General features: G+C 46.3%; 11 protein-coding genes, 1 long non-coding RNA gene, 4 other non-coding genes and 2 pseudogenes across 32 annotated transcripts in view; 14 read left to right on the top strand and 4 right to left on the bottom strand.

The window, feature by feature from the left end:
• The first annotated feature begins 33,082 nt into the window (after nt 1-33,082).
• Nucleotides 33,083-41,012, top strand: TNFSF12 (TNF superfamily member 12). 3 transcript variants are annotated; one of them, XM_036896041.2, is made up of 7 exons: nt 33,083-33,369; nt 33,507-33,557; nt 34,094-34,172; nt 34,863-34,916; nt 35,001-35,036; nt 39,808-39,932; nt 40,169-41,012. In XM_036896041.2, the coding sequence occupies exons 1-7, from the start codon at nt 33,211-33,213 to the stop codon at nt 40,418-40,420; spliced, it is 756 nt and encodes a 251-aa protein (XP_036751936.2). In that variant the 5' UTR covers nt 33,083-33,210; the 3' UTR covers nt 40,421-41,012. The 3 variants fall into 3 exon arrangements, with proteins under 3 accessions (XP_036751936.2, XP_036751937.2, XP_057356933.1); XM_036896042.2 differs by having other exon boundaries at nt 33,086-33,369; nt 33,510-33,557; XM_057500950.1 differs by lacking the exons at nt 33,083-33,369; nt 33,507-33,557 and adding an exon at nt 33,787-33,858.
• A 129-nt stretch (nt 41,013-41,141) lies between these two features.
• On the top strand, nt 41,142-44,871 carry TNFSF13 (TNF superfamily member 13). 8 transcript variants are annotated; one of them, XM_036896033.2, is made up of 8 exons: nt 41,142-41,339; nt 42,216-42,445; nt 42,802-42,880; nt 43,034-43,081; nt 43,226-43,344; nt 43,551-43,689; nt 43,938-44,031; nt 44,581-44,871. In XM_036896033.2, the coding sequence occupies exons 2-8, from the start codon at nt 42,239-42,241 to the stop codon at nt 44,693-44,695; spliced, it is 801 nt and encodes a 266-aa protein (XP_036751928.1). In that variant the 5' UTR covers nt 41,142-41,339; nt 42,216-42,238; the 3' UTR covers nt 44,696-44,871. The 8 variants fall into 8 exon arrangements, with proteins under 8 accessions (XP_036751928.1, XP_036751935.1, XP_036751927.1 ...); XM_036896032.2 differs by lacking the exon at nt 41,142-41,339 and having other exon boundaries at nt 41,385-42,445; nt 44,629-44,871; XM_036896031.2 differs by lacking the exon at nt 41,142-41,339 and having other exon boundaries at nt 41,385-42,445.
• LOC118917813 (uncharacterized) lies at nt 44,591-45,140 on the bottom strand. Its single transcript, XR_005026899.2, has 2 exons — nt 44,953-45,140; nt 44,591-44,831 (listed from the first exon to the last, which is right to left on the bottom strand). It is a non-coding gene; the product is annotated as an uncharacterized LOC118917813 (long non-coding RNA).
• A 110-nt stretch (nt 45,141-45,250) lies between these two features.
• SENP3 (SUMO specific peptidase 3) lies at nt 45,251-52,612 on the top strand. Of its 2 annotated transcripts, none has more exons than XM_036895909.2 (11): nt 45,251-45,488; nt 46,313-47,038; nt 47,823-48,062; nt 48,155-48,266; nt 48,648-48,795; nt 48,925-48,972; nt 49,382-49,459; nt 51,179-51,316; nt 51,491-51,574; nt 51,688-51,738; nt 52,158-52,611. In XM_036895909.2, the coding sequence occupies exons 2-11, from the start codon at nt 46,324-46,326 to the stop codon at nt 52,266-52,268; spliced, it is 1,725 nt and encodes a 574-aa protein (XP_036751804.2). In that variant the 5' UTR covers nt 45,251-45,488; nt 46,313-46,323; the 3' UTR covers nt 52,269-52,611. The 2 variants fall into 2 exon arrangements, with proteins under 2 accessions (XP_036751804.2, XP_057356923.1); XM_057500940.1 differs by lacking the exon at nt 45,251-45,488 and adding an exon at nt 45,495-45,752 and having other exon boundaries at nt 52,158-52,612.
• An 893-nt stretch (nt 52,613-53,505) lies between these two features.
• EIF4A1 (eukaryotic translation initiation factor 4A1) lies at nt 53,506-59,554 on the top strand. Its single transcript, XM_036895910.2, has 11 exons — nt 53,506-53,607; nt 55,007-55,055; nt 55,431-55,563; nt 56,024-56,163; nt 57,046-57,214; nt 57,558-57,667; nt 57,895-58,038; nt 58,124-58,261; nt 58,374-58,463; nt 58,714-58,793; nt 58,895-59,554. The coding sequence occupies exons 1-11, from the start codon at nt 53,585-53,587 to the stop codon at nt 59,037-59,039; spliced, it is 1,221 nt and encodes a 406-aa protein (XP_036751805.1). The 5' UTR covers nt 53,506-53,584; the 3' UTR covers nt 59,040-59,554.
• On the top strand, nt 55,595-55,729 carry LOC118917916 (small nucleolar RNA SNORA48). The gene has a single exon (XR_005026930.1). It is a non-coding gene; the product is annotated as a small nucleolar RNA SNORA48 (small nucleolar RNA).
• On the top strand, nt 57,334-57,469 carry LOC118917919 (small nucleolar RNA SNORD10). The gene has a single exon (XR_005026933.2). It is a non-coding gene; the product is annotated as a small nucleolar RNA SNORD10 (small nucleolar RNA).
• Nucleotides 58,505-58,645, top strand: LOC118917914 (small nucleolar RNA SNORA67). The gene has a single exon (XR_005026928.1). It is a non-coding gene; the product is annotated as a small nucleolar RNA SNORA67 (small nucleolar RNA).
• Nucleotides 59,555-59,696: 142 nt separating the features above from the next.
• CD68 (CD68 molecule) lies at nt 59,697-62,057 on the top strand. The gene is made up of 6 exons (XM_036895912.2): nt 59,697-60,149; nt 60,221-60,642; nt 60,814-60,933; nt 61,068-61,140; nt 61,249-61,419; nt 61,706-62,057. The coding sequence occupies exons 1-6, from the start codon at nt 60,101-60,103 to the stop codon at nt 61,837-61,839; spliced, it is 969 nt and encodes a 322-aa protein (XP_036751807.2). The 5' UTR covers nt 59,697-60,100; the 3' UTR covers nt 61,840-62,057.
• A 993-nt stretch (nt 62,058-63,050) lies between these two features.
• MPDU1 (mannose-P-dolichol utilization defect 1) lies at nt 63,051-66,938 on the top strand. Of its 3 annotated transcripts, none has more exons than XM_057500951.1 (7): nt 63,051-63,946; nt 64,801-64,866; nt 65,051-65,183; nt 65,500-65,585; nt 65,706-65,824; nt 65,995-66,105; nt 66,193-66,215. In XM_057500951.1, the coding sequence occupies exons 1-7, from the start codon at nt 63,844-63,846 to the stop codon at nt 66,196-66,198; spliced, it is 624 nt and encodes a 207-aa protein (XP_057356934.1). In that variant the 5' UTR covers nt 63,051-63,843; the 3' UTR covers nt 66,199-66,215. The 3 variants fall into 3 exon arrangements, with proteins under 3 accessions (XP_057356934.1, XP_036751809.1, XP_036751808.1); XM_036895914.2 differs by lacking the exon at nt 66,193-66,215 and adding an exon at nt 66,231-66,938 and having other exon boundaries at nt 63,053-63,946; nt 65,721-65,824; XM_036895913.2 differs by lacking the exon at nt 66,193-66,215 and adding an exon at nt 66,231-66,938 and having other exon boundaries at nt 63,064-63,946.
• Nucleotides 66,939-66,953: 15 nt separating this feature from the next.
• SOX15 (SRY-box transcription factor 15) lies at nt 66,954-68,911 on the bottom strand. Its single transcript, XM_036895915.2, has 2 exons — nt 67,898-68,911; nt 66,954-67,268 (listed from the first exon to the last, which is right to left on the bottom strand). Exons 1-2 carry the CDS (start codon nt 68,431-68,433, stop codon nt 67,100-67,102), a joined length of 705 nt encoding a protein of 234 aa, XP_036751810.2. The 5' UTR covers nt 68,434-68,911; the 3' UTR covers nt 66,954-67,099.
• Nucleotides 68,912-69,958: 1,047 nt separating this feature from the next.
• Nucleotides 69,959-84,598, bottom strand: FXR2 (FMR1 autosomal homolog 2). Its single transcript, XM_036895908.2, has 17 exons — nt 84,150-84,598; nt 78,397-78,449; nt 77,926-78,019; nt 77,445-77,516; nt 77,189-77,337; nt 76,831-76,924; nt 75,832-75,948; nt 73,643-73,813; nt 73,364-73,442; nt 72,955-73,064; nt 72,646-72,732; nt 72,128-72,350; nt 71,724-71,921; nt 71,434-71,634; nt 71,244-71,339; nt 70,993-71,093; nt 69,959-70,655 (listed from the first exon to the last, which is right to left on the bottom strand). The coding sequence occupies exons 1-17, from the start codon at nt 84,228-84,230 to the stop codon at nt 70,560-70,562; spliced, it is 2,022 nt and encodes a 673-aa protein (XP_036751803.2). The 5' UTR covers nt 84,231-84,598; the 3' UTR covers nt 69,959-70,559.
• A 5,387-nt stretch (nt 84,599-89,985) lies between these two features.
• On the bottom strand, nt 89,986-92,347 carry SAT2 (spermidine/spermine N1-acetyltransferase family member 2). 4 transcript variants are annotated; one of them, XM_036895919.2, is made up of 6 exons: nt 92,042-92,344; nt 91,844-91,895; nt 91,622-91,705; nt 91,423-91,524; nt 91,235-91,275; nt 89,986-91,127 (listed from the first exon to the last, which is right to left on the bottom strand). In XM_036895919.2, the coding sequence occupies exons 1-6, from the start codon at nt 92,105-92,107 to the stop codon at nt 91,119-91,121; spliced, it is 354 nt and encodes a 117-aa protein (XP_036751814.2). In that variant the 5' UTR covers nt 92,108-92,344; the 3' UTR covers nt 89,986-91,118. The 4 variants fall into 4 exon arrangements, with proteins under 4 accessions (XP_036751814.2, XP_036751812.2, XP_036751813.2 ...); XM_036895917.2 differs by having other exon boundaries at nt 89,986-91,099; nt 92,042-92,342; XM_036895918.2 differs by having other exon boundaries at nt 91,235-91,524; nt 92,042-92,347.
• Nucleotides 92,348-93,077: 730 nt separating this feature from the next.
• On the top strand, nt 93,078-96,265 carry SHBG (sex hormone binding globulin). The gene is made up of 9 exons (XM_057499487.1): nt 93,078-93,099; nt 93,393-93,556; nt 93,705-93,796; nt 93,971-94,160; nt 94,479-94,640; nt 94,877-95,036; nt 95,153-95,289; nt 95,640-95,847; nt 96,097-96,265. The coding sequence occupies exons 1-9, from the start codon at nt 93,078-93,080 to the stop codon at nt 96,243-96,245; spliced, it is 1,284 nt and encodes a 427-aa protein (XP_057355470.1). The 3' UTR covers nt 96,246-96,265.
• An 11,032-nt stretch (nt 96,266-107,297) lies between these two features.
• LOC118917920 (small nucleolar RNA U3) lies at nt 107,298-107,495 on the top strand (annotated as a pseudogene).
• Nucleotides 107,496-111,327: 3,832 nt separating this feature from the next.
• LOC118917921 (small nucleolar RNA U3) lies at nt 111,328-111,526 on the top strand (annotated as a pseudogene).
• Nucleotides 111,527-116,162: 4,636 nt separating this feature from the next.
• Nucleotides 116,163-116,376, top strand: LOC118917913 (small nucleolar RNA U3). Its single transcript, XR_005026927.2, has one exon. It is a non-coding gene; the product is annotated as a small nucleolar RNA U3 (small nucleolar RNA).
• Nucleotides 116,377-121,778: 5,402 nt separating this feature from the next.
• The window catches only part of LOC118917704 (inactive serine/threonine-protein kinase TEX14-like), a 14,935-nt gene continuing 1,059 nt past the window's right edge, over nt 121,779-135,654 (top strand). The window contains exons 1-3 of one of the 2 annotated variants that reach the window (XM_057500928.1): nt 121,779-122,941; nt 129,583-129,706; nt 130,801-130,944. In XM_057500928.1, coding sequence (XP_057356911.1) covers nt 122,808-122,941; nt 129,583-129,706; nt 130,801-130,869 — 327 coding nt within the window. In that variant the 5' untranslated portion in view covers nt 121,779-122,807 and the 3' untranslated portion in view covers nt 130,870-130,944. Of the gene's footprint in view, nt 122,942-126,937; nt 127,404-129,582; nt 129,707-130,800; nt 130,945-135,654 lie in introns of those variants that run through there. The other variant, XR_008997177.1, reaches the window with a different exon arrangement.

Genomic DNA, 135,654 nt, shown 5'->3' with positions numbered 1-135,654 from the left:
ATATACCCAGAATTGGAAATACTGGGTCATATGATAATTCTATGTTTAATTTTTTGAGGCATCACCATGCTGTTTTCCATAGTAGCACCATTTTACATTCCCACCAGCAACCAACAAGGGCTCCAATTTCTCTACATACTTGCCAACCATGTTATTTTGTGTGTTTTCTTTTCATAAATATTAACCATCCAAATGGGTGTGAAGTGATAGCTCATTGTGATTTTGATTTGCATTTCCCTGATGATTGATGATGTGAGGCACTTTTTCATGTGCTTGCTGTCCATCTGTATGTCTTCTTTGGAGAAATGTCTACTCAAGTCCTTTGCCCACTCTCTAATTAGGTTGTCATACTGTTTTTGTTTTTTTTGAGTTGCAGGAGTTCTTTATATGACCCTTTATCAAAAATATGATTTGCAAATGTTTCCTCCCATTCTGTGGGGTTGCCTTTTAACTCTGATGACTGTGTCTTCTGATACACAGCAGTTCTTACTTTTGAGAGAGCCCGATTTACTTATTAATTTTGTTGCCTGTGCTTTTGGTGTCAGATCCAAGAAATTATAGCTGGATCCCGTGCCATGAAGCTTTCCTCCTATGTTTTCTCCTAGAGTTTTATAAGTATAGCTGGGAATTCTCATAAACTGCTTCCTCCTGGCTAACTGTAATTCAAGAGTTTTGTTGCATAGCAAATTTCCTTCCCCAGGAGGCCTTATCTAATCCTGGCCACATTCCCATTGCCCTGTGACATCCTGTGATGGCCCACACAGTAGAATGTCTCCTTTGTGGCTCTTTCCACAAGTGTAGTGAGGTTTTTACTGGTGAACATTAATCATCTTGAAGATAAAACTCTCTTGTCCTCTTCATTGTAGGACCATCACTCTGTATAGCCATTGGCACCAGTGGGCCCCCTTTCATTTTTGTTGAGTGAATGAAGGGTCAAGTGACAAGTGAATGGGACAGACAGTGAGCACAGGGGGAGGTTAAAGTCTGGATGGTCAGAAGAGGTGAGATCTGAGTGGAGCCTTAAAGGCCAGGAAAGGTTTGGAGAGAAGAGAAGTCTGGGCTTCTAGCTGGGGGAAACAGCATTTACTCAGAGGTGAGAATGAGACAGGCCATCTGACGTCAGTAGGTGGCCAGCCTGCCAGGCACAGGGGCCAAGACGGCTAGATGGGCCTGGCCTCCAATGGGCACGTGGGTCTGACCCGGTGGTGAGGGGAATCAGTGAGGAGTTGGAACATAACTCCCTGTGACATAATACAATGCTGTTTCTTTGGTATCAGGGTGCAAGATGGATGTATGTACTGGAGATGCTGGAGATACACAGGCCAGCATAGAAACCTCTGCTGGTTTGAAAATTCCTCCACAATGTCTGACAATAGAGCTCACTATTTAGGGCTATGGTCCTTCAGTATTTTGCTAAGCTCTTTGCTAAGAGCCTCCAGTGCAGAACTAACTGGCTACTGTTCAGCTTCTTGGCATGAACTTGTTTACTGTACTGTTCATACAGGTGGATTTGGTCATGTACACACACTGGCTTTGTCCTTGTCACCTGCCATCCCTGCACCACACGATGGGACACACAGTAGGCCCTGAGCTGACAGGTCAGGTGAATGAATGCTTTAATATAGGCATTCTTTCTGCTCCCTGAAAAATGGGGCCTGCCCTCCCATTGAAGTTTAAGGGAGCAGCTTGAAATGCTTTCTCAAAAATAATGCCTGGTCAGAGAGATTACAGAGCACATTCCTTGTATCCAACTACAATTTTCTCTTTGTATAATGAAAATTGCCTTACACAGCTCCTTGCATGCAAATAAGGGCTCAATAAATAATCAGTAGCAGTGAACAAAGAGCAGTGACTCAAAAATTGTTGACTGACAAGCCCAAATATGACTGAAGAACACACAGAATGTAAACCAGCCTTGGTGTGGACCAAAAGCCCAAAGATAAAGCTGCCACCAGCATGGACATTTGTTGTCATTTGGCTGCCCAGGATCTAATCATTATGCCTGGGGAATTTCCTACCATACACATGGTGGTGGGAGGCAGAGACCCCAAAGCCAGAGGTTCAATTTCCCAGCAGTCTTTGCAGCTGACAGGGGTACATGACTCAGACTGAGCCAGGTGGACCACTGCCCCCTCGTGCTTGGTTTGAGGGCTAGTGAGACAAAGCAACAGGAAGAGCATCCATTCCGGAGCTAACAGTGGCCTCCAGTGTCCAGGGCCAGGGGTGCTGGCAATCATGGCTGCGTGTCTGCATCCTGTAGGGCCTGGGGTAGGTGTGTCCTTCCCAGACGGGATCTGTAGTGAGCTTTGGCCCCTGTCCATGCCGCAGCTACCCTGATCCAGCTTGTATCTTGAGCCTGGTTATCCAGCCTTTCTGGTGCTGGGAGCTACCTGTGGTCTTCCAATAAACTCCTTTCTGCCTATAAATGCCAGGGGTGGTTTTTTATTGCTTTCAACTAGAACCTCTAATGGTTCAGTCACATGTGAGAGCTTGAGGTGGAGATGAAGGCCCTCAGTCCTGCTTGCCTGAGGCCATGCATCAGCTTCAGGCCAGGCTCTGCCCAGGGGACTCTGCCAGCAGGGCCCGAGCAGGACTCTGAAGCGGTGGGGCAGAGGCTGAGAACACCTTTCCTAGAGCAGAGTCCCCAGACCAGCAGCAGTGGCATCATCTAAAATGCACAGTCTCCTTCTCAGACCTACAGAGTCTGAAACTCGGGATAGGGCCCAGCAACTGGGGTTTCAACAAGCTCTCAAGGTGATGCAGATGCACGCTAGAGTTTGCCCTAGCACTTCAAGGAGGAAACGCGTGCTGCCAAAAAAGCAACAGAGAGAAATCAGAGACCTAGGTCTAGCCCTTGACTGACTGGCTGTGTGCACATTTGCCTTACCCCTGAGTCTCTGTTTTCATCTATAAAATAGGGGTCATAATATCACCAAAGGTTGTGAGGGTTAAATTAATGACACTGTATACATACAGTACCAAGCATGGTGTCTGGCACCAGCAGAAGCCCAGCAAATGGCAGCCATCACTTTTAGGAGTGGTCACAATTAGTCCTCTTAGCAGACAGCTCTGCAAAGATGGGCAAGGCCTCTACTTTCTGAGCTTCATTTTTTCTCTCTGTAACATGCCAGTAACAACCATTTAGAAAATCAAGGAAGATAAGATATGAAAGCAGCATTTTATCTAAGCTAAAACATGAATCTGTGAAGACCAAAGTTAAAAAATACTCAACCTAGATCCCAACACAAGATGAGGGCTCTCACCTGTGGGCAGGAGCTGCATTTGGCAGTAGGGATCTGGCAGTGACCTAACAGACATAGTCCCCGCCCTTGAATTTGTTCATAATTGGACTTTCAACTCAATGAGACCCTCCCTGGTACACTGTTCATATTTCTACAGCAGAACATTTATATGCAGTTTTTATATATATTATATATGCATAACATTTATATGTGATTAATATATGTATATAAGTGTAAAATTATATATATATGTGAACTATATATACATATGTAATTGTCTCTCTTTGTGTATAGTTATATAGCTTTGAATTAGATTTACACTGAGGTTAATTTTGAAAGTGCGCACTTAAAAAATTTGCTGTTAACTCCTTTCCTCTTTGCAAAACAGTTATTTATTTAGACTCAAGGAGACATGCATATGGGAATAAGAGTGTATATTGACATATCAACCAGACAGAAAATAAGTAAGGACACAGAGGCACTGAACAACACACTGGAACAGATGGACCTAACAGACATCTACAGAACTCTACACCCAAAAGCAGAAGAATGCACATTCTTCTCAAGTGCACATGGAACATTTTCCAGAATAGACCACATACTAGGCCACAAAAAGAACCTCAGTAAATTCAAAAAGATTGAAATTCTACCAGCCAACTTCTCAGATCACAAAGGTATAAAACTAGAAATAAATTCTACAAAGAAAACAAAAAGGCTCACAAACACATGGAGGCTTAACAACATGCTCCTAATCAATGGATCAATGAGCAAATTAAAACAGAGATCAAGCAATATACAGAGACAAATGACAACAACAGCACAAAGCCCCAACTTTTGTGGAATGCAGTGAAGGCAGTTCTAAGAGGAAAGTATATTGCAATCCAGGCCTATTCAAAGAAGGAAGAACAATCCCAAATGAATACTCTAAAGTCACAATTATTGAAATTGGAAAAAGAAGAACAAATGAGGCCCAAAGTTAGCAGAAGGAGGGACATAATAAAGATCAGAATAGAAATAAATAAAATTGAGAAGAATAAAACAATAGTAAAAAATCAATGAAACCAAGAGCTGGTTCTTTGAGAAAATAAACAAAATAGATAAACCCCTAGCCAGACTTATTAAGAGAAAAAGAGAATCTACACACATAAACAGAATCAGAAATGAGAAAGGAAAAATCACAATGGACCCCACAGAAATACAAAGAATTATTAGAGAATAGTATGAGAATCTATATACTAACAACCTGCAAAACCTAGAAAAAATGGACAACTTCCTAGAAAAATACAACCCTCCAAGACTGACCAAGGAAGAAACAGAAAATTTAAACAGACCAATTACCAGCAACAAAATTGAATTGGTAATCAAAAAACTACCCAAGAGCAAAACCCCCTCACCAGATGGATTCACCGCTAAATTTTATCAGACATTTGGAGACATAATACCCATTCTCCTTAAAGTTTTCCAAAAAATAGAAGAGGAGGGAATACTTCCAAACTCATTCTATGAAGCCAGCATCACTCTAATACCAAAACCAGGCAAAGACACCACCAAAGAAGAAAATTACAGACCAATATCCCTGATGAACATAGATGCAAAAATACTCAACAAAATATTAGGAAACCCAATTCAAAAATACATCAAGAGGATCATACACCACGATCAAGTGGGATTCATCTCAGGGATGCAAGGATGGTACAATATTTGAAAATCCATTAACATCATCCACCACATCAACAAAAAGAAGGACAAAAAACTACATGATCATCTCCATAGATGCTGAAAAAGCATTTGACAAAATTCAACATCCATTCATGATAAAAACTCTCAACAAAATGAGTATAGAGGGCAAGTACCTCAACATAATAAAGGCCATCTATGAAAAACCCACAGCCAACATATTGAATAGCGAGAAGCTGAAAGCTTTTCATCTAAGATCGGGAACTAGACAGGGATGCCCACTCTCTCCACTGTTATTCAACATAGTACTGGAGGTCCTAGCCACAGCAATCAGACAAAACAAAGAAATACAAGGCATCCAGATTGGTAAAGAAGAAGTCAAACTGCCACTATTTGCAGATGACATGATATTGTACATAAAAAACCCTAAAGAATCCACTCCAAAACTACTAGAACTAATATCTGAATTCAGCAACGTTGCAGGATACAAAATTAATACACAGAAATCTGTTGCTTTCCTATACACTAATTATGAGCTAACAGAAAGAGAAATCAGGAAAACAATTCCATTCACAATTACATCAAAAAGAATAAAATACCTAGGAATAAACTCAACCAAGGAAGTGAAAGACCTATATCCTGAAAACTACAAGACACTCCTAAGAGAAATTAAAGAGAACACTAACAAATGGAAATTCATCCCATGCTCTTGGCTAGGAAGAATTAATATTGTCAAAAAGGCCATCCTGCCTAAAGCAATCTACAGATTCAATGCAATCTCTATCCAGATACCAACAGCATTCTTCAACAAACTGGAACAAATAGTTCTAAAATTCATATGGAACCACAAAAGACCCCGAATAGCCAAAGCAATCCTGACAAGGAAGAATAAAGCAGGGGGGATCTCGCTTCCCAACTTCAAGCTCTACTACAAAGCCACAGTAATCAAGACAATTTGGTACTGGCACAAGAACAGACCCACAGACCAGTGGAACAGACTAGAGAGTCCAGATATTAACCTAAATACATAGTGTCAATTAATATACAATAAAGGAGCCATAGATATACAATGGGGGAAATGACAGCCTCTTCAACAGTTGGCGTTGACAAAACTGGACAGCTACATGTAAGAGAATGAAACTGGATCATTGTCTAACCCCATACACAAAAGTAAATTCAAAATGGATCAAAGACCTGAATGTAAGTCTGAAACCATAAAACTCTTAGAAAAAAACATAGGCAAAAATCTGTTGGACATAAGCATGAGCAACTTCTTCATGAACATATCTCCCCAGGCAAGGGAAACAAAAGCAAGAATGAACAAGTGGGACTATATCAAGTTGAAAAGCTTCTGTACAGCAAAGGACACCATCAGTAGAACAAAAAGGTATCCTACAGTATGGGAGAATATATTCATAAATGACAGATCCGATAAAGGATTGACATCCAAAATATATAAAGAGCTCACACACCTCAACAAACAAAAAGCAAATAATCCAATTAAAAAATGGGCAGAGGATCTGAATAGACACTTCTCCAAAGAAGAAATTCAGATGGCCAACAGACACATGAGAAGATGCTCCACATAGCTAGTCATCAGAGAAATGCAAATTTAAACCACAATGAGTTATCACCTCACACCAGTAAGGATGGCCACCATCCAAAAGACAAACAAGAAATGTTGGCGAGGATGTGGAGAAAGGGGAACCCTCCTACACCGTTGGTGGGAAGGTAAATTAGTTCAACCATTGTGGAAAGCAGTATGGAAGTTCCTCAAAAAACTAAAAGTAGAAATACCATTTGACCCAGGAATTCCACTCTTAGGAATTTACCCTAAGAATGCAGGAGCCCAATTTGAAAAAGACATATACACCCCTGTGTTTATTGCAACACTATTTACAATAGCCAAGAAATGGAAGCAACCTAAGTGTCCATCAGTAGATGAATGGATAAAGAAGATGTGGTCCATATACACATGGAATATTATTCAGCCATAAGAAGAAAACAAATCCTACCATTTGCAGCAACATGGATGGAGCTAGAGGGTATTATGCTCAGTGAAATAAGCCAGGCGGGAAAGACAAGTATCAAATGATTTCACTCATCTGTGGAGTATAAGAGCAAAGAAACAACTGAAGGAACAAAACAGCAGCAGAATCACAGAACCCACGAATGGACCAACAGTTACCGAAGGGAAAGGGACTGGGGAAGATGGGTGGGGAGGGAGGGAGAAGGGAAAAAAAAGGGGCATTACGATTAGCAGACATAATGTAGGGGGGGCAGGGAGGGCTGTTCAGCACAGAGAGACAAGTAGTGATTCTACAGCATCTTACTATGCTGATGGACAGTGACTGTAATGGGGTATGTGGGGAGGACTTGATGATGGGGGGGAGTCTAGTAACCATAATGTTGCTCATGTAATTGTAGATTAATGATACCAAATATATACATACATAGTGCAATAAACTTTGTTTCCATTTGCAAAAAAAAGAGTGTATGTTGAAAATTCTCTCTCACCACAGAGCCCCAGATACCCAGTTCCCCTTCTGCAGAGGAAACTGCTGGTACCCATTTCTTGTGTCTCCTCCAGAAAAATAGGCCATGCATATACATACAAGATGCACACCCACACGTGTGTGTGTACAGTTGTGTTTTGAACTTAACACTATATTTTAGAGCTTGTTCCTTATATGGTTGCATGTATGCATTAAGTTTTGCTCACTGTTTTTCTAGCAAATAATCCTTGAATGAAAAAATACACTGTTTTAATGAGGGCTGTGATTTTTCCCCATCTCTCCACTCCAGCAGAAGCCCCTCACCCAGGCCCGATTTCTTTTCAGCCCATTTTCTTATTTGAGACCCAGAGAGCTGGAGGGCCCATCCAAGGCCTGACCAAAGGCCAGAAGTCAGTGGAGACCAATCCAGGTTTCCCATTTCCCAACCCACCTCTGGCCAAGGGGTTAATGGCTGTTGACTGACATGATGTATTTTTTTGATTGATTTGTGCATTTAGGTGTGATTTCCCAAAAGAGTCTAAGGTGACTGCCATTGAGATGTCAGGACTTGTATTTGCTTTCGCCACCTTCTCTCCTGCTTGGAGGGAGGCCAGATGGGTTTGCCCAATGACAGTCAAGCTAGAACTGGGTCAAACTGTAGCTCAAGGCCAAGGTTGAGGCAGGTGCCGAAGGCCAGGGGCCAAACCAGATCGACCACATTAGGCATCAGGCCAAGCACCATGTCACCAACACAGCCAAATCTGACCTTCAGACCAGACATTCAAGCTATGTTGCGGGGTCTGGTGCACACACCACCAGAGAGCCTGGCCTTCTTCTGACACTCAGCTCCTGCCTGGGCTGAGTATTACTTTGAGGCAGATACAAAATGGATGGAGAGCTGGGGACAAAAGTAAAAATCTTGTGACCCAGGAAACTCTGAAATAGAGAAGGTACAAAGGCAAAGAGGCAAGTGAAAGTCAGGCTAATGATTGTCCACGGAGGTACAGTGAGTCATAAGAAATGGATATCTGCTCATTCAGGTGACCAAATACATATTTCTCAGGTATATATGCTCTTCACACACAGTTCTTGAAGACACTGCAAAGTCTTAAAGGTGAAACAGGTGTTTTGTCATGTTAATGAGAAACTTTTGGACCCCAGCCAAGGGCAGAGCCTGGAGGCTGAAGCAGCCAGTGGCCAATAACTTAGTCAATCAGGACTATGCAATGAAGCCCTCACACACACCCTGAGAAGAGTTTACTGCGCTCTTGGCTCCTGCTTCTCTTTTGAAGAGAGAGCTTCCATGCTTGGAGAGCCAGAACACTCCCACGTGCCAGCAAACCAGGCCCCAAGCTCCACGAGGATATTAGCTCCTTTATTTGGGACCCTGCTGTATGTATTCCTTTATCTGGCTTGTTAGCTTGTACCCTTTAGGGTATCCTTTATTAAACTGGCAAACCTAAGTGTCTTCCTGAGTTTCGTAGGCCCTCTAGCAAATTAATCGAACCCAAGGGGGAGGTCATGGGAACCTCTAATCTATACCCTGCAGGTCAGAAGCACAGGTAACAGCCTGGGGCTTGCAACCAGCGCCTGGAGTGAGGGGTGGAGGGAGGGAGCCCTTAACTTGGAGAATCTGGTGCTGTCTCCAGGCAGATAGCATCAGAATTAAGCTGAGTTCTCCAACACCCTGCTGGTATTCGAGAATTGCTTGGTGGTGTGTGTGTGGGAAGAACCCTCTCCCTGCCACACAGTGGAATCAGGTCTGGGAACCCTTAAAGAGTTATACTGCTGTATACTATTACTGTGTATAATATATTGTTGTTGTATATGAGAAAAACACACATCTCACCCATCTAGTCTTGGAATGCTGCCTCTCCTCCTTGCTCACCAAATCCTCTCCAGTTTTTAAGGTTAGGTCCTCTTACCCCTCCTTTGGGGTACCACGGAACATGTGGGGAGAGAGGAGGTCACTTTGGAGACCCAGGTTTGAATTCTGGTGCCTCCACTTCCTGGTTGTGGCATTCAAGCAAAATCACTCGTTCTTTCATGCCAGAAATATTTATGGAGTGCTTACTATGTGTAAAGCATTAGTCAGTTCTGGGAAACAAAGATAACTGAATCACAGTCCTGCACCTGTGAAGCTGACAGTAGGAGAGCCAGGTGGGTAAACAGATGGTAACAGGATGGCTAGTGATGTGGTCAGGCTGGCACAGGCAGCTGGACCCCAGAGGGGGCCCTGACCAGGCAAAAATGTGCAGAGAACCTGAAAGGCAGAATCCCTCGGGGAATTCCTTGGGACCGACCAAAGAAAAGTAGCCAAGCATTCAACGAATGTATAAAGTGCCTACTACGGTGTGCCTAGCACCCAGCACCATTGTCCACAAGACAGACTTAGTCCCCACCCTCACAGAGCTTCGCACTCCAGTGAGGAACATAGACAATAAATATACATTGGGGTAAGAGCCATGATGGAAACAGACCGCATAGTGATCAAGAATAACAGGAAGGGAGGGGATAAAAATGTGTGTGTTGTGTGGGGGATGACGAGGAAGAACCTTGTAGTGGTGGAACAGAATTAGTGGTGTCATTATGAATTTATTATGTCATGTTTACACATCCTATCTCTGTCTGATAAGGGGCCTAGTAGCACTGATGTTTCCAGTAGCATTGAGCTCACCTTGTGCTCAGATCTTGGTTTCTAGGCTTTACTGCAGTAGGAAACAGTGCCTTGCAGGAACAGCTGCTGATCCCAGGGCTGGGGCTGAGGAAGTACGAAGTGTGCCTGTGCTGTCAGGGACAGGTCCTTGGTCTCCTTGCAAGAAAGAATTCAAGATCAGATGCAGAAAAGCAGTTGAGCATGAAGCGTTTATTTGGTCATTTAGAGTTAAAGAGAAAAAAGAGAGTATGTGTCTGGGATGTTGGGATGTTGGGGTCGCGGGCAGACCCAGAGCGGGTTGCTCAGAGTAGGGAACCTCTTTTGTATGAAGGGACATGGGTATTCACTAAGTGAGGTTAGGTTTCAAAGGGGACGGGTGGAGGCCTCCTGGAGTTCTGGCTTGGTCCACCCGCACTCTGGGGGGAGGGATTTTTTACTTTACGTGTTCCCCTTCAGAACTGTCATGGGGGAGGTGTGATTTTTACTATGGCAATGGACTTCGGTGTGAAATTTGGGTCAATTTCTCTTCCATGTTGAAACTAGTTGGTCTTGGCCAGTCTGTTGTCTATAGTCTCACTCCAGTCTCACTCACTATAGTTTCCTGTGCTGTCAGGAATTCTTTCTTGCAAGGAGACCAAGGACCTGTCCCTGACAGCACAGGTGGAAACAGCTTGTACAGAACTGGTAGAACATAAGCAAGCATCTAACTGAATGCAAACACCAGCCGAAGTCCCCCACCCCCTCCCTGCTCATGTCTGCCTATCACCTGCTTTGCCCACCTGGAACATCTTGCTGTGCCAGAAGAGAGGGAGAGAAAGAGAGGAGAGGAGGAGGAGCAGGGGGAAGAGGAAGGAGAAAGACAGGAAGGGAAGGAGGACAGGAGGAAGAAAGAGCTCAAAAACTGAAGAGGACACAGCAAGCAGATGGAAAACCTCCCACTGGATGGATCAGGAACAATTTAAGTGTAAAAATCCATAACGACTTAATGGATAATACCTTAAAAAACACATGAGTAATGAGTGCATGATTATATGAGAAATAAGAACAAATTTTAAATGGGGGGCAAGAGAAATTACAGTAGAATGTAATTAATAAATGTCAAGGGAGAATTACGAAATCTGTGTTTCAAAACCAACATAGTAATAATTGATTCAGGCAAGAACCATTAATGGATGTTAAAATCTTCAGGTGAAAGTTTGTTGGAGAACAGGGTATTTAGAGCCTCAAATGTCTTCATTACAAAGATAAAAACAGTAACTGGAGAGTAGAGAAGACTGGCACATGCGCCTCAACCTAATGTCACCAGTAATGGAGTGAATTGATGTCCTGTGCCTCTTGATGTGAAGTACCTAGAAGGACACAACAGTGTTTCTATGGCTTTCCTGCCAAAAATACCCAGCCTGAATTTAATCATCAGAAAAAAACTAGGAGCTGCTCCCCTCCGGAGTGTGTGCACTTTGCTTTATTGGACTACTCTTTGCTTCTACCTGCTCGACCTGCTCCTGAATTCTTTCTCGATCAAAATCAAGAACTCTCCTGCAGGTTAGAGTCTCACCTCTACACAGGGAGATCTCCCCAGATTGGATTTCCTGACATTTTGACAGCCACAAAGCGACTCCTAACACAGCACTCGCTAACGGTCTAGGAAAGGAGGGATTCTGAGCTACTTTAAGGCACTTGTCTTTTTCTCATGGATCCTTGGTTGTTTTTTCCACTTCCTTGGTGGTTACAGGTTGACCCTTTAAAAACCATTAGGGCAGTCACCACCTACAATAAGTTCCCTGTAGGAGGGAAAGTTGGTTACAGAACAGGTTAGATTGGCTCTCAGCCACCCACCAACCTCAGGATAATATCTGAGCAAGGTTCACTGAATCAAAACAACCCACCCCACCCCGGCTCCTTCTCCCTAGAGGTGGTAGTCTCAGCTTCCAAGGATCCATTTCCTCCCCTTGTGGTGCTCCCTGGCACCTCCTCTGTGACTCCATTTATCACTGCTTCCTCTCACTTCCATCTATAACCCTGCCTGCATGCCTATTTCTCTTGCCTCTTCGTTCACAACTGGATTCCCAACTTCTAGGCCCTTGTTCTCTGCTTTCCAGGCCTGTCCCCTTCCCCTTAGGCAGTCTCTTGGGTCTGTCTCTTGCTAGCCAGCGTTGCCTAGGATTTAAGCCATTTTGGGGGCCCCTGTGAGGCAGCCAAGAATGAGAGCTTGGCCTCTGGATCAATCTTATAACCCATTTAATTCGATGTCACCACAGTGAGACGCTTCGTCTCCCCTCAGGGCCACCGGAAGTGAGGGTTATCAGGATGCTCAGTCAAGAGGAGTCTGCCCCAGACTTCAGGGCCTCACTCCTTGTGGGGTAAAATTGCAATATTTCCAGAATCTCTTGCCTGGCCCTTGGTCATTTACATATCAATAGGTGTTTTTTCCCCCCAGCCTCCTCCCCTCTGTTGCATCATTGCTCTGGTGCCTGTCAGTCACCTGGGATCCACCCCCAGAGTTTCTCCCTGAAGGGGTGGACAGGGAAGTGGGTGCACGCTGTGGCTGGAGGGACAGGGAGCAAGAGCCGTGGCCAGAGAGGAAGAACAGAGCTGGGCCTCATTGTGAGCAATAAACGGGTTTCTCCCAATCTAGCCTTTCCTTAGATTGATTTTGGCCACACAGGTTTATTCGTCCTGGAACAACGCTTCCCCTGGAGCTACACCCCTCCCCCCACTTCTCCCACACTCTTGTTTCGGGAGCCACTGCTGGGACACCTATGCACACTCAGGTGGGCTGCAGGGCCTGTGCACACCGGGTATAGGGCCAGGTATGGAGGGAGCCTCACATTGTGTGTCCTTAGAGGTACTTTTGGGTTTCTAGGGATGCCTGGACAACCCCTAGAGCCTTGGGGATCAGGGATACCTAGTTCCCTCTGGTGATAGTAGGAAACTCCCTTCTCCTTTCAGGTCCTGACTTAGTCATGGGTGACACCTCCTCCATTCTACCTGACTCCCCATTAGGGTGAATCCTCAAAAATTGGAAGACCTTTAAACTAGAATCCCTGAAATGGAAGATTAACACAGCCTGGCCCTAAATGGCGCACTATACAACCCGCCCTTGGGGTGTATTCTTAAAAACTGAGAGACGTTTAAATTAGATGGGTTAAAAAGAAAGAAGCTCATTTCCTTCTGTAACACTGCTTGGCCTTGATACAAACTGCCAAGCAGAGAAAGATGGCCCAAAAATGAGACCCTTAATTACAAAACCATTTTACAATTGGATATTAGTAACTAGAAAATCTTTGTATCAGTTTCTCTGTGTGTATGTCTTTACATGTTACCTCCAGATGGTACTGCTAAAAATTAATTGATTTAAAGACAAGCACTTGTAAAAACTGGGCATTCCAGACTTTCAGAAATTCTGATAGGAAATATTCAGCATTACTGCTAATTTAAGTTTAAAATAGACATGTCTTTACACTTATCAGCATTAAAATGAAAAGTTTAATTCTGCTTAGGTTTACTGAAAGTCATTTAAATTGATATTATCTGTTAAATCTTTAAAAAAAATAATTTTGGGAGAATAGCTGACTTTGATGTTTAATGAAGCCTTTGCAGGAATCTAGCATGGCTGTTAACAAGTGAACTAAATAGGTGTATGTAATTCTGGGGAAAGGAAATCCTGGGAAAAAATACCTCTAAAACCAAAATCAGTCAAAGGGAGAAATAAAGTTTAAAACCTGCTTATTGTTTACAAACTGCAGTTCAGGCCACCTCTCTGCCCTGCTCCAGCAGAAGCAAAACCTGCCCTCCCCCTCACCTCTCAGGTTCAGAAAAGCCCTGGGTTGCCCAGGTAATTACCTATTGATATGGAGATGAACTTGTCTCCACCCCTGAGGAATGCCTGTTGATATCCAGGTGCACTAAAGCCAGGCTAGATATTCTGGAAATATTACAATTTTACCCACAGTGTAGTAGGTAAACTTTTTAATAATAATTATGTGTTATAGTATGTGTACCTAAAAACAACTTGAAGATCTTTTTGGTAACCTGAAACCTTAAAGTTTTGCTAAGTAATAAGTCATGTTGATTAATTAGTTCATTTTCAAATAAGATAAAATAGTGAAAGATTACTGAACATAGGTTTATCGACTTTGACTTCCTTATACAAAGAAAAACAAGTTCGTGTCTCTTAGGAAATATATTTAGTGCTTATTGAAAGATCGTATTATGATGAATCACATGTTTCTAGAAATTATGCAATATGTTCATAAATTTGCAAATCTAAAGAATGCAAATATAGTGGTTTATAATTGTTTACTTCTTAGTGTCACTGAAAATTAAGGTTTCTAAGAGTTTTAAGTTCTAATTAAAACTACTAGAAGTAATAAGGGAAACATCTCTGCAGGCAAGAGAAGGTCTAAGAAATGGAAATGCATTTTTGAGGGAAAAGAAAACAATTTTGTCCTAACATACAGCTAGTTATTTAAAGAGGGAAAATTCAGAATGTAAAAATAAAGTTGTAGGAGGCTTGTGGAAAAGGAATTTAATGTGGTCATGCTCTGTGATAGTGAAGTAAATGAATTTTGATATCAAGTACATGGCAAGATTAAAATTTTGTTCTCTGTTAAAGGACAAAGTTTTCTTGAACCATTGGTCTGCTCTTAAAGAGACAGGGACTGGGGGTGTAGTCAGAGTAGGGTGAGGGCCTCTGGAAAAAGACCCCTACCAAAACTCTGTATTAAACAATTAAGCAAAGTCAGAGTCACATTAATTCTCTAAAGTAAAATATCAAACTAGGAATTCTTCAGTGAAGATTAGTTAAAACTAAAAAGCCAAGAGTAACTTGGCCTGGAATGTTTGAACATCCCCCAGATAAGAAAATGTCTCAGCATAGCCCATGTCTTGTTGGTGTTAATTAAATCAGGCTATTGTAAAATTTAATTTAGCCTGTTAAAAGGCCCAGTTTATCTTTAACTTTACCCAGATGCTGCTTTTCCTCCTCCAGCCCCTAATCAAGTAATATATAACCTGGGCAATTAATATAGCAAGCAGGCCCAGCTGTAAACACATAGTGAAGGGCAGGAAGGATTCCATTTAAAGATAAGATTGCATTTTAACACCCAAGAAGTTAAGAAGTAAGATTCTTAACTTACTATTTAACAGACAATACTCAGCCCACCTTGAGAGCAAGACAAACAGCCTTGATTGATATGCTCCCAAACCAAGAAACTGCTATTCTGGGAAAGAATCAAAGCAGTAAATTTCTTATGTTAACTTTGCAAAATAGTTGGGAAAACTGATAAGAAACTTAGTGTCTCTTCAAAGATAAACATTTAGAGACCATTTGATTGGTCTGCATCCCTATGTCTTTGTCTTTCAACCACCTATAAATCCCCTAGACAGTACCACTATGGACTCTCTTGATCCCTCCTGGCGTGAGCCAGGAGCTCTATCCTCTCACTGTATCTCTAAAGAAAAGCCTCTCCCTGGCTCTCCTACCTTGACTGTTTGCTAAGTTCATTCTTTGACTCTGCAACCAAGAACCTGGGCATCATTAATATTAAGAGATTTTGTAGGGTTTTTCTAATAGTTTTGTCAGAATCATTTCTTGTGCTTCATGTCTGAATCAGGTGTTTGAATACTCAAGAAAACAAAATCTTAGTATTAAAAGAGGTAAGTTTTGCTAACAACTATGTAATCAGTATTTTCCTTTAAAATCTTTTATTGTCACTTTGGTTAAATGGATGAGTATTGTTTCATGGTGACCTACAGTCCTATTTAGGCAAGTACCTTAAAACCTTTTGATAATTTTGACAACTTCCCAAAATCAAATTCTAAATAAAGTCCTTTACTTCTAGTAAACTCAGATTTTCCAGAGTGTTCCTGGAGCATGTCAGATAATTTTCTCCTGGTAAAGGAGAACTACTTAGCTAATTCGGCTTTTTAATTTGATATGTAAAATTACCTGGGAAGAACTGTCAAATGAGTGATGTTGAGACAGGGACCCTGAAGTGTAGTTAGAGTAGGGTGAGGGCCTCTGGGAAAAGCAAGGTAGATATTTACAGTCAGAGCAATGTAACTACAAGCAAGAAAACCCCCATACCAAAGCTCTGACATTAAGCTCTAGAGTCATTCTTCAGTGAGATCAATTAATATTCCCCAGATAAAGAAAAGTAGCACATGTTTTTATTATGTTAATCATTTGTAATCGTGTGTAAGATTCACTTTAGCATGCTAAAAGACCCAGGCCTATGTGCTGTCTTTCCTTCTTCAGACCTGATGAGGTGATTTGCAAACTGGGCAACTAATTTAGCATGCAGGCCCAGCCATAAACAACATAGTAAAAGGCAGGAAGGATTCCACCTTAAAGATAAGATTGCATTTTAACACCCGGAAAGTTAAGAAGTAAGATTCTTAACTTACTCTTTAGCAAACAGACAAAACCTCAGCCCACCTTGGGGGCTGGGCAGGTGGCCTTGTTTGATATGCTCCCAGACCAAGACTCTGGTATCTCGGTATCTCAGGGAGAAATCAGAGCAGGAAGTTTAAGCTAATTCTAAATATTCAGGAACCATTTAACAAGGCTACACCCCTAAGCCTTTTTCCATGTTCCCTCAAATCCTCAACTGTCTATAAAACCCCTAGACATCGCACCATCACTGGCTCTCTTGTTGCGCCAGGATCTCTATCCTCTCACTGTATCTCTAAAGAAAAGCCTCTCCCTGGCTCTCCTACCTTGGGTGTTTGCGAAATTCATTCTTCGACTCCGCAAACAAGAACCCCGGCATTAATGTTAAACTTTACATTATTGAACTGTTATGTTATAGAAATAACTGAATTCTCTTGTCAGCTGCCTTATGAGGAACTCTCATCAGATCTTTAACCACTACAGTGTTTAAGTCTTTTGTCATTTATAGACAGTTACTGTTTTAGTCTGGAAGTAGTAGAAAAACTGGATTCAAGCAGAGAATTAATTACATAAGACTGAATAAACTGAGGAGGATGATTTTAATTTTTATGAATTTTTGTTCCAAATGTTTCTGATCTTTTTAAACTTTTTCTCTTAAGCTAATTTATAGTAGTTTAGTAAATTATACCTTTCTAAGCAGAACTGAAACATTTATTTTTCTCTCTCTACCTGATCCCTCCAGAATTTGGAAAGTCAGTGAATATTTTCATATTTTATGGCACTATATTTACTTTCATAAATTCAATAAGAATCTGTTCTCCTTGGGACTCTTCAGGACACAACTGAAAACATTGTTTATATTACCAATGCTTTGACTGGAATGTTGTATTTTAGAGAGATATGGATATGTTGGGAGAGAGGCGTTGTGTATTTTCCTTGGTTCTTGTCTGCACAACAAACAATTGAAGGGCAGAGACATAGTAGTGAAGCAGAGTAAAAGTTTTATTTTAAGTTACTTAGAGAGAAAAAGTGCAGCAGGTGACCTCAGGGAGGACAGGCGCCCTGAAAGGTTTAATTTTTATTGAAAGAGAGAAAGTCTACTCACTCAGAAAGTGCTGGCGACCTCAGAGAGAGGAGCACTGAAAGATTGGGAAAAAGTCAAAGTTACACACTAAGTGTGGGAGACTCCAGAGGGGTGCGCCCTGAAAGGTTAGGGGTTCCCCCTTTTAAGGGTTTTTCAGGTATGTGACAAAGAGGGTGTGGACTTGTTAAGTGATCTCAAGATGTTTATCTTTGATGAGACATTAAATCTCTTCTTATCAGTCTTCCAGGTAGTTCTGCAAAATTAGCTTAACACAAGAAATTTACTGCTCTGGTCCCCTCCCAGGATAGCAACTTCCTGGTCAGGGAGCAAATCTGTCAAGACTGCCTGCCCTTCCTCCAAGGTGGGCTGAGTTATTGTCTGTTTGCTTAAGAGTATGTTAAGAATCTTACTTCTTAACTTCTTGAGTGAAAGAAAAAAGGAGGGGATGAGAACTCAACAGTCCAAGGTTTATTGCTGAACCTGAGAGGGACCCCTCTGTCCTGGCCAGCAGAACAAAGGAAAGAGGGTCTCTAACAGGACAAGAGGCTTTTTATGACCAGGGTTTTCAGCGGGCTTTTTGAGGGGAGGGGTCGGGGAAAGATGGGCTGGTGGCTTGCTGACGTGTCCTCTGGAGAATGCTTGTAGCCTAGGCAAGATGACACCTAGGTCTCTGAGATGGTGGGTGGGCTTATTCGAAAGGCAGTGCTCAGGTCCGGATTCTATCATTCCTGGCTCTAAAAGGGTATAGGAAGATGGGTTGCCATTCTTTTCTTGGCTACTTACTGCTGAGAGGGGGTGACGAAAGGGGTTTTCTCATATTTTGAAGGAGGAGGGCCATTTGAAGGCGCTCTTGAGAGTTGCTGGGGAGATGGCCACCATTTGATCCTGTAAAAATCTTTGGAATAGGTTACTTAAGCAGGGGAGGAAAAGGAGGAGGTTGATAAAGGCAAATGGGGCCAGGAGGGGTAGAAGGTAAGCGAGGGCTGTACTTGGGCCAGGGAGAGAAGGGTTAGAGTCCAGTGGCTGAGAAGGTTGGAGAGGTTGTGTGAGGAGTGTACTTATATAGGGGCTGCTGGAGGGCAATTTTTGGGGGGCTTCAGGGATAAGGAGTGTAGCTGACACCAGGACCTGTAAGCAAAGAGGCCAGCCTTTTGTCACAGGGTCAAGTTGTTTGGACAAATATGCAACAAACTGGAGGGAGTTCCCACCTGATTGTGCAAATACCTAATGCTTGTCCCTTCTTTTTGCTGGTTAAGAAAGGTTTGTAAGGGCTAGGTAGGGTCAAAGCAGGTGCCTTGAGGAGTGCTCACTTAAGGCCCCAGAAAGAAGCAGGAATTAAGTCTGTCTCTGGCACCCTTTCTTGGGGATCCCCATGGCTCATAAAGGGGTTTTTCAATGAGTGAGAAATTTTGGATCCAGACTCTAAAATAGTTAAGAAACCCAAGGAAGAAAAGAAGACCTTGCTTTGTGATGGGGAAAGGGAGATTATTAATAGCTTGTTTTTGGAAGGTGGGTATGCAGCGAGTGGTAGGGGTGAGGTCAAGACCAAGGTAAGTGACTTTTTGCTGTACTAATTGAGCTTTGTGTTCTGAGACATGGTATCGCTTCTTCCCAGGAATCTAAGGAGGGAGATAGTATGGGATAGAGAATCATTTTTTTGAGGGGCTGCAAAGCAAGAGGTCATCCACGTACTGGAGCAGGCAGCTTGGGGCAAGGTTGAGAGATTGCAGGTCCTTTTGTAGTGGGGACATATCTGTTAAGACTGCGTGCGCTGCTTTAAGATAGGCTAGGCTGTTGGGCTACTGTCTGATTACCAGAGAATATGCTAGGAATCCTACCTCTTTACTCTCTGCTTTTTAAAATGGAATATTAGCTTTAAGATGGAGTTCCTCTTGTTCTTCCTATACTGTTTATATCTCAGCATTTTTCATCATAGGCAGGAAAAGTTCATTACAATGCTTGTCCTATGTCTCTGCTCCACCTTATTCACCCCTCAAGGAATGTGGACCCTTGAAATCTTTCAAGGAAAAGTGGGTATCAGTCACTCTTCTGTAACTGCTTCCTGCTGAGTAGGGGTGTTGTCCCTGCCTGTGTGTCCAGCAGTTCCTTGCTGTCTGTCAGGGAGAGGAGGGGTCATGGAGCTGTAGTAGCAGAGGCAGACATGGACAGGGCACATAAAAGGAGGAGGGGGCAACTAAGCTGCGGGGTTGCTGATGTGCATCTTCATCAGCGTTGGGGTGGATTGAAATCCTTGTCTGAGCAACATTTGGAGTTGGATTTTTTGTTCTGGAGGAAACAAACTTGACAAGGAGATTAACAATGCATGGCTAAATATGAGGATTAAGAATAGGAAGATTTTTAATTGAGATGGGAGAAAACTGGAAACATTGGACAGTCATAGACAGGTATTTGAGGAAACTAGAATTTAAGATTTAGTTTATTTCATAATGACTAGTATCAGAATCTAGTATAGATAAGGCTGCAGTATTGAAACAATACTTTTCTCTCTAAAGCCACCTCATTTTTATTAGAGGTAACCTTATTAAGAAAATAAGTTTAGCTTTAGAACACTTGGCTTGATTATTTGCATAAGTGCAGCAAGAAGAGCAATTGATCATATAGGATCTTTTACATGTGCTTTGCTGGAACTTTTCATAAGGAATTTCAGATTGAGCTTTTAAAGGCCTCTTGAGTCCAGGAAAGCCAAGCCACACTTGCCAAAAGGTTTTGCCTGGAGTACCTGTAGTTTTGGGTGAATTCCTCTTCTTGAGGTCCCCAAGATATTCTGAGGTTCCTGCTACTGCCAGAATGTAACCTTCCTTACTCACCTGGTAAGGCTGCTGGGAACCCTGTAAGCAAGGTACCAGGTCAATTCTTCCAAGGGGCTTTGTTGTCTCCATAAAGTCAATCTTAGTTCCTTTAAGCTGCCTGGTCATATCTGAATCTATACATGTGTCTCAAATATGACATTCCAGTCAAAGCCTTGGTAATAACCATTGGTTTCAATTGTATCCTGTTACAAGGAGAGAACATTCTTATTGAACTTATGCAAATAAAAATACTGCTATCAAATATGAAAATAGTCACTGAGTGTTTCTAAATTCTGGAGGGATCAGATATAGAGAGAAAGATAAATGTTTCAATTCTGCTTATAAAGTTATAGTTTACTGAGCTGTTATAAACTAGCTTAAGAGAAAAGGTTAAAACAGACACCTTTTTGTTTAAGAGATTAGCAACATTTGAAACAAAATGTTATGAAAATTAAAATTATCCTCTTTACTCAGTTTTAGGTAATTTTTGCTTTGCTTGAATCTAGGTTTTTCACTAGTTCTGGAATAAAACAGCAATTGTAAATGATAAAAGACTTAGAAATAGCTATGGTTAACACAACTGACAAGAAAACTTGGTTATTTCTGTAACGTGTAAGAGTTTAATTATCTGAAGTTTAGCATCATTCGACAGTGGTTCCCAAGTAATTACATATTAAATGTATAAGCCGAATTAGTCAAATATTTTTCCTCAATGAGGAGAAAAAATTCCTCTGACATGTTCCAGGGACCCTCTGGAAAATATCAGAGTTAACTAGAGGTAAAAGCACCTTTTTGAATTTGATGTTGGGAAGTTGTCAAAAAAACGTTTTTAAGGCAATTGCTTAAATAAGATTATAAGTTGTTAAAGAAACAATATTTAGTTATTCATTTAATCAAAGTGACAGTAAAAGATTTTAAAGGCAGATACAGAGGGTCACATAGTTAGCAAAACTTAGCTCTTTTAATACTAAAATTTTTGTCTTTTCGAGTATGCGAACATATTACTGAGACATTAAGTACAAGAATAAGCTGTTGAAAACTGTTATACTAGCATGTCTTTATGCACAGGAGGAAGAGATTTTTTTCCCACAGAGCATCTTTGTTACTGTAATTTCCGTTTGGGCCTATTGAGTGAACAGCAGTTCAATAGGAAACTGTATCAGACAAGTGAAAGCTGCTAGTAAACTTACAAGCCTCATTAATAACCTTTTTGCTCAGCTAAGGTCAGTTTTAACCTGATTGGGGCAGAAGTAAAGTAGAGACAGGAGCAAAGAGAGGACTGTAATGGCTTCCAAGATAGAACAAAGCTTGAACGTAAGGGACCCCTGCTTAATTGTCCATTCAGGGTTGAATTGGGATCAGTAGGAGAGAATGCAGCCCAACAGTGTGGCTCATCTAGGAAGAAAGCAATTCTTCCCGTCCCGGACATCTCCGAGAGCAGGGCAGAGACTGCAGTCCTGAGGAATGGGCTAAAGAGCCCAGCGTTCCAGTGTCTATCCCAGTGAGCTCCGCGTCCCAAGACCTGAAAAGGGAGGCCTGTTTTCGGACGTCTCCGATAACAGGGAGGAGGATGGAAGTCCTAGTTTAGGGCTTAGGGGAGTGGAGGACTCGAGTCTCATGGCTTTCTAGAGAACAGTTAAAGGGGGCTTACCACAGGTGGTCCCGTGAGATGTGGCAGGTGTTGACAAAGTATGACAGCGAGGTCTTATGGGGGATGAGCTGTCGCTGCCCACTGCTTCCTAGCCTGCAAAAGAGCCCTTGCTCTCGGCTCCCGCTCCCGGGTTTTTGAAATAAAAAAAGGGGATGCGAACTGAACAGTTCAAGCAGGTTTACTGCTGAGTCTGAGAGGGACCCCTTTGTCCTGGCCAGCAAAACAAAGGAAGGAGGGTCTCTATCAAGGCAAGAGGCTTTTTATGAGCAGGGTTTTCGGGGGCTCTTTGAGGGGAGGCATCAGGGGAAAGGTGGGCTGGTGGCTTGCTGACGTGTCCTCTGGAGAATGCTTGTAGCCTAGGTAAGACGACACCCTGGTCTCTCAGATGGTGGGTGGGCTTATTCGAAAGGCGGTCCTCAGGTCCGGATTCTATCATTGGGTTTTTTAAAACGCAATTTTAGCTTTAAGATGGAATCTTCTCATCTTTATTATGTTGTTTATAGTTTATTTCATCAACTGTACCTGTGTAGTAAAGCTTCCATAAAAACCCAAAAGGACCAGGTCAGAGAGCTTCCAGGTCGGTGAACGCCTGGAAGTGCCGGGAGGGTGGTGCGCCCGCAGAGGGCAGGGAGGCTCCAAGCCCTTTCCCGTACCCGGTCCTGGGCATCTCTCCCATCTGGCTGTTCCAGAGTTGTATCATGTTGTAATAAACTGGTGATCTAATAAGTAAAATGTTTTCTTGAGCTCTGTGAGCCTTTCTAGCAAATTAATTGAACCTGAGGCGGAGGTCTGTCAGAAGCCCGGGTGACAACCTGGACTTTTGGCGGGTGTCTGAAGTGATGGGGGAGGACAGCCTTGTGGGGCTGAGCCCTTAACCTGTGGGATCTGACACTGTCTCCAGGTAAGTAGTGCCGTAAGTTAGTAAATTGTAGGACATTGAGTTGGTGTCCCTGAAGTGCTTGATGTGTGGAAAACCCACACATCTGTTGTCAGGAGGTAGTACTGAGAGTGGAGCAGACACAACAGAGAGTCCTTTATACGTTCTGTGAAACAGAACAGCTGGCCTATACTCAAAAGATATCAATGTCACAAAAGACAAAAAAAGGCCAAAGAACTGTTCTTTACTAAAGGAACCTAAAAAGACATAACAACACAAGTGATCCTCAGTTGGAAGAAACAATTGCTATGAAGAACATTATTGGGACAGTTGGGGAAATTTGAGCATATATATTCCATGATGATATATAGTCCATAATGATATATGGACATTTATTCCATATATGGTATATAGTTCATGATGATATATAACATATAACATATGATGATATAACATATAATATATATACACATACTAGATAATGGTATTGTAGAAATACTAAATATCCAGAATTTGACAGTTACACTATAGATAAGAGAAAATCCTTGTTCTTAGAAGATGCTAAAATATATAGGGTAAATGTCATGATATTTCACTTACTCTCACATGTTTCAATAATAATAAGTATATCCATGTATGAATATATGTGAAGAGAAAGTTAAAGCAAATGTGGGAAAAAATGTGAACCACTGGTGAATATGGGGAAAGGTCCAAGGGTGTTCATTGTACTAGCAACTTTTCTGTAGGTTTTAAATTGTTCAAAATAAAAAGGTAAAGCCATTCCCAATTTAAAGTACTTTGGAGTGAATTCAATGATCAATTATGGGACTTCTATATAAACTCCATTTATAATACTAAGTTTGGTAGAAATAATGAGTGAACCAATTTAAAGGTAGCACATGTATCTTCCAAAAATAACTAGTGAAGGAAACTGGAAGCCAGAGGAGTCGAGGCCAAGGAAAAGGGTTTCACAGTGAGAGTGGGAAACCATCGGGGCACTGCAGACAAGTGGGGTGAGGGCCAAGGTGGACCTGCTGGCCTCCGTCAAAGGGAGGCCTTTGATGGAGCAGCTATTCAGTGGGGCCAGTGGAGAACAGGATGGGAGAATCACTGGTGACTGGGTGGTTGTGAAAGCCTGGGGGAGGAGGGGACAGACAGGCTGTGGAGGAATTCAGTTGTTTTATTAATTGAGCACAGGTTTGAGCTTACACATTTTGACCAAAAGTATGTGCAGTGGAGGCTTGGGAGGTTGGCAAATAGCCAGTTGCCTCCTTGGCTGGGTACCAGCTCATCCTGGTTTGCCTGGACTGTCCTGGCTTTAGCATTGAAAATTCCTCATTCTGGGAACATCCTCAGTCCTGGGCTAACCGGGGCGGTTACTGTCCACTCGCAGGCTGCTACCGCTAGTAAATATTCACTGGTCACTGTCAGCCTGGGAGGTTAGGTTATATTCATTCAACAAACTCTTACTGGCTCTGGGAATATGATGGCCAGCAAAGCACACACAGTCCCTGCCCTTTCAGAGCACAGGAAATTCCTTCTTCACATTTAAGTGATGTTAATGAAACTGGGCTTCTTGGAAAAAAAAAAAGCCTTATTTTCCTGCATTATAATGGTAGGAAATTTGGGAAGAAAAGCGTAAAAAGAGAAAAAAATCATACTGGCATATTTCCTTTCAGTATTTTTCCTACCATTTCCCAAGTCACTTCCAATCAGTGTCCAAAAACATGCAAGTTAATTTTAATTTTGGCTGCAAACCAAGAACAAAAAGGTTAAGTGTACTGAATTAGTTTTTCAAGCCGAAGCTAAAGGCTCTGAGGATGATCTGCTGTCTCCAAGGGTCCAGTCCTGTTTTTTTCCATTAGCAGGTGTGATGGTAGGCATGGCCGAGCTGGTAATGACTTGCTCTCTCCTCAGCAAGCCTTCCTGCTTTACTTATTTTTTTTCCTTTTTACAAATTAAAAGGCTGCATTCAAGCAGACTCACAGAACCCAAGAATGGACTAGCGGTTACCAAAGGGAAAGGGACTGGGGAGGATGGGTGGGAAAGGAGGGATAAGGGGAAAAAATGGGTCATTACTATTAGCAGACATAATGTAGGTGGGGGGCATGGGGAGGGCTGTACAACACAGAGAAGACAAGCAGTGATTCTATAGCATCTTGCTATGCTGATGGACAGTGACTGTAATGGGGGGTGTGTGGGGGACTTGATGATGGGGGATCTAGTAAACATAATGTTGCTCATGTAATTGTAGATTAACGATACCAAAAAAAAAAAGGCTGCATTCACTTGATAACAAATCAGGTAGAACAGAGATGAGAACAACCGTGCCTCACCCCTTCCCATCCTGTTCCACCCCACCCTTCTCCCACAACCTAGAGGCAAGCCCTTCTAACGGTTTCTGCTTTTTCTGGAAGTTATTACCAAAATCGTAGATAAAATTCTCATACTTCTATTTCTTTGTATGTCAACTTCAGTGAATATTGACTTTGCAGTATTAAACAAGAAGCATTTAACTCACACTCTCTTCTCCTCTTCCCAGTGATGACTATATAATTATTTTTGTTTTAATATTAATTATTTTGGTTATAAGTAAACCACTATTCAAAAACTGAAGGAACAAAACAGGAGCAGACTCACAGAACCCAAGAATGGGCCAATGGTTACCAAAGGGAAAGGGACTGGGGGGGGGGTCAGGAGGAAGGGAGGGATAAAGGGATTGGGGGTATTACGATTAGCACATATAATGTAGGGGGGCAGGGGGAAGGCAGTGTAGCACAGAGAAGACAAGTAGTGACTGTGTAGCATCTCATTACATTGATGGACAGTGACTGCAATGGGGTATGTGGTGGGGACTTGATAATGGGGGGAATCTAGTAACCACAATGTTGCTCATGTGATGGTATATTAATGATACCATAATAAAAAATAAACAAATAAGATTTGAAAATCCATCAACATCATCCACCACATCAACAAAAAGAAGGACAAAAACCACATGATCATCTCCATAGATGCTGAAAAAGCATTTGACAAAATTCAACATCCATTCATGATAAAAACTCTCAACAGAATGGGTATAGAGGGCCAGTACCTCAACATAATAAAGGCCATATATGATAAACCCACAGCCACATCATACTGAACAGTGAGAAGCTGAAAGCTTTTCCTCTGAGATCGGGAACAAGACAGGGATGCCCACTCTCCCCACTGTTATTCAACATAGTACTGGAAGTCCTAGCCACGGCAATTAGACAAAACAAAGAAATACAAGGAATCCAGATTGGTAAAGAAGAAGTTAAACTGTCACTATTTGCAGATGACATGATATTGTACATAAAAAACCCTAAAGACTCCACTCCAAAACTACTAGAACTAATAGTGGAATTCAGCAAAGTTGCAAGATACAAAATTAACACACAGAAATCTGTGGCTTTCCTATACTCTAACAATGAACTAATAGAAAGACAAATCAGGAAAACAATTCCATTCACAATAGCATCAAAAAGAATAAAATACCTAGGAATAAACCTAACCAAGGAAGTGAAAGACCTATACCCTGAAAACTATAAGACACTCTTAAGAGAAATTAAAGAGGTCACTAACAAATGGAAACTCATCCCATACTCCTGGCTAGGAAGAATTAATATTGTCAAAATGGCCATCCTGTCCCTATCAAGGGACAGATTTGATGCAATCCCTATCAAATTACCAACAGCATTCTTCAATGAACTGGAACAAATGGTTCAAAAATTCATATGGAAACACCAAAGACCCTGAATAGCTAAAGCAATCCTGAGAAGAATAAAGTGGGGGGGGATATCACTCCCCAACTTCAAGCTCTACTACAAAGCCACAGTAATCAAGACAATTTGGTACTGGCACAAGAACAGACCCACAGACCAGTGGAACAGAATAGAGACTCCAAACATTAACCCAAACATATGTGGTCAATTAATATTTGATAAAGGAGCCATGGACACACAATGGGGAAATGACAGTCTCTTCAACAGATGGTGCTGGCAAAACTGGACAGCTACATGTAAGAGAATGAAACTGGATCACTGTCTAACCCTATACACAAAAGTAAACTCAAAATGGATCAAAGACCTGAATGTAAGTCATGAAACCATAAAACTCTTAGGAAAAAACATAGGCAAAAATCTCTTAGACATAAACATGAGTGACCTCTTCTTGAACATATCTCCGCGAGCAAGGGAAACAAAAGCAAAAATGAACAAGTGGGACTATATCAAGCTGAAAAGCTTCTGTACAGCAAAGGACACCATGAATAGAACAAAAAGGTATCCTACAGTATGGGAGAATATATTCATAAATGACAGATCCAATAAAGGGTTGACATCCAAAATAGATAAAGAGCTCACACACCTCAACAAACAAAAAGCAAATAATCCAATTAAGAAATGGGCAGAGGAGCTGAATAGACAGTTCTCTAAAGAAGAAATTCAGATGGTCAACAGACACATGAAAAGATGCTCCACATCGCTTGTCATCAGAGAAATGCAAATTAAACCACAGTGAGATATCACCTCACACCAGTAAGGATGGCCACCATCCAAAAGACAAACAACAAATGTTGGCAAGGTTGTGGAGAAAGGGGAACCCTCCTACACTGCTGGTGGGAATGTAAACTAGTTCAACCATTGTGGAAAGCAGTATGGAGGTTCCTCAAAATGCTCAAAATAGAGATACCATTTGACCCAGGAATTCCACTTCTAGGAATTTACCCTAAGAATGCAGCACTCCAGTTTTAAAAAGACAGATGCACCCCTATGTTTATCGCTGCACTATTTATAATAGCCAAGATATGGAAGCAACCTAAATGTCCATCAGTAGATGAATGGATAAAGAAAATGTGGTATATATACACAATGGAATATTACTCAGCCATAAGAAAAAACAGATCCTACCATTCGCAACAACATGGATGGAGCTAGAGGGTATTACGCTCAGCGAAATAAGCCAGGCGGAGAAAGACAAGTACCAAATGATTTCACTCATATGTGGAGTATAAGAACAAAGAAAAACGGAAGGAACAAAACAGCAGCAGAATCACCGAACCCAAGAATGGACTAATAGTTACCAAAGGGAAAGGGACTGGGGAGGATGGGTGGGAAGGGAGGAATAAGGGCGGGGAAAAAGAAAGTGGGCTTTATGATTAGTATGTATAGTGTGGGGGGGCATGGGGAGGGCTGTGCAACACAGAGAAGACAAGTAGTGATTTTACAGCATCTTACTGCACTGATGGACAGTGACTGTGAAGGGGTATGTTGGGGGGGACTTGGTGAAGGGGGGAGCCTAGTAAACATAATGTCCTTCATGTAATTGTAGATTAATGATACCAAAATAAAAAATAAAAACAAACAAACAAATAAACAAATAAGTAAACCGTTATTGTTCTACTTTCGTCGGGATCTCTGGCAAGAGAGCCCAGCTTGTAACTCCTCTTTTTCTCCTCACTTCCACATGCAATCTTTTACTCAGCCTCACATTTACAAAGTCAAAATTTTGAGTATTTACCATCTTTTCTGCAGCCACACCAAGTCTTCTGGATTTGACTTTAAAGTTGAAATCCAGTGAACAGTACTTACATTACTATGGCCACATGATTATTGGTCAAGCTCAGGCCAAATACTGAACAAGATGGCACTTTCTTCTTGTGTTCAATCCCACAATCCAGGAGAATGTTTCAAACATTAAGGTCAATGAGGTTGTATCAATAAATACAATCATGTCATATTATACCTTGCTTTTCATTTACATCAAGAATTTCTTCTTTGATGTTGGAATTTTCCTAGAGATTCTGTTTTTCTGTCTTCTTGTGCTCTTACCTGTATCATATCTTTATTTTTTTTCAAGTTATCATTCATAACATTTCTTCCCTTCAAGCCCCATTGTGCCTCCTCCACCAATTAGAGCTCATTAGTTCCAGGCTTGCTCCATAGTTGTCATCCTTGGTACCTCCAATCATTGATCTGAGTTAGATCCATGATTTCGTGATTATTTTGTCTTTTCCTGATTTGCTCCCACATTTTCTGGAATACAGCCTCTATTTTCTAGGTAAGGGTGTGTGCAGGCCACACTTGCATGTCAGAATATGTCTTTTTCCTACCTTCACTCATTGGAATAGTTTGGCTAGTATAGAATTCTAGGTAGAAATTCTTTTTCCCAAAACAGCACAGGCATTTCTCCATTCAGTCTTCTAGGATTCAGTGTTATTGATGAAAAGTCTGTAGTCACTTTGATTCTTATTCCTTTGAAGATGAATTTGCTTTTCTCTCTAGAAACTTTAAGCATCTTCCCTTTATTCTTGATGTTTTATAAATAAATAAATAAATAAATTTTATTCTGAAATTTCATGAAGAACGATCTAGATATGGATAATTTTTCATTCATTATCTTGAGCATACAATAAATAAATACTCTCAGAATGGAATGCCTTCAGTTTTTTTCTAAGATATTTTCCCTCCTTCCATTTTATTCAGATTCATATTCTAGATTCCTAATAACCATGTGGTCCTTCTGGATTGATCCTCTGTATTTTTTATATTTTCTCCTTGATGTTTTTTTTCATCTTTTTGCTCTATATTTTTGGACAATTTTTTCTCAACTCTATAGTTTAATCCTTCTACTTAACATTTTATTTTTGCAACCACATTTTTACTCACCGAGAAATATTTAATGTTCTTTGATTTTTTTCCTTTTTCATATGACATCCCATTCTTCTTTTATGGATATCTTGTCTTCTTGAATCTCTTTAAGTATATCAGGTAGTTCTCTTTGTACTCTGAATTATCTCTGTTTCCCCAGTGTCAGTTTTTTTGCTTGTTTATCATGCTGCTGGTTCTCCTCATATACATAGTGACCATATAACACTGTATAAATTATACTACTTTTCCTCTAGGTTTTTCTCAGGATGGAAATTCTGCCTAGAAATTCTTTGCCAATCAGGCTAGGATACACCAACTGAAAGGCTTCAGTTAGGGTGGGGAGGTTGATGGTCAACTGTTTGACTGTGGGTCACCCCAAATAGTAGAATAAGAAACATTTATTCTGGGCCAACAACATGCCTACGAGAAACCTTAACTTCCCTCAGACAATTAGTTCAATTTCTTCGGAGACAAGATGTCTAATGGAAATGCGTTCTGAGTGAGGAAAGGCAGACAGATCATCAGCCGATGCTGTTGACCTGTCTTGCAGGCTTTCACTCATTTCCAGTTTTTCAGTCCCACCTCTCCCACTCCCCTTTGCCTGCTGATCGAGGACATTGTCTCTCCTCAGCAGCCTAAACATCTAGGCTTGGCTAACACACTCTCCTCCATCTTTGCTCTCTTACTTCTTTTTGGATTCTCCACTTTTATTTCATTGTGATCGGAAACAAAGGAGTATGCCTGGCCCGGAATCAGTTATCCTGTTTTATGTCTAACTGTTCCACACCTCCAGAGCCCTGATAGACAGAGGCTTATGGTAATGGCTCATTCATCAAGCTCAGTGGAAACTGAAGAATATTTACTGACTATAAGGGTTATGTCTCAAACATAGGACTTGCGTGTTTGTCTCAGAGCTCTTGCTTCAAGGGCCTTGGCCTCAGAGCTGGTAAATTGAAGAAGGAAACTGTGCTACTCCAAAAAAGCCCAAGCATTGTCTCTGTGTGGATCAGGCTTTTGCAGTTGGGGAATCTCTCTGGTCGCCTGAAGGAAGGGGGTTTATGGCAGTGACAGATCCCATAGCTGACAAAATCAAGACCTTCCTCACTGAAGGTTGGATGAGAAGAGCCAGGTTCTTTGAGAACTACACACAAACCCTCTTTAGGTTTTCTTTAGTTCTTCACCTGGCTCAGACAAGAGTCTCTGGTACCAGTTTGCATCTCACTCTTCCTTCCTTGACTTTTTCTTCTGTTTTTGACTCTTGCTCAGGAGTGTCACAAAATCCTTTTCCACTGCATCATTCTTTTCTTCATGTCACTTCTATGCCCTCAAATAACCGTAACCATGGCTATTAGGCACAGGATAATGCCAGAGAAAGCCTTGTATCAAGGGAAAAGGGAAAATCACATGCTTGAAGTAAAATTAAATTGAAATCAATGTCATTAAGTTATGTAGATCCTGAAAATGATCAGAATTCCTTCCATACTTTCCACCAAAGTCTCTTGGGCTTTTTCCTCCTCCTTGTATTAAATGTCAACCACTAGAATCCCAAATCAAGCTTTTGTCCATTCAGTCATTCAAGAAATATTCATGTCAACATGAATATAATCAAGTCATTAAGAAATAAATATGGCTGTTTGCCAGACACTGCACTAGGCTCCAAGCATAAACAGAGGACAAGACAAATATGAGCTTTCAGTTTAATCAACCAACAAATGTTTATTAAGCATCTATTATTTCCAAGCCATTGCTGTAGGTCGAGAAAACACATACCCTCACATAGCTTACGTCTACATTAACGTCACATAGCTTACTGTCTTCATTGGCACAACTGTTATTCCAAGAGACTTTCACCCAAGGAGATGAACGTTACAAGTTAACTTTATTGCTTATTCCAGGATCTTCCTGAAAGCATCAACAGAAAGCATCAACTAACAATTTGTACCCTAAGACCGTGTGAACCCTTTACCTCAAAATCTTCACTTTGCTGTGTTCACTCTAAGTGATTACCATGACCCTTACCCAAACCTAATCAGCTTTGCTTTTCTACCAGCACTGGAAAACCCTGCCTTAAACCATACTTCAAAGTCTCAAAAACATGATGGCCTTGCCCATCTTCCTTGTGAGGCATTGTCGGACTGTCAAGCGGTAAGCAATAAACTTGGCTTTGTCTTATCAGCAGATTGTTCTAAGTGATATTGGGGAGTCAGCACTTGGCTGTGTGCTGGAAACATAGTAGTGAATAAGGTTCTCATAGAGTTTACACTCTAGAAATAGACAATATGCAGATAAAGCAGGAAACATGTTTTGTATTTTATAATGTAGACGGGGAGATAGTAGCCAAGTATTTCATTACAAATTGTGATAATTAAAAAAGAAACAAAGGTACCTGAATAGAGAATGAGGGCAGTGGGGTCCTGATTAGAAAAGATATCTGAAAAACTCTCTGCAATGACTTCAGCTGGAGGTGAGGGTGGTCTGAGTGCTCCAAGTAAGGGAAGTAACAGATGCTGAGACCCTGAAGCAGGAAATCAGTTCAGCAGGTTCCAGAACAGAAAGGAAACCGGCCAACTGGAGGCGTGTAGTGGGGGAGAAGGCAGAAATAAGAGCTGTAAAGTAGAAGGCTCTCCGCATAACTTACCTTATTAAGAACCACTGCTTTACCTTAATTATTACTCTTGCAACAGAATTGTTTTCTAATACTTTTTATTGCAACTGTGCAGAAATGAACATTACAGGTAAATGAACTTTTTCTTACTGTTTACAAAAGCGTTTTCATGGCAAAAGGGGTCCAGCTTTTACCAAATTTATTTATAGGGCCCTTACAGCTCTCTTAAACTCTCTTAAGCCCTATTATTAACTGAAGTGGTCTGTGTTGTCCAGAGAAGTGCATTTGGGGAACACACTGACTTGGGGGCGGAGGTTCTCTGGGACACTGGCTGGCGAAGATTCCTCTCTCTAGCTGCCCGACGCTGGAGTGTAAAATCAACTATCAATTGATGTGCTGAAAGAAGTGAAAACATGACCCGCGTTAACGATGTCCTCAGGCTCTTTTCCAGTTACTGGCAGGAAAGTGTCGTCTTTAGGGGCAGCTAATAAAACCCCAAAGCGCCAAATGTGTCTTGGCTCCAATCATGTTGACCAGCCATGCACTGTCCCGTCACCTTGGTCTGGCGCCCTAAATTAGGAGCCCGGCTTGGGCAGGACGAGACCTGTAGGGTCTGTATTCCATGGGTAGCGCAGCTTCACCACCCGCGCACTGGACGGGGTGGAGTTTCTGCTCATTTCTGCTTTCGCTCCCCTCTCCGGCCCTCCGCATGGAGAGTATCGGCTGCACACCCCATCTAGGCCGGCTGCACATTCACACAAACATCGCCCCGACTTTTACACGCTCAGTTGCAGTGTGCCTGTCCGTCCAGGGTCGCTCGGTGCTCCGAAATGGGCGAGGCGCGCACCCCGCTCCGTGCACAGCGCGGTGCCGGCCCCGAGTTTAATCACACAAACAGTGTCCGGCTTCCTGTCCTCATCCCCCCCTCCCGCCGCGTTTCCCTTGCCCCTCCCTCTCCCCAGGCCGATCCGCCCGCCCGCTCCCCCTCCCCCGATCCCTTGGGTCCCGGGATGGGGGGGCGGTGAGGCAGGCACAGCCCCCCGCCCCCATGGCCGCCCGTCGGAGCCAGAGGCGGAGGGGGCGCCGGGGGGAGCCGGGCACCGCCCTGCTGGCCCCGCTAGTGCTGGGCCTGGGCCTGGCGCTGGCCTGCCTCGGCCTCCTGCTGGCCGTGGTCAGCCTGGGGAGCGGGGCATCGCTGTCCGCCCAGGTGAGGCCCTGCTGCACACCCCTCCCTGGGCAGATGGGGAGCGGATCCTGCGGAGCAGCTGATGGGGCCGGGTGGGCTGAGGGTGGAGGGTGACATGTCAGGTGGAGGAGGACAGGGTGACGCTGCCTCCTTCCCAGCAGGAGCCTTCCCAGGGGGAGCTGGTGGCAGAGGAGGACCAAGACCTGTTGGTGAGTGGGTGTGGGTGCTGTCTGCAGGCTGCTGGGCATGGGAGGAGTGTGCGAGCGGAGGGTGCAGGGTGTGCCTTGGCTGGGCCAGCTGTGTGTGCACTAGCTGTGCGTGGGTAAGAAAGAAATAGGTTAACAACTGTGTGTGTAAGGGCTTTGCGCCGGGTTTGTGTCACCTGAGCACAAAGTGTTCATTGGCTGCTGGCGAAGTGGGAGTGTGGGCATGGGAGACTGAGGTGGAAGAGGGATGCTGGCTGTGCGTGCAGGTTGTGGGCGTGCGTGCCGTGTGCCAGCTGTGTGCGGGGTCTGTGCTGGTTCTGGGGGGTGGCTGGGCTCAGCAGGGTGTGGGGGCTGGGGCCTGACCCTGGAACCTTGCCTCCCGGGGCCCCAGCCACTCTTGCCTGGGGGGCTTGGTCCCTCCCTAAGGCTTCTGTGTCAGTTGCTGGTGGTGCCTCTCCTGATGGGCCCCCTGTCGGTCTGTGATGCCTCTGGGAGTCCCTGACAAGACCCTGGTTTAGCCCTGCCCTTAATTCCCCTAGGAACTGAATCCACAGACCGAGGAAAGCCAAGATCCCGTGGTGCCTTTCCTGAAACGACTAGTTCGGGCTCGCAGAAATGGTGAGCACCCCTTAATCCCAATTCAGGAATAATAATAGTGGCTGGTCTCTGGTGACTTCTGAACTCATTATTGCTTTTGTTCATCATAACAGCCCCATAGGAGTGAGCAGAACAAAAAAACCTTATCCTCACTTATGGATGGAGAAACTGAGGCACAGAGAGTAAAGGGGGGGCTCAGAGTCATGTAGATAACCTGTCGAAACTCAAACCTTGAATTTTGACCCTATCTCTGAAATTCCTTCCATCACATGGACCTGCTTCTAATTCAGACCTTACCCCAAATATGAAAGAGGGATGGCTAGGAGTTGGGAGAACTCCTGGGGTCCTAATGGAGACAAGGTGGGGGAGTCAGAGGCCTGAGACTCAGTAAGCAAAAAGACTTAAGCATGGGATGACCATGTGACCAGACACCAGGGTTGCATGAGACTGTCCTGGCTTACCACTGCTATCTTAGTGTGGTTATTAATAGCACCGCTGTTGCTCTCAGAAGCCTCCCAGTTTGGATGATAAATTATATAGTCACTCTGCTTATGGAGGAAGATAAGGTCTGAGGTGCTGAGGCCAGGAGTCTGGGCAAGAATAAGGATGCTTAGGTTCTGAAAGGGGAATGGTTCTGAGGGAGTGGCTTCTGGCCACCCTGATGGTTGGGGGCTGGGCTGCTTTGCCCATCTGTTTTTCCTTGATTCTCAGCACCTAAAGGACGGAAAACACGGGCTCGCAGAGTGATTGCAGCCCACTATGAAGGTGGGTGATGGGTGAGCCATGCCCAGGGAGGAGGGGTGGCAGGGGGCAAGGCAGGCCTTACCAACCCTTTCCTGTGTCTTGCAGTTCACCCACGGCTGGGACAGGATGGAGCACAGGCGGGTGAGACCCCCATCCCCACATCTGAGCCCTCCCTGGACCCCCACAGCACTGTCTCCTGGAAGGGGGCTCTCCAAACTTTCACTTCCCGCCCTGCTCTCTGCCTTCAGCCTTGGAAGCCTCTAAGCCAGTTCAGGAAATTTCTCAGGGCTTGGTTCTCTCTGCTCCAAGACATGGACTTTCTCTGTGATTCAGGCATAGGACTCCAGGCAGTTCCTCCTCTGCTCCCAGAACCCTGGGGCACCAAATCACCAGCTCCGCTTCCCCTTCAGCCCTCACTCTGCTCCAAGAAGCATCCTTCATTCTTTCTTTCCCCTCCATATTCCACGAGTCTTCATGCTCTGATCAGTTCTCTCAAAATGTTTCTGGTTTCTACAGTTCTTTTCCATCCCTCTCCTACCTCCCACTGAGCACCAGGACCTCAGAACCTCAAACCCAGTCTCTAGCGCTGTCTCCATTCCACAGTCTCCCCTCCCCTCTGCTTTGTCCCACCTGTGTTAACAAGCAAAGTCCCACAAACCTCTTTCATGATCCCATTGCTTCTCTGCGTTGCTTCCTGCCTCTTTCCCCTGCATACTCTTATGTAGTCTCCATATTTTTGGGGCTGACATCCTTTCCAACCAATGTGACTCTTCTGGACTTTGAACCTACTGTTTCCTCTCCTGGAATGTCCTTGCATGTGATAAGCCAAGAGACAAGACATGAGGGTGGCTTGGTCTAGGTGGCTGGCAGCCGACATGGACATAATTAGATGGATTCAGCCTTTGAAGAGAGCACTTGATTGTGCATTGGATGGTCGAAATGACTTCTAGATTTTTAACTTGGGCAGGTTTGGGAATAGTGACACCACTTACTAAGATGGGGTTAAGCAGGGAAGAAATAGGTTGGGAGGTGTGTAAAAATTTAACTTTGAGATCTAACGGTAAATAAGTGGCAAATAATAATAAACAAGTGAGTTCCACAAATAGATGGCTGGACACTGCAGACTATCTCAGGCTAGGTCAGGACACATAAAGTCAGGGTCATGGCCATAGGGATGGTATTTAAATCTATAGGATTGAATGAGACACCAGGAGAAAGAAGGGCCCCAAGAGCAAAGCCTGGAGGTTCGTGGATGTCTAGAGGTGGAGCAGAGGAAGAAGATCCATCAGAGAGTGAGAAGCAACCAGAGAGAAGGGAAGAAACCCAGGGAGGGTCCTGGAACCTAAGAGAAGAAGGCTTCACGAAGGAGGGAGTGGCTGTCTGTGGTGAATGCAGCTGAGAGGTCATGTGAGATGAGATCAGAGAAATGACCACTGGGTTTGGTAATGTTAAAAGTCAACTGATGACCTTGACAAGGGCAGTTTCAGTGGTGTGGTCAGATGGAAGCTAGCTTGGATTGGGCTAGAAAAAATGGGATAAAGGAACTGGAGACAGTGACAACCTTTTCCAGAAGTTTCTCTGGGACAGAAGCAGAGAAATGGGCTAGTAGGTGAAGGGGGATGTGGATCAAAGAAAAGTTCAGTCCTTTTAGCAATAAGCAATACCACATGAATCTTAGCTAAACAGTTGTTGGGTGTTTAATCTCATCTAATCCTTGCAACAGTTCTAAAAGGAAGATACTCTGATCATCTCTGTTTCACAGATGGAGGTTACTTAACTTGTCAGAAGTTATGACAATACTGAGTGGGGGAGCCAGGATTTGAACCCAGCTAGAGTGTACTGTGTACTAGACATGGTCTGTGTGAGAGGTGATTGCTGGTGAGGGTCAGAAGAACCTGCAGGGCACCGTCCAAGAAGGTGGGAGGGGATGGGCTCCAGATAAGAGAGAGGCAGAGCATTCCATTATAAGAGGGTCAATGGAGAACATTACGTAAGGGAGCCCTTGCTGATGACTATTAGGTCCTCTGCAGAATGAAGGAGATAGGGGCAGAGGTCTGAGGAGAGATAGTACAAAATCCTTGTCTTGGTGAGTGCAAAAGTAAGCTTATAGTGGGGAAAGTAAGAGAATTGCCAGGCAGTAAGGAATGTCCATTTGAGGTCTGTGATTGTGCAACTGATTGACACCATGGTCCTGGGCGCACCATGACCTTAGGCACAGCCTTCCTGCCTTCACCTTGGAAGCCCATAAGCCAGCTCAGGAAAGTTCTCTGTGCTTGGTTCTCTCTGCTTCCAGACATGGACTTTCTCTGTGACCCAGGCATGGGACTCCAGGCAGTTTGCTCAAGCTGGTTCTGGAGCCAGGAATGCCCTCCCTCTTTCTCTGCCCCTACTTTTCAGGCCCCAGGCCATCCTTCCTTCCTCTGTATGGACCACTTATTCTACAAGTTACCCAGACATTCATTCATTCATTGGCTCAACACACATGTACTACACATCAGGCTAGGTGCCCACAGTGAATAATACCCAGACCTATTTTCAAGGCATTCTTTCTAGAAGAGGAGACAAGCATATAAATTATAAATTACAGTATGCTAAGAAAAGAACAATAATGCAAGTAGCCAGACATACATGTGGCATAGAGGAAGACAATTTTACAACAGAGTCAGGGACTCCTTCCCCAAGAAGGTGTGGGAGTTGAAGCAGGAGTGTGAGATGGACAAGGGGTCAAGGATGTTCCAGGTAGAAGGAATCACTCATGCAAAAGCCCTTAGTTTACTAAGATGTAATGAGGCTGGGGAATGGTAAGAAGCTCGGTGTGGCTGAAGGACAAAGTGCTAGAGGACAGGGTGGGGCATGAGGCTGGAGAAAATATGGGAGCCAGGCCACAAAGGGAATCTATCTGGCTCTTAGTGTGAGGTCAAAGCAGGGAGAGGCAGGCTCACTTGTGCATGTTAGAAACATCACTCTGTGGCTATCAGTAGGGAATAAACCGGAGCAGGCAAGATTGGAAATAGGGAGTCCAACAAGGAAGGAGGCAAAGAAGGGTCCCAGGAGAAGTGGCAAAGGCCAGACTGGAGGTCTCAGGACCAAGCTATTTAGGTGGCAGAATCAATGGGAACTGGTGATTGGGAAATAAAGTTGGTGAAGGAGAGGGAGTCTCGGGTGCCTGGCTGTAGGAAAATATGTGCTAAGTGTGGAATGAAGACAGGAAAGCAAGTTTAGGATGGAGGCCCATGCTTCATTTTGGTCAGGATGAGTTGAGGTGCCCTGGGGCTATTCCGATGGAAGCTGTGAGCAGGGTGCGGAGGAGCAGGAACTCGCAGGCCTGGAGATTCAGATGGAGTCTGTGGGGTAAAGGCTGAGGTAACCTATATGTGGGAATAAAAATGCCCAGAAAACAGTTTGTTTTCCTTGAGAAAGTAGCAAGGACAGAGCCCTTGGGTTGGCAGAGGATGAGAGACTGGGGAAGGCAGCTGCGAGGCTGCTGAGATGCAGCCAGTGAGGCCCAGGAGAGTGGTCTGTGAGTCCGAAGAGAGAATGCAGGCCACGTTTGCCTCTTTCCCGCTGTCTTCCCACTGGTGTTTGCCAGGTGCCCACTCAGAGCAGGCCCAGACCCAGGTGCCAGGATACAGTGGTGGATAAGACCATTGTCCCTGCCCTCTTTGGGGAGTCAGACCCCAAATTATCACATACATCAATAAAGCAGACAATTTCCCACGTTGGTGACTGCTCTGAAAGACACAGGTTGCATACTGAAGAGATTAACGGAGGCAGGGAGGGGACTGGCTGTTTGAAACTGGGTAGGCCAGGAGGGTCTCTGTGTTGAGACATCACTGACAGAAGGTGCCAGGCTGGGGAGAGAGTTCTGGGAGTAGGAAAGAGCAGTGAAAAGTTGTGGGACAACCAGCATGCTGTGTGGCAGGGACAGAAAGACCAGGGCGGCTGGAGTCTGGTGAGTTGGACGGATGTCAGATTAGATGGGAGAGGACAGTGCTGATCTGTGCAGGACCTGGGAAACCACTCGAGGTTCTGCTCTGTCATTTTATTGTTTTATTATATTTATGTTTATTGTCATTTTATCATCTTCTTTGCAATTTGCAATTACCCTAGCCCTAGACGTATTTATGTTTTGGTAACAGCTTCATTGAGATACACTGCACATAACATACAATTCACCCATTTAAAGTGTACAATTCAGTGGTTTTTAGTATATCCCCCAGTTGTGCAGCCATCACTACAGTAATTTTAGAACATTTTCATCACCTCAGAAATTCTGTACCCTTTAGCCATTGCCCCTATTTCCCCCACTTCTCCCAGCTCTAAGCAACCACTCATCTACTTCCATCTCACTATACGTTTACTGGACATTTCATAGAAATCACACAGTGTGTGGTCCTCTGTGACTGGCTTCTTTCACTAAGCATGTTTTCAATGTTCATCCACATTGTAGCATTTCTTTTCATGGCTGAATAATATCCCATTGTATGGATATACCACCATGTTCCTTATCTTTCCATTCATCAGTTGATGAACATTGAGTACCACTTTATTATTTTCAATTTTAATAATCTATTGTATGATTTAAGTACTGTATGCATATATTCTCAAAGTAAAGATGCAAATAATACACAAAATATAAAAAGCTCCCATGCTTCTCCAGTCCTGCTCTTTTTGGCAGATGTGACTGGTGACAAGTTGCCCTGTATTGTTCTGGTCATATGCATTGGGTTTCTTCACGTAACTTCCTATTGCACCCTGAGCTCTGTAGGCCATGGCTCCTCCTTGCCCTGGCCTGTCTGTATATCTTCTGGGTAAGGCCGGTCCCAAAGGTTTATGAACTCAGTAGACCCATGGGGAGTGTGAGAAAGTCCTGTAAAGGGACTTTCCCCTATCTCTGAACATCCACATTCAGGTGTGGACGGGACGGTGAGTGGCTGGGAGGAGGCCAAAATCAACAGCTCCAGCCCACTGCGCTATGACCGCCACAGCGGGGAATTTATAGTCACCCGGGCTGGGCTCTACTACCTGTATTGTCAGGTAAGCCCCACCTGGCTCCACAGGTAAAGCAGGAACTTAGAGAGACGGGTTTCGTTTAGTGGGTGGGGGGCAAGGTAAATGTGGGAGGGGGAGTTTGGGATTTGGGCTGGATAGGATACCTGAGTCTCTTAAGAAAATTTAAAATTGAGTCCGGGTAAGCAGAAGCCTGGACTTTGCCCACCCTCTCCCCAACTTCCCCACCTCTCACCCTGTCCTCACCCCCACCCTCCCCTCAGGTGCACTTCGATGAGGGGAAGGCTGTCTACCTGAAGTTGGACTTGCTGGTGGATGACACCCTGGCCCTTCGCTGCCTGGAAGAGTTCTCAGCCACGGCAGCGAGTTCCCTCGGGCCCCAGCTCCGTCTCTGCCAGGTGTCTGGGCTGCTGCCCCTGCGGCCAGGGTCCTCCCTGCGGATCCGCACCCTCCCCTGGGCCCACCTCAAAGCTGCCCCTTTCCTCACCTACTTCGGACTCTTCCAGGTTCACTGAGGGGCCCTGGTCTTGGTGGATTTCCCAGGCCGGGGCTGCCCAGACAGCTCTCCAGCACCCGGGTCTCCTCAGCCTCACCCTAGGCTGCTCCTCCCCCCCAGACCCACCCCTCCCTCTGTAGGCTGCCAGGGCTTGTGCACGTGTTTTCTATGCCACATAAATATCCCCATTCTCCTGACAACTCCCCCTACCTCTGACTCTCCACCTCACTAGCACCCAAACCCGATTTTTCGACGCCCCATTTATCTCCTGACTCCCCTGGCCACAGCCCCCAGGACACTGTTTACTGTACTCTGGGTGAGGATGGGTCCCCAGTACCCCTCTTCAGGTACTAAGAGAGGCTGGGTCTAGGCTGGGAGTTCCCGAATGTGACGGCTAAGAGGACAGGCAAGCTCCGCTCCTGATTCCCTGTGGATTTTTTTTTTTTAAAGGCCCTGCCTGCAGGCTAAGTGCCGGAAGTGGGAGCAATGACGGGAGGGGATGGAAAGTTGAGGGCGGGCTGCATTTTCCCTGTGGATTTTAAAAACAGATATTATTTTTATTATTATTGTGACAAAATGTTGATAAGTGGATATTAAAGAGAATAAGTCATGGTCTCTCTCTTTATTGGGGCTTAGGGAACATGCTCAGGGTAGCTGAGGGCCATGGCAAGCGGGTTTGGGCATTGGGGAGTGGGGTGCAGGGCACCTGGAATTCCAGGGTGACACACAGGCTTAGAAGTGGGGACCCATATGGCTCTAACCCCTGAGGCATGAATAGAGAATGGAAAGGCAAACTGCCAGGAAAAAAAATCAATCCTCTGCCCAAGGTCCAGCAGAAGCAGCCTCATTTACCTAGGAGGCGGGCTTCCTCCTGCGGGGAATCCCTGGCTGGGAAGAGCAGGGGCCCTTCCTCTTGGCAGCCTCAGGACATTCAGCAGGTGCTGGCACAAGCCTTGGCTGGGATGTGGGGTGGGAGCAGGCCTGGAGGGGGCTCAGGCTCAGAAAGCAGGATGCTGGAGCCCAGGAACATGGTAGCCTGGGCCCCTGGGTCCAGGGGCAGAATCATACAGTGGTAGGGTGCTTGGGGCTTCTCTTTCTGTCTTTGTCCAGAGCCTTATGTAAGAGTGTTTCTCGGGAAACAGGAAGTCCAGCTTGCCAAGTTCAGCATAAGGAGCAGTGCCGGCCTTATTCCAACACACCCGGCCTGGCCTTAACCCCAGAGCTCAGCCAGTTTCTTGCTTCCCCCACCATGGTTCTCCTTCCCACTGAGCCCCTCCCCTCCTTTCCCACCTTCAGTCACTCCTAGCAAACCTGCCCAGAGATCTCTCCTGTGCCTCATTGAGAGGGTCTTACACCCTCACCTCTTGACCCTCAACACTGCCTGGTTGTCCCTTCATCCCTGCTCCTGGCACCATGCCCACAGCCAGCTAACCTTCCCTCCCCCACTTCTGGGGCCGCCCAAGGGTTCCTGTGCTCTGGCCGCTCCTCCTGGGTGTCACTGGCAGCCCTGTCCTTCCTAGAGAGACTGACAACAAATTCTCCTGAGGCTGGAGTTGGGGGGGAGGGTCTCAAGACAACACTGGCCCCACAGCAGGGTGCCAGGAGCACCAACAGTGCCCCTAGCTTGCTTTCCTCCTCCCTCCTTTTTATTCTGAAGTTCCTTTTTATTTCTCCCTTGCGTAACGCCCGTCTTCCCTTCTGCAGCACTGCCTGCACCCCCACCCTCCCTGCCACCTCCTTGCCACCCCATTCCTGAGGCCACAGCTGTTGGCAGGGTTCCTGGCTCATGCCAGCCTCGTCTTCTTCCTTGCTAGCTCCCAAAGGGCCCCCGGGAGACATGGGGGGCCCAGTTCGAGAACCGGCACTCTCAGTTGCCCTCTGGTTGAGTTGGGGGGCAGCTCTGGGGGCTGTGGCTTGTGCCATGGCTCTGCTGACCCAACAAACAGAGCTGCAAACTCTAAGGAGAGAGGTGACCTGGCTGCAGAGAACTGGAGGGCCCTCTGAGAAGGGGGAAGAGTATCCATGGCTGCACCTCCGGGAGCAGGTGAGTGAGGGGAAAAGGGTACCTGCAAGAGAAGAATGGTGGCAGGGCCTCGTCTGGGCCTCTTGGTCCCAGGCTCCTGGTCTGCAAAATTTCGAGTCAGGGCAAGAGAGGGTCCCAGGTTTGGAGGTCAAGGGAGCAGCCATTCCAGGAAAGGGAATTGTTAAAGATTAGTGCTTCTTGTACCTAACAGATCCTGGAGGACAGCCAGCGCCAAGACTCAGGTCGCTGGGGAGTGGTGCATGAAAGATGCAAGGCATTCCAGGGTGGAGGAGTGGACAGGGGAAGCAGGACTGGGGACAAAGGCTGTCTGGGACCCTTGCATCTTAGCCTAACCCTGCCCCTCTTTCCATAAGCAGAGCCCTGATGCCCTGGAAGCCTGGGAGAATGGGGAGAGACCCCGGAGAAGGAGAGCATTGCTCACCCATAAACAGAGGAGTGAGGCCTCGGGATTCGGCAGCAGGGGTGGGAGGTGATCACATAGCCAGGGATTCGGAGACTGTTAGCTGGAGCCAGGATGAGGGTGGAGGGCTAACAACAGGGTTACTGGGATAGATGGGCACTGCTGAGACTTCCTCCTTCTCTCCTCAGAGAGGCACTCAGTTCTGCACCTTGTTCCCATTAACATCACTTCCAAAGGTGAGCACTATTTTAAATAATGGCTTTTTGAGGAGGGCAAGATCTGGGAACTTTGGGGCTGGCACCTGGGCCCAAGAGAATCTCAGAGGTGAGAAGTACCTGAGAGGGCATGGAAATCCTGACTGGCACACTCCTCACCTCCAGAGGACTCTGATGTGACAGAGGTGATGTGGCAACCAGCTCTTAGGCGCGGGAGAGGCCTGGAGGCCCAAGGATATGTTGTTCGAGTCTGGGATGCTGGAGTTTATCTGCTGTACAGCCAGGTAACCCCAAATATAGAGACTCACATGGGGGCTTGGAGGCCTGTTCTCCAAGAGCCTGGATGCCCCAGTACTGAGGGTTTCCTACCCCTCTGCTCATACAACTTAGAAGACCCTTCTTCATTTCTTAGCTCCCTTAGCAGGACTCTGAAGGCCTCCCAGAAGCCATGTCACCCTGTTTTCCTCAGCCTCTCCTCCCTTCCCTCCAGGTCCTGTTTAATGATGTGACTTTCACCATGGGTCAAGTGGTGTCTCGGGAGGGCCAGGGAAGACAAGAGACTCTATTCCGATGTATACGAAGTATGCCTTCCAACCCAGACTGGGCCTACAATAGCTGCTACAGTGCAGGTGAGAGCCTTGGCAGCACTGGAGGGTGGATGTGAGAAGACCAGGACATCTGTAATTTGGGGGATTACGGGGAAGCTATGACAGGGGATTGCAAGCTGGAAGCCTGGGTGTAGGGGATGCGTGAAGGACAGAATACTTAGGTCCTTCCAGGAAGCAGAAAAAAGGTTGAGTTGGAGAGGGGAGGGTGAAACATCAGAGAATCTACATGGTTGTGCTTAACTGAGTATTCATTTTCTCCCTTTTTTCAGGTGTCTTCCACTTACACCAAGGGGATATTCTGAGTGTCATAATCCCCCGGGCAAGGGCAAAACTTAGCCTCTCTCCACATGGAACCTTCCTGGGGTTTGTGAAACTGTGATTGTGCTATAAAAGGTGGTTCTGAGCTTGGAAGAACAGGGTGGGTACGTACTGGAGACAGCCAAGAGCTGGCTAGGCAAAGGACAGGGAGTGGGGCAGGAACAGAGGCCTCTTCTAAGTTTTGACTGGAACCCTCAGTTTGACAGCTCACGATTCTCCGTTCCTCCCTTTTTCCTTTCCACCCTAAACCCCTAGACTTTGATTTCATGATATTAAAGAGGTAGAATACCTTGCTTTTATCCCCAATCCCGCCCCGAATTCTTGATGGGGAGGGAACCGAAGAGAATGCCAGGCATAGTCTAGACCTACTTTGGGTCCCACTGGAATGCTTCCAGAACAGCACCACCATCTAGCGGCAGTTTGAGAGAATCATCCTGCCTGTGGGCAGAAGTCAACAAAGTCTACCCCCACTTAAGAAACCCCGTGTGCCCTACATCACGTCTCTCTCCAAAGACCCTCTCTCCAAAGACCCTCTACCCCTTCAACCCACAAGAAGCCTCATCTCACTTTCCTCTCTCCATTTGTTGGCCCCAGTTTCCGTCACTGTCTCCAGAAGTGTATTTATTATGCGCCCATCTGCAGGGAGTGCCCGACGACAACCATCCCTTTTGCAGCCACATTAAATTTCCTCGGATCTCAACGCCTTTAATGCTCTCCAGTCTCCTGGCAAGGCAAGGCCTGCCAAGCCCCTCTGAGCTGGGACGGGTCGCCGGGGAGCCTTGGATGAATCGTTCACCGATGTTGGTCTTGCCTCATTCCTCTGAGCTCTTCTTTCTGCTCGAGCCCTGCTTAAATTAAATAAAATAGAATAAATGATACCTCAGATTCATTTCCCCCACTGCCTTGCCTCAGGTGCGTTCCTGTACCGGGATCTCCCCCGCCCCGGGGGTCTCTGGTGCGCCTCACCGGGCTCTGACTTCGGGGCCTGGGTGCTCAGGCCCGCCAGCTCAGAGAAGGGCTGCGCGGCGGGCGTGAAGTGGCTTGGGATACGCAGGCGCAAAAGGCTGCGTGGCTCGTGTCCGCGGATATGCGCAAGCGCAGCCCTGCGCGAGGCTCGGGGGCGGAGCAGACCCGTGGAGTCTACATTCTTGAGTAGGCGAAACTAGGCGCGTGGTGGCCGCGCCGGCGCTGTTCGCCGGGTGTGACGCACTAATTCTGCGCCGCCATCGCCGGTGGGCCTGGGGCTCGCGGGAGGGAAAGTAGGAGGAGGAGGAGGGGTAGGTGGTGGAGGTGAAGGCTGAAGCAGAGCAAGAGGCGGCCGCGGCGGGGTGGCTCGGCGGCGCTGCGCGAGGCCCAGAAGCGTTGGAATTCTAAACTGAGACGACTGCGCCCAAAGACAGCAGGAGTGGCGGGACCGCCGCCGTCGCCAGAAAGATGAGCCGGGAGGCCTGAGGCCTGAGACGCCCGCCCTCAGGCCCGTCCGCCCGGCTTCCCCGCTCCCGGTGAAGACGCCCCCTCCCCTCCCCCCAGCCCGGCCGCGGCCTCTCCCATTCCTGGACTTAACTGGGGCCCAAGGAAGCCCTCGAAGGGGCTTTTTAAGGCCCTTGCGCGCCGAGCCTTGCGAGCCTGTAGGACCATACCGGTTCTGGGACGCGTTCTGGTCCCCGGGGACTGAGCAGGAGACGGGGCTGGGCCAGCCTGACTAGCGCGGCTCAGTTCTGACCCTGCGCCTTGATTCGGCTGCCTAAGCACCGATTCAGTTCTATGTAAGTGTTCCTTAAAATCTTACCTTTTTCATTAGACTCTACTACCCGAACCATAGCCCTGGCATCCCCATACCCTCGTGAGACGAGCTGAGCATGCCCACACTCATCCCTTTCATTCCAGGTGGTAGAGAACTCTGTCCCCACTCTAGGCCACGGTTTCCTGTGGAAGTTGTGTTCTCCTCAGGTATCTCAGCATTTCGGGATTCACCTGCTGAGCCATTTTATTTCCTTTATTAGGCTCTCAATTAGAACCACCCCTGTTGGTATTAAAATAGAGAAGAAGAACCTGCAAATTCTGTTTAACCTGGGGATCTGACAAGATCCCCCAGGACTGTTGCTTAGCTGGTCTCTCTTACCTGGTCGTGAGAGAAAGGATGTGGCAGATTCTAAAGGGCCCCTTGTGGAGTGTGTTGACTGGGAAGATCGGAAGTTAGGAGTTTGCGTTTTTTCCTTTTTCTTTAATTTATTTGTACCAGATTCCAGAGGAGGCATTCTGTGGAAGACAAGCAAGGTCTGGGATACAGGATGTTTGGATTCTGACACTAACGTTTGTTTTACAGGCTACTGGAAGATGAAAGAGACTATACAAGGAACTGGGTCTTGGGGGCCTGAGCCTCCTGGACCTGGAGTAGCCCCAGCTTACTCAAGCCCCAGGCAGGAGCGTCTTCGTTGGCCCCCACCCCCCAAGCCCCGACTCAAATCAGGTGGAGGGTTTGGGCCAGATCCTGGGTCAGGGACCACAGTGCCAGCCAGACGCCTTCCTGTCCCTCGGCCCTCTTTTGATGCCTCAGCTAGTGAAGAGGAGGAAGAAGAAGAGGAGGATGAAGATGAAGATGAGGAAGAGGAAGTGGCAGCTTGGAGGCTGCCCCCCAGATGGGGTCAGCTGGGAGCCTCCCAGCGACCTCACCCTCCCCGCCCTACTCATCGAAAAACCTGCTCACAGCGCCGCCGCAGAGCTATGAGAGCCTTCCAGATGCTGCTTTACTCAAAAAGCACCTCGCTGACATTCCACTGGAAGCTTTGGGGGCGCCACCGAGGCCGGCGGCGGAGCCTCACACACCCCAAGAACCATCTTTCACCCCAGGAAGTGGGTGCGACATCACAGGTCCCATCCCCCTGCTGTCGTTTTGACTCCACCCGGGGGCCACCTCCACCCCGGCTGGGTCTGTTAGGTGCTCTCATGGCTGAGGATGGGGTGAGAGGATCTCCACCAATGCCTTCTGGGCCCCCTATGGAGGAAGATGGATTAAGGTGGACTCCAAAATCTCCTCTGGACCCTGACTCTGGTAAGGTGGGAATGGGGTGGAGCAAGGGGTGGGAAGGAGCCTCTCGATGTAGTGAGAACTGAACCTAAGGAAGGTAGGATGCAGAGTGAGGGGATCCAGAATAGCTATGAAATATCTTAAGTCCCATTTTGAACAGGAGCTAAGGCTGGAGAGAGAGTCAAAAGCTGGGATATAGAATCCTTAAGGTAGGTGCTGTGCATAAATGAGAAAGGAAGACATGGTTTCGAAAAGTCTGACAGTCTTGTCCACTTGAAATCTGTGTTCAGTAGGCCTCAACATTAAGGGGCCCTGTGTGTACATCTCCAGAGGGTGTACACTGTTCTCATAGTGGTGGGCTAGGATCTGAGAAATGGAGTACATCACCAGTAAGGTGTGTGACACATTCTCACTCAGAATATTCCTCTTTTGGAGAACCCCAACTAAATTTCAGGCTTTCTCTGTCTTTACATAGTTATTCACGTATTTTTCAAGCCTTTACTACATGCTGGATAGTATGCTCAGTGCTGGGCATATAGTGGTGACAATGAAGTTTACCTCTCTCTGAATCTTAGTCTTTTCTTGCTTTCCTCTTTGTCTATGAGTAGTGACTTTTTCTATTGCTTTATAATCTCTTGGACATTCTCTTCTCATGCTTTAGGGTTTCCATTCCTTAGAGTTTATATTGGTAGATTCTGTTTCAGTTTTTTCTTCTTTGGCATTGAAATTTGTGTGCATCATTTAATCTTCCCATTTTCTTTTGATCTGAGCCAATTTTTCATCCCCATTCTTTCTTCCCTGCCCTCAGGCCTTCTCTCCAGCACTCTGCCCAATGGCTTTGGGGGACCACCTGGGCCAGAAGGGGAGCGAAGTCTGGCACCCCCTGATGCCAGCATCCTCATCAGCAATGTGTGCAGCATCGGGGACCATGTGGCCCAGGAACTTTTTCAGGGCTCAGAATTGGGCACTGCAGACGAGGCAGAGCGGCCTGGGGAGAAAGCTGGCCAGCATAGCCCCCTGAGGGAGGAGCATGTGACCTGTGTGCAGAGTAAGAAATCCTAGAAGACTTAGTCTCTTTCCGCTGACTCCTAGTTCAGAGTCTGGAGACCTCACTCTACACCTCTTTCTTCCTCCACTCAGGTATCTTAGATGAATTCCTTCAAACATACGGCAGCCTCATCCCCCTCAGCACGGATGAGGTAGTAGAGAAATTGGAGGACATTTTTCAGCAGGAGTTCTCTACGCCTTCCAGGTGAGGCATGATGAAAGAAAGGCCCTTCAGAAGAGAGCTGGGACCTGGAGGATGGGGAGAGAATGCTGCTACCTTTTCTCCAATAGGGATGTACTTGGGGAGGAGGAGGAAGCTAAAAGTGAAGGGGAGGACTCTGTAGGCGAGGGGCCAAGCCCTTGTAAGCCAACTGGGAGGGTCTCTACCTGGGACCCTGAAATACTGTATATTCCTGAGTATTCATGTACCTGTTTCTGGGAAGTGGGCCTTTAGCAGGTCCTCAGAAGGACACATGGCCAAAAAAAAAGAAGGGTTAGTTTAGATTCTTATTCCAGGCAGTAGAAAGTACTTCTGTGTGCCTCAGCCCCCTCATCTCTTGTGTGACTCCACCCTTGGCCTACTCAGGAAGGGCCTGGTGCTGCAGCTGATCCAGTCATATCAGCGGATGCCAGGCAATGCCATGGTGAGGGGCTTCCGCGTGGCCTATAAGCGGCATGTGCTGACCATGGACGACTTGGGGACCTTGTATGGACAGAATTGGCTGAATGACCAGGTGAGGAGGAGTGGCCCAACAGGCCCAAGAGGGAATTCTGGGAGCAGGGTGTCTGGGGCCCTCTGCATGGGGGAGCCCTGTACCCATGCTGCACCCTCCATGGAAAGTTGTCTCCCATCTTCTCCCCAGGTGATGAACATGTATGGAGACCTGGTCATGGACACGGTCCCTGAAAAGGTAGGCCTGACCTTCAGTCCCCAGAAGAACTTCAGCAGTCCTACACAGCTTTTTCAGTTGCTTTCATCTCTTCCATCTTATATAAACAGGATCTTTGTGTCTGGGGAGAGGTGGTAGCAGGTATTCTAGAAGGTTAAATTCAAATCTATAATCTTGGTCCTGAACTTAATGAATTCTGTTCTTTCCCTCTAGTCTTAAGTGTTTTCCCCGTATGGTTAACCCCACAAATTGGGATGGGAAGCTATAAGGTTAAAATCAATTTGTTTTTTGTTCTCAGTGAATTGGAGTGGAGGTTGTTGAAACCGGTCTTTAGAGCTATAATGAGATGGAGTGGACTGGGGAGAGGACACTTAGCAGGATGGCCTAAGGTCTTGTACTTCCATCCAGCTCTTTTGTCTCATTGGCACAGGTGCATTTCTTCAACAGTTTCTTCTATGATAAACTCCGTACCAAGGGTTATGATGGAGTGAAAAGGTGGACCAAAAACGTGAGTAATGAATTCACATCTACTTGGGTAACACCTTGCCTGTAAAGAATTAGAGTTCTGTTTTCTATGAGCTCTTTCCCCAATCCTGCTTATTCAGTCTTCCAAATATTTATTAAATGTTTCCTGTGTGTCAGGTACTGTTCTGGGCACTAAGGATTCAGTATCAAATAAAGATGACTTCTTCTATGGGGTGGTAATAAATAAGTCCAACTTCAGCTAATGATAAGTGCTGTGAACAAATTAAAGAGTAATATAGTAGCCTGGGAAGTGGGTACTTTAGATTGGGTAGTCTGGGGAGGCTGAGACTTGAATGATGAGGAGCCAGCCCTGTGCGGATCTGGGGGAAGAGTGTAGCAGACAAAGGGAACAAGTTCATGGGACACAGCATGAAAGAACGTTTGAGGAACAGAGGGCCCATGTGGAGGGTGTCCTATGTGTTTGAAGCAGTGAGCAAAGGGAGAATGATAGAAAATATGGTCAGAGAGTAGATCATGTAAGTAAGGCCTGGAGGGTAGGCTAAGGAGGGTAGATCTTACTCAATGACTGAGAAGTCATTGAAGAGTTTTGTGTTTTTTTGTTTGTTTTCATCGAAGAGTTTTAAGTAGGCTGGGAAATGCCTCATTTTAAACTCCTGTTTCAGTGATAAGATTGAAAGAGGAGCAGAGTAGAAGCACGCAAGACTAGGTAGGAGAATAGCACTGAAGTCTGGGTGAGAACCTTGGACCAGAGTGGTAAAGGCAGAAGTAGAAGTAGCTTTATCCAGGATAAGTTTGGTGTATGGAGCGAGTAGGACTGTCAGGTTGGACACAGAAAATGAAGAAAAGATTAGACCAAGGATGATGCCTAAGTTTTTAGCCCAAGTTACTGGAGAAAGTGGGGGTGGGATGGAGTAGGTTTGGTGAGGGAAAAATAATTTTTTTTTCCCTCCACTGAGTTTCCCTACCCTCCAATTCAAAGGCCAGAATATTTACATAGTGAGGTAGGACCACTGGCTCCAGCGTTTTGTAATTTCTGTCCCTAGGTTCAAGAGCTTACACCCTCAGAGACCTGACAGGTTTGTTTCCAGTAGAAGTGAAAGAACTTTGCCTCCTATATACCTGTGTTTAAATCCTACCTCTGCTATTTCTTACTTCTGTGACCTGGGACAGATTACTCTTCCAAGCCAGTTTCCTCATTTTTAGGCTGAACAGGAGAACTTACTCATAGGATTGTTGTGTTAAGTGATTGAGCATTTACAAGTGCCATGTATTGTTCTTAGTGTATTATGGATATTAACTAGTTTAATACTATGAACAAGTAGATGAGGTTCTGTTATTTTCACTATCTCATAGATAAGGGAACTGAGGCATATAGAATTACTGAATAGCTTGCCCGTGGTCATCAGCTAGCAAATGGCAGAGTCAGATTTGAAATCTGGCAGTCTTGCTCCAGAATCCTAAGTCTGGGTTCTTAGCTACTAAGCACTTGTACCTTTAATGTGTGAAAAGTACCTGGTCCATCCTGGGCTCTCGAGTGTATATTCTACACCACCACCTCTGTCCTACCTTCATTACCCTAAGAATCTAGACATCCAGTTGCTGAGCATTGCCTCACAGTCCAGGGCTGGGTCCTCTGTTCTCCTGCTTGGTTCCTGGCCTGCCCCTCCATTCCTCTTCAGAATCCTCAAGGCAGTAGGCAGGTCTGTGCTGTCTTCTCTGACCTCCGGCACTGCCTCCTTAGGTGGACATCTTCAATAAGGAGCTCCTGTTAATCCCCATCCACCTGGAAGTGCATTGGTCCCTCATTTCTGTGGATGTGAGGCGACGCACCATCACCTATTTTGATTCGCAGCGTACCCTGAACCGCCGCTGCCCTAAGGTTTGAGAGGGAAGGGGAAGGATGGGCAGAATGTGGGAGGAGACCCATGGGCAAGACATTCCAGGCAGAAGGGCAGCTTTGGGGTCTCTGAGGAGCAGTATGGGCTTGGTGCCTGTGACTCATTTTGTGAAATGTAGGGCATCACTTTCTCCTTCATTTTCTTCATCTACACAGCATATTGCTAAGTATCTACAGGCAGAAGCAGTGAAGAAAGACCGGCTGGATTTCCACCAGGGCTGGAAAGGTTACTTCAAAATGGTAAGTCTCTAGAGGGAGAGGTGTGCAGGGTGGTTCTGGGGATAGAAGTAAGAGGCAGAAGTGAAGCTGCACTCCCAGGAGTCTCCAGGGCCTACCTTCTTTTTATTCTCTAGAATGTGGCCAGGCAGAATAATGACAGTGACTGCGGTGCCTTTGTGTTACAGGTAAGCAGATTGTCAGTTGGGTTAAAGGGTTAAGGAGGGCTCTTCTGCCTCCCTCATTTGGCTCACAGCCAGTTGTGGAGCCAGGAGTAACCATGTGTTAGAATGCAGAAACCCTGATTTCACTGGTCTCCTGACATTCCCATTCCACACCGGGTCTCTGGTTCTGACATAGTTGTCTGCCAAACTGTTTTCTCTGTCTTAACACTAGGTATTTCATACACCAAGTAAGAACACTGGCTTTAATGTCAGACTTTTTTTTGACCCCCCAGGCTGTGGGACCTTAGCTCCCTTTTTTTGTGATATGGGGATGTTCTCTGAAAGATCCAGTGAGATGTCTCATAGGAAATGTGTAGCACAGGTCCTGACTTAATGGGGATGCCTAGTAGGTGGTTCTCATGGCCTGCTTTGTTAACACCCAGTACTGCAAGCACCTGGCCCTGTCTCAGCCGTTCAGCTTCACCCAGCAGGACATGCCCAAACTTCGTCGGCAGATCTACAAGGAGCTGTGTCACTGCAAACTCACTGTGTGAGCCTTGTATCCTAGGCCTCAAGTCCATTCTTAATGGGCATGGGGACACAGAGACCTTCCTTCCCAAGAAACTCCCAGTTTCTTTTCTCTGTTGCCTCACCCCACCCAGTTCCCTTTGGTTTTTCATATTTAAATGTTTTGATTTCTGTATTTTTTTTCTTTTGAGAAAATACCTGTTGACTTCTAATGTTCAGGGGGTGGCCATGGAAAAGCCGCCTTTTACCCTCTGACTGCAGGGGAGTATGGCCTTATGGCCTGGGTGGGGGCAGTTAGCTCCCTTCCATGTGCAGGTTGGGGGGTGGGAGGAAAATCTGTGCTGGGGTGGTGGGCGGGCAAAGGGATTACTGCCTGCCAAATCTTCAAACTTTTTTTTATATATATATATATAAATGCCACGGTCCTGTTCTGGTCAATAAAGGATCCTTTGGAGATACATAGTCGTGGTCTTCCTTAAGGGACCTAAAATTAGTGGATATGCTCTATCTCAGGCTCTGCTCCAGCCAGTACTGTTACTTTTTATGGATGGGTCTTGAGACCTCAGGGGCCAACTTTTCATCCCTGGCTCAGATGGTGCCAACACCTCTTCATTACCCAAAAGAACTCCCTATCCTGAAGAGGCAGGGCTGTAAGGAGAGAAAGTAGGCAAGCCTCAAAAAGAGTGCTAAATTTGGGGTACAGGACACCTAAGAGCCGGCCAGCATTCCCGACAGCAACCGCAAGTGCTCTTAAGCCCAGATGCCGGTTGATCCATCATTCCTCCTCCCTCTGGCCAGGGCAGCCCTCCAGTCAGATTCCACCATCCCTGGTATACTTGGAACCTGACGGGGCAGTGTCCGATCGCCGCTGTAGTAGAGAGAAAATAAAATAGGGGTCTAATGGAGAGCTGGAGCTGAGGTAAGGGTAGGTGGTCATCCCGGGAGCCCGGAAGTCCCAGGAGGCTGAAACCTCGCCCCCCTCGCGTGATAGGGCCTACGAGGCCACGTGACTCAAGGCAAGCTCGCCTCCGCACGTGTAGGGGCGCTGGGCCCCAAGATGGCTGCCAGGCCTCGAGGCCTGACTCCCTTATGTCACTTCCGTACCGGCGAGAAAGGCGGGCCCCTTAGCCAATGAGGCGGAGGGGCGGGTCTTGACCTCCATAGACGTTAGAGTTACCCAATGGAGACCACGTGCCAGAGCGATTACGGGATGACGTCACGCTGAGTCGCTGAACGACGGTGGGCGGAGCCGAGGTGGCCAAGCCAATGTGATGGCTGGGGCGGGGTCGAGCGCTTTATAAGTTGTCGATGGGCGGGCACTCCACCCTAGTTTCTAAGGATCATGTCTGCGAGTCAGGATTCTCGGTAAGAAACGCTTTTTCAAAAGGTGGTGGCTACATACTCAGCTGCTCTCTTCCGAGGGCCCTGTCGGGGGAAACTGAAGTCCCCCGCTCTAGGCACTCCAGGGTTGTGGGGAAACCAAACCGGGAGGGTCCGTCCTAGGGGAGTGAGGGGGCAGATCACGGCCGACGCTACCACTCGGGCCTAGGCAGAGAGCAAGGACAACCCGGCTTTCGTGGCCTAGTATGTGAGGCTCGTTGGACCTCGACTCGACACAGTGCGGTGCGCGAAGCCCCGGCGCTGCGTGGCGAGACGAGGTCGCGACCTAGCGTGGGAAAGAAAGGCAGAGGCGGTCGCAACTGTGCGTGGCCCAGAGCCGGCAGGTCCGGTTGTCTCACTGCCGGAGGGAGGGCTAGCGCGCGCTCGGGATTCCGGAGGATTCTGGTGGTACCACTCGCCAAAGGCAGAGGTCCCTGAGTCCTCGGATCCAGTCTCGTCGTCGCGTTGAGATATGGGTCGGGGGAGAAGAAACCGGCCGTTTAGTGTGCTGGTTTTCTTGACGGCCAGGACTGAGTCTAATCCCGAGGAGCGGCCGCGTGAGGCACCAGGAGCCCACCCGGCGCCGGGCGGGCGGGTCCATTTTGCCGCACAAGCCGGGCAATTGGCAAACTGCGGATGGGCAGGTCCACTTTCCTTCGGGGGTGAGCGGCCTGAGGTATGGGAGGGCGACGCCATTTCGCGACGGGGGCGGGCGGGATGTGGATTGTTCCATGGGGGGGAGATGCCGCCGGGTGGTCGAGGGAGCGAGCACATGGCGGCCCGAGGTATTACCCTCCCCCAATCCGCTTCGCTTCTGAGTGTTGTGCAATCTCCCCCTTCGCTAGCTCGGCTGGGGCTCATTGTGCGCGAGGCCACCGCCCGCGGCCTCCCACATCCGGGCACCGCGAGGGGGGAGATGGGCTAGAGGGAGTGGGGGAGGGCGCGGGCTGAATGACGTGGGGGGAAGGGGCTGTCCTATTCTCGGATCTGGCAGGCGAAGGGCGGAACTTCCGGTGTGCTGGGGCCTCGATGGGAGGTCCACGCTTTTGGGCTTGGAGCGGCCAGGCCCGAAATATGGGCCTAGCGGCAAGCACCATCTCTAACTTCCTTAAGCGCGGCGCGGTCCTGCCAGCCTCCGGGTTTTAGATAATGGTTACTCCGTCATGTCGGGGGCGACGACTGTCGGACCTGAACCGCTCCCGGAATGGGGCAAAGGCCTGACCCAGTTGTAAAGTAACTACGTTGCCTTCTGGGAACTGGCGGGGGTTGGGTCAGGGAGTGAACACTGATGAAATAAGTGCAAGGCTGGTTACTGGTAGGAAGAGCCCGGTTGTCAGGATTTCTAGCGTGCCTCAGTTGGCATGCTCATACTTTAAACCAACAGATCCAGAGACAATGGCCCCGATGGAATGGAACCCGAAGGCGTCATCGAGGTGAGATTGCACCCCTACAATCACTGTTATGGGAGAAGCGGTGCCACTACCAGTGTACCCTTAGCGTTCTGACGCAGACAAGAACCCAGACTTCATATTTAATACGTGTTAAAAATACTGTATATCCCTGAGAGTATGTATAAGATGTCATTCCATTTGAGCCCTGTTCTCCCTTCTACAGTTTCCTGCCTCACAGTTAACAAGTGGCCTAGCTCCATAAGTCATTTCCCAGACCATGTAGAGCTTGCTGGCTTCCCTGGAGGGGAGAGGTGGTGAGCTCTGAAGCTCTGGTGTGGGCACAAGGTCCTCTTGCTCCACTGTTAGAGCATGTCTGTCCACCTTTTCTACTACTTCGAATTTATTTGCATCCTACAGAGTAACTGGAATGAGATTGTGGACAGCTTTGATGACATGAACCTCTCAGAGTCCCTCCTCCGTGGCATCTATGCCTATGGTTTTGAGAAGCCCTCTGCCATACAGCAGCGAGCCATTCTTCCTTGTATCAAGGGTAAGACTTCTACCCAGAGCAAGTTCTGTAATGTCCCTGACCTGGGTAGAGTGGCACCTGGTTGGTGGTGCTTGTCTTGTATCAGCCAGGGATAAAGCAACTCCTTGTTCATCCCAGCTTGGCTGTTGGTCTGTGCCTGTGCCTGGTTCATGCCCTGGACACATGGATTGCTGTTTTAATTAAGATGTAGTAGTATTTTAGTCTCCTACACTTGCTATTTGCAGCTGTATTTCTGTTCCATCTTTGTATAGTAGTAAATGAGTTAATGACCTGACCTGGCTTCCCAGGTGTTCCCCTTTGGGTAGTATGTTGTGATGAGGTAAAGTCTGAAGCACTTCATGGGTGGCATATAGTTCTGTTGGTTGCTTACTAACCTTGTTAAGCAGGGCCCTAAGTGTCCCATGATACCAAGGTGTATGCTCTCTAGCATACTGAATTTTTCTCTTGATTGTCTGTTAAGGTTATGATGTGATTGCTCAAGCCCAATCTGGGACTGGAAAAACAGCCACTTTTGCCATATCGATTCTGCAACAGATTGAATTGGATCTAAAGGCTACCCAGGCCTTGGTCCTGGCACCCACTAGAGAATTGGCTCAGCAGGTAAGAGTGTACCTGCTTTCTCCTTTCCTGAAGGATTTATTTAGAAATGATTAGCACATAATCTAAAAAAGTGATAAGCTCACTATCACCACCTTAGAAGTACTGGGGTGAGTGGAGTAGGAGAATGCAGGTGATCTAAAGAAACCAATTGATCGCTTCTACATCTCTCAAGACTTGTTAGGTTAATTATAAGCCTTTTCCCAACCCAAACACAATAAGTAAGCATCACTTCCTCCACCCATTTCCTGAGTCAAATGGGAAGGCTGATGGGTGGAGCCTAGCTGGTTGTGCAGGTTTGGAGGCTCTTTATGAACAAACCCCCTGGCAGTGGGCGAGGAGACACCGGATGGCTGGTGTTGGTCTTGATATATCAGTCAGAGATAAAGTAAAGACACAATCCTTGTTCATCTTAGCTTGATGCCTAGGTTGGTGGCCAGAGCTTTTTCAAGCCTGGAGCATATAAAATCCTAATGATCCAACCTTCCAAGTTCAGAACGTAACAGCTAGCATTGGTTTTGTGGCAGGAGTGCAATAAGACATGGGTATATGTAATTCCATTCATAAAACTGGTTGTTGTGAAATTAAATAAATGGGTCACAGTAGACTTCTGGAAAGTTGTAGAAGTAAGCCATATTATTTCAGTGGGCAGTTACTGTGAAACAATGTATATACTTAGGAGTCAGGCCGAATTCAGATCTTGAGACTGTCATTAGCTGACAGTGTGATCTTAATTGAATGGCTTAATTTGGATTTTTCCCACCTTAAAAATGAGTTAATAGTATTTATCAGAATTGTTGGAAAGAGTAGAAACATGAGTACTTAAGATGGGGCCTGATAAAGTTGCAGTTAATGTTTGAGCACTTGTCTGTCTTCTGGGTTCAGATACAGAAGGTAGTCATGGCATTAGGAGACTACATGGGTGCCTCCTGCCACGCTTGCATTGGGGGTACCAACGTGCGTGCTGAGGTACAGAAGCTGCAGATGGAAGCTCCCCATATCATCGTGGGTACCCCAGGTCGTGTGTTTGATATGCTTAACCGGAGATACCTGTGTGAGTACTTTGATTTTTCTAGTCCTATAGCATTTCTCTTTTCTGTATGCTTTTCCCAGTCTTTCAACTCTGTCCCAGTCTCACTCCTAATAATGCTAGTTTTATCTTCTGAAAGAGTTGCTCTGTGATGAACCCATGCGTGTCATCTGAGCCTGGCTTCCCTGTGGTTTCAGCTCAGGTAGTGTTCTACTTCCCAGGGCTGTTTGGCCTGGCAGGGGGTTCTGGGCAAAGGATCAGTCCCTCTCTTCTGAGAGCAGAACACCTGTCCCTTTTCATTTTCTTTATTGGGGAAGTATATTTCATATTTCCCTAATTGCTGTTTTTATTTTTTCTTTGCTTGTAGCTCCCAAGTACATCAAGATGTTCGTACTGGATGAAGCTGATGAAATGTTAAGCCGTGGATTCAAGGACCAGATCTACGACATATTCCAAAAGCTCAACAGTAATACCCAGGTGAGAAACACGTTGACAGAGACTTGCTTGTATAGATTACAGATGATTCCTTTATAGATTGCGGTGTGGTTGGGATAATAGGAGTAATAGGAGGTGCCAGAGGAACCATGAAGAATTCTGGAGTCTCAAGCCTTTTTATGCACTGACTTCAGTTTCCCTTGGTATTGGGGAAGGTGGCAGGCATCATGGAGTATCCTCAATGAGAATGTTCTTTTTTTCACCATTAGGTGGTTTTGCTGTCAGCTACAATGCCTTCCGATGTGCTTGAAGTGACCAAAAAGTTCATGAGGGACCCCATTCGGATTCTTGTCAAGAAGGAAGAGTTGACCTTGGAGGGTATCCGCCAGTTCTACATCAATGTGGAACGAGAGGTGGGGCCCAGTGCAGGAGGCGGGCCTGCTGGCAAGTTGTTGGGTATAGCCCCTGACTGATTGTCCCTCCCACCCCCACCCCCAGGAGTGGAAGCTGGACACACTGTGTGACTTGTATGAAACCCTGACCATCACTCAGGCAGTCATCTTCATCAACACTCGAAGGAAGGTTGATTGGCTCACTGAGAAGATGCACGCCCGAGACTTCACTGTTTCTGCCATGGTGTGTTTTCTCACCTTTGAAACCAACATGTTATGTCAGTGCCCCACTTAAACAGCCAGTTCTCTGAGAAGTAATGTTCCAACCTGTTACACTCTCCTGTTTGCTGTTCTAGCATGGTGATATGGACCAAAAGGAACGAGATGTAATCATGAGGGAGTTCCGCTCAGGCTCTAGCCGAGTGTTGATTACCACCGACCTGCTGGTAAGCAAAGGGGAATGAAGACTGGGTAGGAAAACGGGAGAACCCAAGGTGATTCCCTCTCCAAGGGGCGGGCTAGTGCCTTCTTCAGGAAAGTAGCAACTTGGAATAAAATCTGGCATGCCACAGATTTTGTGGGAGAAGGGGATGTTTGTTTCCTTTGCTTCTCTTGGCTGCCTACATGTATACTTGATTCCTTTTTGGATAGATTGTTCTCACTGACATGCTGAAGTTGTCATCTTTCTTGACATAGGCCAGAGGCATTGATGTGCAGCAGGTTTCTTTAGTCATCAATTATGACCTTCCCACCAACAGGGAAAACTATATCCACAGGTAAGTGCACATTTGGAATATTCATCCAACCATCCCTCGGCTGAAGCCTCTGATTTCCTCACTTACCTTATCCTCACTTAGCCTAAGATGTTGTTTTGTAGAATCGGTCGTGGTGGTCGATTTGGCCGTAAGGGTGTGGCTATTAACATGGTGACAGAAGAAGATAAGAGAACTCTTCGAGACATTGAGACCTTCTACAACACCTCCATTGAGGAGATGCCCCTCAATGTTGCTGACCTCATCTAAGAGGGGTGGTCCTGCTACCTAGCCCCAGCCAGGATTCAATCCTTGTGGGGGGGGCTGAGGAGGAACAGCAGGAGGGGGGAGGGAAGGGAGCCAAGGGATGGACATCTTGTCATTTTTTTTTTTCTTTGAATAAATGTCACTTTTTGAGGCAAAAAGAAGGAACCGTGAACATTTTAGACACCCTTTTCTTTGGGGTAGGCTGTTGCCCCTGGCGCCGTCTCTTCTCCCCAAAACACTAATCCGTTTCCCTAACCTAGTCAACCTCCAAGTCCCAGAGGCTCTCCCCACCCCAGCTGGAATCCTCTGAAAATGATTCTCAAGAGGCTGTCACTCAACCTCATTTGCTGGACCAAATCTGGAGGGAGAACCCCTCAGTTACGTGGCCCAGGGGATTGTTCCCAGGTGGGGGGAGCAGGGGAGAAAAAATGGTAGCCATTTTTACATTGTTTTGTATAGTATTTATTGATTCAGGAAACAAAACACAAAATTCTGAATAAAATGACTTGGAAACTGCCTGTTTGGGCTTATCATTTCTTCTCTTCCACCACTATTTGGTACTTCTCGCCTTCCCTGCTTCAGCTAGTGTTTACTTTTTGTGCTGAGTTTTTGCTAACCACTAGTTGGCCAGGGATGGTCACATGACATGTGACCTGAAGGGGTTGGGCAGGCTGCAGCATAATAAGTATCTCACATGTCTCATCCAAGAGGAAGTGATAAAAGGGGAAAGGGTGTGGAAATAGAACTTAGTAGTTTTTTGAGACCAGTGAGGGAGGGGGCTGTTGACTGATTCTGTAATCACAACTGTTGAGCATGTTGCTGAAGTAGACGTGCCCCCAAGGATCATGTCCAAACATTGTAGCCACGCAACATTAATGGCTCTGACAGCTCCCATTTACACTGGGGCCAAGTGTCCTGATTTAATGACTAAGAGGTTCGTGTCAGGGGCTGAGGTGCCTGAGTCAGGGTGGGGGTGTTACAGGAAGTTAAGACTTATTTCCTCCTTTCCAAAAGAGTGTAGAGGTTATTGAGCGAGCTGGACTCCCGAGTGAGGCTGTCCTGTCATGCGGCTGGCTGTGCTTTTCCCAGTGGCCTTGCTGGGGCTACTGGCAGGTAAGGAGAAAGGACAGGTGAGGTGGGAGGGAGCCTGCCCATGGATTGCTAACTGGCCTTTCCTCTGTAAGCCCAAGGGACTGGGAATGATTGTCCTCATAAAAAATCGGCCACCCTGCTGCCATCTTTCACGGTGACACCTACAGCTGCAGAAAGTACAACAAGCCCTGGAACAACCAGCCACAGAACTAGCAAGAGCCACAGCACCGCCACAGCCACCACAAGCCATGAGCCCACAACAGCCACTCAGAATCCTGCTACCACCAGTCACAGGAATGCCACAGTTCATCCAACAACCAACAGCACCACCACCAGCGCAGGCCTCACCACCACTTCTCCCCACCCAGGACCATCTCCACCCTCCCCAAGCCCTAGCCCAGGCTCTAAGGGGGCTATAGGAGACTACACGTGGACTAACGGTTCCCAGCCCTGCATCCGGCTCCAAGCCCAGATTCAGATTCGAGTTCTGTACCCAACCGAGGGTGGAGGGAAGGTAAAGCCAGAAGACGGTGGAGGACATGACGGGAAGTGGGCGAGGCCTGCTATGGCCCTGAGGGAGGAAGGAAGAGTAGAGGAAACAAACGGGGGGGGGGGGGGGGGGGGTGGATGCAGGGAATGGAATCATGGGTAGTCTCGTGACCCCTCTCATCTTTAACTTCTGCAGGCCTGGGGCATCTCTGTACTAAACCCCAACAAAACCAAGGCCCACGGGGGCTGTGAGGGTGCCCATCCCCGCGTGCTCCTCTTATTCCCCTTCGGGCAGCTCAGCTTGGGATTCAAGCAGGTACTTCCCCCTCAACCCTCACTCACCCACCCTCCAAGTGCCTGATCCCTGATCCATCCCTCATTTTGCTCCTTACTCTGCACACGGATGTTACTCTCTCCTGCTGCCCTGAGCCTTCCTGGTCACCTCCCCAGGAGCCACCACAGAGCACTGTCTACCTGAACTACATGGCTGTCGAGTACAACGTGTCCTTCCCACAGGCAGCAGGTGAGTAACCTTCCCTTTCTCATCACATGCACTAGAGGTCTGGGATCCTGAAGAGACCTAAGCTTGGGGGTGGGGACATGGATATGAAGCTGACTCTTCCTCTTTCAGAGTGGATGTTCTCAGCTCAGAATTCATCCCTTCGAGAGCTTCAAGCCCCCCTGGGTCAGAGCTTCAGTTGCAGCAATGCAAGCATCATTCTTTCACCAGCTTTCCACCTCGACCTGCTTTACCTGAAGCTACAAGCTGCTCAGCTGCTCCCCACAGGGGCCTTTGGGCCAAGTAAGACCCATTTCTTCTTCCAACTCTCGCACTGTACTGAAAGCCCCGCTCCAGGCCCATAACGTCCCTCCTTATACCCCAAAATCTCCTCCCTCAGGCTTGTCATAACTGTAGGGCACCTGTCCTCCTCCTCTACAGGACTGCCCATTCTACCCTTTCATTCACTACCGAGTCATCTAAGTGGGCTCATCAATCTCCTACTTCCTAATGTCTCCCGTTTCCCCTCCTTCCTCCCCTGTATCCCAGCCACAACCATTACGATGCCTACTTCCTGTCCTTCCGCCAGGTTTCTCTTGTTCCAGTGACCAATTCTTCTGGCTTCCTCTCATCATCGGCCTGATTCTTCTCGGCCTCCTCACCCTGGTGCTTGTTACCTTCTGCGTCATCCGGAGACGGCCACCCAGCTACCAGCCCCTCTGAGCATTTGTCCCAACAATCTAAGGCACCAGTGGGCACCATCACTTCTCATCACTCAACTGAGACTCCAAGGCACAGTTTATCTTCCTTCCCTCTCTGTCTTGAAAGACGAAAGCAGAGATAATGCCATCAGGAAGAATGAGGGAAAATATGTTTATTAATGTGACAGATTCCCCCCTCCCCCTCCCCAGTGGGAGAATAGTAAAACCTACTCAAATCTGTCCTTGGTTTTCCTTGTCTATTCTGCCAGAATTTAAAGCTCTGAATTTCTTGCCACATGCCTTTCTGTGCCTTCCATGGCTGAGTCTCGGGGACCCAGCAGGTGAGGAGGGATGATAATGTCAATGTGTGACCACACTGGGTTCATCCCTTCAAGCCTGACACATCTGGTGCTCAATCTGCCTCACCTCGCTTCCTCTTCTGAGGCCCCTAGTTGCTTAGGTTGGCCCTCCCCCTGCAATCTAGTGAAGCCACCCTTCCCAGCAGCCTTTTTCACAACCTCATAAACAATTACAGGGGAAGCAGACGGTAATAGCAGTGAGTGTAGGAAAGTCACATCTGCCATTTCATTTCAAAAGGCTGCACCAGTGGCTTAGCAACAAGAATGACCTGTCAACCCCCGTCCAGGGCTAGCTGAACAGCCTGATCAAACACTTGCTGCTACCTGGGATGCTATCTCACCTGCAAAAGGTTTCATCAACCATGGGAGCAGTGGGTACTCCACCACTTAACACTTACCCTCTGTGCTCCTGGGAACACAATGCCTCCAGCCTGTGCCACCTGCCAAGCCAACCCTGATGTCCCCCAATTCACCTAGTGGCAGTGAGTGGCACACCCAGGGCAGCCTGGGTCCAGATTCTGGGCAGGGCCAGCACAACCACTGAGTGCCAGTATCCCCACTTACAGAGGGCTTGCAGTCACTGGGGACCAGAATGAGGCCCTTCCAGTTGTAGAAGCCCTGTAAGACTACAGAAAGCTGCCGCTGGGTCCTGGAGCGCTACCCTATTGAGGGCAGCCTGCATGTAGCAGGGCCCCCCAGAGGCCCCACTACCACCTTGCGAACATCCCATATGACCTTGAACTGTGGTGCAGGAGTCACCCAAGGACTGCTCCATAGCATGGTACTTGCGGCTGGCACCCGGCCACCAGAGTATGATGGCCAGGGCTACTTCCACCAAAATATCCAAGAGGTGGTGTCCCGGTGCCAGGTGGCACAGGGTATTGCTCCCGCAGGGTAGTCCAAGGTGCTCTTTCCCAAGGGGGGCTGCTGGGCCCACTCAGCCTTGCTAAAGTCCTTGCTCAGCATATGGTCACAGAAGGTGAAGGAGCAGGTGTTGGCCCAGTGGTGCCCTTGGGCGAGTGGAGCGTTTGGGAAACACAGAGGGAGCCCTAGGCAGCAGGGACGCTGCCAGGGTTGGGCCTAACAGGGCGCTGCCTACCCCCAAAACTGGACAAGTCTTCCCTACATCCTTTTCAGCTTCACCGTCCCGGCCCAGTAGCTGCTGGTACACGCATCCGCCAAGGCGGGGGTGAACCAGAGGAGGGAGAGGCAGGGGCCTCGCGCCTGGAAACGCCGAGAGAACAGGAGATAAACAGCTATAGCGCCTCCATCCAACGCCATTTTGGTGACACGCTACTTCTCTCTCAACTTCGAATCACGTGAAGTCAGCTGCGAGAAGACAAGATGGCGCCGAGCAAGAGGAGCGGAGACGGAAAGCATAAATCTTGCTTTCCAACTGGAAGCATAAGAAAGGCGCGAAGGATGGAACTGCGCAGGCGTTCAGCTTTGGCAAGCTTTAAAATTCGAACAGCAGGGAGGATGCGTCCAGAACACGGTCTTTAAACGAGACCTATTTCACGAGACCAAAGGTGGGGTTGCGTAAGAAAAAGCGGAGAACGGGGGGCACTCCAGCGTAGTCGCGGGAAGAAGAGGGGCGGAGCGTTCAGGATGCGCATGCGCAGAATCAATGGCGGGTTGAAGCGACTGGCGAAAACTACCTTCGCGATATGGCGGCCGAGGCAGACGGGCCGCTGAGGCGAGTACTGGTGCCGACTCTATTACCTGAGAAATGCTACGACCAAATTTTCATCCAATGGGACTTGCTTCACGGTGAGTTTTATCAGCTTCCAAACAAAGTTACGCTCGAGCGTTCTTGGGCCATTAGTGGGGCGTGGCTGCAGACTAAGGACGGCGGCGACTGTTGCCACGCCGCGCTGGGTGGAAGTCACTTGTGAGGGACGGAAGTGTCTCGCGCTCCGTAGGGGAAGGACGCCATATTTGGGCAAGAGGCGTGGAGTCGCCGGTAGGAAGAGCTTTGTAAGGTTCATGCTTTAAGGAACAAAGATTTAAAGACTCAAATTTTACAAGACAAAGTTACAATCTGACCAAGTCGTTACAACCTTTAATCGATAATACTTCAGGAGCAAGGTTACACTTGATTCAAAGCACCTTATGAATCTAGGCCCTGAGCGGTGTCCCCGAAGACTCCTACTACAATTTCAGTGGCTCTTCCAGCTTCCATGTTTGTTCATGGTGTAATTTCGGCGTAACTTGACTGCCTTCCTAGCCACGAAGCAATTCCATAGTAAAGCCTACCTAAGATATAATTTGCCGGTTAGTTCATGGTACTCTACTGTGCCTTGGAAGTCAAGATTAGAGAGTTCTGATATAAGATGCTAGTTTGGAAAGAATGAATAATAGAATGAAAAGTTTTTTGGTAAAAACTGTTTTAGTAAGTCATCTGGTCTGTATGAGATATGATTTAGAGCAGGAAGGATGGACTAGGCCTTTTTCACCTGGCCCCACTCAACCCAAGGCTTTCTTGTGTGAGTATGTCAAGGTGTTCAGGAGTAGTGGCAGCCCATAGGAACACATCAAGCCTTTAGGCCTGGGCTGCCGCCTGAAAGCCTTTGCGTGTGTGTTTTAGAGGTCTCGTCTCAGCTTACCCCTTTTTCTCTTTGCAGTCCCCTGCCTCAAGATTCTCCTCAGCAAAGTCCTGGGGCTGGGCATTGTGGCTGGCTCCCTTCTGGGTATGTATCTTATCTTCCTTTCCTGCTATTGAGATGGGGGTGGAGTGCTAAGATGCCATCATAAGCAGGATGGGTCCCTTTACCAAAGTGGAATTAACATGCTTCTCAGTCTGTGCCATTGCTGTTGAGGTATGTTCCCAAGGGATGCCAGTTCCTCAACTCTGCCTTCTCATCTTTCCTCCAGTAAAACTGCCCCAGGTGTTTAAAATCCTGGGAGCCCAGAGTGCTGAAGGGTTGAGTCTCCAGTCAGTGATACTAGAGCTAGTGGCATTAACTGGGACCATGGTCTACAGCATCACCAACAACTTCCCTTTCAGGTGAGGGGGCCTGCTCTTTTCCCCAGGTGTATATGCTCACAACTCTAGTGAGGGTCAAGGTAAGGGAAGTCAAAGTGTAGGAAAGCTTAAGCCCTTCCAGAAATCTAGTCATCTCTGGAACTGATGAGAGGAGGTTAGCATCCCAAGAATGCAGGGTGGAGACTAAGTCAGGAGGAAGCTGCTGGGAGGCAGGATGTAAGGAGTCAGTAGGACAGGAATGATCAGAGAATCGTGTCCCCAAAACGGACGGGCTATGGAGGCTTTCCCTGCCTCTTTCCAGGTCTGCCTTTCTTTCTTCCTACTCTTGACTCTGCAGCTCTTGGGGTGAAGCCCTGTTCCTGATGCTTCAGACAGTCACCATCTGCTTCCTGGTCTTGCACTTCCGAGGACAGACTGTGAAAGGTGCTGGGGATTTGATTTACCCAAGTGCAGGCTGCAGTTCTTGGGAGAGCTGCTGGGAACTCGGACCTGGGGAAGCTGAGGACTCCAGAGGCTGAAGATTCCTTGTCTCCCTGACTCTAGGTGTTGCTTTCCTAGTATGCTATGCTGTGGTCCTGCTGCTGCTGCTGTTACCACTGACACCCCCAGCAGCAGTCACCCTGCTCCAGGCCTCCAACGTGCCTGCCGTGGTGGTGGGGAGGGTGAGTAGTGGGCAGCAAGGGAAATGAAGTTGGGAGTGGGGACTGGTGAGGGGCAGAGTGGAGGCCCAAAGTGTGGGGGTGTTGGACTGAAGGAACGGGGAAGCCTGTGATGTGAACACAGGAGGAATTCAGATGACGAACAGAACGAAGGGTCTCAACTTCTCTCCTAGCTGCTACAGGCAGCCACCAACTACCGCAATGGGCACACAGGTCAGCTCTCAGCCATCACAGTCTTTCTGCTCTTTGGGGGTTCCCTGGCCCGGATCTTCACTTCCGTTCAGGTGAGTGCACCTTCTGCCCTCTAGAGGGCAGTAATCTTACCTGCCTGCCGTGGACTGGGCTAAGGTGTCTGGAACCTTTTTTGGCAGTGCTGAAGAATGACCCTAGCCCTGCTTCTCACACCCAGGAAACAGGAGACCCTCTCATGGCTGGAACCTTTGTGGTTTCTTCCCTCTGCAACGGCCTCATTGCTGCCCAGCTCCTTTACTACTGGAATGCAGGGGCTACTCACAAGAAGGAAAAAGAGCAGTAGGATTGAGCCAGCTGCTGGAGTCCATTCCAAGTTTCCCTTTATTCCCCCTCAGGGTCCTCCCCACCTGAACCAGTGAGCTGGTGTGACTTTTAATCGCCCGGCCGCCATTCCTCTGCAATTTCAACTTGAGCCAGGGTTTTTTTTTTCCCTATGATCTTTAGTTGGGGTAGAGATTTTCAGGTTGACATTTTGACACTTATTTTGTACTGTCCTGTGCATGTGCTCTTAACTCATTGTATCATTTGGCTGAGATTTCTGTTAACAGCAATTTCCAGCAACTTACGTCTTACCCTGTCCTCCCATCTCCTTACTTCCCTTCTGGCCCTAGAGGACAGAGACTGGACAGTGGAACGGGACCTAGGAGCTTGTGGCCACCTCCCTCCCCCATCCTGGCTGGGGCTGTCTCCTGGACCCCAGTGCTGGGAGAAAGGGGGCACTGAGAATGACTCAGGCAGGGCCCCAGGGTGGGGTGAGGAGGTTCCTGCACTGGCAGGTCCAAGCGGAAGGGAGTGGAGACCGCACAGATTGTTGCTCCAGTGAGGGGGAACAGAGATGGAGCAATAAAGACTCAGAGACACATGGTTTCACCGTACAAAACTGTGTTTGTCCTACAAAAAAGTTGTTGCAGGAGTAAGGGCCGGGTAAAGAAGGGTTTGCAGCAGCCTGGGGAGGGGATGGATTGGTGGGTTTCCTGGGTGAAAAAGGAGGCTGGAGCATTTCCAGGGAGGTCTGTGTCCATAGGGTTAGAGGTGGGTTAGGGGCATGGGGGCTCCTGAAAGCGAAGGGTTGTAGGGGGTGGGAGAGCCTGCAGGTACATAGGGGCTGTAGATAGGAAGCAGATCACCCTGAAGCCTAGGGTTACTCTGAGGGAGGGAGCACGGTGAGGAGGCCTCCGGTTTACAGTGGGAAGAGCTGTGAAGAGAAATATCAGAATGAGAAGGCATTTCCCCAGCTTGGAGAAGCAGGGTCCCCACACCCGTGTGGGGGTAGGCCTGACCAGTTCTGGGCAGTTAGAGGTGAATTTGTCCATTTACCCACACCTAATTATCCGAGTCCCACTGGGTAGCACAGGTCAGGAATCGAACCCTGGGATGACTTAGAAACACAGCCGTGTCAGGGCACGCTAAGAGCGGGCTTGCGTGCTGCGCGCCCGGTTTTCCCTTTTGGGGCGGTAGGCCAGGAAGGGGCAGAGAGCTGGGCTCGGCCTCTCCTTGCCCCGAGGGCTGGGAGAGGAAGCCGGGTCACCCGAAGGCCAGAGCCGGGGGGAAACGGGAAATTCTGGTAACTGGAACACGGTCACATTTAGACACCGTGCTGTTCCTGTAGGGTCGCCACTGCAGGCCAGGATGGGAAAGTTGTCTAGAAAATTCCTGGGCCACTGGAACTCTCCCACCCCACCTTTCATGGGGCACTGCAGAATGATGCTGCTATTCCTCCCTCCATCCCCTCGCCAGACCTCAGAGGTAGCCCACAAACTCTGGTAGTCGCCCCAGGAAGGGGCCCAAGCATCTCCTTCCTCGCCCCTCTCCGTATACACTCACCTGTAACCGCCAGGCAGGTAAGCTGTCGAGTAATTGGGGGGCTGGTACCCAAAGCCTCTGTTACCCTGAGTGGTCGCGTATCCAGGCCCCCAGACCGGCCCGCTGCCAGCCACGCCGCCGACTCCCTGGCTGAAATGCGGCAGTCCGGCGCCCGAGCTCTTGGTCTTGCGGCGAGGCCGGTACTTATAGTCGGGGTAGTCCCGCAGGTGCCGGGCCCGGAGCCGCTTGGCTTCTTCCACGAAGGGCCGCTTCTCGTCCTCGCCCAGCAGCTTCCACTGGGCGCCCAGGCGCTTGGAGATCTCCGAGTTGTGCATCTTTGGGTTCTGCTGCGCCATCTGGCGGCGCTGAGCGGAGCTCCACACCATGAACGCGTTCATGGGCCGCTTTACCTTCTCCAAGGGAAGCCCTCCGGAGACCCCTGGGCTCCCAGGGCCCTCGCGCTCCTGGGAGCCCGAGGACGAGGAAGTAGGGACCGTGAGAGCGGGAAGCTCCAGGCTCCAGGCCTGGTTCTGTGGGAAGGAGCCGGGGAGCGCCATGGGGGTATGGGAGGGAAGCAGTAAGAAGGCGTCCTACAAGCCCTCCCACTCCAAACGTTGATACCCAAACCTGGTGTCCTCAAAATGGAAGGGTCTGACTAGCCCGGAGTCGTTCCAGACAACTTGTATCCTTAAAAAGCATATATCGCCCCCAAATCCAGAATCTTTATAATGGAGCCCCTGCTTCCTGCCAATCCAGCACTTTGGAGAGTCCTCAGCAAAATCCTGGCCGGTACCCTGTACTGGGACAGGCTGTGCTCTTTCCCTTGCCACCACGAGGCCCCCGATCCACGCCTGAGCCTCCTACCCGCTGCTGGCCCCGGGCCTGGCCTTCGGCGGAGGAAGCAAACCTTCAAGCTCTGTCTGGATTTCTTCAGCTGCCGGGCCACACAGCCCAGGTGCTACGGCCCTCTCACCCAGCCTCAGCGTCTGTGGCTGGATGGTGGGCCGAACTCGGGAACAGCCTTTAGGAACTAACTCCTCCCCACTCCCTCCCAGAAGACCGCGCCTCCTTAAGGGTGCCAACAACCCCCTTCCTTAGGCAAACCCAGGTGTCCTGTTCTTCCCAGCCCCCAACACTCCCCTCAGGGCACCACGCCCCTCCCATCCAAGACCGAGGTCAGGCCTTCCAGCTCCAAGAGCTCCGAACGTCTTTTCCTCCCTTCTTAAACTATGGTAATTTAAAGTCAATTCCTTTGCATAAAAGGATCAAGTACCAGGGGATCAAAAGCCCTCAGGGTCAGAGTTGCGCGAGGAGGATCTTAGGAAACTCCACCCCCAACCCCAAACCCTTTTCTTTTGCCTATTGCTCCTCAAATCCCTGACCTACCCGTGGGGCAAAGAAGTGGAGGAAGGCAAGCCATTTTTGTTTTCTGAGTCATCCCAGCAGGTGTTTGGGTGGTGATTCAACCCCTCTCCAGGTGAGAACACTTAAACCCTCCCAGCTCCAGCCCCCAAACCTAAGTTTCTCCACCACACATTTTACTTCCAAACCTGTCTGGAAGCAGGGAGCCAAGGACAACTCCCCAGGGCTCAGAAATCAGTGATGTAGATGCTGGAGGAGAAGCCTGGATCTAGAGAATAGAACCACAGCAGGAATGGGGGCTGGACACCTAGGTCCCAGAGGCTGTCAAGAGGGAACCCTGCTCACCACTCTGCCCAAGGCCCAGCCCAAGCCCCAGGCCTCAAGTAATCGGATTAAACAGCCAGTCTTGGCTCTCAGCAGGGGCAGCTCCAGCTTCAAGCAGCCCTACGTGACTCAGGGTATAGGAGTGGCCCAGCTCCCTCTACCAGCAAACCTGGGGGAGGGGAGGAGCAGCAAAACACCAGCCACTCTCCTCTGGCCTAGGAGGGTATCTGGGCCTGGGGAACTTAGGAATGCCAGGAATTCCTAGACCATCTTTGTGGAGCATTAGTAAAGACAAGTGTGGAGAAACAGGAAACAAGGGCCAAGGGGCCAGGGCAGGTCAGTCCTAGAGAGGCAGACGGACCAGACTGGGCACAAGGAAGGCACAGGAACCAGAAAGCCATTTGGATTTTTTTATTCTCTTTTTAAATACTGTACAGTGAAAAATAAATACGCCTTCTCATCCACCAGACAAGGTTGGTTGCCCCTACCCTGGGGGACCTTGTCACCCCCCTTCATACACACCCCTGGTTCTACTCCAAAACCTTCCCCATGCCTCCCACCCACTATACCCTTACTATCCCCGTCTTCCACAGTGATGAGGCCCCAGAAATGGGCGGTACAGGATGGGAGGAGGGATAGCAGGGGAGCCCCCCTGAACTGTCAAATCTGAGTGGGTCAATGAGCACCCCGCACCAACAGGTGGAGAATGGGGGTGTTCAGAGAGATTGGGGCATTAGAGGATAAAGGCACATCCAGTCTGAAGGGGAAGGAGAGTGGCTCCCCTCACCCTGGGGGTAGGGTGGACAAGAGGGAGGGGGGTATGACCCTGTTACACACCCCTCCACTAGCTCCTGGAGGTTGAGGGGGGACCCAAGCTGCTGTGCCAACCCCCACCCCCTAGATAAGAGCAGCTCCAGCGCAGGTCAGTCGGGCCTGTGAGGGCCGTGGTGTTGGGCAGCAAGCGAGATGGAGAAGGAAGGGATGTGGGTTGGAGGTTTTATGAAACCCCATTCACCAAACTACCCAACTCCAGGGGGGCAGAGAGCTCCCCGTTCTCTGAGGGGCCCTTAGGAAGCTTGCTGACAGAGTCACCCTGAGGGAGAAGTGGAAAAGAAAATGGAGAGGAAGAAAAGCAGTCAGAACTCAGGTTAATGGCATTCCCTACTATCCAAGGGCTCTTGGCATCTGGTGACCCTGGGGCTGGTCCCCTGATCTGACTCTATAGTCACTCTTAATGGTATCCAGAAAATATGAACCAAATGTCCTCTCTTCTGTTCGAACTTTCCACTATTCTAGATGCAGTCTGAACTCCATCAGACAGAGACTTCTTTATAATTTCGTAAGAAATTTCTTTGGGAATTTTCTGGTGCCCCTTGCCCCAGAAAAACAACAAAAAACAAGGTAGAGTAAACTGCATCTTGCCTGCCTACCTTCTGTCCTGAAAGAGAGTCCTCTGAGGGTTTAGTGCGTTCCAGGGGAGGCTGCTGGCGGCTCTGAGACTCTGCTCTGGAGATATAGTCAGCCACAGTCACTAGGAAGGCAGAGGATCAAGAGTTTCAGAAGGAACCCAGGTAATCCAGCCCCTAAATGCCTACTGAATCCCAACCCCTGGTTTTCACAGGGTAGGAAGCATCCCATTCTCTCAGCTGAGGAAGGAGGCTGGCATCCACTATTAGCTGACCTGGCTGACGGTCTCCACTGACAGAACCATCAGTCCGGTGACCACGGTTACGGCGGCGGCGGCTCCGATTACGACGCTGAGGTCTTGACTCATCTTCTGTGGGGCAGGGAAAAAAGAATAGTGTATCCAATCTTCCATTCCTCTAATCTTGCTGAGGTCTAACTTTTTAAACTCCAGGCATACCCCTTACCCAGGCCATTTTCTGTCATGCTGGGCCCATCAGATTCTAGGCCTCCATCCATGACAGTCCTGTCTTCATCAGTGCGGCGCCGGCGAGAGCGGCGGCGCCTGGCACTTGCTGGGGGAGGTTCCCCGGGCTCAGAATCAACTGGGGGCTCTGGTTCAGATGTGTCCAGTAGGCTGTAGGGATTACTGTCTGGATCTTTCAGTACTGGTTAGGGGAAGAGGAATTGGGAGTCAGGTGTCCATCATCTTTCCTTTTTGCTTACATTCATGATCCCAGTTGTCTGATACTGGTACCTGAGCTAATAGACGAAGAGCTGTATCTTGAGGTGGACCGGGGGGCAGGTGGGGGTCCCCTACCCCGGCCCCCAATTGGCCGCCTCCGACTTTCTTCCCCCCGAGTTGGGGGATCCCGGTCACCCGGCCCAGCTCGGTTGGGTTCCTCTCTCTTCTCTGACTCCGTCTCAGAAGCTGTGGAAGGGTCTGAATTGGGGCCTGAAAGACACAGTGGGGTTCAATCAGGATCACTCACCTCACCCCACCCCAGGTTCCACCCCAACGCACAAATGGGCAACTCCTCGTTCTCACTCCGAAGTCTCCCAGCCAGTCACCTCTTCACCATCTCCCTCAAGCTTCCACCCAGACCTCTGCCTCTCCTCATAAACTCCACCCTGCTCGCCTCCCTCTCCCACAGCTCTCACCATAGGCAGGACCGCCCGTCCTCCGGCCCCGGCCCCGGCCCCCATAGCTGCCCCCATAAGTTCGTGTGGTGTGGAGGGAGGAGGAAGAGCTCTCATCAGTGGTATATCCAGCCTTGTCACTGCCGCCGCTGCCCCGCCCACTCCCAGGAGGGCGAAAGCCCAGCCCAATCTGCCGAAGTTGTTCATCAATTTGCAGTCTCTCCAAGCGAAGCTGCTCCACCTCCTGGTTGGGCAGAAGATGGAGGAAGAAACAGGAGGAGTAAGATCAATGAACAGTCTCCCCTCCACCTTTCTCCATCCTGACCCCACTACCTATTTGAACTCTCAGGAATGTAAGGCAGGCGCTGGCTAAACAAGGAAGATTCTGAGATTCAACCCCACAGCCCCAAATTTCCACCCAATGGTTTCTGTTTTCTCAGAGAAACAAACTGGGTACAATTCCTAACTTCACCCACTGGCTGTCTCAGTCCCCTTGCTACACCCAGAGCCTTCCTCTCCCAGGGTTCCAGCTTGGGTACCTGCAGGTAGGCGAGATGATACTCCAGCAGAGCCTGAGCATTGCTGATATTCTCTCGGGTGCCAACAAATATGAAGGGAACCATTCCCTGGAGAGGACGGGAAGGACAGATGGATTAGAAGAGTCAAATGGAAGTATTAACTGTGCTATCTCCTATGGAAGCCCACCCAACAGGATCTTTCTGGGCTGATGTCTACTACGGGGTATACATTTCCATGCTCCGCCCTAGAAATCCCAGCTATCAGAGAATGGCTTTGCAAATAATCCCACCTACTTCTGGAAACAATTTCTAGGTGCAATTGCCCCATACCTCCTCCCTGGGGTTCTTCTTGTCATTATCACCTTCCACTCGAACCCTCACCACACCAGATTTATCCACAATCTCCTGGATCACTTTCCCATTCTTTCCAATCACTTTGCCTGCAGGGTAAAAGAGGAATTAGAGGTCTTTTTTTCTTTTTTAAGGAAAGAAGAAAAAAAGGCTAAAAACAGATTAAGATAAATCTACATTGATTCTGCTTAATTATTCTCTGATTCTAAGTTTCTGGTGAGTTTTCATAGGACAAAACTACAAGCCCAAGAAAACTGTTCTTCCACTGTTTGCTCCATCCTTGTAAAACTGGAAGTCCAAAGGGAGGTACCAAGCCCAGATTCACTTTAGATAATCTCACACCTGCCCCCCAAGTATATTCTTTTACACATACATAGCCCCAACTCACCAACCAGGTTCCTGGGCACTTGCACAGAGTCCTCAGAAAACTCAAGGTAGCTTCGGGCCTGTCGGCATGCCTCAGGAGTCTAAGATAAGAGGTGTGAGTTGTCACTAAAACAGAGTACCTGAATCTAAAACAACAATCTTTCTGCCACTGTCTCCTGTGGAAAATGTGCAGCCATCAAAGTTAAGAGAGGCAGGTCAACATGACAGGTTTCCTTTCATGTTCACCCTCTCCTCTTTAGCCCATAAGGGACCCGAACAGTGACAGCTATCTTTTGCTGACCTCCCCGTAGATGCGGAAAGTGCAGGTTTCTTCACCAAGCTCAATGGCGGTCACCCCAGGTACTTTTCGGGCCTGTTGGATGTTGGCACCGTGAGTCCCAATTGCCAGTCCCATCAAGTCCTCTCGCACAGTGAACTCCTCTTGGAATGCTGCCGCCAATTGCTTACTTGTCTGAAAGGAAAAAGGACTGAAGGAATCGTGGGGTCTTGACCCATCTTCTGTAGGGTGAGTCTCAGAATGTCTGTCGCAGGTAACTAATGCTCTGTATCATTTCAAAAAGAAAACGTGAAAGAAAAGCCAGAATCACCTGATGACCATGAGGACCTGTGTGGAGAATTCAGAAACTTTTCATTCTACTCCTACCTTCTAAACACCAATGGGATGGCAGGGAAGGGAAGTAATCAGGGCAGTTTGGGCTGGGAATCACAACAGTTCTGGGTTTGGCTCTAACGCTATCTGGTTGTGTGACCTTAAAGCACACACTCTGTGCCTCTGTTGTATCATTTGCTAAACGACTACATCGGACCTAGCCCATTTCTCAGATTACTGAGAGGACTAAATAATGTTGGTGTGAAAAGACTTTTTGTAAGGTAAACACAAGTGTAAAGAACCATTACTTTAACCAAACTACTACCCACTCACAAAATAAAACCCAAAAAGTTGAGTAGAAAGCAAGGATTTAAGAAAAGAATAAAAGGAACCTATGGAACACCATACTTTCTCAATCAGTCCTTAGAGGGATACCTGGGTAGAAGGGCAGGAAGACAGGAGCGGTGTGAGTCCTAGGCAGGAAACACCAAATAGGAAATACACCTGCAAAGGGACAGTCCCAGATCTCAATCCACTCACTACTCCCTAATTCCAATATGCACAGAGACAATTACAGCAAGGATTTACACTAGGCGAAAAGGTAAAGCTGGAAAAAGGAACTAAGTTGGGTGCTCAAAATTATTGAATTAGGGAGGGAGAGGAGAAGATGTACAGTGATTTACAAATGTCTTCTAGATTAGTTTACCAAAGATTTTATTTCTTCAACTGCCTGATGGGTATAAGGGTGTTTGTTGTAGTAATTTTTTATCCTTCATACATTCAATATTTCAAATTAAAAAAAAAAAGGCTTACGATTAGCATGTATAGTGTTTGGGGGGGGTACGGGGAGGGGTGTACAACAGAGAAGACAGGTGGTGATTATACAGCATCTTGCTACACTGATGGACAGTTGACTATAGTGGTGGGGGGGACTTGGTGAGGGGAAGAGCCTGGTAAACGTAGTGTTCTTCATGTAATTGTAGATTAATGATAGCAAAAATAAAAAAATAAAAAAATAATAAAAAAATAAAAAAGGCAAGATATCTCAAAAGTCACAAAGATCAATATAGCCAAGTCCTAGAAGAGTTGAATATTCTAGCTTCATCACCAGGAAGCCTGATCAATGGGAACTGGAGCAGATATAGTTTGTGTCATCTGAGGGTAATGATGAATTTTAACTGCCAGTGCCTGAAGCATCCTTGGAGAAATCAAACATTACCATGATCCAGAATTTGCAGACTCAGAGAAAAAAAAACCCAAAAAGATCAGTTCATTTTTGATAAAAGGAGATGGATATTCAAATACATACCAACACATCCTACTTGTTTAGAATAGTATAATAAGAAAATGGAATCTGACCATAAGATGTCAGAACACAAAAAGATCTCAGAAACATTCTAGTGTAATGACCTCATCATCACATATGTGAAGACAAAACTCAGTGAAATCAAGTGATTTGCCAGAAGTTGTTTATTTGAAAAAGCAAGACTTAGAATTCCAAGTCCACAATCTTTCTAGTGCACAAATGGTTTTTAAACGTATCTTACAAAGTGGTTTGGTTCCCAGAGTGATTTAGGGGAGGCTAGTGGAGGTAAGAGCAACACCCCCTTTCACTTGTAGACAGAGCTGCTCTGTTTTATGCATTGTGCTTTCAAGTAAAATTTCACTTGGTCAAAGGGCCCCATGGCTAAAAACAAGTTTGAAAACAACTATACTATACCATGATGAAGCCCTGCCATCTGGATAAGTCTGGGATAGAATAGCAGACCCAGTTTTAATGGCTCAGAAAGACAGTCTTTTTGTCTATAAACACAAGAGCATGGGTAGAGGATGGGGTGGAAAGTGAGGACAATACCATTCAGCAGTACTGCTACACTTACTTCTAGATGCTTGGTGGCTTCTTCATTGCGGGACATGAGTAGCAGTTTGGTGCGCAGGCTTCGGAAATGCATGTCACCCAGCAGGGATGCCCGCTTCACAGGGGCTTCTGTGGTTGACTGGGAAGAGACCCATGGAAAAGTCATTAGAATGGACTTTGACTACACACAGGTGGAGAGCCAAGAATTGGGAATCAAGATGCCTGAATCTCTGGGAAAGTGTAAGAGTTAAGAAATGAAGCTAAAGAAGTGAAAAATCATTGTCATCTCAGGACCTACTACCTAGGTGACTAAGGGAAGTGATTTTAGGAAGCAAACATAGGTGAAAATGTAATCTATTTCTCAGAGTCTAAATATGGAAAGGAAGGGTCTCCAGCCCAGGCTGCAATATGACAGCAAGGTTAAAAAAAATTAAGTAGAGGGTATTATGCTAAGTGAAATAAGCCACGCAGAGAAAGACAAATACCATATGATTTCACTCATTTGTGGAAATCTAAAAACAAAACAAAATGAATAAGATAGCAGTAGACTCATAGACACTGAGAAATGACTGGTGGTTACCATGAGGGAGGGGTTGAGGAGGGAGATAAAGGGCCACAAAAATTCTCAATGATGATAATGTAAGTTGGTCACAGGGATGGTAGTACAGCATGGAGAATACAGCCAATGATGCTGTAACATCTTCCTATGCTGGCAGATAGTAATTGCACTTGTGAGGGTGAGGTTATGTGGATAACTGGTGAATCACTGTGTTGTATACTTGATACTAATATAAGATTGTATATCAACTATACTTCAATACAAAAAAAATTAAGGTTATACATGAGGAAGACTAAGGAAAGATAGCGCTACCTGGGCCCACAGGGGTCAGGGGCAATAAAGTCCTCCCTGGCAAATAAATAATATATGCAAATTTTAGCTCCTCCCTTACTGCCAAGGAATTTAAAAAGAAGAAAAAATTATTGGAAGGACTTATGTGAAATTCAGACAGAATAAACTTACCAAAATGAAGAGCTCACTATTTGTGATGTTGAGAAAGATGCAGTTCGCTCCCAACGCTTTCTTGAACTCTTTATGGACATTTTCATTGGAGCAGCTGCAAAGAAAGAGGGAAGTGCTCAGACGGCCGAGTGTTCAGTAGTCAAAGGTTCAGGAGAGTGAGAGGGGAATGGAGAAAACTAAGGAGGGTGGACTGCAGTAAAAGAAAGGGATGAGTTCACAAGGAACTGGTGGCAAGAAGAGCTCTGAAGGGCCCAGGGAACAACAGAGAAAACAAACTGGGAGTAGGGCCTGGGAGAAGTAAGCAGATATAAGCACTGTGAAGAGGGCCCCCCCAACTTCCAACATTCCTAACACTCACGCCTCTCTCAGATCCTCAGGCACAGCCATTGTAACCTTGAAGAAGCTGCCTTTGGTTGCGAGGGGATTGGGGTTAACCGGCCGAAGCCGTTCCAGGGTGACAATCTCATTGTAAGTTGCATCACAGGCAGCATATTCAATGACATAGAACTGGGAGAAAGAAAAGAGAAGCTGTGGATGACCTGGGCTATCTCCCACCTTTCTGTGACTGAAGTATTTGCTTCAGGAATTCTTCAAAGGCTTTCATGATCACTCACATCTCCCTTCATCATCCGCACCCGGGCCAGCCACCAGCCACAAGGTTCTTGCTCATTGGCTCGAGAATAAACCTGAAGAGAAGTTGAAAATTTAAAAGAGATATTGAGGACCATCCAAAAACATTAATGGAATAAGCATTATGACACTTGGGAGGCACAGTAAATCAAAATAAAGGAAACTAAAGGAAGGAGATGATAATTAAAAACCAGAGGGCACGGGATCTGGGGTGCTGTTGTCATAAATGGAAGAAAGAAACTGGGAAGCTCCCTGAGAGTCTGGTTGATCACAACAGTGATGGACAGGGAACTGCTGCATTTAACTTTTCTAGTATCAGGCTCCCTGGATGGATGCAGTAACTTAGCTTGGGTTGGAAGGAGTGAACCAAGCAGTAAGGAGCTGAGGACACTGGCATGAGGGCAAGGGAGATGCAGAATCCAGGGAAAAGTGACATTTAGAAAGACTGGACCCTATGGTCTGTACCTCCACCTCATCCCCTTCTGTGATCTCCTTATTATAGTCAGCTGGAGGTGGTAGCCGGACATCCCCAAAAGGAATCTGTCTCTCACTCTGCCAGCTGCAAAGGAAATGGTGATATGAAAGCTATTCAGGCTAAGGTGGTTGTCCATTTCTTCAGAAAGAGGTTATTGCCTCCACTGGGCAATTTCCACCTTCTCTGGAGATTAAAGACTAAACCCATAATAGGCTAAACCCCATATGGCCCTGCTCCAGAATGGTGTCATCTATCCCTTGCTAGAATTTCAAGTACTGGGTCAAATGCCCCCTCCACCCTAAAAAATTTCAGCCCTTTCTTCTCCTGGGATCCACTAAGTTGCCTAGCCAAACCCTTAACTCTCCCCCACCTATTACATGCCTCATGGGACTCAGCCACCCCCTCTTCTCCACTTTCCTTCTAGGACCTAGTATGCTGGATTGCTATTCCCAGGGTCTTACTTGTTTTCAAAGAAGATGGTGACAGAGTCTTCATGGACATCCTTCACAAAGCCCTAGAATGGATTTCAGAGCAAAATAAAATGACAATTTACCATAACCCCAGCCATCAAGGGAACAGAGACATTTGGAGGCCCTTAAACTAGATTTTTAGATGGGGACACAAACAATCTTAATGACAGGTGCCAGGAAAAGCTGTAATGGAGAAAGAATATGAACGCTGAGGTAGAGAGAAAAGAAATTATACTGGCATGGAAAAAAAATGGAGGCAAAATCCAGAAATAAGAGACAGAAATTAAGTGGGGGGGGCAAACCCCTACATGAGAACTGCGTGGAAACTTGATGGCCTACTATGGCTCCCACAGGGGCCTCCCTATCTTGTCTGCCTCCTGTTGTGTTAGCAGTTTGCCAGAGTTCAATTAAAATACCAACAGTCAGTAAGGCTAAGAATACCCCATGAGACAGTGTGAAGCTTTCCTGGAACACCTAGAGGACATGAGGATCTGCTCAGAGAGAGAAGGGTCTAGCTCCTCAATACAGCAAGAAACCTGAGCAAACTTGGTGCCCTGATGCCTGAGTCCTAAGAGAATAATCAGAAAATTGGAGAAGTTCAAAACAATGAACACAATTTATAGAAGGAAAAACTAGGATTTAAGAGAGATGAGATTTCTGAATGCTAGTCTATGACAATGATAAGAATTTTAAAAGAATAATAAACTAGTAGAAGACCCCAATCTTGAAATCATGACAGGGAAGAACAGGGATGATCAAATACCTGGTCTACCTCCTATTTTCTATGTCCTCACTGAAGAAGCCAAAGCTGTATTCACTCCTATGCTCCCAATTTTTCTACCTTCCCTCCCTATTTTTCACATGTTCAAAATTAGGGACAGCTCATTTTGATAAAATCCAATTTGCCAATTTATTCTTTTATGACTGGGCTGTTGGGTTTAAATCTAAGAAATCTTTGCCCAATCCAAGGCCTCAAACGTTTTCTCCTGTGTCTTCTCGAAGTTTTGGTTTTTATTTTACATTTAGGTCTATGAGGTCTATTCTGAGTTAAATTTCATATGTGGTGCAAGATATGATCAAAGTTCACTTTTTACCTATAGCTACCCAGTTGTTTTAACTCCACTGTTGAAAAGACTATCCTTTCTCTACTGAACTGCTTTTTCACTCTGTTAAAAATCAGAAAATGCAAATAAATGTATGACAGAAGCAGACAGGTGGTTGATGGAGGACTTTGGGGAGTGACAGAAATGTTATCTTGGGCTAAAGCTTTGTTTTATATATATACACACACATCAAAACTTAACAAATTTTATAGTTTAAATATGTATAATTCATTGTATGTCAACTACACCTCAATAAAGCTGTTAAAAAAATTAGAGGTTTCAAAAATAGCAGATTCACAGAACCCAAGAATGGACCAACAGTTAGTTACCAAAGGGAAAAGGATTGGGGAGGGTGGATGGGAAGGGAGGGATAAGGGGATTAAGGGACATTATGATCAGTACACATAATATAGGGGGGCCAAGGGGAAGGAAGTATAGCACAGAGAAGATAAGTAGTGACTCTATGGCATCTTACAATGCTGATGGACAGTGACTATAATAGGGTATGTGGTGGGGACTTGATAATAGGGGGAATGTAGTAACCACAGTGTTGCTCATGAGATACCTGAGCATAAGAGTGTGTATCAATGATACCTTAATAAAAAAATTATAAAATAAAATAAACAAAAACAAAAACAAACAAAAAAAAAATTAGAGGTTTCAAAAGGCTAAGACACAGGAACTATTCCTGAGCTTTGTAGCCAGGGACAAAAGCTGAGCTTAGGAGAGAAAACATAAAAAATGCATACCTGTGTCACTTCCACCTCACCTAATTGGTCAGTCATAAATAGTTACTTTATTGTTATTTCCTTACAGCAGGAAAATCTAAACCTAAATTTCACTCTTGACACAAGCCATCTTTCTCTTCTTTCAGAATAGGATCTTGTTAAGGAGTCTTACTACTGCCCAAGGTATGAGTACTTCTGGTACTGCTGGGCCTCTTCCTTACTCTTCCTCTTCCTTAAGAAAGCTTTATCTTTTTCTGCCATTCCCTTCCCCAGAAATGTTTTTTCCACTCTTCATTCAGTTTCACCTATACCCACTCCCACTATTCTCCACTTCCACCTTCCAGGCACTTTTACTCCTATCTGCTTAAGTTCTCCTCCTCCTCCTTTTTGGATTCTCCCTTCAGCTCCTTCTCAAGTGTTCTCCTCCCTCCTACCACAACAACTAATGTTGTATCCCTTCCCTCCTCTTTCTCCCTCTTCATAAGGGTCTGTTTGGAGTTCTAGAAACGTTTCAACCAGACTCTTCAGTTGACTTTATCCAATTCTTTATCCAAAATGTCTATCTCCAAGCTTTAGAAATAGTCTATCAAGAGTTAGCTATTCTCAAAACATTTTAGAGTGGGATAAAAGGAAGAGGAAAAGATAGAAGAGAATCACTTGCCTGCCTCTTTTGTGAAGAGATTCCAACTCGTAGATATACTCATTGCAAAGGATATGCCTAAGGCTCTATCCAAATTCTCCTCCAACATGTCAGGATTGGCCCTTAGGCAAAGGTAGCAATATTATCACCCTGATTTTCCCAACTATTGAGATCCCAAAGGCAAACACAGAGCTCAGAATGGAGTTTTCCCTCACATTATTCAACAGGTTCAACTAAATGCCACTCACTCTTCTACTTCTCCCAGGGTCTTTTTCTTTCAGTCTCCAAAACAAGTTTTCTACTCAACTTCACATTCCAATTCAGTCTTTACTCCTTAATTTTACCCACATCACCTCAGGTTTTTTTTTCCTCCAAAGATACCAGTGGTAAAGTGAGCTCCCAGTTCTGTTCAGTCCATGCTGACTGGGAAGATAAGCAGGTAATGGGGCAAGAGCAACTGAATCAGTCTCTATATAACCAACTAGATCCAGAGGATGACTGGATTCAGTAGCCATGATATATCCTGGCTCTGTCTTATAGGACCTAGGACCACAGAGGAAGAGAGCCCTAGGTTCCTGGGTACTTCATTTCCCTTAAATTATAAGATACGAAATTAGCTCTCGCCTTCAACCTATCTCCTAGTCCCAGGCAATAAAAAGAAAGGAGGGAGTTCTATGAGAAAAGCAGGAAGACCCACATGCTGAAGCTGAGGATACCATATTCCTCAAGATAGAATGGTAATTAGAATATCCAAGCAAGGTCTGGAGAGTTGGATGACTGTCCCCTGGAAGGGGAGCAGATTATTTAATCTGGGGCAGTACAATGTAAAATAATAAAATACATTAAGTTCTGACAGAAAATGAAGAGTTGATGGGATAGCTACACAAGGAAACTGGGATTTAACCAGTGCTGACATTTGCCATTCTACCATGGAAGAAGATCAACAACAGGACCAATTCTGAGTCAGGAGAAATGGACCTTCCCAAATTTACAGTTATAGAAGCAATGTAAACACTCCATGACCCACAGGCAAGTTTGCTGAGTCATGAATATTAAATCAGTAGCAAGGTCAGAATGGGTAGGTATCAACATGGTACTGAGAGTTGAAGATTAGTTTGAAATTAGGGATTTACTGTTTTTAACTGAGCTTTGGGGCAGAAAATGCTAAAGCAGCCAGAACACAAAATGCACGTTACCTGGCTTTCAGCTCAACTCCAAACTCTACTCTTATGCAAGAGATCCTGTCCCCAAATCCCTCAAGTCTGTATCACTGCTGTAGCCCACAGAAGAAAAGGAAAGGATTTGGTGAGATTTTCTACTGGAAACATCTCCCTTTCCAGCTGTCTCACAGTTAATCTGAACTGGACACCAATCTCCCAGCTGTGCCTGGCTCCTATGCTTCCTAAAACAAAAGCAAACATCTTACCTTGATCTCAGACTAAATTTTAAGATTCACTGTCTTGGAACCCAAAATTTGGGAGTGGGAAGGATCCAGATGAAGGATAAGATACTGGGCTGAAATCTTATGAGGGTGAGTATTTCAACAAAGGTAATTCAAGTTCTGGGGAAAAGAACATTGAAACAAATGTATTCTATCAGAATCAGAAAGGAATTAGAGCTTTCTGCCAAAGAAAACAGAAATGCTATGGAGACAAGCTAGAAGAAAAAAATCCCATGAGTTAGGAAAAGTATGCAGAAAAAAATGACAAGAGATTAGCTGGGAGCTTCCTTCAGACATGGAATAAAGTGGTTCCTGCAATTACACAGGAATACAGAAATACTAGGATAAAAAGCCAAAGATTTACATTGAGAGGATAAGTTAAGATAGACATGGGTACTCAGAGGTACTGAATATAAACCAAAGTAGTGAAGGAAATAAGGCAGAAATGGATAGGCATTTAGAGTGAATAAAAATGACTACATTGAACTTATCAGTTGAAGCTGAGCAGAAACATTCCACTCCAAGGGCAAATATGAGACCCTTTCCAGTTTATTTGACTTCACAGGGAAGGAGTTGGAGAAAGTCATTTTCAAGGGCATGAAGGTGGAGAGGTCTATTATGGCAGAAAAGGCTTAAGAGGAAGTAAAGGAAAGGAGGCTCTTATCAAAAGTGATTTAAGATTATCTTTGCTCTTGCTCCTTAGGGTAAAATGAAAAAACAAGACAGTAATCAAAAGTCTGTGACAATCCCAGGCATAAGGTCCAAAAAAGATGAAAATAACAAGTCACAGAAAGACAAATTCCTCAAAGGTTAGAGAGGTCTCCCTCTGGCTTAATCTCAATGGGGGAAAAATATCCTAGAAAATGGATTCAGAATAGATGAAAAAAGCGCTAACTAAAGGTGTTTTAAGGAACCAAATCTTGGACGAGGGAGGGGCTGAAGTAAACAATGATTTTCTAAAGATAATCCCCCTTCTTCAGAAAAAGGCTATCAGATTCTCAAATTGGGAGAGTTGGGCAAAGTCTTATGGAAGTGGAAATAAGATAAACAGAGAGAATCCTCATGACGGCCCCTTTCAGAAGTCATGAATGTGAAGCTTACACTCTTCAAGATGAAGAAACTGTATGAGTGATCTAAACGTATCTGAGATCCAAGTGAGATAAATCCAAATCCATCCTGGGTAGAATGGTAGACCAGCTAGACTTGGGATAAAGAGGTGAGAGGCTTGTGAAAAGACGCCACCCTATGGCTAGGAGGCACTGGTACTACACAGAGTTCCTCAGGTCAAAGATACCAAATGTCATAAGTGGATTTTGACCGTTTTTCCTTCGGCTGGGAACAGAAATACATGAAAGTGGGGTGAGTCTTTCAGAGCCAGGAGGCAGAGGCCTGAGGAAAATGAAAGGATCTAATAGGGACGGCCTTCCCAAGAGAGTAATAGGGGAGAATAAAGAGAATTCCACGTGCTTGGACTGTGGGTTAAATGGGACTAAGGTCTAAGGTAGGTCTTCTACTAGGAAACAGTGAAAAGTCAGTTAAGAAGCTGGGTAAAGGGGGTCTCGGGGCGAGAGAGGGCGCTGATCCAAGCACAATAATGCCCTGATGTTCATTCTCTCTGAAATGGGGGTAAAAGCAAGTACAGAGGGGCCAAAAATAAGAGTAAGGGGGTTGACTTTCAGAGGGCTCCCCAGGAGAACTGCGGGTGGGAGCGCGGCTCTAAGGTTCTAGGGGTCAGGACTTAGCTCCAGAAACTCGATCCCGCCCCACGCCTTCCTTCTCTGGCTGGGGGAGGGAGCTGAAGACGGGTGTCCCCGGTCGGCGCGCCGCCTCACCTTGTAGAAGGCCCCGTTGGAGCCGCGCACCTCGACGGGCAGTCCCGGCTCCACATCCCCACCAGAGGCTAGGCCGCCCATGGCGCCGCCGCCGCCTCCGGCTCCCCCAGCGGCGGGTGAAGCAGCGGTCTGAGTGCGGGCCGGGCCAGGCCCCCGGCGTCTCCCGGGAGGAGGAGCCGGAGGGGGAGCCGCGGGGGGCGGGAGCCGGGCCGGCCCCACGGCGGCCCTGCCACAGCCAACGAGCAGGGGGCCAGGGCCGGGCCGCTCCCCGTCCGCCGCCGCCGCCGCCTTGGTCTCCGCCACCGTGAGGGAAACGGCCGCCGCCGCCGCTGCCTTCGTCACCTCAGCTTCCGCCCGCCGCTGCCCCCGCTGCTGCCTAAGTCCCGGGACGCGCTGGTGCCGCTGCCGCTCCACAGCCTCCACCTCCCCCTGCCGCCGCCGCCTACTGCGCAGGCGCACCGGGCACCCGCCCACCGGGTGCGGGGCCCCGAGGGCCACGGCGCAGGCGTCAAGGCTGGCGAACCAGCTCGCGCTCGCCTGCGCATCAGGGCTTCCACTCTCCTTCACTCTCTCACGCCCCCTCCTGGTAGCTTGCTTGCGCTTGCGCAGAACGAGACTGGTCATCTTCACCGCCCCACAATTGCACCGCCCCCATCTCTTCCTTCCCCCGCCCCACAACACTGAGCATTAACCAATCATGGGAAGGAAGGGCAGAGCTCACTCAGTCGGATTGGGTTTCTGCAGCTCTTGGTCAGACCACATGAACTTCTCCACTGTGAGCTCCACCAGGCTTGGATAAATTAGGGTTGGGCATGCGCCTGAGTGACTGCTTGGTCACTTTCCCCACCTTTGTCTTTCTTGGTGCGCACGCTCCGAAGAAAAAGAGGAGGAGCCCAAAGGCAAAAAAAATGTTCGTGGTGCGCACGCGCTGTTTTTTTCTGTCTACTTGCACGTAATCTATAGCGTTTTGTACTGTGTGCTGTGGGTTGAAAAGTCAGTCATATTCTTGTCTTGAGAAAATTGCCATCATGCAATAATGAAAGGTTAAAGAATAATTTTAAGACAGTATCGAAAAGCAAGTGCAACTTAGATTAGCACAAGCTTTGATATCTAAATGCTGAGGAAATTCAAAATAGGAAAAATCGTGGAGTAAGGATAGGAGAGGGAAAATACAAAGTTTCTTACTAAGACAAGTAAGAAATTTAGGTAGAAGTGAATAAAATAGCACAGAAATTAGAATCACGTGCTGCGCATTTAATCATTTAGTAAATATTTAGGTAGCCCTCACTGTATTCCAATTACTGTGGTAAGTGTTAGGGATACAAAGAATTTTAATAACATATTGGGGAAGGGGCAGACAGTTAAACAAGCTTTAATAAGTAAGCACACAGAGCTCTATCAAAGACGTGATAAGAAGACTAGGTATAAAGGGAATCCCAAGGAGACAATAGTTATTCTTCCGAAAGATCAGTGAAGACCACTGCAGAGGAGGTGATGCAAACTGAGATATGAGGGATGGTAGGAGTTCGCTAGTGGAAAAGTGCAGCAAGAGAGAGTATTCTTAAAACAATACAATAGAGCAGAGGCACAGAAAGAGCATGTTCTTTGGGGAATCACAACTAGTTCGAATAGCATTTGGCCTAAAGTAAGAAGCTGCAGGAAACTAGGCTGTGAAGGACTTATAAATCAGATTGAGAATGGCTTTTACTTTATCAATACTGGAAAGCCAATGAAAAACTTTAAGTGGTAATATAACATGGTAACAATGTAGGGGGGAGCACGGGGAAGGCAGTATAGCACAGAGAAGACAAGCAGTGACTTTCTAGCACCTTACTATGCTGGACAGTGACTGTAATGGGGTATGTGGTGGGGACTTGATAATGGGGAAATCTAGTAACCATAATGTTGCTCATGTAATTGTATATTAATGATACCTATATATATATATATATATATATATATATATATATATATATATATATATGGCATGGTAGGTCTGCATTTTACAACTATGGAGACTAGATTAAAGAGTAAGGACTGTCCCAAAGGCAGTAAGACCTATGACGAGCTGTTGCAGGTGAGAAAGATGCTGAGGACGTATTTGGATTAGGGCTATGGGCAACAGAGGTACAAAATGGTTTGAGGCTGTTAAATTTGCAACAGAAGCAAGCAGAATTGGTGATGAGCATAGGATGGGGTCAGGAGCCAGGGAAGGAGTGGGAGAAACACAGGACAACTTCCAGATCTGTACCTTAGGTTACTGAGTGACTGGTGAGGCCAATCATGAAAGACAGAACTCAGAAAACAAAGTTTGGAAGAGAAGTTGATTAGTTTGGTTTTGCTCTTTGAGGGTCCACCATCTAGATGTACATGACTCCTTGTCTTCAACAAACTTCTCTTTCAGGTCATTAAATATAATTTCTTTTGCCTTCCACTGTGCCCATCCTAGGTTAGGTCTCCTGTCTCACACAGCCAACTCATTCTATACTCCTTTGTGGCACTCATCATGGTTGTAATATTAATAAATTGTCCAGTGTCTGTCTTCTGTTATCATACCATAAGCCCTGTGGGGTCAGAGACTGGGTTTCAGTCTTTTGGTTCCCACCACTGAATGCCCAGTACCTAGCACAATTCCTGGTATGGAAAATATTAACTGAATAAAAGAATCAATGTCCTCTAGCTCAATGGACACACTGGTCCAATGTGGTCCAGGAGAGATCTGGGCTAGAGAGGTGGATGTGGGAATCATTAGCATATTAGTCACAGTTAAAGCTGAAAGAGAAAATTAAATCTCTGAAGAAAAGTGTAGACAGAAAGGGATGGGTCCATAATGAAACTCTTAACTATGCTAGTATTTAAAGGGCTGGCAAAAGAAGAGGTGGCAGAAATGGTAAAGAAATTATTGACAGTGATTCCAATAAGGAGCTGGGAAACAAAGACATTAAGTGGGGCAGATCATTAAGAATGCTGTCAGAAGAGTTTTAGTGTAGACTCAGACATTAGGAGTGACTGAATTTTGTCCTAGAAATGGCACCATCACCAAGTTCCAAGCCTCTGGCAACAACAATCCTCTCCAATTTGACTTTTCCTCTTCTTCATTTGCTCTAGTCATTGTTCATTCAGGCAAAAGGTGGGAATGGGAAAAGGGGCAACATTTCAGACAGGGGAATGGCATGTGTAGAAGGCCCACAGGGGAAAGTACAGTGAATCTGAGGTACTGAAGAAAGTCTAATATGGTTAGAACAGACTTGGAAAGGAAACTTAACTGGAAGGGTTGGTTTGGGCTAGATCTTGGAGATACTGGAACATATTTAGAAGTTTGGGCTTTCTACTGAGAGCAGTGGGAGTCATTACAGGATTTTCAGCATACTTGCCTTTTAGTAAGATTAGTAAGGATAGTTAAGATTTAGTAAGATTTCCTCTTCAGAGGACAAGTGCAGAAAGAGAGAGTATTTTTAAGGGAACAAGGAATGCAATGGTACAGAGGACCTGCACCATCTAACTGGACTATAAAGGATGTGTCAACAGAAATGTCCCAGCTTGCCTTGACTTCTAAATACAGAGACAGATTGGGAGGAAGATAGAAAGATGGATAGATTGATATGGATGGCTGTATACTTAAAATGAGGATTAAATTAAAGTTTACATACTGAATTTTGAGACTTGCCCTAGACTTCTTCACCCAGCTCTGAGAATACCTACAGCCAGGTTTATATCCTTCATGCAGGAGTTTGGAAGAATCTTCTTTGGGAAATCTTATCAGACAAGATAGAAGACCTAATGATACTAAAATCAAGGGTTCCTCAAGAAATGGCCTAGTGGATCACCCTATGGCAAAATCCACAGTCAACATGTCTCTTTACCTCCCACATATACACAGTTTCCAAGAAGTGTCTCAATTTTAAATATGAGTAGACAGTTGAGGATTGCCTGCCATTTGAGGAAAGCCTCTAAAATGAAAGATTGAAGAGAAAGAGAGAGAGAGAGAGAAAGAACCTTAGAAGAAATAAAGACTGCAAGGAGAAAAACATTTTTGAAAAAAATATGATGAATATCCACAGATAAGAACATATATCCATGGAACAAAACAGAATGTTTTCAAAATGCTGAGAATGAGAGAGCTCTTAGAAATTAAAATAAAAATTCAATAGGAGGGTTTGAAAATAAAATCAAAGAAATGTCTCAGAAAGTAGAGCAAAAAATGAAAGCAATAGTAAAAAAGGAAAGAAAATATAAAAAAATTAAACGACTAGTTCATGGGATTCAGTATCTGAATAACAAAATTCCAGAAAGAACAGAGAGAATGGAGGGAAGGGAATCATCCAAAAACTAATCATAATATTACAAATTTTTTTCCATACCTGAAGAACATGAATTTTCTTCTCATTGGGAAGACCCACTGAGACCACACTAAGACTTTTCCATATGAGATCTCAGAATGCTAGGATAAAGAGAAGATCCTTGAAGCTGTGGTTGGGGAAAGGAAAGATGGAAGGAAAATTAAAACGGGCTGCAATGTACCAAGGGATCCAGAATAAGAAAGGTTTCAGCTTCTTAGCAACAATAGAAGCTTGATGAGAATGGAGATATGTCTGCAAAATTCTTAGGGTAAATTATTACCAACCCAGCATGTGAAACCACAGTGTCAATTAACTGCAAGGGTAGAAAAAAGACATTTTCAGACTACCAAGGTCCCAACAAATTTATCTCCCAGGCACCATTTCTCAAGAAACTCCATCAAAATAAACCAAGAAAGATGAAGACAAAGCTTCCAGAAAACAGGGTATCAACCCAAGAGAGAGGCAAAGGGAGTTCCCACGATGGATGGGCAGGGAGATTGCAACACTGCAGCCTAACGGTCAGCCTCAAATCAAAATACCTACATGTTTGTATATCCTTAAAGAGATTAACACAACTACGGGAGAATTTTGGGATAGATTAGTATACACAGAAAACTAAGCAAATATAGAAGAACAAGGCAAGTATTAACTCCTGGGAAAACAAAAATGGTTCAGGAAAGAAAAACAATCATATCTACATGGAGCAGTTACATAATCATAATAATGTAAACATTAAACACAGATTCAGCCAGAATTATGATATAATACTGGCATGATAGGAAGTGGGGCGGAGGGGGTGGGGGAATGGAAAAGAGTCAGTAGTGGGAAGTCAATAGCTAATGCTGAAAACAGAAACATTAAAAAGTAGCAATATTTGCATACTATTTTTAGTTTTGAGTTATGTAAGTGAATAAAAAACAATTTAAAAATCCAATTGAAAGTAACTGTCTTTGAAGAGTGAGGGTAGTTGGAAGACTTTTTAAATTAAGGCCTGTAGAACTATTGGACTCTTAATATACTGTATTATCTATAATATACTCTCTGCTTATTTGTGCATTCTTCCAGAAATAATTTGTTCTGCATTAAAATTTAAGTTTAAAAAGCCCCATCATTAGATACATTGATCATGCTTAAAAGATACTAATCTTTGTCAGGATAAGAGATAAACCAAAAATGCCTAATGGTATGAAACCGAATTCTTCTGGTTCTCAACTCTGGGAGGGGCTGATCAGCTTTATATCTCTTGATCAAGATTGTCCTCGACTACATTGGCTCTAAGGGCCAAAACTGGCACCACTCAGGAATAATTGGGCCCCTGAGGTGTTATGTTTGGCTGACTCTTATTTTTATTTGAATTTTAAGGTAGATCTTCAATTCTCTAGACTTCCATAGATCCTATTTCTTAGACATTTATGTACCTGCCTGTACCCTTTCACTGTCTAAATTATAACCATTCAACCAATAGTTCAACAAAAGAAAAGATATCCCACATCAAAAGTGATGACAAATGTATGTTTAATAGCATGGGATGGTGTTTCTGATAAACTGTTAAATGAAAAAAACAGGTTACAAAAGAGTATCATTCCATGAGCCCCTACTCAATTATATATACATGTACATTGAAAAAAATGCAGAGAATTGATACCAAAGGTTAACATAGGAGTTGTGTAAGACTATTGATTCTATTTTATAAGTACTGCCTGATTTTTCTACAACAGACTTGCATTACTTGAGTAACAAAATACTATGAAAGTAGGAAATGAGCCCGTTTCCCTACTTGTTGCCATGGGTCCTGAAAGTTTGTTTTAGTTTTGCAGAACTGAAAATAAAGACTTTATAACTTTGTAGTGTTTGAAAAGTACTAGCTAACTGAGCTGATTTGGGGCAAGTGGTCATTCCCAGTGCCCCTGAAATGCCATCAACAGATGACAGCCTGCTCCATCTTTGGAGGTGGCAGGCCCGCCTCAATCATGGATCTGGGAATAACTAAGTCCAAACATTGGAGGCCTTTGTCTGGGTCCCAAACCTGACCAATAGGCCTGATGTGCCAAGCTGGCCTCTCGCTGCTCTTTAAATTCCACCAGCCAGAGCCAAGATTCTAGCCTACTGAGAGTGAAAGTCATCCTGGGCTCACCTTTACCCTTAGGAGCAACATCCACTGACCAGAACACTCAGGAAGCACCATAAAGTAGCTGATGCTTATCTCAGTATCAACTGCTCTACTCAACACATCAGGACATAATAATTCTTGTTTATTGTTCACCCTCAACAAGGAGGTGGGAAGGCCTCTCCCTCAATTCTGCTCTTTCCATATTTGGGGAATAATCATTCTTAACCCTCCTTCCTTCAGAGAGCCCTTTGTCAGTACAGACAGTCTCTAAGGAGTTCTTGAGTTGGTGGGGAAGGAGAAGCTCAGACAGACAGATCCTTAGAGGGATGGCATCATTTTCCTGCTAATTTCCTCATCGCTTCTCCTTCGAAGCGAAAGGAGTGCCAGCCCTCAGCTTCAGTCAGATCTTGGGCTCCTAGGGCCTTGTACAAGTCCGTGGCTCTCTTGTTCCAGTCCAGAACTGCAAGGCGGAACTGGGAGCAGCCCTTATCCAGGGCCACCTGTGGTAGAAGTCATCACTCACTTTCTCTGGGTCAAAAAGGAAAAGGCCTTCTCACCCTCTATTCAATCCCAGGTGCCTCCCACACACCCTTGCTTTTCCAGGGCCTAGCTTGTAGCCCTGTGCATTTCCTCACCTCAGCCACCTTTTTGATTATTTTAGAACCAACTCCCTGGCCTGTTGGTGGGAAAAAGAGGCAAAAAGAGAGATTGTTTGAGTTGATGGGGATCAGAAAAGGCCATAGGCTGGGCTTAGGGGGCACAGGGAGTGGTTGGGTCTCCGGGTTGCTTTTCTCCCAGTCCAGCCTCAGCCTCTGCCCATTACCCCAATATTCCGGCTGCACGTAGATGTCTTCCAGATAAACGTTGCGTCCCTTCCATGTGCTATAGATGAAGTAGTACAGCCCATAGCCCACCACATAGGGCCCTGAAAAAGAGAGAAAAGAGGAGTCAAGCCTCTGGGCACCTTGGGAAAACCTTTTGTGGCTGACCTGGGAGGAGCACTCTGTGGTCCCTGTTCTTACCCTGTGGCTCTCCGGGGGCAGGAAGAACTTCTGCTACCAAACAGTGATAGAAAGGATTCTTTCCAAATCCATCTGCTCTCAGGGCTGCAAAGATCGGAGATGTGAGAAAGAGATAGAGAAAAAGGGCCTGAGCGTGTGTCCAGCCTGGAGCTACCGCCTTGGGAACCCATCCCTCACTTCCTCCCCAGTCTCCGTTAAGGACCCAGGGGCTGGACCCCCCACCTTCTTCACTTATCTTCACCTGATCCGAGAGTTTCTCGTACTCAGCTAGTTCCTATGGCGAGGAGACAGGCTATTTTAGGGCAAAGATGGCCCCGAGGCACCCCAGGGGGCGCTCCTTCCCCTGCCCTCCCCACCCCCGCCTCCGGCCGCGCGGCCTGATACCCTCTGGGACCCTGGTTTGTGGCCCGCAGCCTTCACCCGAATCAGCCTCAGGATAGTTCCACAGTCTTCCTCTATGGCCTCTCGGATCCGAACGCAAGCCATTTCAATCACCACGGTCTGAGACCGAAGTCCAGGACCCCCACTTCCGTTCAGCAGAACCCGGCAAAGGGCAATTGGGACCCTTTAAAGGCACTACAAACTCGGATCCCGGAAAGCCCGGGGGAAACGGTGCGGTGCGGGTGCCTCAGGCCGGGAGGCGGAAGCCCAGCCTAGGCTTCGGCGGGGAAGTGGGAATGATCGGACGAGGCGGTGCAGGCCGGGTGGATCTCTCCGCCCCGTAAACCTTAAATTCCGCTAGGGCGGGCGTTCACCCGCCAGCCAATCAGCTCTCAGAGTAGGCCTGTCCCCCCCGCCCCCAGTGACTAGGTCCTGTGACTGGGCGCCTGAGCTGGGGTCAAGGCTAGAGTGTCTCGCTCCGTCGGTGTTATCTGGGTGCCCAGTTTGTGGTCTATACACCCCATGGTTCAAAAGTCACCTCCGGGTTCTTTAACTGAAGCATGTGGTGGTTATCTGCTCTACCCTTTTATCTTACCCATTAAAGCCCACTCAGACCCTGGATGAACCCTGAGACCCCCCACCAGCTCTGAAAGCTGTTTCCTAGGATCCTTGAGTGGCTCAAACCGTTACTTCTCTCGGGGGCCTTTTTATTTTTAAATGGGTCAGAGAGAGAATTATGAGTTCCTGTTGGTAATGGTTAGAGCTTGTAATAAATGGGTAAGAGAAGATAATTGGGAGTGGGAAACCGGTGACTTCTTAGGATCCACTAAATCAAGCTCTGAGACAATACCTCCCTGTGAGGGGAGCCTCAGAGGCCTGGGAAAATACTGAGGGAGGAGCTTGGAACAGATACCAGGCCCTGTGCCTGCATTATCTCAATCCTCATTCCAATAACCCCATAAAAGAGGTATTATTGTTCACATTTTACAGACAAGGACACTAAAACAGTGGTGGAGTGACTTGCACGTAGCCACCAGTTACATACTTGGGATTCCATGTCTCAGCTCTACTCCTGATGGAGGATACTACTTGGGAAGGTGGGCCGGACTTTTTCTACTCCTCAAGGCTAGTGGAGGCAGCCTCCTCACATGGGCAGAAGGCTTGGAGGACCCAGACTGACTCTAGAGGAAGAGAAGGGAAATGAGGTACGCTCTCCCAGCTTTCTCAGCAGTGGGGGAGGGTAATGGAGGAACTCTGTCCCTCCTGCCGTTTGTCCTCAGTGGGGCCGTTGGGTCAGTGCCCTTGACTCCTGCCTCCCTACTTCCCCGGGGCAACCTTTAACCCTCTACCAGTCACACAAAAAACTGCCTGCTCCCCTGCCCATTCTCAGAGTTATCGGATCCTCAGAGAGCACCACAGTGGACTATAGAGCGCAGAGGTCCACTGCGCTCATTGCGTCGGCGGCGGCTGCTGCAGCTCCTGCTCCTGTTCCTGCTCCTGCTACCACCTCACAGCCACCAGGGATGGGCCTCAAGACATATTCTCCCCACCCAGGTGCAGGAGCAGGACAGGGTGCTCAGCCTACATGTGTGTTCAAATGATCTAGACTTTGGCTCTGCCCTCTACTTATCTCCTCTGGCCCCTCTCCTGTCTGTCTCTGGTATGTCCTTATTACAGTTTGTTTATTTTCTCTTTCTGATAGAGGACCCAGGACCCTCCTGCTGTGCACGTCAGCACTGGCCCAGGACAAGAGCCTGTCACCATCATAACCTTTAACCTCACCAAGATGACAAAGTAGGGGGTGGACTAGCTAGCTTCTTGACTAGTCCTGATGACTAGTCCCTTCTCCCTCAGCTCTTCTCTTTTCCCTGTCCCCTTCCTCCCTCTCTGAACTCCCCCTTCTCTTACCCCACATTTAACCTCAAAGGGCACGCCCCATACTAAGTCCTTCCTTTTGTGTCTTTCCAGAACCTCCTCCTCCTTTGAGATTCGAACTTGGGATCCAGAGGGAGTGATTTTGTATGGCGATACCAATCCAGAAGATGACTGGTTTATGCTAGGACTTCGGGATGGCAGGCCTGAAGTCCAAATGCACAATCACTGGGCCCAGCTTACAGTAGGTGCTGGACCCCGGCTAGATGATGGGAGGTGGCACCAGGTAAGCCAGGTCTGGTTCTGAAGGAAGGGGTGTCTTGAGCTAGTCTGAGGAAGGGAAGCAGAACGAACTTAATGGGCACCCCTTTACCATTGCCATCTCACTGAATCTGTACAAAATCTCCATTAGTTGTTAATCCCATTCCCATTTTTTCAGAGGGTAATTCTGCAATTCAGTCAGTACATAAATGACAAGTCCTGAGTGAGCCAAGAATGCTTGCTGACTTTCCAAGTACTTGTTCTTTCTGCTAGACTCAGCTGCCTCTGAAGAAAGTGGTAGAGGCCCCTAGGGCCTCTAATTCTGCTTCTCTCCTTCCTGCAGGTGGAAGTGAAGGTCCTTGAGGACTCAGTGCTGCTGAGGGTGGATGGGGAGGAAGTGCTGCGCCTGAGACAGGTCTCTGGGCCCCTGGTCAACAAGCCCCAGCCCATCATGAGGCTTGCAGTGGCAGGGCTGCCGTTCCCCGCCTCCAACCTCCGGCTGCCGGTAACTGTATCACAGGGGTGGGAATCATGATGGAAGCGGTAAAGCATTGCTGGCTGCATGACTGTGGGAGTCTAAGTCACACTTTTGAGGAGCTAGGAAGGTATGACAGCTGCATGGGGGGGGGCCAAATGCTGTGTCTCAGAGTGGAATAAGCTGAGGGTTAGGGGGTTTGTGCAGGGGCTCAGATGTCCTGATTGTGACAAGCCTGTACCTTCCCTTCCCCCCACTGGCTCCAGCTGGCCCCTGCCCTGGATGCTTGCCTGCGCCGGTATAAGTGGCTGGACCAACAGGCACAGATCTCAGCATCTGCCCCCACTAGTCTCAGCAGCTGTGTGGTAGAGTCCCAACCTGGGATATTCTTCCCTCCAGGGACTTGTGCAGAATTCAGTCTCCAAGGTAAAGACTGTTTTTCCCTCCATGGCCAGCTCTGTGTCTGCCTTCCTCTGTCTCCCTCCACTACCCTCCACACCTCCCCAGTCTTGAGGCCTCAGGGGGCACATTTCTCCCTGCAGACATTCCCCAGCCTTATAAAGAGCCCTGGGCCTTCTCTCTGGACCTGGGATTCCAACTGGCAGTAGGCTCCGGTCCCCTTCTTACCTTTGGGACCCCAGAAAACCCTTCTTGGCTCAGCCTTTACCTCCAAGATCAAGTAAGGGATGGAGGGGGGACTGTCTGTAGTCAGTGGCACCTGGGAGCAACAGGGGGAAAGGGAGACTCCAAAATGTCAATATTAGGAAGGCTTAAAAGTGTGGTGGGGGCCAGAGACACATCTTGAAGTTGCCCACAGCAAACAATTGACTTTTATTTAGATTGTTTATTTACTAGGGTGAGTATGGTTTTATAGACGGTCAAACCAGGTAAACTGAGATAGGATTTAGGTGGTAGGAATGGCCAGTAAATAGAAGGTGTGACCAGAGGCAGAATTAAGGCAGCTGGCGTGGGGCCACAAGGTACATTCTTTCCTCCTCCACCTATGTCTCTGTCCCACACAATCTGCAGAAGGTGGTGCTGTCTTCTGGGTCAGAGCCAAGGCTAGATCTGCCTCTGGTCTTGGGACTCCCTCTTCAACTGAAGCTGGCTGTGTCTGGAGTGGTCTTGAGCCAGGGGCCAAAGAAGGAGATCCTTCCTTTGCGTCCCTTGGGCCTTGACTCCCTTCTCGAACTCTGGGTCCAGCCACAGGGACGTCTCTTCCTGGGCGCTTTGCCAGGTAAAAGAGAGTTATGTCCAAGTTCCTTAGCACACCACTGGAAAATGCTCAAGGGAAGGGAGAAGATAGGAAGGGGCACATTTTTAGGGGAAAGAAACCTCTGGGATGGACAAAGAACAGGCCACACAAGAGGAGAGGGGAATAGGCGACAGTGGGAGGAAGTGCTTTCAAATACTTAGGTTGGAGAACTGGAAAAGTGGGGAGGGGCTTCCAATGCACTAATGCTCCTTCCACGCCACCTCCCTCTAGGAGAGGCCTCTTCTGCCTCCTTTTGCTTGGACAGCCTTTGGGCACAAGACCAGAAGTTGGACATGGACCAGGCCCTGAACAGGAGCCAGAATATCTGGACTCACAGCTGTCCCCAGAGTCCAGGCAATGACACTGACACCACACATTAAATCCCCACCTGTGAACCCCCTTTGAACGTTATTCATTTATTCAACAAATATTTGCTGTGTATCTGCAATGTACCAGGCACTTTGCCAAGCATTTTGTCATATTGATGAGCAGAAACAACCCTGGTTGCTTCCCTCTTGGGGAGGCAGGCACCCATCAGAGGCTGACAAAGAAGTGGCTAATTGGAAGCTCTGATAAGCACCTTAAAAGAGCAGACAGGGAATTGTGAAGGCTTGGAGACCAGAGACCTTAACCTAATGTGGGGGGTTCCAGGAAGGCTTTCCTAATAAGAGGTGACATCTCAGGCTGAGATCCCAGCACCAGCATCCACAGACACACGCACAGCAGATACAGATCACTTTCTGAGAGCCAGGAGCCCACCTCCTTCCCCAGCACTTACTCCCTTGGGACTTTAGCTTCCTCCTTCTGAGGCTAGTCTCTCGAGGTGAGGAGGGAAGGGAAGAGATGGAAATCTGCTGTCCTTTAGACTGGCCACTGTTATCCAAAGGAGCAGTAGGGGGCGTAAGAGGGACATAGAAGGTTCTGGGAAAAGAGGTGGATGTTCGTAGCAGGGAGAAAGAAAAAGGCAGGAGAGCAGAGAAAGAAAGCATCTCTCTCCTAGTCTCAGTCCATTTGTAGCATTCCCAGGCGAATTTGTCTCTTCTCCATTAAACAAGAATTGGATTGTGCTGGTCCCAGCTGGGAAGAACAGATTCAAGAATGTATCTGCTTTCCAAGAATATGATAACCCAGCCTTCAGCCCCCAGCCCCTTCCTGGGCACCCTCCTGCCTCAGCCTCCAGCTCCCTGGGACACCCTCAAGACCAAATCCCCAGCCCCTAGCTGCCAGACCCCACTCTTCAGCTCCAGGAAATCTTTGTGTCTTAGCCCAAAGCCCCCTAGGGAGCCCTGGGATCAGCCTTCAGTCCCTTCTAAATCCTCAACCTTTTCAATAACTGTAAACCCATCCCCTGTCTCCAGACCCCCATAGGGATCCCAGTGTTCCCACCTCCTAGCTTCTTACAATGATTTTCCTGCCAGTAACCCTGGCAACGGGCTGAGTCACTCATTGGACCTGCTGTCCCCTCCTGCAGCGATCAGCCAGGACCTAAATGAACCCAGGGTAAAGAGGCTCCAGGAAAGTCTCAGGAGTGGAAAACACAAATCCTAAGCTCCAATTAGGGCCTTCCTGATCTTGAGTGTGACAGGTCTGTGGCTGCTTCCTGTCGGTGTGTTTTGTAGGAGAGACTCAGCTTAGCCAGGGGCCCCAAAACCAACTCTGGTCCCTGAGCAATGTTTGGGGTCAGTCTGGGCCATTGGATATATGTCCATTTAACTGATATTTACAGAGCACCTACTGGGTACCAGGCACTGTTCTAGACAGTGAGGATGCATTAATGAAAGGGATAGACATGATCCCTGCCCTTAGGCAGCTCACAGTAGGGTTGGGGATAGACAGCCCATAAATAAGAAAAATAAACAAGCAAGATTATTTCAGACAGTGGTTAGTGCTATGAAGGAAATGACATCCTGTAACATAAAAGAGGGTGGTATGGGAGGGGAAACATGAGCTGGGTGGTCAGGGAAGGCCTCTTTGAGGCAGTGTCGCTTGAACAAAGACCTGAATAATGAAAAGCAACCAGGCCCATGGGTGTGAGCCAGTGGGGAGAGAGGTTAAAGGGCCTGGACACACCTGGGTCCCCAAAAAGCTAGCTGTTGGGAGCAGCCAAATTCCTGACCTTGGGTCCCTGAGGACTCTCCTGGGGCGTGGCTTTTCTCTCCTCCCTCCACCCCACCCTGTTCAGGACACTGTGCCCCCAAACTTTCTTCCTCCAGCCTGCCCTAGATTCCAAGATTCCTGATTACCATCCAGAGCTGTCTATACTCTTTCATTTGGACTGACTTTGTTGTGACACAGACTTTGCCAGGCCTCCACTCAGGGCACTGACAATGCCTGCCCAGTGTCCCCTGTCTCTCCCACCCCCAAGAAGACCTTTCTGGTTGAACTGAGAAGAGGGCACAGAGCAGCCAGGCTAGAGTCTGTTCAAGGAGAGGGTATCACCCTCCAAATTCACAGGCCTCCCCCCCAAGTCAATCTCTGAAGGAGAGGGAGCCATTTAACAATGCTTTTATGCTCTCTAAACTTGTGAAGTATGGTGGGGAGGGAAAGGAGGGTGGGGAGGCAGGGAAAGCAGAGGTTCTTTGGTCTCTGCAGGACTGGAGGTCAGCAGGGACTGGAGAGTAGGAGAGGCAAGGCAGGGCAGGGCAAATATGACTGGGGTGCGGAGCGGGGGCACAACTGGATTCCTAACCTTGGACATATGTACTGCTGGAGGCCGCCACCTCCCCAGGGCTCAGGGCTTCTCACTCCCAGGGAGCCCCAGGTTCAACCAACTCTGGCTTCTAAGGTCCTGGTGAGAGAGATGGTGAGCCCGGGAGGCTGGCGGTGGGGCACCAGCTCAGTGGGTGTGGGGGCAGCATGCTCACCCAGGCAGAACAGAAGTCCTGAGCCAGAAGCAAAGTGGGAATAATGATTCAAGACAAGGCCCTCTGTGTTAGAGGGCAATGTTGGGAAGAGCATTTGGTGCCACACTGTGGAGTATTTTGACTTACAGGGTGGAAGGAGATTAAAACTTCAATGCTGTAAACAGTATAAAGGCTTCATGTGGATGAGAGCCACCCCACAAGAATGGTGGAGCAGAAAATAGGCTCCCTGACACATGAACCACCAAACTAGCACTGAACTACAGTACTTCACCAGATCATTGCGTGAGAAATCAATAAACGTTCTCATTTAACCCAATGCTGTGTTGGGTCTCCGATGCAGCAGCTGAACCTATCACCTGATAAAGGAGTGAATACATGTATTAGTTAGCTATTGCCACAATAATGTTATATAAGAAAGCACCCCAAACGCAGTGGGTTGGAATAACAATTCTCACCAGTCTGCAGGCTGCCTGGCACACTGAAGCTCTAACTCTCTGCTGGCCAGGCCGGCTGTGCTTCTCACTGGTAGTCTGCAGATCAGCCAGGGCAGCTCTTTGCCACGTGTCTTTGTTCTGGGACCCAGACTGGAGGAGCAGCAGCTACCCAAGAAAAGCACAAGAGGGCAACCAGAAACCCATCAGGCCTCTTCATGCCTAGGCGTAAAGCTGGCGCACTTTCATCTCTGCCCATTCCAGGGGCCAAAGCAGTTCACATGGCCAAACCCCTGCCAGGGGATAGTAAGTAAGTGAGACCCAGCAAGGGTGTGGGTGCAGGGGTGTGGGTGGGGATCATGGCCAGTAACTCTACCTGTCCCAGGATATGACTGAGTCCTGCTTTGGAGGTCACACACCCCAGCTCCACTCCTCTAGGTTCACCTACAAATGGAGCATCATGAAAGATAGTGTCCATCCATGATGTGAAGACTCCCCACAGTTCTGTTAGGTCCAGAGCCCTGACAAGGCAAGAATCCCATCTCCTTTCTCTCCCAAGTGCCTAATTCCAGGCCCTGCCCTCAATAATGTCTCACATTTCCCAGTGAATTTTAAGCCATTTCTTAATTCTGCCCATATGATTCCTTAGGAAATACAGACTGGCCTCCTGTCAGCCCATAGTGCTATATATTTGCCCCATAAGCTGCAAAGGGACTGTACCATATGGAGCTGGAATTTGTATGCAGATCCAATACCAAATCTTGTATCCACTGCCACCCCTAAGGACCTCCAAAGGAAAGACCTTACACAAGGTAAACATCAAAACAGGTTAATGGAATTTCTTTCTCTAGAGGCCATTTGAATCTGAAGATTCTGATCACCTGAAATATCCTCAGAGGAAGCCTGGCTGGAGGCACTGCCCTAGTCAGGGTCCCCATCACAGTCCCCACGGCTCCTCAATCTCTTGGCCCCTCTCATCAGGACAAAAGCAAAATGGGCCCCAGGTGTTCCCCCTTAGTTGCTGCCTTTCCCAGCCAACGTTGCACGCTAAAGGAGAACCCCTTGAAGGGAGTCGTGTGAACCCTAAACAACGCTGTTCCCATCATCACTGCATTCCAGGTGTGGTCATGTGGGTGGGAGATGTATTTCAGGGCAGTGACTCATGGTCAGTCACTACCTTAATCTGGTAATGGTGGTTGTTTTCCAGGAGACAATGGGGAGGCTGAAGTGCTATGTTCCCTTATTTACCTTTGAATTTTATTAAAAAAAAAAAAAAATTGGAAATTAGGAGTCCCTAGATAAAGTCACTTGACCAGGACAGTGACTTCCCTGGAGCTGACATGTGCAATCTGCCTGAAACAAAATAAGTTAATAGATATTATTATTTCACATTTAATTTTTTCACAGCTTAAAGTTTTGGCTCTTGCCACCATCTCTCTGCTCTTGTGAGCTCACAGGCAATAAAGTGAAATAATAAGTAGCAAGGTGACGTTAAAGGGAAAACTCAACCAACTGCAATCCTGGTTGGCAGCATTTTTTTTCCTGAGAAATGTGTGATGATTGTGATTTTATTCTTTATGAATAAATATGGCCTTAGTACCTGTCGGGAAGGTTATTCCTACTTCTGTAACTGAAATAAGTGTTCTGCAGAATGCATCACTTCAAATGCCTTGCCTCCTGAGCAAGTTTGACTATGGGGAGTATGGGGGTAATAGAGGATAGGGATCCTGCTTGTAACCTGCGTCCAGGCCAGTTGAGGTGGGAATAGGGGTAGGGGGAGCTGTGCAACACCCAGTCATGCTTTTAGAAAAAGAATAAATACAGGGGGGATTGGATTAAAGATGTGGCATGAGAGCAGCATGAGAGGTGAGACAGAGACCTCCTCCTAAAACCACATATAATATGAAAATATAATTAATACAACTAATCCTGAAAGAGCAACAGGAAAGAAGGCTGCACCAGACTACATGCACCTGGAGAAAGTGGAAGACCTCATGGAACAGGGTAACGTACCAAAGCTGTGACCTGACAGGGTCCAAACCCTTCCTCTACCCCAGCTCACTGGCAGGAGGAAGAGAAACGGAGCAGGGAGGGAGTGGACACCCGGGACTGCTGAACACCTAGCCCTGGAGATATGCTCTGGAAGCACAAACCTACATTGCAGCGATTTAGTGGGGTTGGAAAGCTAAGACAGGAAGAATACCTGGAGAGACAGAGGTTCCAGCTGCTTGTGGGAAACAGGGATCCATATCTGGCTGATCTGGGTGGGTAGGCTGAGAGACTTCCTAAAAGCGAGAGGGCTGCTAAAGGGGCAAGGATTGCACAGAGCTTACTGCTCAGGAGAAAGGACAGGTAGACAAAATTGTTTGGGTGCACTCTGCCCAGCAGGTTGAGAACTTCAACGATCTTCAGGCACTCCATTCCCCTGGCTGGCTATGAGCTCCAAGGCCCCCCACCATGATATGCAGCCTGCTGTGTCTCCCTCCTGGCTAGCCTGCACCTGGCTCAGGCTCACAAACCGGCAACCCCGCCCTGGCATCAGGCCAGCCAGAGGGAAGCCCCACCTACAGCAGCTATAAACACAAAGCATAGAAGCAAAGCATACAAGCTTATGCCTATGTGTTCAGCCCACAGGTTCTGGCAGTGGAGACAGGCATAGGAGCTGGGAGGCAGGAAACAGCTCTTTCCTCCCCCCAGGCACCAACACCACTCCCCTGCGACCCCCGACATTGCTCCAGGGGCTGAGCGGCTCCAGAGAGTAGAGCTTCTGGGCACTAGAGGGCACCACAGACAAATTACAAAACGTCAAAGGAACCTGGTTCAAAGTAAAATTATGAATACACCTGAGAAAGATTCAAATGAAATCAACCTCATTAATCTTCCTGAAAGAGATTTCAAAATAAAAATCATTAACATGCTCATGGAGGTATAGAAAAATATTCAAGAACTCAGGAACGAATTTAGGATGGAGATCCATTTGTTGAAGAACACAATGGAGGGTATTAAAAGCAGATTACATATGGTGGAGGAGACAATAAATGAAATAGAAATTAGGGAAGAGGAAAATAAAGAAGCTTAGGCATAGAGAGGGAAAAGGATCTCTAAGAATGAAAGAATACTGAGAGAACTGTGTGACCAATACAAACAGAACAATATTTATATTATAGGGGTACCAGAAGAAGAAGAAGAGAGAAAAAGAGATAGAAAGTGTCTTTGAGGAAGTAATTGCTGAAAACTTCACCAATCTGGGGAAGGAGAGAGTCTCTCAGGCCACGGAGGTGCACAGATCTCCCAATACAAGGGACCCAAGGAGGACACCACCAAGACATATAATAATTAAAATGGCAAAGATCAAGGATAAGGACAGACTATTAAAAGCAGCCAGAGAAATAAGATCACATACAAAGGAAAGCCCATCAGGCTATCATCAGACTTCTCAGCATAAACCTTACAGGCCAGAAGGGTAGTGGCATGATATATTTAACGCAATGAAGCAGAAAGACCTTGAACCAAGAATAAATAATCCGGCAAGATTATCATTTAAATTTGAAGGAGGGATTAAACAATTTCCAGATAAGCAAAAGTTGAGAGAATTTAGCTCCCACAAACTGTCTCTACAGTGTATTTTGGAGGGACTGCTATAGATGGAAGTGTTCCTAAGGTTAAATAGCTGTCAGCAGAGGTAATAAGAAAGGATGGACAAAGAGTACAGAATATGATACCTAATATATAAAGAATGGAGGAAGAAGAAAAGGAGGGGGGAAAAAAGAACCTTTAGATTGTGTTTGTAATAGCATACTAAGTGAGTTAAGTTAGACTCTTAGATAGTAAGGGAATTACCCTTGAACCTTTGGTAACCATGAATCTAAAGCCTGCAATGGCAATAAGTACATACCTATGGATAATCACCCTAAATGTAAATGGACTGAATGCACCAATCAAAAGACATAGAGTCACTGAATGGATAAAACAAAAAGACCCATCTATATGCTGCCTACAAGAGACTCACTTCAAACCCAAAGACATACACAGACTAAAAGTGAAGGGATGGAAAAAGATATTTCATGCAACTAATAGGGAGAAAAAAGCAGGAGTTGCAGTACTTGTACAGACAAAATAGACTTCAAAACAAATAAAGTCACAAGAGACAAAGAAGGACATTACATAATGATAAAGGGGTCAATCCAACAAGAGGATATAACCCTTATAAATATATATGTACTCAACACAGGATCACCTACATATGTGAAACAAATACTAACAGAATTAAAACGGGAAATAGAATGTACTGCATTCATTCTAGGAGACTTCAACACTCCACTCACTCCAAAGGAGAGATCGACCAGACAGAAATAAGTCAGGAGACAGAGGCACTGAACAACACATTAGAACACATGGACCTAACAGACATCTACAGAATGCTCCACCCAAAAGCAGCAGGATACACATTCTTTTCAACTGCACACGGAATATTTTCCAGAATAGACTACATACTAGGCCACAAAAAGAGCCTCAGTAAATGCAAAAAGATGGAAATTGTACTAACCAACTTCTCAGATCGCAAAGGTATAAAACTAGAAATAAATTGTACAAAGGAAACAGAAAAGCTCACAAACACATGTAGGCTCAATAACATGCTTCTAAATAATCAATGGATAAATGACCAAATTAAAACAGAGATCAAGCAATATATGGAAACAAATAAAAACAAGAGCACAACGCCCCAATTTCTGTGGGACACAACAAAGGCAGTTCTAAGAGGGAAGTATATAGCAATCCAGGCCTATTTAAAGAAGGAAGAGCAATCCCAAATGAATAGTTTAAATTCACAATTATTGAAACTGAGAAAAGAAGAACAAGTGAAGCGTAAAGTCAGCAGAAGGAGGGACATAATAAAGATCAGAGAATAAATAAATAAAATTGAGAAAAATAAAACAATAGAAAAAAATCAATGAAACCAAAAGCTGGTTCTTTCAGAAAATAAACAAAATAGATAAACTCCTAGCCAGACTTATTAAGAAAAAAAGAGAATCTACACACATAAACAGAATCAGAAATGAGAAAGTAAAAATCATGACGGACCCCACAGAAATACAAAGAATTATTAGAGAATACTATGAAAATCTATATGCTAACAAACTGGATAACCTACAATAAATGGACAACTTTCTAGAAAAATACAACCTTCCAAGACTGACCCAGGAAGAAACAGAAAATCTAAACAGACCAATTACTAGCAACGAAATTGAATTGGTAATAAAAAAACTACCCAAGAACAAAACTCCCAGACCAGATGGATTCACCGTTGAATTTTATCAGACATTTAGAGAAGATGTAATACCCATTCTCCTTAAAGTTTTCCAAAAAATAGAAGAGGAGGGGATACTCCCAAACTCATTCTATGAAGCTAACATCACCCTAATACCAAAACCAGGCAAAGACACCACAAAAAAAGAAAACTACAGACCAATATCCCTGATGAACAAAGGTGCAGAAATACTCAACAAAATATTAGTAAACCGAATTAAAAAATACATCAAGAGGATCATCACCATGATCAAGTGGGATTCATCCCAGGGATGCAAGGATGGTACAATATTTGAAAATCCATCAACATCATCCACGACATCAACAAAAAGGACAAAAACCACATGATCATCCCCATAGATACTGAAAAAGCATTCGACAAAATTCAACATCCATTCATGATAAAAACTCTCAACAAAATGGGTATAGAGGGCAAGCACCTCAACATAATAAAGGCCATATATGACAAACCCACAGTCAACATTATACTTAACAGTGAGAAGTTGAAATCTTTTCCTCTAAGATCGGGAACAAGACAAGGATGCCCACTCTCCCCATTTTTATTCAACATAGTACTGGAGGTCCTCACCATAATAATCAGCAACACAAAGAAATACAAGGCATCTGTCTATATTGGCAAGGAAGAAGTCAAACTGTCACTGAGTGCAGATGACATGATACTGTACATAAAAAACCCTGAAGAATCCACTCCAAAACTATTAGATCTAACATCTGAATTCAGCAAAGTTGCAGGATACAAAATTAATACACAGAAATCTGTTGCATTCCTATACACTAATGATGAACTAGCAGAAAGAGAAATCAGGAAAACAATTCCATTCACAATTGCATCAAAAAGAATAAAATACCTAGGAATAAACCTAACCAAGGAAGTGAATGACCTATACCTGGAAAACTGCAAGACACTCTTAAGAGAAATTAAAGAGGGTACTAATAAATGGAAATTCATCCCATGCTCTTGGGTAGGAAGAATTAATATTTTCAAAATGGCCATCCTGCCTAAAGCAATCTGCAGATTCAGTGCAATCCCTATCAAAATACTGACAGCATTCTTCAATGAACTGGAACAAATAGTTCTGAAGTTCATATGGAACCACAAAAGACCACGAATAGCCAAAGCAATCCTGAGAAGGAAGAATAAAGCAGGGGGGATCTCACTTCCCAACTTCAAGCTCTACTACAAAGCCAAAGTAATCAAGACAATTTGGTACTGGCACAAGAACAGACCCATAGACCAATGGAACAGACTAGGGAGCCCTGATATAAACCCAAGCATATATGGTCAATTAATATATGATAAAGGAGCCATGGACATACAATGGGAAAATGACAGCCTCTTCAACAACTGGTGTTGGCAAAACTGGACAGCTACATGCAGGAGAATGAAACTGGATTATTGTTTAACCCCATACACAAAAGTAGACTCCAAATGGATCAAAGACCTGAATGTAAGTCATGAAACCATAAAACTCTTAGAAGACAACATAGGCAAAATCTCCTGAATATAAGCATGAGCAACTTCTTCCTGAACGCATCTCCTCGAGCAAGGGAAACAAAAGCAAAAATGAACTCATGGGACTACATCAAACTAAAAAGTTTTTGTACGGCAAAGGACACCATCAACAGGCATCCTACGATATGGGAGAATATATTTGTAAATGACATCTGACAAGGGGTTAACATCCAAAATATATAAAGAACTTATATGCCTCAAAACCCAAAAAGCAAATAACCCGATTAACAAGTGGGCAGAGGATATGAACAGATACTTCTCCAAAGAATAAATTCAGATGGCCAACAGACACATGAAAAGATGCTCCACATCACTAATCATCAGGGGAATGCAAATTAAAACCACAATGAGATATCACCTCACACCAGTAAGGATGGCCAGCATCGAAAAGTCTAAGAACAACAAATGCTGGCGAGGATGTGGAGAAAAGGGAACCCTCCTACACTGCTGGTGGGAATGTGGGCTAGTTCAACCATCGTGGAAAGCAATATGGAGGTTCCTCTAAAAACTAAAAATAGAAATATCATTTGACCTGGGAATCCCACTCCTTGGAATTTACCCAAAGATTACAACTTCTCAGATTCAAAAAGACATGCACCCCTATGTTTATTGCAGCACTTTTTACAATAGCCAAGATATGGAAGCAATCCCAGTGTCCATCAGTAGATGGATGGTTAAAGAAGAGGTGGTACATAGACACAATGGAATACTATTCAGCCACAAGAAACAAATCCTACCATTTGCAACAACATGAATGGAGCTGGGGGATATTATGCTTAGTAAAATAAGCCAGGCAGAGAAACACAAGTGCCAAATGATTTCCCTCATTTGTGGAGTATAACAACGAAGCAAAACTGAAGGAACAAAATAGTACCAGACTCAGAGACTCCAAGAAGGGACTAGTAGTTACCAAAGGGGAGGGGTGTGGGAGGGCGGATGGAGAGGGAAGGAGAAGGGAGTGGAGGAGTATTATGTTTAGTACACATGGTATGGGGGATCACGGGGAAAACAGTGTAGCACAGAGAGGGCAAATAATTAATCTGTGGCATCTTACTACACTGATGGACAGTGACTGCATTGGGGTATGGGTGGGGACTTGATAATATGGGTAAATGTAGTAACCACATTGTTTTTTCATGTGAAACCTTCGTAAGAGTGTATATCTATAATATCTTAAAAAAAAAAAAACTCAGGGAAAAAAAAAGATTTCTGAAAAGCTAGGAACATGGAAAAAATTTAGCCATCAACCTAGGTGTGCGTTTCCATAGACCCAGCAGATACGGAGAAGCTGCGACTAAGACTACTTTCAGGTATCATTTCTATAGTTTGTTACCAGAGAGGTTTCTCTGATCGTGTAGAGCACCCCAAACCACAAGGAGGCGCAGCGTTCTCTCCTGAGCGTGAAGCCGACTCTCGGTGTTGCCTTTGTAACACCTGTGCTGTTGATCTTTCTCTTTTGGAAGAGCAAGAAGGGGAGGGCGCCGTCTGAGTGGTTTCAGCTTGAGGAGTTACTTTTGTTGTTACTGTTGTGGGTGTTTACAGTTAACACAATATACTAAAGTGCAAGGAGCATTCTTGATAACTTAATGTCCATTGGTGGGGTTGTAATGACCTGTGGGGTGCTGTGTCCAAGGACGGCCATGTGTGAATTTGTCAGTAATCTGAGGTTATTGAAATACAAGGTTTGTCTTCTTTATCCTGCTATTTATCTATTATCTATTTATCCTGCCACTTGTTCTCTATGATGATTTCTTCCTGTCTCAGTCCCAGTCAAACACCACCAGAGAAAGAGCTGGAGATAGTGTTAATCTCCAAGAAGGTGATGTGGGCAGTTTACCGTCACTAACTGCTATGTGGAGATTAAATACAGGTGGCAGGGAGGAGTGCTGGGTTAGGCACCTGCATTTAACTAAAAGAAGATTGTGTGGTGATCAAGGAAATTAACCAGATCTGAAAGATATTTAAGTGGTAAAATTGTCAGGACTTGGGGATTGATTCCATGCAGATATGCATGAGACTGGTTGTCAAGGATAAGTGTCAGGTTTAGGGCTTGAACAAATGGGTGGACAATGGTTCCATGTTAAAATGGAGAAAACAGGAGGAACTGAATTAGGCCAGTGGGGTGGGAAGTGATCGCAGAGCTCAGCTGTAGGGCACATTTAAGGAATATTTCTGACCTTTTAACAGATGAAGGGCAAAAGAGATGGAACTGTGGAAGCTGACTGAGAAGAAGCAACACAAGAGCAGGCAGGAAACGGGTGTGCTTTTGGTAGAAGCTAAGGAATGGATGGGACAGTGAAGTGTGTAGAAAACAGATGAGAGATTAAGATGGAGACAGAAAGGTACCATGGCATTTAGGTGTGACCTTATTGATCCTGTGGTAGGACAAACTGGTTTGGGTGGACTGATCACTGAAGGAACGTGAGGGCTTGTCACTGGGAAGAAAGAGATCCCTGAAGTCAGGCTGTGGTGGAGAGTATCGAGGTGGGTGTGCAGTCAGCTGGGGAAGAGAGGGGAGATGCCAGATCCAGACCGGGTTTAATTAAAGAAGGACGAACAATTCTTACACAGATGGAAAGTCTGAGCAGAGCAGGAGAAATGAGAAGTGGGGGAGAGCAGCTCCCAGGAGGCAGGAGGCAGCCAGAAAAGATGGGAAGTGCAGATGTAGGTGGGTTCGTTTATGTAATGAGACCACATTGAGGGTTTTTCAACCGATAGCTTTTCAATGTCAAATATGAGGCAAGATCATTGCCGAGGGAGGCTGGTGAGAAAGAGCCAAGGGTGTTGAAAATAAAGGAATTAAATGATTATCCTAGAGAGCAGGTGAAGAAGAGGCACATCTTGAGAGTGTGCCCCTTCTCCCCCCATCTACTTGCCTGCTTTTGAAGCTTTGGGATTGCTTCTGGTTTTGATTGCATCTCTCCTGATAGAGTTAATTTCTGTTTCTTCCACTCTGGCCATGTACCATGTAGTTCCTTCTTGATTTCTTCCTGTATCTTCAGTGGCCAAGCTTTCACTGTGAGCCCTAGATAGTTCTTGGTCCTCTGTCAAGGTTGGGGGTTGTGAGGGAAGCAGTATGTACTTGAGAGTTCGCTCTTTGGTCTGTTATTTACTAGCTGGAGTACTTGGGAAGTTCCTTAACCTCAAGTCTATTCTTCTGTAAAGTAGGTAGATGTAGTAACCATGTTAGAGTAGGTTGATAGCTAGACTTAAGTAGGATGAGGGAGGGGGCACTTGGATCAGATGCTTGCTTACACGCTCTACGTTCCATGCAAGCTGTTCCCTTGGGATGTGGAGTGAGGGTATGGATAATAGATTGGCCGAATCTTGCTGGTTCCAGCATGGTGGAGAAATTGTCCCAAAATCCATTAACATAGTAAAAATCATATGGCTCCATCATTAGTATAGTAAAAGTCATACCTCTCATCACCATGACAGTGCTGATGGGGACCAAATACAGTAAAAAAATCTCTCCTCCCAAAGTGAGGGTGGAGCATGCCCCAACTCTGGGAAAACCACATCTGTTCCCTTGGGATCTAATCTCAGTCAATTTTCATCTCTGTATAAGAAAAGCTCCCTGTTTTTCCCTCAGCGTGACCCGCTCTGGGTTTGCCCCTGCCCCAAATCTCAGGTGTGTACTCTTGCCTTTTTCTAAATTTCTCATTTTCCAATAAACTCTTAATGCTCAATGGCTTTATGCACCTATTCTTGAATTCTTTCTCTCTACAAGACCAAGGACCCATGGCCAGTGATAGTAATAGCATCAACACACAGGGTTTTGTAAGGGTTAAATCAGGTAAAGCAAGTGCAGTAGTAGTTGAACACTCCTTTCCTCTGTTCTGAAAAAGCCGCCCCCTTAGAGGAGAAATCCCTGTATTTTCCCCAGTGTTCCCTGTCTGAGGACCATCCACCAAGGGAGATTCCAGGCACAAAACCAACATGTCATTTTTGAAGCCTCTTTCCCTGACCCCTGCCAACCCCTGCCTCCCCACCCAGAGCAGATCTATCAGTGAGTCCCATTTTGTTGACTTCCAGAACAGCCTAAGTGTCTCCTTCCTTACTATGTCCATATGCAAGCCCCCGTAATCTCTCCCACAGACATCTTTCAGTGGCCTCAGAACTGGTCTCCACAGCTTTAGATCTCCCAGTGGCTTCCCTTCACACTTAAAATCTAGACATCCCTGGCCTCACCTTTGCCTAGAAAACCATCAGCTGTCTGGCCCTTGCCTGTACCTCATACCCTATGCTCTGTAGATATCTTCGAGGTGCTGAAACATGTCACGTTGTTCCTTGCTTTGGGACTTTGCATTAGTTGTTTTCTCTGTTTAAATGTAACCTCCAAAATGAGGCCCTCTCTGATCACCCACATCTAAAGTAGCCACGTCTCTTTCTGTTTCAATAAAATCTTTGGCATGCCTCATTATGTGACATCCTATTGGATATTTTTTGTCATCATCTCTCCCCATCACTAGAATATAAGCTCTGAGAGTAGAGACCTTTACTCCGCTCTCTATCTCTGTATGCCCAGTACTAGAATAGTGACCTACAGCTCTACTATTTAATAGCTGTCTGCCTGCCTAGTTACCTGACTGGCAAATTACTTAATCTTTCTGTGCCTTAAAGTTTCTCCATCCATAGAACTGGGATTATTAACATTGTATTTTTCTCACATGTAAAGCACTTAGAATGATGCCTAGTACCTGGCAAGTCCTCAATAAACAGTAACTAATATTGTTATAGTTGGGACTGATGTTATTTGCTGAGGGAAGAAAGGATGTTAACTCCACCAAACAACTAGCTTAATTTAAAAAATTCAAAAAGCGTGAACAGGTAGTACAACATGGTACAAAACCCAAAAAGTTTTGTTTCCCAGCGCTGGTTCTCAGCCACCCATTTCCCCACCCTGCCACACAAAGTCTAACTTAGACCAGCATTTGAAACTCAAACTTAGGACAATGGGTGGGTGCAACTGCTGAATTACTTATCACTCGAATCAGCTTGGGTCTCACTGGCAAAGGCAAAGGTCTCCATTGCCTTTGATTTTCTGGGGAGAAGTTGTTTTACCGGAAGTGTGGAGCAAAAGATAAAGGGTGTGACTGGTTGTCATTCAGTATTATGTTAATTAGGCAATGGCTGTTAAGAAAGCTTTTTAATTATTACATTTCCACTTAAAACATTAGAAAGCCCTTTTACGTGATAGCATTTGAAAGACTGTAATGCAAAGTCTCTTTCATTTTCCAGTAGAACCAGAAATAGAGACCCTATTTGACCCTCAGTAAGAAGTGCACGGCTTCCCTAGACCTAGCAAATGCTGAGACGCCAAAACTAAAACTGCTGTCAAGAATCACTTCTATAGCTAGTTATTAAAAAGAGTTCTTTACCAGTCGTAGGTAGAGTGCTGAAGGAGGTGTATTCTCTCCTGAGCGTGAAGCTGGCTGTTGATGTTTCTGTAATCACCATTTGCCATCGTACTATCTGAATGGTATTTGTTCTTCTTTGGTATAATAGTAGAAAAGGTATTCAGGACCTTGTGAAACTTCCTGTGTATCTTGTTAGGATTTCTCTGGTGTGGCAATGCTTGCTTTTCACATGTCTGGTTCTGATCAATGGGGTGTATAATAAAGGTATAGATAACTTAGGAATTATGTACAAAAGTGACTTAAAGTAGTTTGAAGACATAATTGCCATGTTTTACAAATTGTTTTCAAGGTTTCTTTTTCCCCCTGAGTGCTTATTCCTTTCAGTTATGTTTCTTTAGTTAACTGTAGTTTTAAATCATCCTCTTGTCTGGTGTGCTTCTTTTTTCCTTTCATAATCTGAATATTAGGAAAGGAATATTTTTTTTGATTTTTGGGCCTTACCTTTAAATTATACTTTATTTTTACACTGGGTCTCTTAATACATCAATGCCTGTCATTGCACATTGAGTTAGAAAAACCAGCAAAATTTGATTCTACTGACTCATGTTACATCTAGTTCATTTTAGGTAAAAACACACTTCGTTTCCTATTGAAAGTGTTAATGCCCTTGAAAACTTCCCCAAAACCCAGAAAACAGTGTATATTCAGCTAATTCAGTTCTCATGTCAGTGAGTAAAGCCACTGTTTTCACTTTGCATTTTCACTCGTCTGACACTAGCCCAGTCCCTGTTCTTAAATTTTGGATTATCACTTTCTCCTAGCCTCACTTTTCCACTTGAGCTCATGGTTTAAGAAACCACTGCAAACTCCTCAGGAAATGTCTAGAACATGCTTTCTTGGGTGACCCTTAAAAAAAAAAAAAGCCATGAGGTTATTTCAACCAGTGGAGTTAAAGTTACATATTTTTGAAAGTTTGCTAGTCGGCCTTTAAAGTGTATCATACTGTATACATTCTGCAATTTCCTTTTCCCATTTAACAGTGCTCCCTGTCCATCTCTAGGCCAACTGATAAAGAGATCTAAATCATTCATTTTAATAACTGCTTAATATTTTGACATATATTTGGTACATATTTATGTATGTACCATAACTTATTCAGCTGTACTCCTATCAAATGTTAAGATTTTTTCTTTTTTTTTGTAGTTTGTATCACCAGAAAAAATGCGTTGATAAAATACTTTGTAATGTATCTTTATATAACAAGTTTTCTTATATTTCCAATGGGATTTCAGAGTCAGACTTTTAATAGATATTGCCATATTGATTTCCAAAAGCTGTACAACAGTTCACATTCCCAGCTGCATTTAAGAATGTCTGTCTCTTCTCCAGCACTGAATGTTTTCTCATTTTTTTCAAGCTTCACAGGAAGTTTACCTTGTTTTCCACTCTTTTAACCCAGGTACCATGTTGCGTTGTTTTACTGAATATTGCAGAGTTGGCTGAAATACCCATCCTTCCTGTATGTAGGTTATTTGTTGTATTCCCTTGTCCCCCTTCTATCTTCCTACTTTCCTCAAAGCTATCTAGGTTCCTTTTTCTTAGAAATTAGTATTTTATCTCCCCTCTGTGTTTAATTCAGTGGACAGCATTGCTAGTAATTGAAGCTTTCTGCAATTCTGAGCAGCAAGGCTGAGGAATTAGGATGGGAGGGAGACAGTATGGTATAGTGCATGGACTTTGGACTTTGGAGCCAGGTTACTTTGTGACCCCTGGCAAATTGATTAATCTCTCTATAACTCAGTTTCTCCATCCATAAAACAATAATAACAATAGTTATCCTGTTGAACTGTTGTGAGGATTGACTTAGATGGGTGCCTGGCACACATCACTATTAATAACAGGTTTTGCCTCCTAAGAGGCCCAGAGGTTAGGTGACTGACACAAATGGAGGCCTCTGGCTAAAAAACAGTGTTCATTAGGATTTCAACACTTGAACCCCGGTCTCTCGACTCTTTTGGTCAGTCTTTGATCAAAGCTACCTTTAGGCACTTCTTGGGAGACTTACTTTAGTCACTTTGGTATCAGCCACAGCATGGGTACAATACTGGTCTGAAATACATATCTGTTGAATGAATGAATGAAATGTATTTTAATACCAGGAAGTCACCGACGGGCTGTTTATGGAAGTTGTGGGGTTCAAAATTACCAACGGTAATGACCCCTATCTTGCCCAGTTTTGTACAATGAACACCTTTGCTTGGATTCATTCATTCAGTACTAGGTGCTTGGGATACTGTGGATACACAAAGCCATTTAAGTCTCTGCCCTTGTGAAATACAGTCTTATGCAGAGGACAGGCATAAAGACGTTTGATCTGGTAAGGTCAGGGAAGGTGTGTGTAAAATTGCAATATTTCCAGAATCCCTCTCCTGGCCTTAGTGCATCTCCATATCAATAGGTGTTTCCAAGGGGTGAAGAGAAGTAGTTCATCTCTGTATCAATATGTAACCATGAGGGGGAACGAGGGCATATCTGGATGGGAGAGGTTGGTTGGGGTCCCTTTTTTGCAGCTGGGTTGCAATGATGCCAGGGGTTCTTGTTTGCGGAGTCAAAGAATGAACTTAGCAAACAGTCAAGGTAGGAGAGAACGAGGGAGACTTTTATTGAGAGATACAGTGAGAGGACAGAGCTCCTGGCTCACACCAGGAGGAGACAAGAGGGCCTGTAGTGGTGCATTGTCTAGGGGTTTTATAGGCAGTTGAGGATATTTGGGAACATGAAAAAAAAGCTTAGGGGTGTAGACTTGTTAAGTGGTCCCTGAATATTTAGAATTAACATAAGGAATTTCCTGCTTCGATTTCTCTCTGGGATACTGGCGTCTTGGTCTGGGAGTATATCAAAAGGCCGCCTGTCCAGCTCCCAAAGTGGGCTAAGGTATTGTCCATTTGCTAAAGAGTAAGTTAAGAATCTTACTTCTTAAACTTCCTGGGTGTTAAAATGCAATCTTATCTTTAAGGTAGAATCCTTCCTGCCTTTTAGTATGTTGTTTACAGCTGGGTCTGTATGCTAAATTAGTTGCCCAGTTTGCAAAATCACCTCATCAGATCTGAAGGAGGAAAGACAGCACATAGGCCTGGGCCTTTAGCATGCTAAGGTGAATCTTATACATGATTACAAATGATTAGCATAATAAAAACATGTGCTACTCTTCTTTATCTGAGGAATATTAACTGATCTCATTGCAGAATGACTCTAGAGCTTAATGTTCAACACAGTTTTGGTAGGGGGTTTCCTTGCATGTAGTTACATTGCTCTGACTGTAAATATCCTGCCTTGCTTTTTCCAGAGGCCCTCACCCTATTCTGTCTAAGCCCATGGTCCCTGTCTCAGCAAGAGACATGGGTAAGCAGAAGTGGATGAATGCTTATAGGCAATACATAGGTTTCTCCCACTTTATTTCTCTTTTTCACTGATTTTGGTTTCAAAAGTATTTTGCCCCGAGGCTGGGAAAATATCCTCCCCCACCCCCTGCCAGTATTACAGAATGGTGCTGTGAGATAATGATACTTGGACAGATGTCTTAATGATGAATTGAAATTAAGTTGGGGAAGAAGTGGAAGGAAAATTCCTTGCAGAGAGAACAGTTTGTGTAAAAGGCCCTGTGGCAGAAGGGAACGTGACAAGTATGAGGACCTGTAAGGAGTTCAGTATAGCTACAGTGGGGGGAAATTTTGTACAAAGTAAGGCTGGAGATGTGGGTGTGGGCTAGACAACGCAGGGCCTTGAAAGTCTGTAGAGGTTTTGTGTTCAGTCCTGTGGGTAAAATTGTAACATTTCCAGAATATCTCGCCTGGCTTTGGCACATCTGCATATCAATAGGCGTTCAGTGGTGGAAAGAAGTGTGGCTTTAGTGCATTTGCATCATTCCTCAGGAGTGGAGAGATCATCTCCATATCAATGGGTATTATCTGGGCACGGAGGGCTTATCTGTACCTGAGAGGTGAGTGGAGGGGGGTGGTGAGGGCTGTTTTTTGGCTTCTGCTGGAGCAGCAAAGGAGAGAAACGGCCTCAGACTGCAGCTTGTGAGCAATAAACGGATTTTAAACTTTATTTCTCCCTTTGACTGATTTCGGTTTTTAGAGGTATTTTGCTCCGGGATTTCCTCTCCCCGGACTAACAAGCCCAGAGCTGGGAAATTGCTGAAGCTTTAAGTACGGGAATGATGTATCGCTCTGCTTGTTTAAACCCATTTACTTAAACATTGCACAATGTTTAATAAAAATTACTTGATTTGGAAAATACGAAAGAACATTTATATATCCGGTATTTTGATCACGGTATAAAGTCTAACAATAGGAAGCTCTTTTCAAATGTCTCTGTCCTTGGCTTTGGGTCAACATTTCACCACCCACTTTTTTCTTTTCCGTTTTTCTTGCCGAAGGTCTCCAAGCTTTCCCCACCGGTCTAAACTGAGGCTTGTTCTGGCGCTGTGGCGCGCTTTGTGATCGTCAGCATTCTACGTACGCCTGGCGCGGCGGAACTATCGCGGGAACAGGTTGGGGCTCGAAATAACTGGTCTGTGATTGGCTGTTCATCAACTGTATGTTAATTATGACGACTTGAACTAACTTTGGAAACGCAAGCGGGTTCAAAATGCTTTGTCGAATTTTTTAAATCTAAAATGTCTTTAGAAAACATAGGTTTATGTACATATGGGACGAATAGTGCCGCAAGAAATACTCACCGTGACTGTAATATGTGTGGGTTTCGTCCAGTTTGGAAAAGCAGAGGGTGTTCAGTTAAGACTATACTTTCAGGGATCATTTCTATAGTTCGTTACTAGAGAAGTTTCTCTGAATGTGTAGAGCACCCGAAACCACGAGGAGGAGGTGTAGTGTTCTCTTCTGAGCGTGAAGCTGACTGTTGGTGTTGTGCGTGCAACAACCATCTGTCATTGATGATCGTTCTTCTCTTCTTTTGGAAGAGTGAGAGGAAGGGAACACAGTCTGAGTGGTTTTCTTTCATCAGTGTTTGAAACGACAGGTGTGTTGTATGACGCGTTTTTCAGATATTTAGTGGTACCTATTTTTGCTTATATTTCTGAGATCTGTACTTCGTGTCTGTTTTATGGGTCTATATTATTTAGAGAACAAAGTAAGAACGTTTCTCCGTACTTAAGAATTAATGTTTACTCCTGATTCACGTTTTATAACTTGTTTTTCTTTCTTGATGTGTTTGGGGTATGTTCCTTAATTTTTTTCCTTTTGTCAAGTTTGTATTTTAGTGGTGCATAAGGCTCAAGTCTTCTGTTTCTCGCACAAAGTATTATTAAACCCCCTGACCTTATTCCTTCAGAAGGTGGAGAACTATTTCAGTCTGTTTTTTAGTTTACTGGAGTGGGGTGGAAAGCTTTAATGGAACTTGCTGTAAATGCTTTGTTGAAAAGACGCTGGTTGCCTCCTAGTTGATGTGTTTGTGTTTGTGTGGCTAAAGAAGGCTTTCCTTTTCCTTTTTTCTTTTTAAGTACAGTAGTAGTATTTGAAAGTACTGTATAAAGGAATTTTAACTTTTTCTTCTAATTTGAGTTTCCCTAGTTTTATCTTAGGAAAATCCCTAATAGTTGCACTGATCCTGGTACTTGCTTTGCAGGAATTTATGTCGATGCTGCTAACTACCTGGGCCAGACTGCGCTTTTCCTTGCGGCGTTATTAGGCCTTAGAACGTGAGTTGATGTTATGGTGGATTATCGATCAGATCCAAATCTGTAAGTAAATAACATGACTATCTAGAAAATAAATAGTATGCTCTTAAGATGAGTTGGGTCATTATGGAAAATAATTTGATGAGATTAAAAGAACCTTTACTAACATATCAAGGAAATACAGTTATGTACGTATGTTGAAACATACTTTTTAAATAGCTAACAAAAAGTTTTCTAAGCAGTTTTACTAGTGCAACTTACTAGTCATTAATTAGTCATTAACAGCACAGTCTGCATATTTCCACTCCAAGTTATAATTTGTATGATTTGCTTATGCAATTTAACATACCCTACAATCAAGTTCTTCTAATATTCTTGGCTTCATTTTGTTATGAAGACTTTTGCCTGGCTCTTGTGGTTTAAAAGAATCTGCTGAATCTAATAGTTCCCTGCAAATTTTGATATGGAACAGCAACACACCAGTGAATCAAGCTACACGTGAACATCCCTCCTCCTTGGGTAATGCTTTTGCTATTTCCAAGGCCTTCCCAGCCACTTGCTGGCTCAGTCCTTACAATCACCTCCTTGACAGGGAGGGGACAGCAAATATTTTTACAGCTCCAATTTCACAGAACCAAAAACAAGTTTTGAGCACTTACATGATTCCAGATAATTTTTACAGGAAACACTAGATTGTGAACAATCATAAAATAGTTTTCCCATCTTACATAAGGAGACTTTGCTTAATGTACTTAAAAAAATATATTGATATCGATAGATTTGTTTTTTGTGGTTTTGTTTTTTGTTACAAGATTTCTCCCACTTGCTGTAAGTGGGAGAAAACTTGGAAGCTTGCAAAAGTATAAAGAAAAAAAAAAGCCAGTATGTGAATTCTGTAATCCAAATATAACTAAATACAGTGAACATTTTGATGTGTTCCCTTCCTAAACTTTTCTGGACTCTCATACACTCATGTCTCTGCAGTGTTAATGTTTAATTATTATTTTTTATATCATTAATGTACAATTTCTTGAACATTATGGTTACTAGACTCCCCCCATTATCAAGTCCCCCCAACATACCCCATTACAGTCACTGTCCATCAGCGTAGTAAGGTGCTATAGAATCACTACTTGTCTTCTCTGTGTTGTACTGCCTTCCCCGTGACTCCCCCACTACATTATGTGTGCTAATCCTAATGCCCCATTTTCCCCCTTATCTCCCTTCTGACCCACCCTCCCCAGTCCCTTTCCCTTTAGTAACTGTTAGTCCATTCTTGGGTTCTGTGAGTCTGCTTCTTTTTTGTTCCTTCAGTTTTTTATTTTTATTTTTTATTAAGGTATGATTGATATACACTCTTATGAAGGTTTCACATGAAAAAACAATGTGGTTACTACATTTACGCATATTATCAAGTCCCCACCCATACCCCAATGCAGTCACTGTCCATCAGTGTAGTAAGATGCCACAGATTAATTATTTGCCCTCTCTGTGCTACACTGTTTTCCCCCATATGTGCTACACTGTTTTCCCCCCTACATATGTGATCCCCCATACCATGTGTACTAAACATAATACTCCTCCACTCCCTTCTCCTTCCCTCTCCATCCGCCCTCCCACACCCCTCCCCTTTGGTAACTACTAGTCCCTTCTTGGAGTCTCTGAGTCTGGTACTATTTTGTTCCTTCAGTTTTGCTTCGTTGTTATACTCCACAAATGAGGGAAATCATTTGGCACTTGTGTTTTTAACTGCCTGGCTTATTTTACTAAGCATAATATCCCCCAGCTCCATTCATGTTGTTGCAAATGGTAGGATTTGTTTCTTGTGGCTGAATAGTATTCCATTGTGTATATGTACCACATCTTTATCCATTCATCTACTGATGGACACTGGGGTTGCTTCCATTTCTTGGCTATTGTAAATAGTGCTGCGATAAACATAGGAGTGCATATGTCTTTTTCAAACTGGGCTGCTGCAGTCTTAGGGTAAATTCCTAGGAGTGGAATTCCTGGGTCAAATAGTATTTCTATTTTTAGTTTTTTGAGGAACCTCCATACTGCTTTCCACAATGGTTGAACTAATTTACATTCCCACCAACAATGTAGGAGGGTTCCCCTTTCTCCACATCCTCACCAACATTTGCTGTTGTTTGTCTTTTGGATGTTGGCCATCCTAACTGGTGTGAGGTGATATCTCATTGTGGTTTTAATTTGCATTTCTCTGATGATTAGCGATGTGGAGCATCTTTTCATGTGTCTGTTGGCCATCTGAATTTCTTCTTTGGAGAACTGTCTGTTCAGCTCCTCTGCCCATTTTTTAATTGGCTTATTTGCTTTTTGTTTGTTGAGGTGCGTGAGCTCTTTATATATTTTGGATGTCAACCCTTTATCGTATATGTCATTTATGAATATATTCTCCTGTACTGTAGGATGTTTTTTTTTTCTACTGATGGTATCCTTTGCTGTACAGAAGCTTTTTAGTTTGATATAGTCCCATGTTAATGTTTAATTTTAGAACTTGGAAAGAAAGGGCTAGCTCACCTAATGTTTGTAGGTTAACGGCTTTGTAGGGAGGCCATACTGGGACCCCCTGGAGCTCCTCAGCAGAAATGCAACAGTTTCCAGTTATGTGCAGTTTCATCTGTTTTGTGGAGGCTTAGAGCTGGGTTCTTTAAAGATCAAATCATTCAAACCTTTAACATTCTAGGTTAGGCAACTGAGGCCTAGACTGTTTAAGTGGCTGGCCCATAGTGGTACATTATGTTAATAATAAAGCCACGACCAGGAGCCCAGCCCTTGAAGAACCTAGAATTTGAAATTCCCTTTTCAGAATTCCCCATGATGCCAGGGGGAGGTGGGAAGGACATTGTCAAGGGAAGAAAGGCAAACCCCATGGCTTCATATTTTGTGATAGGACTGTTTTCATATGGCTTTAAAAATATCTTCTGATGAAGGTAAAGGGGAAATTTCTGGGAGGAGGTTGTATACCTGAGTACTCAGTGGAAATGCTGTTACAGTCTGGGCCTATTGATGTCACAAAGTCGGATGCCCATGGGACCAAGTGGGGTGAGTCGGTCAAGCTCCATCTAAGGAGGGTCAGACATCTGCTGCTTCTAGGAAGGAAGAGGAGCCAGGGAGGCTGGATCTTCCAAATTTCCAAGAGACTGGAAATCTCAGTTTTTAATGTGAAATCTCTCAAATGTTAAATATTGTCCATTATTTAAATTCCTTTTTTTTTTTTAAACACTCTGTGTTTAAAATAAAACCTGCCTCTAGGTAGCCAGATCAGTCTGTAGGCCTCCAGATTGAATCCCCAGGAGGATGTTATGGTTCCCACAGTACAGTGTGCTGGACTGTTTATCTGACCTAACATTAGCAGAGAGCTCACAATGAGGTATTCCAGTGATTTACAGATGCCCGATGCAGGCCAGCCTCCTTGACAGCACCTCAAGCACTTGTAAAAAGTACATATTCCTTTAAAAAAAAAAAAAAGTACCTATTTCTGGGCCCCATGCTTGCAGATTCTGATTCGGTCTGGTGTATAGTCTGGGAATCTGTATTTTTGGCAGATATCCCAATGGCTCATTAAGTAAATTATGATACATCCTTAATTGGAATACTATGAAGTGATGAACTGAGGTGGCTTGTATGTTCATCACATGGAAATTTCTCTCAAGATACATTGTTAAGTGCAAAAATTTAGATGCAGAACAGTTTATATAGCATATTCTTATTCCTACTTATATATGCATAGAGAATTTCTTGAAGGATACAAAAATTTACAAGAGTACTTGCCTCTGGGCAAGAGAACGGGTTTGAAGTTAGGAGTCTTTTTTCTTTCTTTTCTTTTCCTTCATTTTATTTCTTCTTCCCTTCTCCTTCTGCCACTTGTGTTTCTATTTCAGTTAAGGAGAACAAGCTCTCCAGGTGATCCTGATTTACAACCAGGTTAGGAAACCATGGCTGCATATCATACCTCACCGTATCCTGGACGCAACAAGGCCATCCCTTCACATCTCAGATTGTTTATGAGCTTTGGTTAAATTTTTTCTGAGTCGTAGATCCTTGACCAGATTGCTGATGCCAAGGTTTTATGGGCCTCAGCCACAGGGTTTGGGAGAGAGAGACATTCTCATGTGACCCATCTTTACCAGCCTGACTCAGAGTTGCTAAGACATGGGTAAACTATTTCAGGGCAGCCAATGTCAAGGACCCGATTTAGAACCAGATGCCCGTCTGGGTATGAGTCTCAGTTTTGCCCTTTAGATTCGTCTTCTATAATTTGGGAAATGATACCACCTTGAAGAGTGGAGGTAAGGGTAGAAAAGTGGGATGTTGTCTTGCCAGTGGGTTTCAGCCTTTGGCAAGTTCGCTATGGATTCAGTGTGACCAAAGAAATGACAGTAGAACGTTTCTTTGGGGTGAAAGGGTTTATTACTCAGCTTGTTCTCCCGGCGGCAGGTCGAGCACTACTAACGTCTCTGCTTCCGCCCATAGTACTGGGCTGAGCTGGCTATATAGCGCAATAATAACTTATTACCTAAAGGTGTGGAAGCAGTAGCCTAGCAACAGGCCAGTTACATCATCAAGTGGTTAAAGTTCAGTGAGGATCCGGGCCATAGGAACCCCAGCTTCCCCACAGATATAAGTAAATCTGTTTGTCATAGACAGGGGCCTCACAAATGGTGGTATTAGAATCCTCATCACCAAAGGTCACTTTCTGTAAAGGGAGTGTGTGTCACCCACTGGTTGTCCCTGCCCATGCTGTGGGCACTCATTCCACCACCCCCTCCAGCCGCTGCTTTGATGGGAGCACCCCAGTGCATGCAGCACCCTTTTCAGGCAATCAGTGGATCCTCAGCAAACTGCTGGATGCAGGGGGTGACCTTTGGCTCCTTGACAAGAAGGGTTGAAACCCACAGACCTGGGCCCTGACAGCAGGAAGGAGTGCAGCACTGCGGTAAGGACCCCCTGAGGCTATGTCCCAGGTAGGGCACTGAGCTGGGACTCAGGAGGCCAGGGGCTAGTTCCAGGGATGGCACGGGGCTTGTGGTGGCCTTGCCATTGGCACTGGACATGCAGGACTCAGTTGCCGGAAGTTAACCAGTGGTAAAACTTCGGGCAAGTCTAGTGAAACTTTCTGGTCATTTATTCAGTGGGGAGGAAGAACATTTACAATTTTGCCCAGCCTTTAATTAGCACTTACTTCACGTCAGATGTTCTGAATTAAATTGTTAAATATTAACTAATTTAATCTTCACAGCAACCTTCTCAGGAAGGTATTGTTATTATCCCCCATTTTTACAGATGGGGAGACTGAGTCCCACTGACATTAACTTGCTAAGGTCACACACTGCCAGGTGTGATGTATTCTAATGAGGACTAAATAGCATAACAAATGTGAAGCCCAAGGGCATGCACAGTCCTGGGCACCTGAAAGGAAGGGGGAGGTGGGCAGAGTCCTCTCTTTCTGCCCTCTGGTTCTGTTCATTAGCTGTTGGGCCTTGGACAAGTGATTTCACTCCTCCCGCCCTAGTTTCCTCATCTGTTGAAGGAGAGAGTTGGAAGAAATTATTGCCAAATCATCTCCCTGATAATGTTTCATACCTTTACAGAATCACTCAGGTCTTTCCCTTTTCAGAGATTTCCCTCCCTGGGGCTTCGAGTCCTCAGACCCTCCCAGTGCCAGTGAAGGCCAGGTAGCCCCTAGCTGCGCCAGCCCTGAGCATCTCTGGTGTGTTGCAGATGGTGGAGTTCATGCAGCGCTGCACCTCCCACATGCAGGCCATCATCCAGGGTTTCTCCTGTGACCTCCTGAAGATTGACCCCCCTTGGCGGCTCATCTGCAGCCTGCCCCGGTTTGGGAGCCTCGTGCAGGGGTGAGTGCTGCCTTGAGCAGAGTGGGATGTTCTGCATCACCACAGCCTTCCTCGGCATGTGGGCCACCCTGATCCCCTCCATGTCCATCCCCTCCAACAGCTGGCGCACCTAGATTGGTAGGTCTGAAGGAGAGGGTGTGGCTGCTGAAAAGGCTGGTCACAGATGAACGTTCAGCTGTCCCCGCACTGCCCTAGGAACATCCGAGGGAAATGAGTCTGGGCTCCAGTGGGAACCACCCAGGGTCAGCAGAGAAGGAACTTTTCAGGTACCAGGAGCCCAGGGAGCAGCTAGCTGGCTTTTGTCATCTCCTCAACCATGGAAAGAGTGTTCCTTTATTACTAAGTTTGCAAAAACTACAAATGCTTAATTTACTGTTCCTCTGGCTATTTTAAGCTGTGTAAGAGACTTGCTGCTAGCTGGGTGGGCACTCCACCAGCCCCATCACAGCTACAGGAGGTGGGCCTGGGCTTTTTTCCAAGCTCAGGGACAGAGTTATTTTAAATTTGGGGACTTTTTTGATGTAGGTATGTATGCGAGGATCCTTCCTATTTTGATTTTCTCTGATGACATCTTTCTGTGATCAGGGTAGCTAGACTTGTTGTGCTCTCACAGGGCTGTCCTTCCCTGCACATCGAGTCCTGGTTTTCATTGGGTGACCTGGATGCCACTGGTTCCAGGGCAGGAGGAGGTCATGATTCCTCCAAGTATTAGTTACTCCTAACTGCTCTCCTGGCTTCTCTTGCATGTCTTGGTTCTTTGTTCAGCATCCAGAATGACCTTTTAAGAATGGAAATTGGCCTGTGCCCCTCTGCTAAAAACCCTTTAGGGCATTCCCCATGGCTGTCAGGACCTCCTCCCAAGTACTCCACCTGGCTTTGGAGGTCAGGTTGGTCCAGCTCCGCCCACCTCTGTCACCTCCTCACCTGCCGCTGCTCCTCCCCTTGTATGGAGTTGGGAGACTTGTTGCAGTTTGTCATTATTTTATTTATATATATTCTTCATTTTTCTGATTAGACTGTGAACACCAAGAAGGCAGGGCCTGTGTCTATCTTGCTCATCACGGGCCGCCCTTCACTGCCTGGTGTGTGGTAGGGCTGAGTATGAGGCCTGGGGGTACGTGGGCCAGCCTGAGAGGGAAACCCAAGTTTAAGTGTTGATACACTTTAAAAATTTCAATTACTAACCTAGACATACCGTCTCTTTTCTAATGAGATGAAACAGTATTCTTGTTAGGTGGTTGAACCATACAATGCTTAATAGAAAGTAGGGTGGAAGTGCATCCCCCCACTCCCTTTGTAATGTAAGGAAACCGTATGAATCCTTGAAGAATTGTCCTCTCAGACCTGTGAGTGATGCCGTGTCAGGTGAGATTCCTCACAGGTGTGTTTACACAGAGCTCAGTTTGGGGAAAGAAAAAAAGAGCACCTAATTGAGAAGAATAGATGGTTCTACGGTTGCAGATAATTGCAGTCCATTTTTTGTCCCTCCACCCAGCTGAGTTTACTTACACAGACTTGGCCTGAGGAATGTAGGTTGGTCTGACTTGCAGGTGTCATCCATGCCCCTGTTAGAGAACAGCCAGCTCCTTTGTTTAAGCAGAGCCCCTACTGACCAAAGAGCCACCCACACCACCAAGAGGCCCCCAGGTGGGCAGGGGGGCCTGTCAGTGGTATGCTTCTGTTCCAGCGCTGCTGGGGAGTCCCGCCCCCACTGCTAGCTCCGAATCTGCTCCCCTGGGCAGGAAATGGTCCCCTGTCTCCCGGATCTTTGAGGCCTAAGCATATAGGCTGTGTTTTTGGAGGAGGTGGAGGATTTGGTTTAAGAAGGGAGCCTGTCCACTAGATTATGGCGACCATATAGCTATCCTCTATACTGGGTGGTGTGGAGAGAGAAAAGGATGCTATCACTCATGATGCCAGAGCACCAGGTGTAAATTGGGATGTCCTAGTTTCCCTCAGTCCGAATTGTGGAGTCTTTACTTAAATAGCACAGTGGCTTAGAGTGGGGAAGGGACGGCCTGGCCCCACTGGGTTGCTGAGGAGTGTCTTGCCAATGGGTTTCAGCCCTGGGCAAGTTCGCTATGGATTCAATGTGACCAAAGAAATTAACAACAAAACGTTCTTTGGGGTGAAAGGGTTTATTACCAGTTTGTTCTCCCTGCGGTAGGTTGAGCACCAGTGTCTCCACCTCCATCCAGAGTCCTGGGCCGAGCCCTCTATATAGCACAATAATAGCTTATTGCCTAAAGGTGTGGAAGTGGTAGACTAGCAACAGGCCAGTTACATCATCAGGTGGTTTAAGTTCAGCTAGGATTCTGGCTATAGGAACCCCAAGGTCCCCACAAGGAGGGAGAGCCTTAAAGTACTTCCAAAAGCAGAAGTAAAGCATTCACATCTGTTCACGAAGAGTGGGTACGTGGGGCCTCACAGACCTGATGTGGGGTGGGACTGAGTATACATGTCACCCGCAGCTCCTTTGTCATTTGCCAAGGAAGGGAAAGTGGCTCCACCATGACAAAATGTTTTTTCCTTCAATCTGAGCCCAAACCACTCAGTCAGCAAGCATTAACTGAGCAGCTGCTGCATGCATGCCACCGTGTCAGGCCTGGGAGCCAAAGAAATATAAGTCTCTCCTTTCAAATCACCTCCAGTTAATGGGGGCTCTGGTGTGCAAGTGGTGGTTTGGGTGTATATGTGGGAAAAACAGTGGCTGGAATGGACAGCATCAGGGCCTGGTCCCTGCCGCTGCCCTGTGACTCCTGGCTGGTAGATTTTCTCTCCCTGGACTCCATTTTTTCCATCTATAAAATTTGGAAGTTGGACAAGATCTACTTTATGTGTCTTTCAAACTTTGACCATCTGAGTCCACACTCCCACCAAACCTAGCAGCTTTAAACAACAATAAATATTTGTGTCAAATGATTTTGGTGGGTCAGGACCTGGGAACTGTCTTAGCTGGGTGGTTCTGGCTCAGAGTTTCTCAGGAAGTTGCAGTCAAGATGTTGGGTTTGAAGTCATCCGAAGGCTTGACTGGGGCTGGGAGATCCAGTTGCAATGTGGCATACTCACAAGGCTGGCAGATCGGGGCTGGGCTTTTCCATAGGGCTGCTGGAATGTCCTCACAGCCCGGCAGCTGGCCTCCCCCAGAGCAAGTGATCCAAGGGGGGTCAAGGCAGAAGCCCTGCGGGATCCAGCCTTGGAAATCAAACACGCTGTCATTTCTGCAGTGTCCTGTTGGGTCAGCCCTCTCTGACCTGTGGGGGGCTTCACAAGGGCATGAATACCACTTATGGAGGTGGGGATCATGGGGTTCCTCTCAGAGGCTGGCTATTGTGTCACCTGTCATAGTAAAGTTAAAACCTACTACACATTCTGACAACTTGGTTCAACATTGTTCCTCTGGATATGGGTGGTTGATTCTTACCTTTTTTTCCTCTTTTAAATACTTCTAGACAACCTAATGGCTCTCCTAACTGACTGCTTAAAGCTGGGGTCATCTCTGCCCAAAATATCCACAGCTTTGGCTTTGAGAAGGTAAGAGGTTGCCCCTGACAGCCAGCATTTGCTGGACTAACTGGAGAATAACCTGTCCACAGCTCTGACCCCATCTCCCATGATTGTCCAATTCTTCCTTCCCTATCTTCTCCAAAGTATTAATTTTTTTCTTTACTACTTTTTTTTAGTGTTCCTGTCCTTGTTAAAATGCTGAAAATCCTGGAGAGTTCCCCTGTACAACCTTGGGCTATATTTGGGGAGTTTAGAGAATGATCCTTTAATTTTCACCAAGAGCCCCAGATACATTCCCTCAGAAGAGAAGCGGACAGCTGTGCCGACCACGTGGGTCCTACCTGTGGCTGACCTTGCCCTCCACAAGTTCATGAGCATTGTTGGAATGCCTTGAAGGAACTGAGATTTTTAAACTGAGAAATGTTTTGAGGGAAAATAATATCTTTGGGGTTCTTGATTCTGTCCATTAAAGAAAACCATTGGGAAACTTTGTTGAGAGGCTGGGTGATGTTTGCCAACAGCTCAGCCCCCAGCCCTGTGTCTCTTGGTTGTGCAGAGACAGCCGGGTGGGGGCTGGGGCAGAGGGAATATGGGTTTTGGCTGCACAGAAGCAACCCAGCCCAGTGCTTCAGGCAGGCATCTGACCTCCTTCTGTGAACCCTGGTTTCCTCACTAGTAAAAGGGTAAGAATATTACAACCTTGCAGGTTTCTAGGAAGGTTAAAGATAATATAAAGAATAATGTCCATTGCATAGGGGTATCCAGGAGGCTAGTAAACAGCGCCTCTCATTATTTGTAGCTGGCTGATAAGATTCAGGAGGTATTTTACTTTTCCTCTTTTCTGCCCACAATTTGAAATTGTGCTTTGCTTTCAGTTTTATCTCAGGGGGTACACAGCTGGCCTATCTAGGATGTCTTCCAATAATTGGAGAGAAAGAAGTGATTCAAGCTGATGGTGAGCCTACCTTCTCTTTCTTCAGTGGCTCTTACACATTCATGACCAAGTAAGCAGAGACTGGCCAGTGGGAGGTCTGACTCAGTGCCACGGGACGAATGGGCTTCACGTGACTTCCGTATGTGTGGGAGGGTTTCTACCTAAACACAAGGAAACACTGAAGAATGTATGTCTAAGTGAGGGTTTCTCCACCTGGACACCTTTGACATTTTTGGCTGGATATCCTAGTGGAGGGTGGGGGGAGCCATGCTGCACCTTGTAGGGTGTTTAGGAGTGTCCCTGGTCTCTCCTTATTAGATGCCATAGCAGCCCCCAATGCCCCCAATGGGAGTAGTAGCTCCCACCCGCCACACTGTGATTATGACAACCAGAATGTCTATATACATGCCAGTTGGCCCTCTCTGAGGACGACTTCTTGGCAAGATGACTCCTGACAGTGGGTAGAGACAGCTTAGTGGCGACTGCCTGTGGTCCCTGTAGGAGTGGAACACAGGCACTGGGGCAGCTCTCAGCAGCCAGCCACAGCAGAGGCAGCAGTGCCTGGATATAGCTATGACAGATGTCTCTGGAGTGTTCTCAGTTCCCAGAGACCTGGCCCCTGTGGGGTCACAGCAGTTGTCCTGGCCAAGGTCGCTTGGCCTCCTTGAACCTGGATGCTTCTTCCCTGCTTAGAAGAAACATCTTTCCAAAAAGTCTCTCTCTGCCAGACACTCAGGGTCCCTCCATTTGCAAAAGACAGGCTCCTTGCTTTCCTGCCCATGCCACAGATCCGTTGTTGGATCCCCTCTCTCTTTCCCACTGCAAGTCACCAGCCCAAGTCACTGGCCTCTTAACTGGTCCTCCATTCTCTAGACACCCCTTTCCACCATTCCCCACCCTGCTGATACAGTCATCTTTCTGAAATACAAACCCAACAGAGCCACTCCCTCCCTGGAATCCTTCAGTGACTTCCTTCCACCTATGCTAAGTTCCCCAGGATGCATTAGGACCTGGGGCGGTGGGGAGGGAGGACCCAAAGTGCCCCCTGGGGCTGTGTAACAGTAAATGCTGTGTAAACACTACTTCTCTGCCTCTGGCTGGGAGAGGTCCGGATGGAAGTAGCTGCTCACCCCCATCTGCTTGAATTGTCCTGCATGTAGCCTGGTGTGGAACCAGAACAGGGTCACAGTGAAGGAGCTAAACCTTCCCCACCCACCCACACTGCAACAGGCTGTGGCTCGCCGACTTACTAATTGCTGAGCAGGAGCACAGCAGGTGAGAAGGAAGCCCAAGGACCTGGGCAGTTGCAGTCCAGGTTCAGGGCTGTGCTGTCCTCTGGGGTGTGGAGATCAGGTTCTCTCAGCCTCAGGATTTCCTGACTGTTGCAATCTGTGGATTTCAAGGGCTACCGCAAGAGAGAAAGAGGAGTTAATAAATAGGCTGAGGGGTGGGGATGATGGTGGCGAGGAGCTCAGTTCAGTCAGCTGATTGACTTCCCATAACCCATTCACAGAGCATGGCTGTGCATGAGATTCACAGGTCTGCGGAGCCATGTCTCTGCCACTGAGGGCACGCGCATGTCTCAGTACCTTAGGTTTCCTGTGGCTCCAGGATTAGTTGGTCAGCTCCTGCTAAGGCAGGAGCTTCATGGTTTCACAGCGGGGCTGCTGAGGCCTTGGAGTGGACCTAGGTTCCTGAGGAGGCCACTCAGCAACCACAGGAGGTGTATCAGGGGCCAGACCCTTCCTTTTGGGAAGTCAGTATAAAGGGGCCCCAGAAGACTGGAAGGACTTAAGACACGGTGTGGACTTGGACATGAGACCGCGGTCGGGGGGGCTGTGGTCTAGGAAAGTGTCTGACACCTCCCTGCCCTTGGTTTCCTCATCTCCAAAACGAGTGATACCTTTCTTATAGGCAGTTGTTGGGATTGAGATGATCAGTGTGAAGTGCCTTGATCAGTAGCTCTTAGTGACATTGGCATTGATGACTCTAAGCCCTCAAGGTCTGATCAGTGAGAAGCCATAGATTCACCCACAGGTACCCCTGCCCCTCAACACCAACCACCCATCTGGTCTTAGGAAAACTCATGCAAATAGTATTTGTTTAGAATGTGTTCAAGGGGCCTAGAAAAAAGGAAAGTGCCCATTTTTTCATCATGTCCTCCTTGCCTGGGCTGTACTGACCACCTTTTCTTCTGTAGCAAGCTGCGGCACCCCCACCTGCTGCAACTGATGGCTGTGGGCCTGTCCCAGGAGCTGGAGAAGACCCACCTGGTGTATGAGCGTGTCGCTATCGGCACACTGTTTGGTGTCCTCCATGAACAGGTAAATGGTGGTTTCACAGATTTGCTTTTGCTGCCCTGCCCTCCCCTCTTCCCCTGCCCCAGCAGCAGGGTTCCCACTTTTCATGCATGGAAGATAAATCTCTGAACTCTTCACTTGTGAACTTTATAAGGCTGATAGGCACCTGATTGGAATGAGTGTGATTTTATTATTGTCTGTCCTGCTTTGTTAGACACTGAAGAGCTCAGCAGACCCAGAAAACACATCTACCTCACTAATCAAACAGCTGGCTGTATTTTCCTACATCTCCACCTGTGCTTTTACGGGCTGTTCTTGGAGAGAGGTTTGTTTACTTACAGGCCTTTGGCAGGCCCCTCTCTCACTTTCGATTTCCTTGTGGGGCCCTCCTCCAGGCCCCACAGACTCGCTGGGACAGATGCCTTGGGCTGAGGTGTGGCTTTGGAGAGGTCCTAAAGCATTTTTTTCTTTCTCCCTGACTTTGTTTAAGGCTGGTGGCAGGAGTGAGAAGAGACCCTCTGGAAGGGCCCTCCCCCAGAATGGCTAGCCCTTCCTTCCTGAGGACCTCCCTGGAGTGTCCTCGTTTCCTTCTTTCTCTGCCCTTCCCCTCTCCTTTGATGAGGGCATTACCTTAAAATGCTATTTCTCTGGGGAAACATTATGACTTTTAGCAGCTGAGTACATCCCTGTGAGTGAATTTCTGTCCTCTTAGGATGAATTTCTTGGTCATCTGACTGGGAAAGGGGCTGGGTTGGCCCTGTAATCTTCAGGGTCCTCCTAGCCGCATAGCCTTAGATGGAGGTGCAGGGCAGGTTCATTGTCAGTGCTGGTCATGGGCCCATCCTAGATGCACATACCAGGCTTTGGGAACTTCATCCCCGTTCTTTGTGGCGTGAATAGCTCAGCTGAGAGAAAGGAGCCCAGCCTTGGGACCAGGGAGCCTGGGTCATTGGGGCCTTGGGCCAGTCACTTACTCTTCCTGAGCTCTAGGTTCCCCATCTGTAAAATGGAGACACTGGGTAGCTGAGAGGGTCAATTAAAGGACTTGGGAACCAGCACAGCGTTGTGCAGCGTGGGGCCGCGCCCATCCTGTTCCTGGCCGTCTGTCTTGCCTGCAGAGGTCCCAGTTCCCCATGCTACACGTGGAGGTGATAGTGAAGCTGCTGCTCCAGATGCTGATGCCCTGAGGTACCTGCATTCCCGGGGCTTTATCCCTGTCCCTCAGCTCCTATGCCATCCACATCGTCTCCACATGGGAAGCCAGGCTGACCAACCTGGAGTACATGATGGGAAGGTGGGTGCTGTAAAGAGAATCTGATCTGGGCAGGATTCCTCATCAATGGGCAGGGCCGTCCATTGCTTGGGAAAGAGGTTTCCCACATGCCTTGTCCTATTGGCCAAGGTGAGAGGGACTTGGGCGAAATTATTTCTGTATAGGAAATTCTCATTTTAATAAACATTTAACAAGTTAAGAGCCCATATTAGCCAATGTGTATGTGTAAATGCTATAACTGTCTATTCCAAAATTTTCAGTGGATTTTCCCACTTAAATTGCCATCGATGTGTGTATTGGAGGGCACAGTCACCATTCTGATTTCCTCCCATTTGTGGTTCTGCTGTCTTCCAGGCCTCCGTCCCCTACTGTGTCCTCTGTATTGCAGGTCATTGAGCAAGAGAGGGCATGAGGGGTGCATGGTGTTTAGGGGTCAGCCGGAAGTGGCTCTGTCATGGCTTCCTCCCTTGCAGTCGCGGGGGCTTACTCAGCTTCTCACTGCAACGAGGCCAGGAAACGTGCCATAGCTGGGCAGCCTGGAAGGAGAGAGAAGGGGACGGGTGCTCATGAGCCTTACAGTCAGTCCATCATCCTCCTAGGCCAGACCCTGGGCTGGGTGGGCGCATATTCCTTGTCTTCAAGGGGCTCAGTGCAGTGAGGGAGGCAGTGACAAACATGACATCATCATTCAAGGGTGGTTGGATGGGCTTCATTTCCTGTTTATCAGGGGTCATCGTCCTCCTGGGAGCTGGGGATTGACCTCCATCTCTTGCCCTTAAACACTGAGAGGCAGGGGAGCTCCCCTGTGCCCCCTCAGTGCCATCCACAGCTCTGAGGCTTTGGCCCACTGTTGGTTCTGCTCTGCTGTGAGGCTTCAGCCACTGGGCAAGCCCCTTGCTTAGACCTGCCTACTTCTGCTTACCCTCATCCCCACCCAGTGTCCAAACACTGAGGCTTTGTTTCTGAGTCTCAGCAGGCCTTTGCTTCCTATATACTCTGTAATGTACTTTTCTTACTGTATGAAAAGCTCTGTGATGGCAGAGATTTCTGTTTCATTCATTGCTCTATCTCAAATGCCCAGAACAGGCCTTCACACAAATGGGGGCACAGCATGTTTTTCAAATGAGTGAAACAGAAAGACACTTCCCAGCCCTCCAGTGGCTCCTGTCCCTCTGCCTGGGGAGGAGGGCAGGGGCCAGATTGTGCCTAACCTTGTGGGCCTTTGGAAGAGTTTGAGTCCTGTCTGAAAAACACTGGGATGTTCTGAAGGGTTTTTTAAGCAGGATGGTATGATGGATAATTTAGTTTTAGGAAGGTCCCTGTCACTCCTACATGTGGAGAGGAGGCTGAGGTGACGAGAGAGGCAGGGGAGCAGTTGGGGTGTGAGTGCAGCAGCTATCCATGGAGAACTGGTGGAGGCCAGGCGGTGCTCAGCTTCAGATTGGGTCCATTCTCAATCCCAGTTAAAACCTTCCGTGGCTCCCCGTTGCTTACAAAGTCCTGGCACTTTGCTGGGTATGGAAGCCTTCCAAGGTGGGGCTCTGCTCACAGTGCCAACCTCATCCCTTCCTATTCCCCTCTGACCATCTGAAGCCATGTGCAGTTCATGCCATGCCATGGTGCTGCTCCCTGCATCTGGCATACTTGGCACTCACTTGTTTACCCTTTTAAACTCACCTCAGACACAGTTTCTCTCACACCCCAAGGGGCCCCTGCTGAAGCTCTGTTACCACCACACTTTGCACATTCCCTTTCTCTGCAGTCAGGTGTGTCTGCTCTGCCAGATGGCGAGCTCCAGGAGGGCAGGGACCATGCTTGTTCATCTTCAGCACCCAGTTCAGGGCCCGCCACACAGTAATTGCTCAGTAAATGTTCGTTAAGTGAATGAATGAGTCTAGATGAAGGGAAAACTTGAAGCAGTTGAAGCAGTTAAGAACAAGTTGACGCTTCGGCTGCGTGTTCAGAAGTAGTGGAAGCTGAGGGGTCTGGACATTTCTGCTGCTGGTGACAAGGGCTGTTCCGGAAGGCTGTAACAGGACCCAAGCTGTTGGCTGGTGGTGGGACACTGTCTCTTGTTGGTGGAGATAAACAACAGTTTCTTCTGTGAATCCTAGAGTTAAATGGAGCTTTGGAAAGGGCCTAGCCCAACCCTGTCCTTTAATAGGTGGGGAAACTGAGGCCCTGAGAGGTGAAGAGATAGTATGTAGTTACCCAGCTGTGGCTAGACCCACATGGAAGAGGATGTTTTCTGGCTGTGGGGACAGGATGGTTTGGTGGTTGGGGGAAGGAAGACCAGCTAAGAGGTCCCAGGCAGGGCTCAGTGGTGACTATGGAACGAAAATAGAAGGGAAAGATGTGAGATGCACTGAGGAGCTGGGGTCCATAGGTTGGCCAAGTGAGGGCTGAGAGGTAACTGGGTAGGAAGGTGTGAGTTCCCCATTGGGCTTGTTGTCCTCATAATGGAACTTCAGGCAGAAATGTCAGTCAGCAAGCAATTGTAGTTGCAACAGTGTATGCTTCTTTGACAGCTGTTAGTATGAGTTGATTATCCAAGAATCCAAAATAGCTTTTAATTCCACTTTTGTTTTTGGTAACACTCTATTTGGGCAGGTTGGTTTGTTGAAGGTTATTGTCAAGGGTAGCGCTCCGTCACTTGGTGTAAAAATGATACAGCAAGTCTCTCCTGTTCTTCAGCTCCTCCTTGTTGGAATCTTTGGAGCCGGAATTGACCTTGCAGGTGGTATCACATAGCTGTAGCCAAATATACTTTTAATGATGTCAGAGCTGAAGCCCAGAAAAATAACTGCCCTAGAATGACAACCAGAAAAGAATCTTTAACAGAGAAAGATAAGAGGGAAAAGTGAGGGAGAGTGAAAGAGAAAGGATGTAAGTCCTGGTCGTAAGTGACTTGTCCCTTGTCAGAGCCTTAGACCAGCCTGAGAGGCCTGAGAAGGGAGGTGATTTCACTTAGAGAATCACCGCGCAACACAAAGAGCCAAGCATGTTAGGGACTCAGAATATATCCCCGACAAGAAAGCACTCCTTGATTTTCCTGTGATATTAATATAATATTGGCATGTGTGTCCAGGCTGTTCCCATTACACCAGGCCACACCTGACTATTCAGAAATACAACTAAAATGTCAATACCAGCTCTTCTACCTTGATGGCTTCCTGAACTCACTGCCATCTATCAAAAGCTCTGCTGTAGGAAATATTATTCAGGGAAGTTTGCTAAAATTCTGAGAAGTCCATCCCATCCCCTAAAATCTGCCCTTTGCCAGACTAGAAAAGAATTTCTGGCCACTTGGCTTTTTAAAAACTTAACTTAATTCTTAACCAGCAACCAAATGCTTACCATACCATTTGTATTAATTTCCTACTTAAAACGTAGTGCTTTATGGCTCACAGAGTGTTTCCACGCACATGATCTTATTTGATGTACATGACAGCTGTGGGCAGAAGTCAGCACTGACCTCACCCTGAGGACTCCGGCTGGCCCAGAAGACATTTGATGGACTCTCAGCATTCCGGTTCTCAGGGAGCCTGGTTGGGAAGTTGAATTATTCAAGCCAATCAGTGAACCTTTGAGTGCTGAACTGAGAGGGCTCATTCACTAGAGGGCAGAGTCAGAAAAGAAGCAATCACAAGTTGATGGAGGAGTTCCAGAAGGCTTTGATAAGCAGATGGAGCTTGAGGGGGGCCTTGAAAGAGTCTTGTATTTATTTTTTCAAAAGTAAGCATTGAGGCTCTAGTGTAAGTTAGAATTATGGAGATACAAAAGATGAGGTGCCTGCTCTCAAGGAGTAACTCTAGTGGAGGGGAGACATAATAAACAATAAATGAAAAAAATAATTCAGATAATAAGTGCTCTGAAGTCAACAAAATGGGACTATTTATTTTATTCAAGTATAGTTGATAAACAATATTATATTGGTTTCAAGTGTATCACACAGTGGTTCAACAGTTACACACAGTATGAAATCCTCACCCCCTGCTAGTGTAGTTACTATCTGTTAACATAGAAAGATGTTACAGAACCACTGGCTGTATTCTCCATGCTGCACTACCATCCCCATGACCAACTTACATTATGATTGAGACTTTTGTGCTCCTTTATCCCCCTCAACTTCCCACCCACAAAATGGGACTACTTTAGAGTAGGTATTTGGGGAAGGCTTCTCTGAGGAGGCATCAAATTAATGCCTCTGTTACCAGAAGCAGCCAGTTGCACTAGGATCTATAGGCAGAGTACACCATGCACATGATGGTGCCAATACAAAGATATGAAGTGGTGAGGTGCTTGGAGAAATTGAGAGGGGGCCCCTGTGATTTGAATGGAGTGAGCAAGCAGGAGAAAACAAAAGGAGGTGGGAGGGTGGGAAAGGCCCACTTGGGTAGGAGTGGTAAGGAATTGCAAGTGTTGGAATAGCCAGCAGTGAGAGTTAGCTCAGGATCTAGCTGGATTTCTAAAAAACCAAGGAGGTTGCCAGTCTTCACAGGCAAATGTTTCACAAATATACTGTGTGCTGATCACAATGATCCTTGAAGACATGAGCCCTACCTTGTGTGTCCAGGACGGAGGTGTACAAAGGGACCTGACTCGCATACCACTTCCTGCCCAGCTGTACAACTGGGCGGCCCCAGAGGTGATCTTACAAAAGGCAGCCACAGTGAAGTCTGGTGTCTACAGCTTTTCA

The sequence above is a fragment of the Manis pentadactyla genome, chromosome 4 (assembly GCF_030020395.1).
Source record: "Manis pentadactyla isolate mManPen7 chromosome 4, mManPen7.hap1, whole genome shotgun sequence".
In the NCBI taxonomy this organism is placed as follows: domain Eukaryota; kingdom Metazoa; phylum Chordata; class Mammalia; order Pholidota; family Manidae; genus Manis; species Manis pentadactyla.
Note: the sequence above shows the minus strand (reverse complement) of the source record. Positions and strands in the feature narration are given on the sequence as shown.

Excerpts from the sequence above, each read along its gene's own strand:
- SENP3 (XM_057500940.1), top strand. The coding sequence starts at position 46,324 with ATGAAAGAGACTATACAAGGAACTGGGTCTTGGGGGCCTGAGCCTCCT. Across the intron at positions 48,267-48,647 it reads GAGTTCTCTACGCCTTCCAG|GAAGGGCCTGGTGCTGCAGC; the intron begins GTGAGGCATGAT and ends TGGCCTACTCAG. Across the intron at positions 49,460-51,178 it reads TGAAAAGGTGGACCAAAAAC|GTGGACATCTTCAATAAGGA; the intron begins GTGAGTAATGAA and ends CTGCCTCCTTAG.
- CD68 (XM_036895912.2), top strand. The coding sequence starts at position 60,101 with ATGCGGCTGGCTGTGCTTTTCCCAGTGGCCTTGCTGGGGCTACTGGCA. Across the intron at positions 60,643-60,813 it reads CAACCGAGGGTGGAGGGAAG|GCCTGGGGCATCTCTGTACT; the intron begins GTAAAGCCAGAA and ends TAACTTCTGCAG. Across the intron at positions 61,141-61,248 it reads GTCCTTCCCACAGGCAGCAG|AGTGGATGTTCTCAGCTCAG; the intron begins GTGAGTAACCTT and ends TTCCTCTTTCAG.
- MPDU1 (XM_036895913.2), top strand. The coding sequence starts at position 63,844 with ATGGCGGCCGAGGCAGACGGGCCGCTGAGGCGAGTACTGGTGCCGACT. Across the intron at positions 63,947-64,800 it reads CCAATGGGACTTGCTTCACG|TCCCCTGCCTCAAGATTCTC; the intron begins GTGAGTTTTATC and ends TTCTCTTTGCAG. Across the intron at positions 66,106-66,230 it reads GGATCTTCACTTCCGTTCAG|GAAACAGGAGACCCTCTCAT; the intron begins GTGAGTGCACCT and ends TCTCACACCCAG.
- FXR2 (XM_036895908.2), bottom strand. The coding sequence starts at position 84,230 with ATGGGCGGCCTAGCCTCTGGTGGGGATGTGGAGCCGGGACTGCCCGTC. Across the intron at positions 73,814-75,831 it reads AAGCCACCAAGCATCTAGAA|ACAAGTAAGCAATTGGCGGC; the intron begins GTAAGTGTAGCA and ends TTTTCCTTTCAG. Across the intron at positions 73,443-73,642 it reads CTTTCCGCATCTACGGGGAG|ACTCCTGAGGCATGCCGACA; the intron begins GTCAGCAAAAGA and ends CTCTTATCTTAG.
- SHBG (XM_057499487.1), top strand. The coding sequence starts at position 93,078 with ATGGAGGATACTACTTGGGAAG. Across the intron at positions 93,797-93,970 it reads AACCTCACCAAGATGACAAA|AACCTCCTCCTCCTTTGAGA; the intron begins GTAGGGGGTGGA and ends GTGTCTTTCCAG. Across the intron at positions 95,848-96,096 it reads CTTCCTGGGCGCTTTGCCAG|GAGAGGCCTCTTCTGCCTCC; the intron begins GTAAAAGAGAGT and ends ACCTCCCTCTAG.
- SAT2 (XM_036895916.2), bottom strand. The coding sequence starts at position 92,107 with ATGGCTTGCGTTCGGATCCGAGAGGCCATAGAGGAAGACTGTGGAACT. Across the intron at positions 91,896-92,041 it reads CTATCCTGAGGCTGATTCGG|GAACTAGCTGAGTACGAGAA; the intron begins GTGAAGGCTGCG and ends TCCTCGCCATAG. Across the intron at positions 91,706-91,843 it reads GGTGAAGATAAGTGAAGAAG|CCCTGAGAGCAGATGGATTT; the intron begins GTGGGGGGTCCA and ends CGATCTTTGCAG.
- EIF4A1 (XM_036895910.2), top strand. The coding sequence starts at position 53,585 with ATGTCTGCGAGTCAGGATTCTCG. Across the intron at positions 57,215-57,557 it reads GCTTAACCGGAGATACCTGT|CTCCCAAGTACATCAAGATG; the intron begins GTGAGTACTTTG and ends CTTTGCTTGTAG. Across the intron at positions 58,262-58,373 it reads ACTTCACTGTTTCTGCCATG|CATGGTGATATGGACCAAAA; the intron begins GTGTGTTTTCTC and ends TTGCTGTTCTAG.
- TNFSF13 (XM_036896031.2), top strand. The coding sequence starts at position 42,188 with ATGCCAGCCTCGTCTTCTTCCTTGCTAGCTCCCAAAGGGCCCCCGGGA. Across the intron at positions 43,690-43,937 it reads CAATAGCTGCTACAGTGCAG|GTGTCTTCCACTTACACCAA; the intron begins GTGAGAGCCTTG and ends CCCTTTTTTCAG. Across the intron at positions 44,032-44,580 it reads CCACATGGAACCTTCCTGGG|TTTCCGTCACTGTCTCCAGA; the intron begins GTTTGTGAAACT and ends TGTTGGCCCCAG.
- TNFSF12 (XM_036896041.2), top strand. The coding sequence starts at position 33,211 with ATGGCCGCCCGTCGGAGCCAGAGGCGGAGGGGGCGCCGGGGGGAGCCG. Across the intron at positions 33,558-34,093 it reads AGGAGGACCAAGACCTGTTG|GAACTGAATCCACAGACCGA; the intron begins GTGAGTGGGTGT and ends TAATTCCCCTAG. Across the intron at positions 34,173-34,862 it reads AGTTCGGGCTCGCAGAAATG|CACCTAAAGGACGGAAAACA; the intron begins GTGAGCACCCCT and ends CTTGATTCTCAG.
- SOX15 (XM_036895915.2), bottom strand. The coding sequence starts at position 68,433 with ATGGCGCTCCCCGGCTCCTTCCCACAGAACCAGGCCTGGAGCCTGGAG. Across the intron at positions 67,269-67,897 it reads TACCTGCCTGGCGGTTACAG|CTCTTCCCACTGTAAACCGG; the intron begins GTGAGTGTATAC and ends TTCTCTTCACAG.